Source organism: Doryrhamphus excisus, linkage group LG5, assembly GCF_037039965.1.
Source record: "Doryrhamphus excisus strain RoL-2023G ecotype Guam linkage group LG5, RoL_Dexc_Guam_v1.1, whole genome shotgun sequence".
Taxonomy (NCBI): Eukaryota; Metazoa; Chordata; class Actinopteri; order Syngnathiformes; family Syngnathidae; genus Doryrhamphus; species Doryrhamphus excisus.
In genome coordinates, this window is record NC_136361.1 from 22,782,402 (window position 1) to 22,925,276 (window position 142,875).

The 142,875-nt window shown below is 41.3% G+C and overlaps 10 protein-coding genes and 1 long non-coding RNA gene across 23 annotated transcripts; 4 read left to right on the forward strand and 7 right to left on the reverse strand.

The window, feature by feature from the left end:
- The first annotated feature begins 38,512 nt into the window (after positions 1–38,512).
- rspo3 (R-spondin 3) lies at positions 38,513–56,137 on the forward strand. Of its 2 annotated transcripts, none has more exons than XM_058054024.2 (6): positions 38,513–39,197; positions 43,672–43,845; positions 44,180–44,323; positions 45,522–45,668; positions 46,324–46,509; positions 55,072–56,137. In XM_058054024.2, exons 1-6 carry the CDS (start codon positions 39,098–39,100, stop codon positions 55,263–55,265), a joined length of 945 nt encoding a protein of 314 aa, XP_057910007.2. In that variant the 5' UTR covers positions 38,513–39,097; the 3' UTR covers positions 55,266–56,137. The 2 variants fall into 2 exon arrangements, with proteins under 2 accessions (XP_057910007.2, XP_057910005.2); XM_058054022.2 differs by having other exon boundaries at positions 43,651–43,845; positions 55,072–56,136.
- Positions 56,138–57,065: 928 nt separating this feature from the next.
- On the reverse strand, positions 57,066–58,285 carry mdh2 (malate dehydrogenase 2, NAD (mitochondrial)). The gene has a single exon (XM_058053320.2). It carries the CDS (start codon positions 58,158–58,160, stop codon positions 57,147–57,149), a length of 1,014 nt encoding a protein of 337 aa, XP_057909303.2. The 5' UTR covers positions 58,161–58,285; the 3' UTR covers positions 57,066–57,146.
- Positions 58,286–58,685: 400 nt separating this feature from the next.
- On the forward strand, positions 58,686–62,084 carry rnf146 (ring finger protein 146). The gene is made up of 3 exons (XM_058053432.2): positions 58,686–58,859; positions 59,522–59,581; positions 59,868–62,084. Exon 3 carries the CDS (start codon positions 59,880–59,882, stop codon positions 61,041–61,043), a length of 1,164 nt encoding a protein of 387 aa, XP_057909415.2. The 5' UTR covers positions 58,686–58,859; positions 59,522–59,581; positions 59,868–59,879; the 3' UTR covers positions 61,044–62,084.
- Positions 59,894–65,337, reverse strand: echdc1 (enoyl CoA hydratase domain containing 1). Of its 6 annotated transcripts, none has more exons than XM_078790933.1 (7): positions 65,210–65,333; positions 64,194–64,256; positions 63,896–64,072; positions 63,667–63,805; positions 63,302–63,354; positions 63,118–63,198; positions 59,894–63,040 (listed from the first exon to the last, which is right to left on the reverse strand). In XM_078790933.1, exons 1-7 carry the CDS (start codon positions 65,245–65,247, stop codon positions 62,623–62,625), a joined length of 969 nt encoding a protein of 322 aa, XP_078647059.1. In that variant the 5' UTR covers positions 65,248–65,333; the 3' UTR covers positions 59,894–62,622. The 6 variants fall into 6 exon arrangements, with proteins under 6 accessions (XP_078647059.1, XP_078647058.1, XP_057909418.2 ...); XM_078790932.1 differs by having other exon boundaries at positions 59,897–63,040; positions 63,667–63,809; positions 63,900–64,072; positions 65,210–65,337; XM_058053435.2 differs by lacking the exon at positions 65,210–65,333 and adding an exon at positions 64,700–64,753 and having other exon boundaries at positions 59,897–63,040; positions 63,667–63,809; positions 63,900–64,072.
- LOC131105388 (uncharacterized) lies at positions 64,796–82,509 on the forward strand. The gene is made up of 3 exons (XR_013627428.1): positions 64,796–64,938; positions 74,485–74,532; positions 81,662–82,509. It is a non-coding gene; the product is annotated as an uncharacterized LOC131105388 (long non-coding RNA).
- mtcl3a (MTCL family member 3a) lies at positions 66,770–77,823 on the reverse strand. Its single transcript, XM_058053431.2, has 7 exons — positions 77,109–77,823; positions 72,101–72,370; positions 70,844–71,347; positions 70,695–70,774; positions 68,773–70,492; positions 68,484–68,519; positions 66,770–68,401 (listed from the first exon to the last, which is right to left on the reverse strand). Exons 2-6 carry the CDS (start codon positions 72,233–72,235, stop codon positions 68,490–68,492), a joined length of 2,469 nt encoding a protein of 822 aa, XP_057909414.2. The 5' UTR covers positions 72,236–72,370; positions 77,109–77,823; the 3' UTR covers positions 66,770–68,401; positions 68,484–68,489.
- mtcl3 (MTCL family member 3) lies at positions 74,982–85,999 on the reverse strand. Of its 4 annotated transcripts, none has more exons than XM_078790930.1 (12): positions 85,846–85,999; positions 84,419–85,180; positions 84,041–84,265; positions 83,810–83,968; positions 82,367–82,435; positions 81,918–82,237; positions 81,632–81,791; positions 80,711–80,777; positions 80,025–80,565; positions 79,810–79,939; positions 77,881–78,194; positions 74,982–75,128 (listed from the first exon to the last, which is right to left on the reverse strand). In XM_078790930.1, exons 2-11 carry the CDS (start codon positions 85,127–85,129, stop codon positions 78,093–78,095), a joined length of 2,484 nt encoding a protein of 827 aa, XP_078647056.1. In that variant the 5' UTR covers positions 85,130–85,180; positions 85,846–85,999; the 3' UTR covers positions 74,982–75,128; positions 77,881–78,092. The 4 variants fall into 4 exon arrangements, with proteins under 4 accessions (XP_078647056.1, XP_078647057.1, XP_057909413.2 ...); XM_078790931.1 differs by having other exon boundaries at positions 77,881–78,092; positions 85,846–85,998; XM_058053430.2 differs by having other exon boundaries at positions 77,881–78,203; positions 85,846–85,993.
- A 4,186-nt stretch (positions 86,000–90,185) lies between these two features.
- elovl4a (ELOVL fatty acid elongase 4a) lies at positions 90,186–97,549 on the reverse strand. The gene is made up of 7 exons (XM_058053592.2): positions 97,284–97,549; positions 95,674–95,750; positions 94,123–94,310; positions 93,908–93,988; positions 93,204–93,375; positions 92,933–93,060; positions 90,186–92,020 (listed from the first exon to the last, which is right to left on the reverse strand). The coding sequence occupies exons 2-7, from the start codon at positions 95,738–95,740 to the stop codon at positions 91,697–91,699; spliced, it is 960 nt and encodes a 319-aa protein (XP_057909575.2). The 5' UTR covers positions 95,741–95,750; positions 97,284–97,549; the 3' UTR covers positions 90,186–91,696.
- A 570-nt stretch (positions 97,550–98,119) lies between these two features.
- Positions 98,120–101,244, forward strand: prelid3a (PRELI domain containing 3A). Of its 3 annotated transcripts, none has more exons than XM_058053594.2 (7): positions 98,120–98,441; positions 98,713–98,913; positions 98,987–99,076; positions 99,164–99,234; positions 99,411–99,513; positions 100,413–100,487; positions 100,589–101,244. In XM_058053594.2, exons 2-6 carry the CDS (start codon positions 98,719–98,721, stop codon positions 100,470–100,472), a joined length of 519 nt encoding a protein of 172 aa, XP_057909577.2. In that variant the 5' UTR covers positions 98,120–98,441; positions 98,713–98,718; the 3' UTR covers positions 100,473–100,487; positions 100,589–101,244. The 3 variants fall into 3 exon arrangements, with proteins under 3 accessions (XP_057909577.2, XP_057909576.2, XP_057909578.2); XM_058053593.2 differs by having other exon boundaries at positions 98,713–98,881; XM_058053595.2 differs by lacking the exon at positions 100,413–100,487 and having other exon boundaries at positions 98,713–98,881.
- A 711-nt stretch (positions 101,245–101,955) lies between these two features.
- fbxo32 (F-box protein 32) lies at positions 101,956–107,793 on the reverse strand. The gene is made up of 9 exons (XM_058053947.2): positions 107,585–107,793; positions 107,137–107,255; positions 106,777–106,826; positions 106,591–106,683; positions 105,196–105,289; positions 104,365–104,549; positions 104,093–104,275; positions 102,990–103,133; positions 101,956–102,899 (listed from the first exon to the last, which is right to left on the reverse strand). The coding sequence occupies exons 1-9, from the start codon at positions 107,695–107,697 to the stop codon at positions 102,810–102,812; spliced, it is 1,071 nt and encodes a 356-aa protein (XP_057909930.2). The 5' UTR covers positions 107,698–107,793; the 3' UTR covers positions 101,956–102,809.
- A 5,013-nt stretch (positions 107,794–112,806) lies between these two features.
- klhl38b (kelch-like family member 38b) lies at positions 112,807–119,981 on the reverse strand. Of its 2 annotated transcripts, XM_058053293.2 has the most exons (6): positions 119,965–119,981; positions 118,861–119,012; positions 115,100–116,314; positions 114,891–115,032; positions 114,706–114,811; positions 112,807–113,424 (listed from the first exon to the last, which is right to left on the reverse strand). In XM_058053293.2, exons 3-6 carry the CDS (start codon positions 116,311–116,313, stop codon positions 113,135–113,137), a joined length of 1,752 nt encoding a protein of 583 aa, XP_057909276.2. In that variant the 5' UTR covers position 116,314; positions 118,861–119,012; positions 119,965–119,981; the 3' UTR covers positions 112,807–113,134. The 2 variants fall into 2 exon arrangements, with proteins under 2 accessions (XP_057909276.2, XP_057909275.2); XM_058053292.2 differs by lacking the exon at positions 119,965–119,981 and having other exon boundaries at positions 118,861–119,213.
- Positions 119,982–142,875: the final 22,894 nt, after the last annotated feature.

The window sequence follows — 142,875 nt, forward strand, 5'->3', positions numbered from 1 at the left end:
CCGGTGTGGGCTGCAGGGAAGATTTATCAGACTCCACGGATGGCTAACCTGATGGAAATGAGATAACCTGCCAGTTCATCTTGGTTTGGCTGAGGAAGTGAAAGTCCTGTCATCTGCAGCTGCTCTAAATAAATCTCCGTCACTTATTGTACATTTGACTGCGAAACAGCACCACGCTGACAATGTAATTGTTTTAAGAAACTAAATGTTGTGTTGCATGACACAAAGGATTTGCATGAAGTGTGCCAAGGTCTTAGCAATGTTGCAAAACAAGCAGCGTGTCTCATTATCAAAGCATGACTATCCAAACTCCCATCCCAGTGTGTCTGTTTGAATCGGGAGTTCATTTGACAGTTGCTGATGATAATAAACGCTGCAGTACTTTGTGTATCCCTTAGAGTGGTAATGTTCATCTGTGCTATGACAGGACATCACTACATATAATATTTGTACACTTTTATGGTATTTTATGTATTTATGGAAGTAGGCAATGCCGCTTCATTTCTGTATTTGTCTTCTCTGGATAGGTTGCACGGCGGTCGAGTGGTTAGCACAAGGTCTCACAGCTAGTAGACCCGAGTTCAATTCCACCCCCATGGAGTTTGCACGTTTCCCCCCGCGCATGCGTGGGTTTTCTCCGGTTTCCTCCCCAGATTGTTCAGCTCGGCAGGGACTCGTGTCAGACTCTCCATATAGATAAAGATTGGATCTCCAACACAAAGCACTGCGGAGTCTTTGCAAAGCTCTTTTATGAAAATCTGCTCATTTTAGTCATTTTTATACTTTTTTAAAGAACAATACGCCAGCACAACAAAATAATTACTCTGTCAAAAAAAACAGATAGAATACAAGTGGTTCAATAAATGTAATTCATACTACGTACATTTCTAGGCTGCACGGTGGTCGAGTGGTTATCGCGCAGACCTAACAGCTAGGGGACCAGGGTTCAATTCCACCATCGGCCATCTCTTTGTGGAGTTTGCATGTTCTCCCTGTGGGTTTTCTCCAGGTACTCCAGTTTCCTTCCATATCCCAAAAAACATGCTAGTTGCTAATTGGTGACTCCAAATTGTCCATAGGTATGAATGTGTTCTTTGTTTTCCAAAGAAAAACAAATTTTCCTGCATTTCACAAACCATTTTTCCCATTTCACACACATTTGTATCCATTTCACAAACAATTAAAATTAATCAGATGATTTTCAAAGAAGGGGCTGCATGGCGGTCGAGTGGTTAGCACGCAGACCTCACAGCTAGGAGACCCGAGTTCAATCACACCCTCGGTCATCTCTGTGTGGAGTTTGCATGTTCTCCCCGTGCATGCGTGGGTTTTCTCCGGGTACTCCGGTTTCCTCCCACATTCCAAAAACATGCTAGGTTAATTGGCGACTCCATATTGTCCATAGGTATGAATGTGAGTGTGAATGGTTGTTTGTCTATATGTGCTCTGTGATTGGCTGCCCACCGGTCCAGGGTGCACCCCGCCTCTCGTCCGAAGATTCAGTCAGACCCAGAGACCCAAGTTGAAGTATCAACCTCACTGCAGTAGTCGACCGTACATTCAAAGAATGCATGGTTAAGTAGTCTTGCGTAATCAGTTTGACAGTTTGCGTTGGACCTTTTTTTGCAACTTATTATTTTTGACAGGAAATAGCCTTTGGCTCAGGTTTTTCGCACAATCCATTCCGTGGAAGGAATAACAGCTCAGCCTGGCATCAGCAACCGACACTCTGCATCGTCCAGGTCGTAAATGAGCGCAACTTGGACCAGAAAGAAATGGGGACATGAGGTTATGAAAACTTCATACAACATTTTGGCTCCAAATCTGTGGATTGTGGACAACGGCCGGAATTAAGCCATCAAACTCTTTTGGAACTCGTTGTAAATTTGATGTTATGAAAACTCCTGTAGTTTTATATACTGGCCATTCAAATTAAAGCACTTGGAATAAAATAGCATCAAAAGAAGATATGATTCCGTCTTAGGGAAATGTAGTACATACTGGAATGTTCTTTTTTTTTAGGGGGGGCACTTTTTTTTTCTTATTCTAAGGCAGGGCTTCTTAATCCAGGACCCATGGACTCCTATAGGTTAAGGCATGGGTGTCCAAAGTGCAGCCCGGGGGCCATTATCAGCCTACTGCTAGTTTCTTATTGGCTCTTGGCATATTCAAAAATAAACCTAATGAGTTATTAATGACTGCGATTGGCTGGAAACCAGTCCAGGGTGAACACTGCCTCTCCCCCGAAGACAGTTGGGATAGGCTCCAGCATACCTGCAACCCTAGTGATAGTAAGAGCTGCCAACGCCTGCTCTAATTGATTTTTTTTTTCCCGTAAGAAACAATACAAATCCAATGAATGCTTTCCGGAGACCCAAAAATATGAAAACAAAACAATAAAGTGCATGTATGAATGATGAATGAAAGGGATAAATGATCATTTAGCGCCACAATTGCCTTGATTGAAGACTTGATTGCTAACAAAGACAACTACGAGCCAGCCGACGAGCAGAGATCAACACAAACACCACCTTCATGTTTTGCCATGAGTTATTTCTGGAATTTCTGTTTCTCGAGGCATACTTAACCGAGGTTCCACTGTGATTTCCTCTTGTGAAATGTTGTCCCGTGTTGACTGCTGATGTTCCGCAGCTAACGTGCAGACAGCAGAGCATGTCAAAGGCACATTATATGACATAAACAAGATGGATGAGGAGGAAATAAATGCAGGAGGAATGCCACATATTCAATTATGACTCAGGGGAAAGCCCCTGGAAGGTTTCATACCACCATGGAAAATTATCTGGAAGACATTGAAGAACAGATTCCCGTTTAACATCAATTATGTCCGTTGCCGCAGTTTAGTCATTCATCTCATAGATCTGTTATTCATTCTGCCATTCATGCCAAGGTAGCAATGGCCGCCTTAGCATTCTTTGGGACATCAGCTGTGACGATCCAACTTTCACTCGCTAGCAACCATAGCCATGATACCCACTTAAAAGTCTTTGATGCACTCGAACACGCAAACATTTTGGTTTCACGTAGAATAATTTCAAGTGTTAGGAAAACCGCAGTCTCACAGAGATGACAACCAAAGCCGGAGGACAAAAATCTCTGGGGAAACTTTTCCATTTGTTGTTTCTGGGGGGAATTTTCTTCTAATAATTCTTAAGCCACTAGGATTATGGTGATGTCCTCAACACACAAAGCTCAGCCACAGACAGTACAAGTATGGATATTGGCCATACTTTACTTTATTAGCTTGTGGTCGCTTTGATTTCCACGTAAGAACCACAAAAACCTACAACAGTAAAATATTTCGATGTTACAATGTGTCCACATTCTCCATTTATTGGGCTTCAAAACAACCTGATGGTAATTGTGAGACAACAAAGAATGTTTAATGAATACGCTGCTGGTCTTCCCATGCGTGTTGAATGTCTGGCAATGACATCTCATTGTCTGGTTTGCCCTTTTCTGCTATCCATTGTTCTTCACATTCGGTTTGGCGGTGGGATAACGTTCTTATGACGAATTAACTCGGCAATGTTTGCATCGACTTTGCAACTGTGGAATTTCATTTTCAGGTTACTTCTAGTTCTGGTTCTAGTTCAGGGGTCGGCAACCTTTTGCATCAAAGGAGACATTCATATTCGGTTTGGTGGTGGGATAACGTTCTTATGACGAATGAACTCGGCAATGTCTGCATCGACTTTGCAACTATGGAATTTCATTTTCAGGTTACTTCTAGTTCGGGTTCTAGTTCAGGGGTCGGCAACCTTTTGCATCAAAGGAGACATTCATATTCGGTTCGGCGGTGGGATAACGTTCTTATGACGAATGAACTCGGCAATGTCTGCATCGACTTTGCAATTATGGAATTTCATTTTCAGGTTACTTCTAGTTCGGGTTCTAGTTCAGGGGTCGGCAACCTTTAGCATCAAAGGAGACATTCATATTCGGTTTGTCGGTGGGATAACGTTCTTATGATGAATGAACTCGGCAATGTCTGCATCGACTTTGCAATTATGGAATTTCATTTTCAGGTTACTTCTAGTTCGGGTTCTAGTTCAGGGGTCGGCAACCTTTAGCATCAAAGGAGACATTCATATTCGGTTTGTCGGTGGGATAACGTTCTTATGATGAATGAACTCGGCAATGTCTGCATCGACTTTGCAATTACGGAATTTCATTTTCAGGTTACTTCTAGTTCGGGTTCTAGTTCAGGGGTCGGCAACCTTTAGCATCAAAGGAGACATTCATATTCGGTTTGTCGGTGGGATAACGTTCTTATGACGAATGAACTCGGCAATGTCTGCATCGACTTTGCAATTACGGAATTTCATTTTCAGGTTACTTCTAGTTCGGGTTCTAGTTCAGGGGTCGGCAACCTTTAGCATCAAAGGAGACATTCATATTCGGTTTGTCGGTGGGATAACGTTCTTATGACGAATGAACTCGGCAATGTCTGCATTGACTTTGCAACTATGGAATTTCATTTTCTGGTTACTACTAGTTTGGGTTCTAGTTCAAGGGTCGGTAACCTTTTGCATCAAAGGAGACATTCATATTCGGTTCGGCGGTGGGATAACGTTCTTATGACGAATGAACTCGGCAATGTTTGCATCGACTTTGCAACTGTGGAATTTCATTTTCAGGTTACTTCTAGTTCTGGCTCTAGTTCAGGGGTCGGCAACCTTTAGCATCAAAGGAGACATTCATATTCGGTTCGGCGGTGGGATAACGTTCTTATGACGAATGAACTCGGCAATGTCTGCATCGACTTTGCAACTATGGAATTTCATTTTCTGGCTACTTCTAGTTTGGGTTCTAGTTCAGGGGTCGGCAACCTTTAGCATCAAAGGAGACATTCATATTCGGTTTGGTGGTAGGATAACGTTCTTATGACGAATGAACTTGGCAATGTCTGCATCGACTTTGCAATTACGGAATTTCATTTTCAGGTTACTTCTAGTTCGAGTTCTAGTTCAGGGGTCGGCAACCTTTAGCATCAAAGGAGACATTCATATTCGGTTTGTCGGTGGGATAACGTTCTCATGATGAATTAACTAAGCAATGTCTGCATCGACTTTGCAACTGTGGAATTTCATTTTCAGGTTACTTCTAGTTCGGGTTCTAGTTCAGGGGTCGGCAACCTTTAGCATCAAAGGAGACATTCATATTCGGTTTGTCGGTGGGATAACGTTCTTATGACGAATTAACTCGGCAATGTTTGCATCGACTTTGCAACTGTGGAATTTCATTTTCAGGTTACTTCTAGTTTGGGTTCTAGTTCAGGGGTCGGTAACCTTTTGCATCAAAGGAGACATTCATATTCGGTTCGGCGGTGGGATAACGTTCTTATGACGAATGAACTCGGCAATGTCTGCATCGACTTTGCAATTACGGAATTTCATTTTCAGGTTACTTCTAGTTCGGGTTCTAGTTCAGGGGTCGGCAACCTTTAGCATCAAAGGAGACATTCATATTCGGTTCGGCGGTGGGATAACGTTCTTATGACGAATGAACTCGGCAATGTCTGCATCGACTTTGCAATTATGGAATTTCATTTTCAGGTTACTTCTAGTTCGGGTTCTAGTTCAGGGGTCGGCAACCTTTAGCATCAAAGGAGACATTCATATTCGGTTTGTCGGTGGGATAACGTTCTCATGACGAATGAACTCGGCAATGTCTGCATCGACTTTGCAATTACGGAATTTCATTTTCAGGTTACTTCTAGTTCGGGTTCTAGTTCAGGGGTTGGCAACCTTTAGCATCAAAGGAGACATTCATATTCGGTTTGGCAGTGGGATAACGTTCTTATGACGAATTAACTCGGCAATGTCTGCATCGACTTTGCAACTGTGGAATTTCATTTTCAGGTTACTTCTAGTTTGGGTTCTAGTTCAGGGGTCGGCAACCTTTAGCATCAAAGGAGACATTTTGTGTCCATTTCAGATGCAACTCCAAACTCCTTTAGTTTTTTCTCTCCAGTGAGACTCACTGTCGACTTCTCGTGCTCGGCCAATCAGCAGTCACAACATAGCCCAGATGCATTCACAGACATGCAGCGAGTCGGATATTTCATATTCTTTTCCAAATCGCACATTTCCTATACTTCAGTCTTACAAAAAAAATAAATCACAGGACTCAGCAAAGGGAGCCCCAACAAGGAGACTGAAGAGCGGGTTGCTGACCCCTGTTCTAGTTGAACAAAAATTGCAGCGAGTCGGATATTTCATATTCTTTTCCAAATTGCACATTTCCTATACTTCAGTGTTAAAAGAAATCACAGGACTCAACAAAGGGAGCCGCAACAAGGAGACGGAAGAGCTGCATGCGGGTTGCTGACCCCTGTTCTAGTTTAACAAAAATGTACAATTAAAACACAAAAATATTCCAAACATTCAACATTTTCACAATATAATAAAATCATGATTTTAACTGATGTGACAAAATGAGAATCCCGATTATAAACCGGAATGCATACAAGGAAGTGATCTTGGAATTGTTAGTTTGTGGTACATTTTGATAAAATACTTCCAGGCTCTTGGAAAAAAAAAACAGAAATGTGGCATACAACGTTGCCATCAGACAGTGACAATCTACCATCTCATCAAAAGCGGCAGTACGATGCCAGAACGTACTCCTCCGAGAGGCCGATTACCTCACACTGTGTTACAACATGTTCATTCATGGAATTCTGTCCCAAGATTAAAACCTGCCTGGTCCTGATGGATGATAAATGTGCTTACATTGGGAGGAATCGACATTTTATTCATTGTCATTTTGAAAGTTTGCTTGGTTAAAGTATTCCAATTATATATATTTATTATACATACTGTTGTTCAACAACATATGTAGACTATCCTGTAATGGCAACATCTGTTTTCGGATATCTCCAATGTGAGTAGCACGCAATGGGTGTAGGTTCTACAATGACCTTACCAGGTAAAGTCAAGTCAAGTCATGTCAAGTCTAATGAACAGCCACGCAGTACAAAGAATCTTAATTCGAATCAACATGCTAGCAGGGCATCTGTCCATCAATCAACCGAGGTAAGTCGAGACCTTTGCCCTTTTACTCAGCTCTCTTTTCACTATAATAGACTTTTACAGCGACTGCATCCCTAACCTGAAGCAGAGCTTTGCTCTCAACCTGGTGAGTTCAAGGCCCCCCTTTCTGACCGAGAGCCCTGGTCACAGATTGAGGTGTTCCTGGTAACTTCATACATGACCATGATCCATTTCAACAAAAGATCAACAATAAATGAAAGCAACAGAACCACAGTAACGCTGAACTGACTGACGCATTCAATAGCACGAGGAAGTGCGACCAAGCCTTTGCCTGGTAGGGTACATGGTATACAGTCGGGCCCCCTGCTGTTTTGGAAGCCTTAATATGTGAGTAGTCCAGATATTTTTATGGTAATGGTAATGGTAATGGTAATGGTAATGGTAATGGTAATGGTAATGGTAATGGTAATGGTAATGGTAATGGTAATGGTAAAATTACATTTGAACATGCATCAGATTACAATTGAGTGCATCCCACAATCAGTTCCCAGTTCCACATGTCAAAAAGGAGTAGGAAGAAGCAAAGCTTATTAAATCCTACCCCTCCATCTGGTACTTTTACAATCAGTAACTGTTAAATTTGTTCACTTCCTGCTTTCCGTAATACAGTTTAAGGTTTTGTTTTTTTGTTTGTTTTTTGTTTTTTTAATTTTTACCATTGACCAATGACATTATGTTTACCATAGTAACTCTAGTATAGATTTTTTTAAATTTTAGAATAAATAATGCTTATCAATGAATTTGTGTCTTCTGGAGCTCTATGTTAGATTTTCCATCGTGGGATAATTTTGTTTCAGGTAAATGGGAGGGATAGCTTTAGAATTACACAGGAGAAGCTTGTGAATGACCTTAAGGGTTCTGGAACTACAAAGGCAATGGCGATGGATGCTCAAGATGCCCACCTCCACAGATGGAATAAAGATTCAAATAAATAATTAAGGGCCCAAAAATTAATAGGACATTCTGTAACACTTTACAATAAGGTACACAAAATTAGAGTAGTTAATGAGAAACTACTCATTAGATTACATATTACATACATATTACATACATTCATGTACCTTAGCTTCTCAGTAACTACTGCACTCATTAGTTCATCATTAGTTCCTAAGCTGCGGAACATCAGCAGTCAACACGGGACAACATTTCACAAGAGGAAATCACAGTGGAACCTCGGTTAAGTTAAGTATGCCTGGAGAAACACCATTGAATTCCAGAAATAACTCATGGCAAAACATGAAGGTGGTGTTCGTGTTGATCTCTGCTCGCCGGCTGGCTCGTAGTCGTCTTTGTTAACAATCAAGTCTTCAATCAAGGCAATTGCGGCGCTAAATGATCATTTATCCCTTTCATTCGTCACTCATACATGCACTTCATTGTTTTGTTTTCATATTTTTGGGTCTCCGGAAAGCATTCATTGGATTTGTATTGTTTCTTACGGAAAAAAAATTAGATTAGAGCAGGCGTTGGCAGCCCTTACTATCACTAGGGTTGCAGGTATGCTGGAGCCTATCCCAACTATCTTCGGGGGAAAGGCAGTGTTCACCCTGGACTGGTCGCCAGCCAATCGCAGTCATTAATAACTCATTAGGTTTATTTTTTAATATGCCAAAAGCCAATAAGAAACTAGCAGTAGGCTATAATGGCCCCCGGGCTGCACTTTGGACACCCATGCCTTAACCTATAGTCCTGGATTAAGAAGCCCTGCCTTAGAATAACAAAACTATTGTATTGCTGTGTACCTTATTGTACCATGTAGACCATGTATTGTCAAGTGCTAGAATGGTTAACATAGAGACAAAACCATCATCATTTCAAACGTATTACATCTGCGGCGGTGTATAATATCTGTTGATATTCGGGATGCTGAGTTATTGCAAAATACTTGCCTTGACTGCGTAGCTGCGTCAGCCAGCTCCCGAGTTCAGCATCCCATTAAAACAAAACTCAGCCGTCTCAAAGGCGCAGAGGAGTACTTAAACAGGACGATTTAACTCAAAGGAAATGAGCCGGACAGTGCAGTACATTTTTCTCTTGCAGGCTCAATCTGCACACCAATTCATCAAGAGTTTGAGCTGCTCCGTTCAGCACCATGACACTTTGGGCTTGATGTTGAAACACAAAAAACAATGAGATGTAGCGTTCGTTCGAACTTCTTAAATGCTATTTAATCACATGAAGAAGCAAGCGTAACCACGCAACCCAGCACTTAAGACTCCCTAATGTGCCTTAACTCAACTTAATTATTGGGAAGAAGGTTGATGGATGTCCTTAATAGCGGAGAGAACTAGACCACTTATGAGGACCATCAATTTTAACCTACGTGGGAAGAAGACGACAAATCACTTCTCCGTATCGCTGCACCTTTTAGGGGGCTTTTCCAAATCCTGAGATGAATTGACTCCCTTTGGAGAGACAATGAGACGGAGAACACAAAAATAGGAAAAAGGTGGAGTGCAGGCAGACGGGGTGAAAGGACCGCGATGTATAGTGGGACGACTCTACAGTGGGGTCTCTTAGTCTGTTCCAAAGCGCTTAAAAACAAATCGGAGGATAGTAAAACTGATACAGGAATATCTTAACTTCATTTTTGCTAAAGGAAACAATGGAAATCCTACAAATGTGTTCCAGAATTCATCACAAATTAACATTTAGGGCTCTAATTTCCTAGACCAGGCCTACAACCAGGTCTACCTCGCACCAACGGGGTGTGGCCAGCGCAGTCTGGTGCAGCGCCACACCCCCACGCCTCCATCCGTCCCACCGGCGCAAGTGGCAAGAGACCCGACTAGACCAGGTTCGGTACTGGCGAGCTTTCTCTGCACCTTTGGCGAGCTGTTTTGTCACAAAATTGTCAAGCTGAAATGTGGATTCCTCCAATGGTGCGCCATCATGTCCATCTTGGCGTAGTCCAGTCGACCAAATTACCAATAAAAAAAAAACCTTAATGTCACTAATGAAGAATCTTGAACCAGTCATGATGTTGCTATCTTGACGGTTGCTATGGTACCCATTATGTCATTGTATGGTCATATCACCTCGTATTATATTAGGAAAGCAGGAAGTGAACAAATGTAACAGTTACTGATTGTAAAAGTACCAGATGGAGGGGTAGGATTTAATAAGCTTTGCTTCTTCCTACTCCTTTCGGACATGTGGAACTGTGAACTGATTATGTGATGCATTCAATTGTAAACTGATGCATGTTCAAATTAAATAAAACCATTACCATTACCATTACCATTACCATTACCATTACCATTACCATTACCATTACCATTACCATTATCGTTACCGTTACCGTTACCATTACCATTACTTTTACCTTGACTTACGACTCTTCTTTGAAGGGCCCGAAAATCGAGAGCATTCGAAAACCGAGGGTCTACCGGATAATTATTCTGATGTCACATATCATATCCAATCAAAGCTGATTTTGAATATACACATACAGATATCTCACAAGATGATTAGCGGTCGTACGACTCGGGGAATTTACGGAGAAGTGACCGTTTGACCCACACAACCAAGTACAACGTGTTAGCTTCATAGGACGCTACCGTACATATGGATGGCTTTATAAATCTGATGAAAGGAATGTGTGCGCACACTTCTGTCGGCGTCCATTCATACAGCTTTAGTCACAGTGTGTGATGCATTTAAAACCTTGTCAAAAAGTTGTAGCGTGTCCTATGTTTCAGCCAAATTCCATTCCGCAGCCATTTGTTACGACCACACAACTTTAGAGACGTTCAAACGGAGATCGCTTGACTGGGAGGTGTGCTAACCACTTCACCACTGCGCTGCCAGAAGACAGAGAGAGAGAGAGAGAGAGAGAGAGAGAGGAGTGTGGTACCAGAATGACAAATCATTTTACATATACGTACTCCTTTGGAAAGTTTAGATGCTGAAAGTACAGCAGATCTAATCGTGGCTACTTTGAGTTCACAGTGCAATTTAGAAATGAAGAACAGATGGCAAAAACGTTTACCTCCATCGTGCTCTTTCTGTGATTTGAAATAAAAAGAGCAAAGCTGTGTCTTTTTAATTTGGCTCTCGGAAAAAGGAGCTCAATGAATTTTTTATTAGTTTGTTTGAAAAAATAAGCATGACCCGCTATCCCACTTCCTATTTCCTAACAAACACAATAAATCACTCATATTTTGCACCATATTATATCCAAGTCTGGCAGGTCAGCAAATCCCATGTTATTTGGTCACAGCTACTTTTCTCTACTCTGCTGATTAAAAAAAACTCATGTTACTGCAACCGTATACTTGTGGTAGTTGGATATTAAGTATTGACGGAAACGGATCCTAATGTGATTCCCAGCTTGTGAACAGCTTAATAAGACTTTGGGGTCGAAACCAGGGTCTTGATACATTGCAAACTAATTTTTCCCTGACACCCTAGAAAAGGTTGGGGAGTTGTCGAGGTAGCAAGTGGAGACCAAAGCTGAGACTAACACCTGCTTGCAATTTTACTGAAAAAAAAAAACCTTGATGCTGGACACGGCATTGGAACACGGCGTTGTTTTCAGATCATGCTGATATTAAGCTGACATAAATGCCGGCATCCTTGGAGGACAAGCCAAGTGTTGACATTTTTGACACTCGGCCCGTTTCGGTATGGCTAAATTCGAGAGTAAGGAAGCGTGATGAATGTCTTTCGCTTCCCCATTTCACACTACTGGAAGTGAAGCTTGCCCATATGTACTCTGCATTCCAGGACGAAATAAAATACCACAAGACAAGTGAGATGTTGGATAGAATAGAAGACATTTTTTCAAGTAATCTTTGTCTCACACTGCAATGGTTACCTGAGCCAGTTTGTGTTTTCGTAATTATGCAAATTAAGAGGCCCGAAACTTGAAAAGTGTTCATGCTATGAGACTTAAATAAAATACAGGACACCACAAAATCCTGTTATTATAATCGTATTATCAAATCTGAAAAACAGATTTGTTTACTTATCTGAGTGCATAAAACTACGACGGTCTTGTGTGAGGGTTTGGCTGGCTGCTGAGTTTTTTTAAAGCTCTTATTGGCACATTCACGCATCTGTTTATTTGCACTTTGAGACACTGGAAGATATGAACCAACCCAAACCACAGTGATGTGAATCCCTGGGACTGGACTTTAAAAAAAAATAATAATCATAAAAAATTTAAAAAGAAATAAAAATAAAAATAAAAATAAAAATAAAAATAAAAATAAAAATAAAAATAAAAATAAAAATAAAAATAAAAATAAAAATAAAAATAAAAATAAAAATAAAAATAACTTATTAAAAAAAAACGTGAAACTGTTTTATGGAAAGCAGGAAGTGAACAAATGTAACAGTTACTGATTGTAAAAGTACCAGATGAAGGGATAGGATTTAATAAGATTTGCTTCTTCCTACTCCTTTTGGACATGTGGAACTGTGAATTGATTATGGGATGCACTCAATTGTAATCTGATGCATGTTCAAATGAAATAAAACCATTACCATTACCATTAATGGCCGCACCAGCACAGGCAATATCAGGCATTTGGCTCCATCAGTCGTGCAAGTTGGGCAAGACTTCCCCATGGAATATTAGATATTCTCTAGAGGACTTCAGCGTTGGCCACAGTAGTGCAAATGTTGACAGTTTACCTCTTTTGATCCAACCCAAAAGAGCCGGCACGACCACATCTGAGACACGCACAGATCTCATCTTCCAGATGCTCCACCTTCCAAGTGTTGAACTTTGTACAAGGTGTTCATGGTGACTGCATTTGGTGTACATTTCTTCCCAGCTGGACCAGAACCAGCTGCAGGCCAGTTGTGCTACAATTTAGCTTAAGAGGACTCTGCTTCAACAATGCGTCCAATTGTAGACCTGAGGGATGGTGCACAGTTGCACACATGCAGACTTAATAAACTATGCAAACACTAAACTTATTCGATTTTCTGTATTCTCTTCTCACTAGCACAAAGGTACAGTTTCTTAGTTGTTTTGTTTTTTTTTTACTGTACTTTCAGCCAAAAGAGACACAATTCAGCACCCTGGACAGCGTTAATTATGTAATTATATTAGAAAAACCTAATAATTCCTACATACTGCTCAGCTGTCATCAGCTCATGTATCATCTTAGTTTACACTTGCACACATTTTGTCCCCACAGTGTAAGTAAGATGGCGTGCTAGTGAGTAAATTTGTCACAAACAAGTATGTGTAAACCGTTTCCCGCAGTGCTGGGTGCCAGTGTGCAAAGAAAATGTAGAAATGTACAAAAAAACTACTTTTGAATGCAATGTGAATGCACCACAAATGCAAAATAATCAAACTTGTTGTCAAGTCGTAGGACAAAGTCGGTTCTTACTAGACAGATAGATAGACTTCCTTTATTAAAATGTCGTTGCCTGGCTCCTGTATAATAATAAATAATAATAATGAATAATACTAAATAATAATACTAAAGCCCCTATTGTGATTTCTTTCAGTGAAAGCCTTTTCTCGAAACCATTACTTGAAACTAAAAGTTGTTGGCAAAGGGCAAAATGGTATTATACTCAAGTTAAGGTATTTTTTTTATATTAATTCTGATACTGTTCCCTTGTTGTAACCTAATACCGATGCTACATTTGAAATAACGTTGTTTTTAATATAATAATGTGGCTCAGTAAGTTAAGTACAAGATAATTCTAGGTCCCCATCAACACCATTTTATCTGACATCACACATCAGTCAGTCACATCGCATAAGCAATCAGGAGCAGGAATAGCTGGTCTTCTTATAATGATCTAATAATAGAATTAAATCTACTCAGGCTCTGCTCTTGCTAGCCTTCATGTGACGACAAGACACCCCCAGTACCGTGAGTCGAGATGAAAGGCTAGTCTTTCAACACAGAACGGAAGAAAACACACTGCAGAGACATCAACCCCCATCACCCCCCGTTCGAGCATTCTGTGTACCTTCCCATCATTCATAGGGGGAGTCCTCCAAACCATCAGTCAAAGCAAAGACATGGACTGTTACTTTCCCATTAGAGTGGCCCACAAGCAGCTCAATGATCTGCTCTCCTTGCTCTCCTGTCTAAACAAAAGTTATCACACGACACACCAAGAGCAGTTCAAACAAACAATATGTTTCTTTTAAAATCACGACTATTGCACGTTGCATCTGCTCGCTCCTTTGTTTACTGCACATAGTGTTCTTCATTTTGTAAAACATTACGGTCTTTGCACATTCAGAAGATAAGCTCACATGGACGTGGAGCGGCACGACACACAAAACGGCAAAGTACCAAAATAATGAAAAAGGGTAGGAGGTACAGCAAAGGCAAACATGCAAGTCACCATGGGAGGTGGCAACAGGAACGTGCAAGAAAAGGAGAATAATACCAGGAAACAGGAAAACAGCCAACAGAGATGCTGCGGAATGCATCAAACACAAAAGTAACCGTGGTCCAAAGAAAACTAACAAACCGGCGACAAGCAACGAAATAGAGGTCTGATTAGCAGATGTGGTAGAAAGTCCATGTTTGCATGTCTCCAGTAAGGACATGCGAGTCCAATTTACCCAGTTGACCAAATAAAATACCATGACTTTGTACTTAATTCTCCTGGCTAGCATGTTGACACATCCTGGTGTTAATCACTAACAGAAATATAAGCCACACCCTGGTTGGTTGTTCTTAAAACTTATATAAAACTTATACATACTAGGTGCATTCAATGACACAGATTATGCGGGAAAATTTGGTGTCTTGCTGGAAATGGTCAATGGTATTCCACTTACAGTCACATTAGTTGACTACTTGAATGGGAACATATTGTCACGATTGGCGTGACGGGGGTTTGGATCTCAAATGCGGAGTAGATAAAAACACCTTCAATGTCTTAACATCAAAAAACATCAAAAAAGGTTTCGTACAAAAAGTGTCCTCACAACGGGGTAAAAATAGTCCCCTCTAACCAGAGTAAAGGTAATGTCAGTACAAACAGGATATGAACATTAAAATACGCCATTTTTAGCCCATGTTGAAATCCTGAATATTCCCATAAGCACATCAAATTTTAATTTAATCCAAATAAAACTCTGTGAGCAAACAAATCACACAGCAGCAGCCACAGCAGATGAATCAATGGAGCCTTTATTCTGATAAGTTCTGATAAGCACAGAATGTCTCCGCCCAAATAAATACCACCGTGACAGCGTCAATCTAAAATGAGCGTTATTGACACAGAAAGGACATTTATGCGCAATATTAATAGACGGCATTAACATTTTTAGGTGTTATAATAGAAAACAAACAAACAACAACAAAATGAGCTGTAAATTAAAATATATAACATAAAATGGCAAGACAAACTTCAATCAAAAAAATCAAAAATCACTCCATACTCTCTATCTCTTTTAGCATATCTTACTTATTGTGTAGCGATATTGAGAAATAACAATAAAATTGCACTTCACAAAAACGCATATTGTGTTCTGTGACTTTCTGGTGTATTCAATCTATCAGTGATTGCTAGCTGCTAGCGATCATACATGCTGAACGAAGGCAGAAGTCACCTGGTTGTGCCCTACTTACTTTGTCAGCTGGGTATCTTCTAAATCTTCAGTTCATGGAGGACGATAAGAAGGAATATGGTTTAACAAGGATATAAAAACACTACAGCCTAACGGTGCCTGGACAAGCCACAATCAGAGTCACTTAATTTTTTGTGTGCAATCTCTATTCAAGTTCAAACAAAATTTGAAATAGCAATTGTTTCAACAAGATAGAATGCGATCAAACGTTAATGCCTGTCTGAGAAAAGTGGTGCGTTTTGGTGTGTGTAAGGGTGTGTTGTGTTTTAAGCAAATTACCTTGAGAACAAAGTATAATACACAGACTGCAATGAATAACAATGATTTATTAACTTAACGTAAATACATTCAAAGATGCCCTTTGTGTACAACTCGTTCCCCGTTCAACCTTCTATTGTTCTCCATGACCTCAAACATTCCCAGAACTTCCTCGCTGACTTCATTTAGTGACTCAGGCGGTCTTCAGCGACCTCGTCACAGGGTACGAGTACGTCTGATCCCGAGATGAAAGCGTCACAAATCACTCGGAAGACCTTCTTCATCAAGGAGAGGCTTGGACTTCAAACGGTGAAAGAACACCCACTCAAGGATGGAAAGCAACCACCTTCTGCTCGTCAGCGTCCTGCTTATGTTTGTTCAATAACATGTTTTATGTTACGTTTTTTTTTTTTATGAGTTAGACAGGATTCATTGCAATAATTTCCTTCTCTGCAAAACCAATTAGTCTACTTTTGAACGTCACACACGTATCAGGTTATCTGTGGGCTTGGTGCTCTTCTCATGGCTTAAGCAAAACACAGCAAAGAAATGTTGCCTGCACCCAAACATGCTTTAGAGAGCGTTCATCCCCCTTTAATCGCTTACGTTGTGAGTGTCGTTTCTCGACGAGGCGAGAAGCAGCGCCTGCATTGAGGGTCACTGGTGAGTGCGAACTGGTTCAGGAAGAGGAGACACATACGGGTGGGCTGGAGGTACCGTGACACAACACGTTGACTGGAGAGTCACATCAATGTGTTGCAAATGTAACCAAAATGTAGCCCAGTGGTCTTAGCCTGGATGCTAACTTCATCATCATCATGGTCATTATCCTGCGACTGGAGTTATTCTTTACTTACTATGTAATACCAGTGCCAAATCGGTTCCCTGAAGGCAACACTCAATGATGTTGTAGGGGTCCAATTAAAGCTACAGCGACGTTTTATGTCCACCTGAACCTTAGGAGTCTTAGCAACATAGAAAACATTGCTGGATGCACCCAAACAATGGGTGCTGGAGCCTATCCCAGCTGTCTTCGGGTGAGAGGCGAGGTACACCCTGGATACCTGGACACCCTCGCTAATGATGCATTCAAAGACTGATGAAATGATGAGTTCCATGAGAGACAGAGGGAAAATAAATTAAATTCCCCCTCCCATTGTGTGTGGAAGTGGTACATCTTTGACTTCTTACTTTGTCCTTCTTGCCCACTCAGTTTAAAATAAAGAAATCAATAGAAATTCAGATTCATTCATTCATTCATTTTCTACCGCTTTTCCTCACGAGGGTCGCGGGGGGTGTTGGAGCCTATCCCAGCTGTCTTTGGGCGAGAGGCGGGGTACACCCTGGATACCTGGACACCCTCGCTAATGATGCATTCAAAGACTGATGAAATGATGAGTTCCATGAGAGACAGAGGGAAAATAAATTAAATTCCCCCTCCCATTGTGTGTGGAAGTGGTACATCTTTGACTTCTTACTTCGTCCTGCTTGCCCACTCAGTTTAAAATAAAGAAATGGAGCTTGGTAGCATGCAATGTATAAAGTGTGTGACTGCATTTTTAAAAAGTGTGGAAGTGAAAACACGGCCGTAATATTTTAAAGGGCGAGGGCCCTTCAGTCGCCCACTGGATTGACCAGAAGTTCAATAGAAATCAATAGAAATTCAGATTCATTCATTCATTCATTCATTCATTCATTCATTCATTCGTTACCGCTTTTCCTCACGAGGGTCGCGGGGGGTGCTGGAGCCTATCCCAGCTGTCTTTGGGCGAGAGGCGGGGTACACCCTGGATACCTGGACACCCTCGCTAATGATGCATTCAAACACTGATGAAATGATGAGGTCCATGAGACACAGAGGGAAAATAAATTAAATTCCCCCTCCCATTGTGTGTGGAAGTGGTACATCTTTGACTTCTTACTTTGTCCTTCTTGCCCACTCAGTTTAAAATAAAGAAATGGAACTTGGTAGCACGGTCAAGAGGCGGGGTACACCCTGGACTGGTCGCCAGCCAATCACAGGGCACATATAGACAAACAACCATTCACACTCACATTCATACCTAAGGACAATTTGGAGTGGCTAATTAACCTAGCATGTTTTTGGAATGTGGGAGGAAACCGGAGTACCCGGAGAAAACCCACGCATGCACGGGGAGAACATGCAAACTCCACACAGAGATGGCCGAGGGTGGAATTGAACATGGGTCTCCTAGCTGTGAGGCCTGTGTGCTAACCACTCTTCCGCCGTGTCGCCTATATATAAAACAATGAAAAGGAAATCAAACTCACACCTGAACACTACTATCACCATGCTAAAGGCTACTTAGTCCATTCTCTGCCGCCTTTCACTGACGTTCACTTCAGCTCTGCGAGATCCTGATGAAGTCATCAGCGGGCCAGACATCTTCAATGTGCGCCTCTCACGCTCAGCATGGGGCCATGCTACTGATTCCATGCATGCCTTCTCTGTGGGACACCTCATTTTACATCAACTCTCTCCTTCTTGCTCTCTCGCTAATTCCATGTTGTCTTTTGTTTATTTCTTGCCCTCTCAGACTTTGTCCAAACGGCTGACGTTGATGAATGCATGTAAAGGATACGCTGCAGGTAGGATACGGTTACAGGCTTAGCTAAGAGGGGAGGGAGATAGAAGGGGAGGAAGGGATGGAGGAATCGTTTTTTTTTTTTTTTTTAAACTGGGGCGGGGGGGGGTCAGGATGTTTGTCTTCCAATGAGCCGTGACTCAGAGAGAAAGACCAGTGGAGAGTGGGATGAGAGAGGAGATGAAGGGAGGCTTATGAAGGCCAGATGAGTGTCAAAGCATCTTGATTGACAAGGCAAGAAAAGGTTTTTAATGATGTTTTTTTATGTGTTTTATGTATTTTTAGGTCATTGTGTGTGTCTGCTAATATTTTGATTGTATGCAATTTCGAATAGTGCAAAGGGAGTGTATCACCGATGGTTTGGCTATATTTTCGTAAACAGTTCTTGTGTTATTGATGTTCTACCATCACCTTCTGACACTAACGGTGTGTCTGCATTGACCGAATCCGAATTTGGCTTGAATATAATGGTTAGTAATTCACGTTTTAGCTCCCGTTCTGTAAAACAGAGTGAGATCCGAACTAGCCGCATCGCACCTCGCACGTCCATGATCCACGGATGCTGTCAGGGTGGACTGACTCCGCACTGACCACTTGCAGTCGACTCCCTTGGGGTAGGGTGGACCTCTCAGCAGCACCCGCTGCTGCTGACTGAGAACAGAAACTACAGAACAATACGTGCTTTCAATTTGAAGTCACTTTTGAGAAAGTATGTCACCGAGAGGGTTTGGAACCTCAGCAACAAAGTCGCCAAATTGGCAACACTTGGCAACACAAGTTTACTCTGTCACACAATGAACAAAAATGAAACTTAAACCAGAATTGGCGCATAATACCAGAGAAAGTATTTTAGTGACGGTCCAGTCGTGGATGGATGTCCCTCCTCCTCCAGACCCGGAAAAAGTGATGACACAAAAAGTGATGACATTAATGTGTTTTGATGTCATGAGCACTTTAAATCTCCGAGGAACAGGACATTAGATTATAACGAGTGAAGAAGCTGTTCCTTTTTATGGCAATAAAATGTACAATGTGTTCTTTAGTCGGCATTTTTGCTTGCAGTAGCACTTCTTTTGCAAACACGATGAGAACACACTCAAAACATTTTGCATACATAAGAATGTGTCCACTCTTTAAATTGGTCATGTTCATGTCAAGTAGTTTCTACGACAGTTGAGGGGGACCGATGGAGCACGCTTCTATCCCATGTGCCTTCTAACAGTTTTCCACTGAGAAAGTCTACACCGCAGGTGTCAAACTCAGGCCCGGGGGCCAAATCTGGCCATGCTGCTGTTTCATCTGGCCCATGGTACTATCAGGAAAATAGTATCGAGTTGACCTACTTTGCAGATCATAAGTGATCATTTCAACTCCAGCAAAGCATGATTAATAGGCTTGGGCTTTCTGCACAATTAAGCTATTCTTCCAAATATTCCTAAAGCGTTGAATTGTTAGTCGTCATGTTGACAGCTTCTTTCCCAAAGCCGTCACTGCAATGAACAATCATAAATGATCAATACTCCTTATTTTATTTTAATTTTTTTCGTTATTTTGTATTTTTACTTTGTACATATATTTACATTAATTCTGAACAGCACCTGTCACTTTTTATATTATTCCTTATTTTATTTTTTCCTTATATTTTTATTTTTACTTTGTACATATATTTACATTTATTCTGAACAGCACTTACCAGTTTTTTATTTATATTCGTATTCCTTATTTTATTTAAATTTTTTCTTTATTTTAAATTTTTTCTTTGTACATATATTTATATTTATTCTGAACAGCACCTGCCACTTTTTATATTTATATTTTTATTCCTTATTTTATTGATATTTTTTTCCTTATTTTGTATTTTTATTTTTTCCTTGTATTTTTATTTTTACTTTGTACATATATTTACATTTATTCTGAACAGCACTTACCAGTTTTTTATTTATATTCGTATTCCTTATTTTATTTAATTTTTTTTCCTTATTTTAAATTTTTTCTTTGTACATATATTTATATTTATTCTGAACAGCACCTGCCACTTTTTATATTTATATTTTTATTCCTTATTTTATTTATATTTTTTTCCTTATTTTGTATTTTTACTTTGTACATATATTTACATTTATTTTGAACAGCACCTACCACTTCTGTATTTATATTCTTATTCCTTATTTTATTTTAATTTTTTTCCTTATTTTTTATTTTGTCTTTGTACATATATTTACATTTATTCTGAACATCACCTGCCACTTTTTATATTTATATTCCGATTCCTTATTTTATTTTAATTTTTTTCCTTATTTTTTATTTTTTCTTTGTACATATATTTACATTTATTCTGAACAGCACCTGCCACTTTTTATATTTATATTCCGATTCCTTATTTTATTTTTATTTTTGTCCTTATTTTTTATTTTTACTTTCTACAAAATGCACCGTGGAGTTGCACTCGAATTTTGTTGTATGCAATACAATGACAATAAAGGCGATTCTGATTCTAATGTTGAAGTGTCCACAATTAAATAGCACTAATTATGCAGCCATTGTTGTGAAGGGTACCAGATTCATAACCTAAAGTAGATTTGAGTTTGACACCCCTGCTCTACACCATTAAAACTCTTATTTACTACACTGGTTCCTCTTCCAAAACTGCGTGCACATTTGTTTTGCACACAGCATTGCACAGCCATAAGGTGCTGAAGATTAGATTCATATGCCTGTTTAATAATATGCCTGTTTGGCGTCATAACTATACCGTCAAGAGGAAGCAGCTTGATTAATCAGACCCAAGCATGTCATCACATCCAGTTCAGCACAGGATATTTATCATTTTCCCTTCTCATATAAAACCTTAATACTTGTCCATAAATCTCCTCATTAAACTTACGCTGATACATTTTGATGAAACGTAAGAATATCGTGTCATTCCTCATAATGCATAGTGCATCCAGAAATGATACATAAAATACTTCCAACATGTGGCCTGCCATCATAAAGCTAAAATAGAGAGGTTGTATATAGGCACACGTCTCTCTTTACATTCCTACGCAGATTATCAGCTTCTTCTCAAGAACCGAGTCTTGGATGAAGCAACGCTAGATTGCTGAATCATTCTTTTTTATATAAATAAAGTAAACAACCCATGGAGCAATGCAATAAAGCACCTTTTTATGACGCACATTTCAAATGGTTTAAAAATTCCTGTGACGAGGTATTTCATAACTGAGATAATACATAGCATCCATACTTTGGAGGTCATTCCACCCTTCTTTCGCAGTTACAATCCATTCCTTGTGTCAACTAATGCTTATTCATGGTGTAAATAAGGGGAATTTCCGAGGCATGATGAATGGAAAAAAAAGAGTGTAGAGACCATAAATTCTTTCTTGGCACAGAGTGAGAAAATGTTTTATCTGTAGAAAGCAAAACGTACACTCCAGCACCAGCAGCAGGAAGTGGAGCCGCAAGGCGACTTATGAACGTTACAGCCTAATATCTTTGATTTAAAACTGCACATTGTGGATAGATCCAGCTGCATTTAAAAAATAAAAAAAGAACAAAAAAAAATTAAACTATATTAGGAAAGCAGGAAGTGAACAAATGTAACAGTTACTGATTGTAAAAGTACCAGATGGAGGGGTAGGATTTAATAAGCTTTGCTTCTTCCTTTATAGAAATTATAAATGGTATGGAAATTATAATTGTATGGTCATATCACCTTGTACTTTGGTACGTGACAAAAATTAAAAATTTTTAAAAAATTAAAAAATTAAAAAATTAAAAAATTAAAAAAATTAAAAAAATTAAAAAATTAAAAAATTAAAAAATTAAAAAATTAAAAAATTAAAAAATTAAAAAAATTAAAAAATTAAAAAATTAAAAAAATTAAATTAAAAAATTTAAAAATTTAAAAATTTTAAAAATTTTAAAAATTTAAAAATTTAAAAATTTAAAAATTTAAAAATTTAAAAATTTAAAAATTTAAAAATTAACATAAATTTTTTTTTTAAATTAAAAAATTTAACTACATTAGGAAAGCAGGAAGTGAACAAATGTAACAGTTACTGACTGTAAAAGTACCAGATGGAGTGGTAGGATTTAATAAGCTTTGCTTCTTCCTACTCCTTTTTATGGGATGCACTAAATTGTAATCTGATGCATGTTCAAATGAAATAAAACCATTACCATTACCATTACTTTTTTGTCCCTCACAACATCCATAAAAACGACATCATCGCCAGTTGCAATCACACCATGACATCCCTCCACAAAGAGATTGCAGTCCTACGGGAAACTAAAGTATCCAAGTATATAGCAGAAACCATTATAACCATAATCTAGTACTCCCAGATAAGGGTGATGTACGTTGCCAAATAAAGCATTCAAGTAAAACATCGTCCACATTACTGTCAAGCGTAGCCTTTCAGTTTTCATATTTCTGAGTCGTATGAGCCTTTTCCAACATCTAATCCTTTCCCTGTGGACGTTTGAGGACAGTCTCTATAACTTCACTGATTAAAAGAATTGCAGAAGGTTTCATTTATAAGCGAGCTTGCCATCTTTTATGTCATTTGAGGACTTCAGAAACTATTTGAGGCTCTTTGCCACAGATAAGCCAAGACTAGTCTTGGAACACTGAGACACTGAAATAGGATATTAAATGTGAATATTTATGTCATTAAAGATTTAGGAATAAACATTGTCACACTTGGAAAGTGACGCTTCAGGAGGAAGGCACTAATTGGCGAGGCAAAAATGTCAAGATGTAGTTACTTCTTGGCGGCAGGGGGAAGCGACGATCTGGCACCAAAGTTCCACTGAGTTCAGAGAGTGCATGGACTGATTAGCTGGCAGTAGTGCAACAACCTAAAAGTCAGACGCACACACACAAAAAACTTACTACAGAGACAGTTACTGTGTAAAAAAACACGTATACTTCCTTCCTCGTGTATCGCAGTTGGTTTGTTCCAGATCCACCAGTGATAAGTGAATTTCAGCAGAGTAGGAGTCCTTTTTTATAAACAAAAAAAAAGCCTTCTTAAGAAGGTTTTTAACATTACTATAGTTACCTTTACACTTGTATTACTCATTATCACATACTACAGTATTAATTGGCCCTATACCTCAGAAACCGCCCATGATACTGTGTCAAAGCCTGGGGCAGTGATACTGATAAAATATAGAGTTTAACCATGTCCAGTATCATCACCACTAGTGCGCTGCTCTGGTATCAGGTCCGGGAAACAACCAATCAGAGAAATCAGAGAAATATTACTGTTAATAAAAACATTCCTAATGCTTCTCCAGTCGCCAAAAAAACATTTTTTTAATAGAACTTTAATTGTAAGACATATTGATAAGATAAGACTGTTGATAAATTGTTGAAATATTGTTGAAATGATTGTGTTTACACTGTTTACATATACATGGAATACATGGAATAAACTGAAAAATGTATTGAAATAAAATGGTCTTTTGATTAAATAGTATGTGATAATAAGATCGACCTTCGGGGGTGATACTGGCACTTGGGGGGCATGATACTGGGTCTGATACCAGACAAACCATGTGATAACCTATAAATATAAATTGTCAACCATGAAACACTGATCATTTATTATCAGTAACTATTTTTTTTTAAAACACCATAAAGAGAGAGTGAATGGCAATTTGACAAAAACCTGCCACACAATCAGTGGGCATAGTATAAAATATATATATATATATATACATATGTATATACATAACAACATATATACAACAACAGAAAATCACCCCAACAATATGAAAGAGGGGGCGTGTTCTGGAAGTGACTTCACATCCTCCGCCTTCTCCACTCGCCAATTGTCTCTAAGCGGTGAAAAATGTAAAAAGTGGCTGAATATAACATTTAAGTGCACATCTAATGCAGGAAATATGGCTTTCGGTGATATTTTGCATGTCAAAAATAACAAGATTAGCTGGTATTTTGGTGTCACGAACACTTTAAATGTGGGAACAAACCACCAACCAGAAGTCGGAACAACAGGACAGCAGATAAACACTTTAATGAGCATGGAGACTATTGCAAAATAACAGGAAACGACCCCCCAACAATGTTCTTTCTTTTATTTATTGTACTTTATGGTGAGGTTCAGTTGAAATGAATGAAAAGAAATAAAGTGCAGGTTTTTATATATTTTTTTTTCATTATGTAAATAATATATTATCTTTTGGCACATTCCAAGTCTATTTGATGATGGGTATCTATTGCGTTGCAAAAGACTACATCTGGTGATTTTCCTCTGGGCTCCAATAAATCAGCGGGAATACGAGTAACAATATACCGCTAAGTCCAAACAATAAAAAATGTTTTATTTCTGAATTACGTCTACCTCAGAAAAAATATACAGCGCAATTGTCTCCTCGATATATCATTAATTATTCCCCCGCTCTACTAGAAAAGAGAAGACGTTTCAAAGAAGATTTACATATTTGGGATTGTGCTGTCAAGACTTTTATTACCGTCAATCCAGTCGGGAATGTATAGCGGTGCTTAAAGTGGCGACCATGTTGAAGGGATTTCCCTAACACTGCGGTGTGATATGGTAATGGTAATGGTAATGGTAATGGTAATGGTAATGGTAATGGTAATGGTAATGGTAATGGTAATGGTAATGGTAATGGTAATGGTAATGGTAATGGTAATGGTAATGGTAATGGTTTTATTTCATTTCAACAGTTCCACATGTCCAAAAGGAGTAGGAAGAAGCAAAGCTTATTAAATCCTACCCCTCCATCTGGTACTTTTACAATCAGTAACTGTTACATTTGTACACTTCCTGCTTTCCATAATACAGTTTAAGGTTTTTTTTTTTTTTTTTTTTTTAAATGTCCCTCACACCAAAGTACTCGCTGATATGAGCATCCAATGCCATAATGGGTACCATAGTAAGTGTCAATATAGTGATATATATAGCACATCATGACTGGTTCAAGACTCTTCATCCTTGTATTTAGCAAACATCAACTGCTTGTATTGTTTCTTGAATTGGCTCATCCTTGTGAATTGTTTGAGTTCCTTACTCAATCCATTCCATAGTTTGATTCCACATACTGAAATGCTATGGCTAGCATAACATAGTCCTAGCATAGAAGTGTTTCAAATGTAGTTCTTCTTCCCTGAGATCATATTTCTCCTCTCTTGTAGAGAAGTACTGGATGAAGTTTTTAGGTAATTGGTTATTTTTAGCCTTATGCATTAATGTAGCTGTTTGAAGATGAACTATATCAGCAAGTTGAAGTATTTGTGATTTTAGAAATAAGGAGTTAGTATGTTCTCTGTAGGTGGCATTATGAATTATCCTTACTGACCTTTTTTGCAGTACATTTAGCGAGTGAAGATTGCTTTTATAGTCATTAGCCCATATTTCCACACAATAATAGATAGATAGATGGATGGATGGATGGATGGATGGATAGCCTGGCTCCCATATAATAATAAATAATAATGTGGATAATAAATAGATGACATCAAATATGAACAATGTACAGCGTAAACAGTAATTTGTACAAATACTTTAAATAATTTAGAATAAATAATAATAATTTAAAGTTTTGTGATATAATAAGTAAGATATGGTAGAACCAGAGAGCAATAAAAAGTGTGGAGTGATTTCTGATTGAGAACAAATTTAGCTTTGTTCAATATTGAAATATTTCCATCCACCTTATGTTGTATATCTATAGATATATGTTGCATATCTACCTTGATATCTACTTCCTGTCGCCATCGCACTCGAGGTGAAGCCACCTTCACGCCAGCTCCGGCTTTAAAAATCAGAACAATGTTTTTTATTGTCTGATACATTGCAGTAAAACGTTGCTCCTGCATCACGTACCTTGTTTCCAACGGCGAAGTCACATGCGTAATTAGCCTACCATTGCTTTTATATGGAGGCCATTATCACTAGCTATAAACAGCCACTGTTGTCAGTCGCCTTTTCTTTTCGTCCAATACGGGATCGCTGTGGTTTTACTGGCCCCATGTGCGCCACATACGTGGAACATGTGTGCGCTCAAAGGCTGGCTGGCTGGCACACTGTGTGAATTTCACATTTAGTCGGGGATTACGTCCAGATCGAATAAAGATAACGTCGCTCTTACAAACACTTGCTCAGAAATCCAAACGCATTTCTCCTTCCAATTCACTTTGTCAAAGTAGATCATTTTTCTATTGGAAAAAGTGGGAATATGTCGTATGACAGCAGTCTAGTCGGCCCGCCATCGACAAAATCCTTTTCTCCACTAATGATTCCTAATTACAGATGTTATGATACGACTTTATTTATGTCTTCTACGGCTGCTTAGGACAACTTAAGATGTGGATTTGTCGTGCATGCAGCGCACCGCAATTGTTCTCGTTCAACTCCCCCACTCTGCTCATTAGCAGACATAAGCTTGCTTTGATTTTAAAAACAGCCGCCCTTGAATACCGCTCATTTATGGGTTCTTGGTATTTTTATATGACTGTTTTTTGAACATGAAATGGCTTGCTTGTGTGAGAATAATCAACACTCGCTCGGCTTTATCGTCTCAGGTCCCGGGAGACGTTCGCTGTCTTTAGTTGGTTGAAATCGCAACATGCGACCGTAATCAGCGTCCCATCTGTAATAAATCATTTTTTTTGGTGTCACCGCGGCCTAGTTAAATGTTGTTTTTTTTTGATGGGTTTAGATTTGTTACGTAATTTTTGTCGAGATGTGTACTTCTGTGTCAAAATGATAAACAGATTCTAGTAACTCAGTGTACTGCCAAGAAAAGTCATTTTTTTGTGTGTTTTATGAATTTTGATTCAAATTTATCTTGCACCACCCACCCTCACGCCATAAAGTTGGTATAGTCCACAATGGATGGCTTGGTCCAGACGCTGCTACAGACTTTTGTGGGCGTCAGAACATCAATAATAATCTTGATCCCTTAATCAAACCCTCTAGCGCCACCATGTGATTGACATTTGTGGTTGGGAGTAAAATGACAGAAAAAAATAAAAAGTTGCACAGATTATCACGCAAAGTGCTTGAGCTTTTCCATTGCTGTGCCACATCAAAGTCTAGACAAGATGTGTGTTGCCGGTTAAATCCTCACAAGGACACTTCCTAAAGCTGCGGCAGTGGACAACGTGGAGCTTTGCAGGAACATACAGTATCTGCATCGCTTTGCCTATTTTCATTTATTATATGAATTAGAGTTATAATTATGCCTTGAAGATGAATTGAATATACACTTGGGTACTTACAGTGTGTACTGTACTACCCGCCACACAAACCACACACACATGCACAGATGCAAGGAGAAATGGCGGCTGAACGGTGAATGCACCTTTGAGCTCAGTTTCATGCAGGTTCGGTGCCCTGCTCATGGGCACCACAACAAATATTGTCATTTTAATCTAAGACAGTAAAAGACTGACTGACTTCATCAATTTTCATTCATTCATTACCTTCACACTGCATGCAAGCAGCCATGGCACGTCCGACACGACACAAGGATTAGACTGCCAAAACAACAGGCTTTTATTGCAAGATTGAATTGACTTTTGACTACTAGGGTTTGACTTTGTTTCTGTTTTTTTTGGGGGGGGGTTGTTAACACATTTATTCATATCTTATTTTGAAGGCTGGAAGCACGTTTTATGTTTTAAGTTAGTCCCTTGGCTTGGAACTTTTGCGTTTTGCTCTTCTGTCCACGTCCTCCCATTGACATATTCCCGTAAACTGCTCATATTTTAACGTTCATCAGCTTCTTTGCAAATGCAATTTGTGAGAGCAATGGCACGTCCGACATGACACAAGGATTAGACTGACAAAACAACAGGCTTTTATTGCAAGTTTGAATTGACTTTTGACTACTAGGGTTAGACTTTGTTTCGGGTTCCTAACGATTCTCACTTTCTCACAAAAGAAAAATAGAAGTTTGTTTGCTGCCTCCATGTTGGTGTAAGCCATTTTTTATGACAGCCTTATTTTGTTAACACATTTATTTATATCTTATTTTGAAGGCTGGAAGCACGTTTTATGCTTTAAGGAAGTCCCTTGGCTCTTTTTCCCTGTCCTCCCATTGAAATATTCCCCTAAAATGCTTGTATTCTAACGTTCATCAGCTTCTGAACTTGACAATGGTGACTGTTCCCAAATGCAATTTGCGAGAGCAATGGCATGTCGGACATGACACAAGGATTAGACTGCCAAAACAACAGGCTTTTATTGCACGTTTGAATTGACTTTACGAGGGTTAGACTTTGTTTCGGGTTCCTAATGATTCTCACTTTCTCACAAAAGAAAAGTACAACTTTGTTTGTTGCCTTGTTGGTGTTAGCCATTTTTTATGTCAGCTTTATTTTGTTAACACATTTATTTATATCTTATTTTGAAGGCTGGAAGCACGTTTTATGCTTTACGAACTACTTGTTGGTGCTTTTTATGATATCCCAAATGCAATTTGGGAGAGCAATGGTATGGTCACGATTCGCGGTGACTTGTGCCTTTTACCTTTTATTTGTGTTCCGGGTTTTGCTGCTATTTGGACCCTTATTGCTTTTCGTTCACCCTCCTTGAGTCGGGCGGAGCTACCAGACGATCACAGCTGTCCTCAATCCACCTCATCTCCCATCTCCTTCTTAACGCCCTCAGCTGCTGCAGGAGGGTGCTGGATTATTCCTCTGTGGACGCGACACCCCGCCTCCCAGCTGTCCCCCTGACTATTGTGTCTCGCAGTGCTGTCCGAGCCCCCTTAAGGCTGATTTCTGGTTTTGTTGCTTTGTCAGTTTTACCTGAGCCTGCTTTGTCCTGCATCTTGGGATCCGATCTCCACGCTACGTAGTCCAGCCGAATAAAATGTCCGTTATTTTGGACCCCTATTTTTATAGTGTTATTAAAAGTGATACTTGGTTATCAAACCATATCTTAATTTTCTCTTAATTTTACCAAACCTTCTACATGACACGTACACAAATGACGTGTGTGGCTATGCAGGATGTTGCAGACACCATACAGTAATTTCAAGCGTGTATGTGCCTTTTATCGTACGACTGCCCCCTCCCCGGGAGGAATTCCCTCCCCAGGCCTGACTAATTTGGACAGGAGTGCGGCATTAACTCCACATTCCTTCTGAAGCACCGTCTCCACTTCTCCACCGCTCCTCATAGCCGGACTTGAAATAAACTATGTGCTACGCTGTTGCGAAAAGCTACCGCATTCTGGGTTTCACCCTCGGTGTGACCTTTTTTACGACGTATTTCCGTTCCCATTTGGCCTCGTTTTGGAAGAATCCTGTCCACTGCATTGCGTTAAAGAAAGTTCGAGACTTCTTTATGAATTGCAGAAAGTTAGTGAAAAGTGATTGAGAAAGTTTTGTTTCTTATGAAGAAGCCGTGGGCAACAAATGGAAGCACAATGGGAATCAATCACGGCTACCCAGGAAATTTTAATCATCCCAGTGACGCCACATTTTTCCCCCGTTCGCTGTCACCCAGCAACAAGCTAAGTAATCCCCAGGTATTCTCAGTGTGTGTGTGCATGTTTGTGTGGTACCGCCGGTGTGTATAAGGACCAAGCTCGGGGTTATTTTATTAATCTGCATGGGGAGTCTTTTTCTTTCCTCCTTGATGAAACCCTTTGTACCTTTTCTTTAGACTGGGCCCCCCCTCTGCCCTTTAGTATTGTCCCCAGATTGTTCAGCTCGGCAGGGACTCGTGTCAGACTCTCCATATAGATAAAGATTGGATCTCCAACACAAAGCACTGCGGAGTCTTTGCAAAGCTCTTTTATGAAAATCTGCTAATTTTAGTCATTGTTAGACTTTTTTAAAGAACAATACGCAAACAACAAAATAATCACTCACTCAAAAAAAACAGATAGGATACAAGTGGTTCAATAAATGTAATTCATAAATATAACTGCATTTCTCGGCTGCACGGCGGTGGAGTGGTTAGTGCGGAGACTTAACAGCTAGGAGACCAGGGTTCAATCCCACCCTCAGCCATCTCTGTTTGCATGTTCTCCCCGTGCCTGTGTGGGTTTTCTCCGGGTACTCCGGTTTCCTCCCACATTCCAAAAACATGCTAGGTTAATTAGCCACTCCAAATTGTCCATAGGTATGAATGTGAGTGTGAATGGTTGTTTGTCTATATGTGCCCTGTGATTGGCTGGCGACCAGTCTAGGGTGTACCCCGCCTCTCGCCCGATGACAGCTGGGATAGGCTCCAGCATGGATGGATGGTTTAAAACCTGTATTAGAAATTATATTTAATTAAGAATTATTATATTGACCAGTCCAGGGTGTACCCCGCCTCTTTCCCAAAGACAGCTGGGATAGGCTCCAGCATCCCCCGCGACCCTCATGAGGACAAGCGGAAAAAAATGAATGAATGAATGAATAAGAATTATTATATTGACCAGTCCAGGGTGTACCCCGCCTCTTTCCCAAAGACAGCTGGGATAGGCTCCAGCATCCCCCGCGACCCTCGTGAGGATAAGCGGAAGAAAATGAATGAATGAATGAATAAGAATTATTATATTGACCAGTCCAGGGTGTACCCCGCCTCTTTCCCAAAGACAGCTGGGATAGGCTCCAGCATCCCCCGCGACCCTCGTGAGGGCAAGCGGAAGAAAATGAATGAATGAATGGAAGAATTATTATATTGACCAGTCCAGGGTGTACCCCGCCTCTCGCCCGAAGACAGCTGGGATAGGCTCCAGCACCCCCGCGACCCTCGTGAGGAAAAGCGGTAGAAAATGAATGAATGAATGAATAAGAATTATTATATTGACCAGTCCAGGGTGTACGCCGCCACTCTCCCAAAGACAGCTGGGATAGGCTCCAGCACCCCCACGACCCTCGTGAGGATAAGCGGTAGAAAATTAATGAATGAATACATTTTTCATGTATTTTATCTTTTTATTACTGTATTATATGTTCTTGCCACCAAATCCCAATGTACACCACGGTAAAGGAACGGAACTCATAACCCTCAAAATATTATCGACAATCTTTGCTTCATCTAAAAGACCACAATAAGGTCGAAATATAAAAACAATCAACGTGGAGTTTAACCTCTGCGGCTACCAAAGGAGCGACACGTTCAGCAGGAAAGCAACAGGAAAGTCATTTTCAAGAAGGTCTTACCCAAACAGTCTGGATAAAAAGTCCCATTTCAACTTTAAAGCTTCTTAAAGGGCAAGTCTGGGTCATATATGGATTCAAGAGACGGCAATCTGAAGTCCACCTGAAACTAATTACACTTAACATCGCCAGGCTTAGGATAGATGTCCAATTTATTATATTCACATGACATTGCGCAAATCCATGTATGTCGACCTTCTCAAGAAAATGATGCTCTTAATCCTCAGCTACATGGGGGGAACACGTGTACCAGTGCATCGTAAAGCTCCCGCTTATGTCCTCCGAGCCGCTCGGTCTGCAGGCGCTGACTCACACGATTCATAGATGACATGGCCTGTCTTGATCCACTGTCCTGTCGCCAGCTTATGACTTAGCCGGGGCTCAGCGCGGACCGCCGGGCACCTCGCTTGCAACTTCTTTTTTTTTTTTTTCCTGATGCTGCGTGGTATGAAGCTGCAAATATCCCGCTGGCAATCCCGTGCATTCCCTCAGCATGAAGCAAGCGGTGAGGCCAATAAACAGGTCAGCAGGCGGTGCATGGAAATAGACGCGCTCATGCACATAAATAAAGGATCTGGAAGTTACAAAAATCTATGGTTCATTTTTGAAATATTATTGCTGGTGGAGATGATTTGACGAATACAGACAAAGATAAGACAGGTGGAGGTTAGAGGTAGGCCGGCCTTATTATTGAGTGTGTGTGTGAGTGTGTGTGTGTGCTGGTATGATGCAAGGGATCAGTTGGTAAGTAAGCGAGATTGAGCTAACGGTGAAGAACAGCTAATCGCTGCGAGCGAGAGATGTCAGCTGTACACACATAAGCAAGGCAGGTCAGAGTCGTGCGAGGAGAAGGTTAACAGACAAGGTTGATGTTTGGGCGGGCGGTCAAAAAGGAATACACTTGTCCCTCGCCAATGATGCATTCAAAGACTGATGAATTGATGAGTTGCATAAAACACAGGGGGGTGCTGGAGCCTATCCCAGCTGTCTTCGGGCGAGAGGCGAGGTACACCCTGGACTGGTGGCCAGCCAATCAGAGGGCACATATAGACAAACAACCATTCACACTCGCATTCTCATATTCCATGTCCCAAAAAACATTCCATGTTTTTGGAATGTGGGAGGAAACCAGAGTACCCGGAGAAAACCCACGCATGCATGGGGAGAACATGCAAACTCCACACAGAGATGGCCGAGGGTGGGGAAAGACAAAATAAAAAGCCAAAAAGTTACCACTTCCACACAAAATAGGAGGAGAACTCATTCATTCATTCATTTTCTACCGCTTATCCTCACAAGGGCGAGAGGCGGGGTACACCCTGGACTGGTGGCCAGCCAATCACAGGGCACATATAGACAAACAACCATTCACACTCACATTCATACCTATGGACAATTTGGAGTCACCAATTAGCAACTAGCATGTTTTTGGAATGTGGGAGGAAACCGGAGTACCCGGAGAAAACCCACGCATGCACGGGGAGAACATGCAAACTCCACACAGGGATGGCCGAGGGTGGAATCGAACCCTGGTCTCCTAGCTGTGAGGTCTGCGCGCTAACCACTCGCCCGCCGTGCAGCCCCATACATGAAACAGACATTTAAAAAAGAAGAACAACTCCTTAACTTCACTGTGTGGTTTAATGGGAGGAGGAAGCAGAAGAGGCAGGAGAGCAAATAAAACATTAACAAGACCGCTGTGCTTAGTTATTACTGTCGCTTTCATAGGAGCACATGTTTTAGCATGCGGAAGGATATGATACGTATGCTCCTTGATTCTCTTTGAGCTTCTTATGCTGTTCATTTTCACTTCCATGGAAACGATATATTAGATTTGCAGCATAATCATATTCATCCGCTACGCATGCTGAAAATAGTTCCAAAAAGGACCAAAATGAAGTTTTCTGGCATTAACCACGAAGTGCCAAAAGCCGTCGATTACTTGCATAGGCTCATCTTCACAGTCTAATGAAATCTCAAAGATCAGCTGTATAAAACCAATGACTGTATACTACTAATTGTTCAAAAGTTGAATTTGAAAGAGCCTCTGTCATATTTCCTTTGGTTTTACGCAGGGGCGTCACTAGGTTCTGAGGACAGGGGGGCTTAGCCCCCTGGAGATGCACAGGATGTGAATGAATGTAGTAGACATTAAAAAAAATTTAAAAAAAACAAATAAGGAACCACTTTTGTACAGATTTAGTAGAGATACTCTAATTGTTTTAGGCCACCATTAAATGTACACAAGTACACACAATCTATACTGCAAAACCGCTGGACAGTGATCAATGATATAATAATCATTATTATATTATTAATTAACCTATTATTATTACTATCATCATTATTCTTCTTCTGATTATTACTAATACTACTACTAGTAGTAGTAGGCTAGTATTAGCCTGCTTATTGGCTTGCTTATTAGCCTGCTTTTGCCCTAATATATAAAATTTGTCAGAGATTTTTTTTTGTAAAAATAAAAAAATCAAGACAAAATTGTAAAAAATCAAGAAAAAATATCAAATTATTTCAAATTAATATTAATTAATTAAAAAATATATAAAAATGAATTAATATTAAAATACACCACTGATATTCACCATGTCTGATTTCTCCTCAGCATTTAAATGGGACAAGTAATCCTCCAGATTGTCAAGGATCTCCGAGTTTCCAAGATGGCTGACAGGCCTAGACAGCTTATGGTCGTCAGCGTGTGCCGAGTCAGATTTTAATACAGCACATTCACCAACTCGGGACTCAACCATTCCTTCACTTACCTTACTTTTGTTATAGAATCTCAATGTGGCACTACCTTTGTTTTATTACGGTCTGGTGTAGACCCCCTAAAACCCCTAAAATAGGCCTAATGACGCCACTGGTTATACGTACGGTACTTCCACCAGTGACAACAAGGACCGTTCTGTGTGTCCTCACAACGCTGATATATAAAAAGGACTAAATGGGCCGTTGGAGAAGGAACCTCCACACTTGAGCAGGAGGGCCCGTGCACCTGCCCGACTTCATTTTCAGGTGTGGACTGATTCTCTCGTCAGGCTGGACGTGGACTGACCAAGTGACCTTAACCTTCGGCACCCCGGTGCAACATACACAACACAACGTACGCACACCCAAACACACATATGCACCCGCTCCGGGTGTGGAGAGTGGGACACAAAGGGGAGCATTATTCCTCAACATTGTTGGGATGGAGGTGAGTGGTGGGGGCGTTGGTGGGGTAGCTACCTTGCGGTTTTCAACACAATAATGCTTGCAAAACATTATTGTATTTTCCAATCGAGATATATTGTATAAAAATGTGGCGTAGTATTTTTCATATGACGTAACACTCATCGGCCATTGTCAAGCATCAACCGTGGATTCCGAGAGCAGCCTCACAGGAGGTGAAAGGGTTTAAAACAATGAATCAGTCTCAGTTACTCAGCTGTACTGTTTCTGGCCGGGTGGGGGGGCAAACATGGAAGCGGTGCCATAAAGAGACAGACCACTCTGTGTTTGCATTGATTTCCTCGGCCCGGAGATGATGGAAAACCAGAAGCCGCAGAGAGCAGGAATACCGGACTCGTGTATACTTTTCTGCATACACATCCACCCACTAAAGACAAACGAGGATCCAGGGCCTCTCTTGACTGCTCTGCTCGGATTTCATTCAACGAGGAAGAATGTCAAAGTCTCGGCATTGAAGCATATCTGAATGTGATTGTTGACTGAAGGACCGGTGGCAGTAATGACCGATGATGTATTTATAGGCGCTCGCCGTCGTAATTTAAGGGGAAAGAATGCTGAATGCTTTTTATTTCCCGGGCCGCTGCAGTTTGATAACACAAACAGTACTGAGATGTGACTCTGCGAGGAAAGGTCAAGTGCGAGTGTAAGCTGGCCGCCATACACGCTCGCTTCTGTGTGCAGGGGAACTCGGCCTCGGGCTTCCATGGAGCTGACTCCCTCTAGAGGAGGAATCGCGTCGCTCCTTAGTGTGCAGATACACAATGTTATATTACACAATACTCATTTCATAGCATGGCTACTTCTTATCTAAGATTACTTTGTGGTCCGGGAAGCAATACGTTTGGAGTTATTTGGCAAGTTGCAACAAATCAAATATTTTAATTAGTTGTACTCTGCGAGGCTAGGAGATCAGGGTTCAATTCCGCCCTCGGAATTTGTATGTTCTCCCTGTGGGTTTTCTCCGGGTACTCTGGTTTCCTTCCATATCCCAAAAAACATGCTAGTTGCTAATTGGTAGGTATGAATGTGTTGTTTGTTTTCCAAAGAAAAACTAATTTTCCTGCATTTCACAAACATTTTTTTCTATTTCACAAACAATTAAAATTAATCAGATGATTTTCAAAGAAGGGGCTGCACGGCGGTCGAGTGGTTAGCACGCAGACCTCACAGCTAGGAGACCCGAGTTCAATTCCGCCCTCGGCCATCTCTGTGTGGAGTTTGCATGTTCTCCCTGTGGGTTTTCTCCGGGTACTCTGGTTTCCTTCCATATCCCAAAAAACATGCTCGTTGCTAATTGGTGACTCCAAATTGTCCATAGGTATGAATGTGTTGTTTGTTTTCCAAAGAAAAACTAATTTTCCTGCATTTCACAAACATTTTTTTCCATTTCGCAAACATTTGTATCCATTTCACAAACAATTAAAATTAATCAGATGGGGCTGCACGGCGGTCAAGTGGTTAGCACGCAGACCTCACAGCTAGGAGACCCGAGTTCAATCACACCCTCGGCCATCTCTGTGTAGAGTTTGCATGTTCTCCCCGTGCATGCGTGGGGTTTTTTTTTTTCCGGGGACTCCGGTTTCCTCCCACATTCCAAAAACATGCTAGGTTAATTAGCCACTCCAAATTGTCCATAGGTATGAATGTGAGTGTGAATGGTTGTTTGTCTATATGTGCCCTGTGATTGGCTGGCCACCAGTCCAGGGTGTACCCCGCCTCTCGCCTGAAGACAGCTGGGATAGGCTCCAGCACCCCCGCGACCCTCGTGAGGATGGAATATACCTGCGAGACCCTAGTGAGGCTACGGATGGATAGATGGATGGATGGATGAGAGGGATGTAATAGAGCCCCATAGGAACAAATGCAAGAGAGGAAAACAACATAAATATTACTAAATATTACTAAATATTGAAAGACAAGATTTATGGAATATTCTGGTCACAAGGCTGTAATGCTACATTCATGGGACATTACCTTGGATTACATTACCTCGAGTCGAGTCAGTCATCGCTCGTGATACTCCCGTACCATGCGGAAGTGGTAAGTTTTTGTTTTCTTACTTGTTTTTTCTTCCCCACTTCCGTTTCTAACACTTTCTTAACCTTAGAATAAGTCAATTAGAGAGCTATGCTAGCAGCATCTCTTGTGTCCCTGCGCAATGTGGTGCAAACATGCAATAGAAGGTGTGTAAAGGTGACTATAGGGGTGTTATTTCGTGTTTGCAGGGCTCTAATAATGTTATAACGTTAGAGTATGTAAAATGTCATGAACAGGTTTTCTATGCTCTATGAAAATATTCAGTTTATTAATGTTGAATCCTACTTTGAAATTCATGTATCGTGGTCGGATCAAGTACTAAATAACGAGGTATGTGATAAACGAGGGATGACTGCACTGTAAATTGCTGTGAGCTATAATGACTTGTAAAATGTAAATGTAATAAAACAATAATTGTTGATATTTTTTTGTTTTTATTCATTAATTTAGTGTATTTGTTTGCACATCTTTTCTTATTAATTTTTTCTTTCATGTTTTGTGACACATGTTCTATTCTGTATCTCTGTATTAAAAAATAGCATTATTTTAACATTTTGCTGAGACTACGAGAACGAATGTGTTGCTGTTATGACGATTCTCATTCAGTCTTTTTCTACGCCACTTAATCCTCACAAGAGTCACAAGGTTTTGTTGGAGCCTATCCCAGCTAAGAGGTTGGAGATGCCTACTGACAACTTAGTCTCCAATCAACTTAACATGTACTGTATTGTTTTGGACATTGAGGAGGAAACCAGAGTAACCGGAGTGCACGCACACACGGATGCCCAACACAGATCCAAACACAGATCTTCCTGACTGTGTGGCCATCATGCTAACCACTTTCCGCCGTGTTCTCATTAAAAATGAGGACAGCCTGCTTTAGGAGACAATAAATTGCTGAGCAGTGGGGTGGTCCCTTCAGTTAGTCATTTGTATGCATGACACTTTTACATCTTGGGAACATACTGTACCTATATGTACATTTTTGGTGTGGGAGAGAGTGTAATAAAATAAAATAAAATAAAATAAAATAAAATAAAATAAAATAAAATAAAATAAAATAAAATAAAATAAAATAAAATAAAATAAAATAAAATAAAATAAAATAAAATAAAATAAAATTAATTAAATTAAATTAAATCTTTATGGATTTGGGGTAACAAAAAATACATTTAAAAAAATCTTTTGCATATTCAAACCTTAGATATTTCAATACACAATAAAGAAAGAATCTACAGAGCTGATCTATCAAGAGCAAAAAAGGCAGGGGAGTATTTTTTTTCTCTTTACTTTCACTTTCTAATGATGCCATCACTTTAATGGCAGGCGCAGTGGGAGGCAGGAGCCCCAGAGAAGCTGCAGGAACATCTCTAAACCTGGTTGAAATGCATTCGCAGAACTCTCCCTCCACAGCGTCTCTCTCTCTCTCTCTCTCTCTCTCTCTGACACAGGGGGCTTGCCCTCTAAATAAACTTTAGAGCTCATATGGTGAGAGAGAAAGAGAGAGAGAGAAAGAGAGAGAGAGAGAGAGCAGGGGGAGTGAATGACTCCCGCACGCAAAGCAGAAAAGCGCTGAAAGTGCGAAGATGTTCTTTTTAGATTCCATTTGTCTGCCCTCAAGAGGACGTGCGAGTTTGAACCCACGGTGATCGAACAACCGAACGAACAACTTTTGCTGATTGCCGATTCGTCCTATCGGGTGCTTGAACGTTTGATGCTCCGCGAAGAGGAGCCCATCGGCGCGCCACCAGCACCAGGACGCACGGCGCGTCTCCATCGGGATACAGGAGAGGGAGTAGAGACCACATGGAGTTCTCCTCATGGAAATAATATCTTAAGAGTCATTTTGACCAAATGATATTGGTGATTTTTCTTTGGGGGGGGATATTCACCTATGCCTGACGCTTCGTCTTCTTGGTGTTCTTTGCACGCATGAAGATTCCGTGCAGGATGTTGCAGTCCAAGGGGCCCAGGCATCATTGGGCCACTGTGCACTTTCACCATCACATATCACCACACTGTTGGGGGGCCCGTTCTGTCTGAGGAGACACCCACCATCCACTCTCTGCCCCTGAAAAAACGTCTTTTGACCCACCTGGTGTTTTTGGTGAACATTGACATTGGCGCCGTCTCACCTTTGGGCTACTATGCAATTACAACTGATCTCCTTTGTTTTGATCATCTTGCACGGCATGGATTACACTGGATGTCAGCAGCACAGCAGCTCCAGGCACCGGCAACACAAACGTGAGTGGGGTCCACACACACACACACACATACACAAAAAGGGGGCGCACATGGTTTAATCCACATCCTGTACAAAACACATCAAACATGGTTAAAATAATAATAAATATGTGCCCCGCAACCAGTCCAGGGTGTACTCCGCTTCTTGGCCAAAATTAGCTGGGGTAGGCTCCAGCGTACCCCCGCGACCCGAGTGAGGACAAGAGAAAAATGAATGAATTAAAATAATAACAGTAACATCATTCAATTAATTTTTATGAGTAGTAGTAATGTCTTTAAAATAATATAATTATATAATTTAAATTATTATTTATTTATTTATTTATTATTTATTATTTATTATTTATTATTTATTATTTATTATTTATTATTTATTATTTATTATTTATTATTTATTATTTATTATTTATTATTTATTATTTATTATTTATTATTACACGGTAGCCAGGCAACAACATTTCGTTGGCAATTTCACTGCTGTGTTATTGTGCAATGACAATAAAGAAAGTCTATGTCTATGTCTATAAAAAACTATTATAAACAACTAATCACTTGTTTGATTTTTATTAATTCAAAAAATATTTTATATATTTTTTTATTAATTAGTGACTAATTTCACAAGCTCCAAGACCCTCTGATTTGGCGGCATTTCAGTCCTTCAAGTTTCAGAAAAACGCAAAAAAAAAAAAAAAATGAATGAAGAGTGACTTACTTGTTGGAGGCTCATGGTGTTCGGTCTCCTGGTTCCAGTCGCTCCCTAGTGGCCACAACCAGGGGGGCCACCCTCGGGGCCGAGCCAGTGACCGTAGACATGCCCTGACTAGTGCTGTCAGTTCAAATAAAGACTGTATACTCAAAACCCTTTCTGGGAAACGATGTTATAAGGCCCGTGTGATCATTATGCAATGTTTTACATCTCTCCCTATACACATAAAAAAAAAAAAAAAAAAAAAAAAGTTTTCAAGAATGTGAACGCTTGATGTTGTTTATGAGTGAAATATTAGAGTCAATGAAAAGAATGCCAGTATGGGCTCCACTACAACACAAGAGCAAGTAGTGGAATGTAATCATCTCCCGGGGGTCCAACAATGTGTCTCATCTCTTTAGCCCCCTTCCAGCATGCTGTAAAACAACAATCAATAGTGTATTTTTCCAATTCTTCCTACACCCACTTTATCACTGAGGGGCTCCAGATGTGTTATGTGAATAAGTCTGTTCGAGACGAGCTGATAACTGGGATATTCCATGCATCCCCTGCCAGCGTGGCAGAAACTGCGTCTGATCTACAGTACAATAATAGACCTGGAGTGATGTTTTTATCCCTGCCACCTGTGGCGGAATTTTCTCCCCACACATGTCTCGTTTTCTTTATGTCTCATTATCTTGCCCTGATCTGCTCGGTCCATAATAAAAAAGGACTTTCTGCGACCACCAAAGAGGAAATTTGGGAGGAAAACGCCTCTGGGGTTAACTATGTCCTGTATTAAAAGAGTTTTCAGGGGGCCCTGTGGTTGCATTTGCTTTTGGCAGATCTCTTCATTGTAATTTAGCTCAGCTATTGAGAGCTGAGCCTAGCTTTTCTACAGAATGAACCCCAAGTCTGGAAATTGGTTCAAACATCACCTCAGTCAGAGAATTTCAACACAACCAAAATAAAAGCATTTCGGTAAAATGGTAAAAATATTTATTGTTAGTCACAGGAATTCACAAGGAATTATATTTGACCATTTAAACTTGAGTCTGAGGGAGCATGTGACGTCTCAAAGCCAATCAGCTACGAAAGACTGAAAAGGAAGAAGCTACAGCATCGTTACATACAATGAAACCTTTTAAATCTGTGTCCTTTAAAGGCTTAAAACCAGAGACGAAACTATGACTCAGTGAGAAAAAAAGTCATAATTTAATCAAAACTGAAAAATCCCGTGAATATTCTCATTGATCCATTGATCATGTGCTCAGGCAAAATACATAAAAAACTTTAAAATATTTTGTTTTCATTTTAAACTAAACGCAATGGTAGTTTGCATATTTGTAGGGTATTTTATATTTATAAGTGTTAAGTTGCTGTGTGATGAGTTGAATCAATCACAACCAGACTGTTCAGATGATCCTCAGTTTATGCTCAAAGATCAGCTAGAACTTTATCTGTCCTATCTAGTCTTTCAGAATGAACTGATGCAAGTTCCTGCTCAAAGACTAGCTAGGACCAAAGCGGTCCTAGTCCTATCAGGACAGAACTAACTTTGTCCTACAGAGTCCTTAAGCAGGAACTGTTGAAGCCTACTCGGTTAAGAAGCGAATCATCTTCAAAGACAGTGATTTCCAACCAGGGGTCCACATACCCCCAATTTCCAAGATGATAAGTAAATATTCTCAGTCATTTCATATTAAGCCAGACAATAAAATGAATAGAATGAAGGGAGACAATAATATGTGGTACAGTTATTGTCTAGCGGAAACATGGCTGCTAATTCATGCCTTCGACCTCTCTGACCACCAACAAACTTTCATTCACCTTCATACACCATCGTGGGCAGCGGGTACACCCAGGACTGGTGGCCGGCCAATGGCAGGGCACATATAGGCAGATACAACATCCATTCATACCTATGCACAATTTGGAGTTACCACCCCGGATTACCCGAGGAAAATCCACGGGAGAACATCCAAACTCCATACAGAGATCCCCAAACAGAGAACGGAACCCGGGTCTTCCCGATCTCCTGGCTGTGTCGCCAACATGCTCACCACTCATCCATCGTGCGGGGTGTCTGCACATATTGTATAGTTCCCAATTACAGATATTGGAATTTGGTGTGAATGAGTACAGACCTCAGAGACACAGAAGGGGTTAAGAGTGACAAATATGTCACTGACCATTCAGTCAACTGTCCACAGCTACCGTGTCCGGTCTGTGCATCCTAATGAGAAGTCATGGTCGTGCTGACATGAGACTGTATCATAAAGGCCTATACTCATGTGCTATATTTAGCTGTCCATTTATGATTAGTTATATGTGAACATCTCAGTATGTTAGACAACTAAGTTGGTGAGGGCAAAGCCAAATTCCTTCACCTTCAAACATCTGTGATTCCGGGCATGAACGACTGGGCACTTGGTCAAAGTATGTGGAAAACAGCTACTAAAGTTTTAAAGCGATGTCAATATGCTACAAAGCAACTACCTGATCTGTTTGCAGGCGCGGGTTATAGGAGGAAGGCATACCACACGGAACAGGAATGATTGTAAACATTACTGCCAAGATCCGATGCTCCATTGTTTGAAGGATTTGTGTTTGAGGCTCAAACTGGATGGCTGGGGCAGAATAATTAGTCATTAGTCGTTTGGATATTTTTACATTAAATTGTATAAAGGTGACGTACCTCCCACTTCATCCTGTCAGCCAAGTTCTGGTCGGTTTTCGGTGACGAGGACCGTACCACAGACGTCAAACATAGGTTGGTATTGGAGGTATTTGGATGTTTCACTAAGGCAGATCATACAGTATTTTTATACACAGCTCGAGTATGTATGTATGAGCCGTAAATAATACAGTCTGTGTTTGTGAATAGCACAACTGTAAAATATAAAAATAACAATCACAATAAGAGGCGTTGTGGAGACTGGGAGGAATGGTTTTGATCATTGTTTGTGTTTTTGTCGCTCCGTTGGTTAACAGGATTCTACACAATTGTCACACAATCTCCATGAAATGAGTTCAGGCCCGAGGCAAAGAAGAACCCGTTATATAATAATTCATATCCAGATAAAGATGCTTATTGAAAAATTTATATTTTTGGCATATAGATACTGAATCTTCTGGATACCACAATTAACAATTTGTAATATTGAGTTAGGCTTAGAGATCCATGTGTTTTGCTCCTGTGTGGCATATTATTGCCGTCTATGCCTCATTGTTGTCAGAGCATACACTACCGATTGCAGAAACTTCTGTTCATCACACAAAACATAAAGCTTTTTTCCAAGCTTCATGTTTACAATAAGTTCAATTCTCTGTATGGAGTTTGCATGTTCTCCCAAAGCAAGTGGGGGGGGGGGGTCTACAGGTACTCTGGTTTCCTCCCACATTCCAAAAACATGCTAGGTTAATTGGCGACTCCAAATTGTCCATAGGTATGAATGTGAGTGTGAATGGTTGTTTGTCTATATGTGCCCTGTGATTGGCTGGCCACCAGTCCAGGGTGTACCCCGCCTCTCGCCCAGGACAGCTGGGATAGGCTCCAGCACACCCGTGACTCTTGTGAGGATAAGCGGCATAGACGGATGGATTTTGACATCACAAACAAGTCCACCCCTCATCCTACCATCACACATTAAAAATTCAGTAATAAAGTTGGCATTCCTGGCCATTCCAGGACTAGATCCCGCTTTTCCTATTTTACCAACATTAATATGAAATTAATCTATACAATAATAATACTCTTGTCAACAGAGCTCTCTGGTGTGACTTCAGGGTGCCAGCAGGGTGGCTGTCTGACCTGCTCCGACTACAATGGCTGCCTTTCCTGCAAGCCACGCTTCTTCATGCATTTGGAGAGGATTGGGATGAAGCAGATCGGGGTGTGCATGACTTCCTGTCCTCCGGGCTTTTACGGCACACGGTCGCCAGAAAGAAACACCTGCATGAGTAAGCTATTGCTTGTTTTAAATGAAGGCATGACATAAAGTATGTATCTGACCAATTTGGTGTACCGTTAATCCATACCTGCATTTGCAAGTTATTTACGATACAATGTTTACATTTACAGCAGTATACGAAATTAGAACAACATTTGTTGCTGTAAAAATCATGTATCAGAAGCCATCCGCTATCCGCTGTGTCCAATATCTGCAGCCCCAGTAGGATTCGTCCACACGGACACACACATAGTGACGCAGTGTATATTTAACACAGCAGAAACACACAATGATTTGTCCCATTTAAATAAACATTGCTGGTGGCTCTGTGTTTCTGTGTCAAGAGTGCTGGTCTGAGTGCGATTCCTGCTTCAACAAGAACTTCTGCACGCGCTGCCGGACGGGGTTCTACCTTCACCTGGGCAAATGCCAGGAGATCTGCCCTGAGGGGCTAGTTCGCAGCGATACACAAAGGGAGTGTGTTCCAAGTGAGTACTCGTCTTATCGGTCAAGAGTACAAATTTTGAGTTTATAGTCGATCCCTGTACATTCAACAAATGCATGGACTTTATATGTTGCTTTTATCTACAGAATATATATTTCATTCACTCATGTCATTCACTCATGTGACATCTTGTGACATCTCCTTGACTGCTTGAGAGACAATGAGGAAACAGTAGCTCTTTTTTGGCAATAGCCAATAACAAGCTATCAGTGCACTCAGGACAAGCTTGTCAATCTACCAGATCACATCATTATATATAACAGAATGACCATTTAACAGTCTGACTCATCTTTTAAAGAACACTAAACTCATCACACAGCACTTAACACTCAAAAGGCTGAGAAATGTACAAATATGTAGCAATACAAGTATTCCCGCGATGCATTTAATCTGAACAGCGCATTCATTGGTGCCTGTGAGTGCACTGCAGTGACTTCAGCCTCCCTCTGGCCTTTGGGCTCCTCTGGCTCCCTCCAGTGGACAGAAGCTGCATCACAGTGGCATCAATTTTCTATGCCGCTTAATTGATTTGCTCAGGCAAATTACATAATGAGAAAACTTTCAAATATTTTGTTTTCATTTTAAACTAAACGCAATGGTAGTTTGCATATTTGTAGGGCATTTTATATTTATAAGTGTTAAGTTGCTGTGTGATGAGTTGAATCAATCACAACCAGACTGTTCAGATGGGCCTCAGTTTATGCTCAAAGATCAGCTAGAACTTTATCTGTCCTATCTAGTCTTACAGAATATAAGTGTTAAGTTGCTGTGTGATGAGTTTAGTATTCTTTGTAAGACGATACCGCGAGTCAGACTGTTATACTGAGTATTGACTTCCTGCAATTTCCAAATTTCCCTTGAGAACTCATGATTGAACCCTGCCAAATAAAGAGCTGCCTCGTCCTCATGGACCAATCTTAGTGCAAATGTTGATTAGAGATCAGAGGAGAATGTCAACATCAAGTCACCAGGAGGGTTTGGAGGGGGAAGGGGCCGTGGGTCATACATAAAACATTTTCTTTGGGTCTGAATTATGTGTGAATTTTTGCCATTTGCTGATAGTCCCGGAGCGTAACCTCAGAAAAAAGCCGTGATTGGACAAGAATGATTCTTCCCAGCATGCAAAACGTAGAATGGTGCAAAGACAATTCATTGAATTCATTAACCCTTCATATTTGCAGAGTGCCCAGCAGAGTGTGAGCTATGCGTAAACAGCGAGATATGTACACGGTGCCGGCCGGGCCTGTACCTGCTCAATGGGAGATGTCATCATGTTTGTCCAGAGGACTATGAACCCAATGACAAACTCATGCAGTGTGTCCCGCAAGGTCAGTCCGGTGTTTGCATGGATCGCATGAGAAATTGCAAATAAACCATACAAATGACATTACATTACATTTATATTAGTTATGACTATCAAACAAAACTATTTTCCACACTGGACGCTCCTGGATGAGCACATTATAATGTGCAAATCCGTGCTAGAACCTTAGTCCTCAATCATGACACGCATCCTTCAATGTGTTCCGTTGCATGCTACGTACTTGACGTGTTTCTGCTGATACCTGGTAGTAGTATCTGCTACCAGGTACAAAATCTAGTATCTACTGCTATGCCAATATGGTTGACGTATGTGAATATGTCACTAACTTTTGAGTATACATGTGTAGAAATGCTAACAATGCTAACACAGAGCAACATTTCAGCTTTTACTTCCAGGTACTTATATCTGGCTCGGATGCACAACTTAGAGTTTGAAACCACCCATTTTTCATGTGAGCAAAGTTTGGCAACATATCAATCAATCAGATTTTGGTTCAGGATTTTGCCTGTTTAGAGGTGAAAACAACATGAAAACTTCTGCTTCTTGTGCTTGTTGTGCATTCGGATAAGAATGCCAGATACTAAATAGAATAATTAGCATGTATCATCATCAGAAAATGGAATACGACTACAAATTAATTATTCTTATTTTCATTTTAGTGCACTGCGAGGTGGCTGAGTGGAGCGAGTGGAGTCCCTGCTCTCGGTCCGGTAGAACCTGTGGCTTCAAGCGGGGCCAGGAGACACGCACGCGCCAAGTCCAGCAGTACCCGTCGCCTTTTGGGAGACCGTGTCCTGAGATCTCTGAAATCAAAGAGTGCCTGGTTAAGAGGAGAAAATGCTTAGGTAAGCAAACATGACATGCACAATTTTTTCCATATTTTTGCAAAGATTTTGGCTCTCAAGGCTGTGGTCTTCAACAGCCTTTTCCAGTTTTATGATTGTTTTCACTAAATTGTTTACTCCAAAAAATTGTTATAGCATTTAGAAGATCTAACTAGAACCTTCCTACGATCCAACCATCCAAAATGTCAATTCTTGCCATTTTTCCACCGGGTTTGAAATTTCATCAAGGGGTTACATCCAGTATTAAAATGTCAAAAGTAAACTGCTCTCTTGTAGTTGTTGCTGCTGACCTGGCGTGCATTTTTTTGGCCTGGAATTGGGGCGCACGGCCAAGTTTGTCCTTTCTATGAAGTCCAGACCTCGCTGCTTGTACAATCAGAGCTAGTCCTTCTTCCGTTCAGGACTAGGACTGTTTACTCAAAGGATTTTCTTTGTGGTTGGAGGGAGGACAGTGAAGGGGGGGGGGGGGGGGTGGCACACATGAGAGATGTTGCAATGGGGAATTTGTGTGATTCCCACGAGATCTCGCTGCATTTTAAAACAGTAGGATTCCCTACCTTGTGAATACGGAATTCTGCGGGAGAAAATGACGTCCGTATATTAATCCCCAATCATCGATGGCTACTTTGTGTTAGGTGTCAACCGGGTTACAGGGGTGCTTGGTGACTACAGCTGGTTGTTTTTTGTCTGAGCTCCGTAGTGTTAAATGACAGATCGCAGACCGCCGAGATCCAGCCCCCCGGGGCCTCACATTTACAGAACAAACACGTGTGTGTGTGTGTGTGTGTGTGTGTGTGTGTGATGCGGCAAAAAAGGAGTTCATTCTGGAGCAGAAACAGCCAGCCCAACATCAACATCCTCCCCCAGGGAGGCACGCGGCGACCAGGGGATCAGTATTGGTTTATCCCCACAGCTGCCAATAGACACACACACACACCAACACACAATTTCAGATAACCCCTGCACATTTCAAGCATGTGAGACAACTTATTACTGGCACGCTCAAACCACCATTGTATCGCTAAAATAACAACACAGCCGTCACTCACAGTGATAACTCGTGAAGAGTCAACCGGGTGATTTGTAATACAGACTGCGACATGTGGACTCTGTCGCCCCCGTTCCTCGCTCGCCATCCTCAACCCCTGCACACACTCCCTGCCACACCAAAGAAAACAGAGACCCCCGCGTAAGCTCCCTGCTAATGCTCCCTGTCAGCTGAATCGGGCATGGAACTTTATTGTGGCTCATGGATGTTGTACTTTGGATGTTTCTTACAAAAATGTTTCTTAATTTTTTAGATTTCTTACGATGCTGTTAACTACTCCCAGCACAAACTGGGTCTAACAAGGACATAAAAATGACGCACAATTGTGCAAGAAGACAAATATCTAAGAGTGTGTAGTTTAAGACAAAGACATATACTACCGTTCAAAAGTTTTGGATCACTTGCAAATTTCTTTGTTTTCCAAAGAAAAACAAATTTTCCTTGGTTTTGACAAACATTTTTATCCATTTCACAAACAATTAAAATGAATCAGATGATTTTCAAAGAAGGATGTACATTTTTGCATAGAGGCCTACTATCAACAACTGTCAGTCCTCTGCATCAATCTCCTGGTATGGCTGCTAATCCAAGTTCATCATTTTATCAGGCTAATAGATTATAAGAAAACCCATCTAAAAAATCTAAAACTAAAATCTCTTACCATGTTGTTAACTACTCCCATCAGAAACTGGGTCTAACAAGGACAGAAAAACGATGCACAACTGTGCAAGAAGACAAATATCTGAGAGTGTGTAGTTTAAGACAAAGACATAGACTACCGCTCAAAAGTTTGGGATCACTTGCAAATTTTTTTGTTTTCCAAAGAAAAACAAACAAAAACAAAAACAAAACAAACTAAAATCTCTTACCATGCTGTTAACTACTCCCTTCAGAGAGCAGCACAAACTGGGTCTAACAAGGACATAAAAACGATGCACAAATATCTGAGAGTGTGTAGTTTAAGACAAAGACGCCTCACAGGTTGTCACCTGGCAGCTGCACTAAATAGTACTAATAGTACTAATAGTAGTAATAGTACCCGTCAAACACCAGTGTCAGTATCAACAGTGAAGCGGCGACTTCAGGATGTTGGACTTCATGGCAGGATTGCCAAGAAAAAGTAATATCTCAAATTTCCAAGTGATCCCAAACTTTTGAGCGGTAGTGTATGTTTTTAAAAAGTTTCAAAATGCTTTTGGCTCTCGATGTATATCTCCTCTAGTAAGCCAATTTAATTAGCTATTGTTGTTTTGTCAGCTTTTTATTCAAGTCTGATAGCAAGTGATCAGGAGTCAACTGTTCAAAATCAACAAAAGGCTCACTAAAGGCTTACTAAAAATATGACAAATGATTTTAAAAGATGCCTGTGAGTTGTGACATAAAGAAAGTACCGTGTTTATCTCTGCTTGCTGGCGTGATTACCCAGTAGCCTTTGCTCTTAGAGGATCTGCGGTGAATGGGTCCTAATTATCTGTTTTGCCGCATTGTTTACGTTCTGCACACGCTAGGGGGTCAGTGTTCTGACCTCGGAGAGACCTCAGTAATCCTCCAGCAGCCCTTAGACACTGATACATCCTCCTTCTCCTCTCCACTTTCTCCCTTTGTGTTCTCCTCCCCCTCAAATCGCATTACGCCTCCGCATCCTCCAGTAATGTCGTATCTTCATCTTATTTCACCGTACTGCTTCTACAGTTGGTTTGAATTTGTCTTGGATTAGGTGGGGGAAGGGGGGGTAGCAGAATCATGAGCACCTCAATGAAAAACAGTCAGAAGTGTAGGAAACCACACAACTATTTCATTTCAGTCAGCTGAACTTCTCAGTTGGGAGTACACAGCAATGGGGAGAGTAGTAGAAATAGAAGGCAGTACAAGAGCAATGCTGGTTTACAGTACAATACAGTAAAGAACAACTTTAAAACAAGTATTTATACTGTGCCAAAATCTAACACACTAACAAAAAACATGAAAATTGACCGTCAAGGAAGAAGCCTTCTTGGTTGGTACGACCTCATTTTATACTCAGCATAACTTCAGGGTGTCTATTATGATAATGATTTGACCTATTGGATCTGAGTTATTGACGTTCACATTTAGTTCACATCAGACCGACCATCAAACTTTGTCACCGTGTTCTGCTAAAACAAAATTCATTGGAATTTGAGCTGATTTTTATTTAGGATCATTTTGTCAGAGTCCCTATCGGAGTACAAGCCCTGGTTTTTGCTCAAAATGACCATTCCAAACAAAATTAGCCAACTTCCTGTTCATTTTTGAACATGGGTTCTTGAGACTTTTTTGTGCGTCCTGTTATGACAGACATTCCCACCAAAGTTTGTGACGATTCGTCAAACTGGTGGCAGGGGTTTTTGTTTTTTTTTTTCAAAATAAATACAGGTCGCCGCAGAGTGAGTTTTGGCATAATATTCATATTCTTACCAAAGAATGCAGGAAGTGAACAAATTTACAAACAGTTACTGATTGTAAAAGTACCAGATGGAGGGATAGGATTTAATAAGCTTTGCTTCTTCCTACTCCTTTTGGACATGTGGAACTGGGAACTGATTATGGGATGCACTCAATTGTAATCTGATGCATGTTCAAATGAAATAAAACCATTACCATTACCAAAGTCAGTGGGACCCCACGTCTTACTGGCCTAGTCTACAAAAGGACTGGTTTTAGGATTCTTTATGACAAATTGACCACTATCTATTGGTCTAAATAGAGCCCATTGTCAAGTAGTCCAAGTAGTCCAAGTAGTACTCCAAAAGCATGCCTTCCAGTTGGATGTGGTCGACTGTCCTCTTTAAAGGAACGAGAGAGAAAGTTGGCTCTGCCTGGGTGTTATCCACAGCTCAAGATTGGGAATGTTTACATAGACTTCCTCATCCGCTGCCATCTCTCTCAAGTTAATGCGGCCTAATTTGTCCTTCGATCGACCTGCTGTTCACCCCTCTGTATCTCTGTAGCCGCAGAGACTGTGTGCCTGCCCCCTTTAACCTTTTCACTCTAAACACACACACACATGACCACGGCGTTTCATGCAGCTAAACTGGACGCGATTTCGGAAACATCTAGAACGCATAGCACAGTTCTGTAGCAAATACATGTTTGGTGATAAACATGCTTCTTGGGCATTTATGTCTTTTAGTTATAAATCTTGTATTGGATATGGGGAGCTCATGTAAATGTACCTGTGTACACATGCTATACTGTACATTTAAACTAACCGACACACACACACACACACACACTGTACTTCATCATGACATTCTGGCAGTCTTGGAGCAGCCATTCCACTTTAATCCCACCATGGCTCCCGCCAAAATCTCTATGGACGTCAGAATGCCTGCCACAGAGGCCGTGCCACCAATAATACACAGTGTGTATGCGTGTGTGTATGTATGTGTGTGTGTGTGTGTGTGTGTAAGGCACATACAGTATATAAGAACACTTCTACTTGATCATTCATATCGTACTTCATGTAATTATTGGGATTATTTTACTTGTATTTAGTGGCGTCATTAGGTCTATTTTAGGGGGACTTTAACCCCACTTAAATGTTCTTAAGGCCCCCTAAATAATTTTATATATATTATTGATTTTTTTTTTTTTTTTTTTACAAAAAAATCTCTGACAAATTTCATATAATAGGGCAAAACCGGGCTAATAAGCAAGCCAGAAGAATAGTGATGATAGTAATAATAATAGACTAATTAATTAATTATTATATCATTGATCACTGTCCAGCGGTTTTGCAGTATAGATTGTGTGTACTTGTGTACATTTAATGGTTTAAAAAAATGGTTAAAAATTGAGTATCTCTACTAAATCTGTCCAAAAGTGGGAAAATTATATCCCGGTTCTACTTCGTTATTTGTTTTTTGGATTTTTTTGAATGTCTACTACATTCATTCATATCCTGTGCATCTCCAGGGGGCTAAGCCCCCCCCCCCCCCCCCCCGTCCTCATAACCTAGTGACGCCCCTATTTGCATTTATTAGTTGTTGAAGCCTGACAAGATTTCTCGCTCACTCCTGGGTCTGGGATTGTAATAAATAATAATTAATTACACAATAAATTAAAATGAACGGGTGAGCCCTTTAGTCTGTCATTGTCTCTGTGGGTGGAGGCGGGGACAGTAGCATACACACAGAGTGCAGAAGACCTTAATTCCTATCACAACGCAGAATATTTTGCCTCCGGCGAGAGGTGGGGATCTCCTACTTATGAGGTTTTATCGTACGATATATCTTCCATGATTTACAGCCGATGGAACCGTTTAACCACGGCCAGTTCAGAATAGCGGTAGAATGTTGTATTGCATCATCGGCTCGCTCCACAGTCTTGCCAGCGCGACTTATTAAAACCTGGCTACGAGGAACGTGCTGAGTGTCTGTCGACCCCCAAAAGGTGTGTCACCGGAGGCCCATTACACACTTGTCCGAACACAGTTTATAAAAAGCTCATCAGAAACAGTTTCCTACAAAGCAAATGCATGTTGGTTTTGATAAACACTCTCCTAATCATCTCAACCTGGCATGGATTAGGTTTCTCCTCCGGCTCCACAAAAAGCCTACAGTATGACTAATCCAGCCAACTTGTAAATAGTTATGGTGTCAGGAGAGGAAAAACAATGAGAGCGAAGGGGACTTCCTGTGTTTATAGAGGACCGGGGGCAGACCCTCAATGAGTCAGTGCACCCGATTACAGTGCTTCCATCCATGCGTCTATCCATCCATCCTAGCACTCGTGTATCTTACTTTATACTGTCATATAAATACATTAGAATGGAATCACATTTGGCATTGTTGCAAAACAGTGAAATATATAAAACAAAGAAGATACTAAGGAACGTCAAACTGCTCTGAGCGCATGATATTCCGCTAAAAGTGTTAACAGTGAGTAAAGAACAGGCAACTGTGTATCATTAGTACAAGGTATGGCATGGAAATACCACATGATTATGTATTTGTACCCCAGCATCACTGCACAACGTACTTTAAATTATAATTATTATTATTTATAAATAACGCACCTTAACAAATATACTAATTTTATTGACACTGTCAGAGCGGTATTTGTATAAAAATAAAAATAAAAATAAAAATAAAAATAAAAATAAAAATAAAAATAAAAATAAAAATAAAAATAAAAATAAAAATAAAAATAAAAATAAAAATAAAAATAAAAATAAAAATAAAAATAAAAATAAAAATAAAAATAAAAATAAAAATAAAAATAAAAATAAAAATAAAAATAAAAATAACCAAATAAGTTGAACTTGTCAGTATCCTCATGTTCTTTGGGTTTCTGCAGTTAAGAGTATTCAAACTGTATTCCGGTGTTCCCACTTCAGGGCATCTGGACTTGCCGGCAACATTTTTAAGCCATATTTTAGCTGTTTCAGATGTTATTATTTATTGTTTTTGGGGAGTTTCTATGCTTTGTAGTTATAATATCTTTTATTTATGATGCTCGCTTTGGTCCATGGGTTGTTTTAATGCACTTTAATGGACTACAAATACAACTAGATTAGACTGGATAGTCTAATTTACCGAGATAATAATGCTTCACACTGATTAACACAATTATGTATTATTTTGGTTCTTTTAGTTCTATTATTTTAGTTCTCGTACTTCGGTACGAGGTACATTATTTAAAAAAAAAAAAAAAAAAACTTAAAATGTATTATGGAAAGCAGGAAGTGAACAAATGTAACAGTTACTGATTGTAAAAGTACCAGATGGAGGGGTAGGATTTAATAAGCTTTGCTTCTTCCTACTCCTTTTGGACATGTGGAACTGTGAACTGATTATGAGATTCACTCAATTGTAATCTGATGCATGTTCAAATGAAATAAAACCATTACCATTACCATTACCATTACCATTACCATTACCATTACCATTACCATTACCATTACCATTACCATTACCATTACCATTACCATATGTAATCACCTTGTCGCAGCTCATTTTTTAATTGGCCCTTGGAATAATACGCAGGTAGCCCGTGTTGCTAGCGTGAGGGTGTGATGGCCGCCTCGAAGTAGGGGTCACGAGGTGAGCTCTCCCCGGTCCAGCAAGAGGACAAAGCTGATTAATGAGCAGGCGGAAAGGAGTGGATGTGCGTAGGGGGTCAAACATAGCGGACAAGGGGGAGACAGAGAGAAATCTCATTCTGTCTCTCCCTTTATCTCCCTTTCGCGCTCTTCCCCGCGTACGCCGTGCCTACTGCCGACTTCAGCAGTTTCACAATCCCCCAAAGCGGCCCAGCAGGCAGTGCTGCTCCATGCCGCTCACACATGAACAGCGGCAGCACAACAACAGGAAAAAGGGCCTCTGTGCTCGCTCGCAGGTCCTGTCTCCAAGCTCCCTGAGGGTGGATCTTGTTATTATCACCAAGAACTGTAGCTCAAGCAGAGATAAACTTTCAGCATACCAAAACTCTTGGTATTGTTTATGATATGTTGCAAGAACAGATACTTGGAGTGGTTTATTTAAAGGTTTTCTATTTTGGACAATGGTCTGCTCATCCCCACTGGGACGGGGGGCAGCAACAGCTGATGAGTGCCGGCAAGGGAATTGATGTTGTTAAACACTGACATCTAGTGGCTAAATGTATAATGACGTGAAAATGCCTTCTATATTATTGGTAAGCTTTTTATTTTTTTATAGTCGCACACATGCATATTTTGTATTGTATATGAAAAGCTACACCTACACAATGCAATGAGATCCGAAATCATTAGCTTGGATAGGTATTAACTATATTAGAATAATATTTACATTACAATAATATTTCACAGTTCCACATGTCCAAAAGGAGTAGGAAGAAGCAAAGCTTATTAAATCCTACCAGTCCATCTGGTACTTTTACAATCAGTAACTATTACATTTGTTCACTTCCTGCTTTCCATAATATATTTTAAGTTTGTTTTTTTTTGTTATTTTTTTAAATAATGTACCTCGTAACAAAGTACGAGAACTAAAATAATAAAACTAAAATAATACATAATTGTGTTAATCAGTGTGAAGCATTATTATTTCGGTAAATTAGACTATCCAGTTTCATCTAGTTGTATTTGTAGTCCATTAAAGTGCATTAAAACAACCCATGGACCAAAGCGAGCATCATAAATAAAAGATATTATAACTACAAAGCACAGAAACTCCCAAAAACAATAAATAATAACATCTGAAACAGCTAAAATATGGCTAAAAATGGAGTTCAGTTTGAATACTCTTTGAACATGAGGATACGGACAAGTTCAACTTATTTGGAACCCTGCTAACGTCCCTTAGTTTAAAAACATTCCAATATTAAATACATTCCAGTAATACTGGAAAGGTATTTAGTGGTAATTTGGGGTTTTTACTATGTTTAGTATGTTACTTTAAACATGACTGAAGCAGGTTTGAAAAAATGTGTTCTTCTTTATGTTACTCAAGCTGCCTCACGCGCCGATGTGTCAAAGGCATACCCATAACTTTGATTTGCTGTTTCACCAGGAGAACCCAGGAAGAAGAAAAATCGCAACAACAACCGCAAAGACAACCAAGAGGTGCGAAGTAAGAAGAGACAACAGCGAGAGCGAAGCCGAGACGCGGGGGAGCGTGAAGATAGCAGGAACAAAACAGAGCACAGACATCGCCGAGGTCACGACCCGGACTCCGTCTCCCCCGAGGAGGGCCTCGTACAGTAGCTCTGTGGACACGTTTGAAGTCTAACACCTCCCCGAACCCTTCCTATCTCCTGTTACACGCACCCACTGTCCATCCCTGTCAAGTCCTCCCCGTGGGGGTGTCGCTGCTACCGGTACGATTTGAATAAACTCTTTATGCACAAGTGGGATACGGGCACAAGGGGCCTAAAAAGGCTTAGGCCGCTTTGGACTTTAAAGTGTTTTATTTTCTGTGTAGCTACTATTTCTTCACTTCCACCACTGACTCTTGTGTCTCCTTTAAAAAAAAAAAAAAAAGGAAAGAGACGCTGCTGAGACTGCTGCTGGTACTAACGAACAAGAGAAATGTCAGTGTGGGGAAGCAGTCAGCAGCCGAGGCGACGCTTCCTGCTTGTTGATATGGTTATTTAATAGAGCCGTGGTACAACGTTGCGCTCTTGGATTTTGAATGTAGATTTTGCAACATTATGTAGAACTTGTTTATTCTTGTTCATGATTTTAGAAGCATCTACTTTATTTTATTTGGTGCCGAATTCATAAAGACAAAAAAATTTGTAAAAAAGAGGGTTTGATCTTGCCAACTTGTGACAACTTTACTGTTTCGCTGTAAAAGTGAGCCGTGTATCTATCATGCTCCACCAAAGAATCCACTCGGTCACATCAAGACCACATGCTCTGATCCGGAAGGATAAATCCAATACATCAAGCACAATATTTTTATTTTTGTGTGAATGGTGAAACTGCTCAACAAAGCATCCAAACACATGTATGTCAAATAAAACTATATTGGATTTGTAGCTTCTTTGTCTCGCATCTCATTACATATTCTGGGAGATAATCACGTGACACAATCCACTGTGGTGATTGGTTAAATGGATAGAGTGTCTTGTAAGATAAAAAATTTATATTTATGGAGAAATAAGGGACCTGGTAAACCATTTTTTTGTTAAGCATTGGGATTATTCTGTCTTTGTAGTATATATTTAGAGTTGGTATTAATAAGAAATGGCCATAGAACAATTCCTGATTAAAGTGAAGTGGTCAAAAACTATTTTCACATATCGTATTTATTGTATTAAAAGCAAAATGATTCATATCTTGGCTATTGTGGGGACATTTGAGTTGGATATGATCAAGGAACATTGAAATAGTTTCATTATTGTTAGATACAGTATTAATAGAACTAATTTGTCATTTAATTGTATTTTCATATTGTAATTATTGGCATTTTGTTCAGGAAATGCAGTATTTGCCATTAAAGGAGCCCATCAATATCTAATAAATTACAATTAATTAATTAATTTACAATTAATTGTATTGAGCAAGTATGTCTTTTAAAACATCAATGCTGACATTAAGTATTTTTAATTAATATATTAAAATTAATTTAATTTACACTTTTAATACTTTGGTAAGCCATACACTTACAGGAGGCCGACAACGCATATGATGTACATTACCCTGAAAGTATTCAGTGAGTGTGTATTCAAAGAAAAAATAAACAGCCAAGACTAAAAGTAGATTTTTTTTAAACATTAAACTGTTTATTGATGGCGACCAATGTTTTATGTTCACAAATGAGCATGACGACAATATTCCCTTGGTTGAATACGGAATATGAAAATATGTGAATTTGATATTTGCAAAATTAAGCCGTAAAAATTGTAGCCGGGTGAGATAACGCCACACGTGAAGAGATAGGATAGATGATACTTAAAGATGGGGCAAGCGCAAAGGTCAAACTCTGCACCTTTGCTTTGACATTATTTACCACGAGCTAAAAGAAAACCAGCAGAGGAAGAAGCACCGACAGAACCGGAGATTTGTCAAAGTGCTTTTTAATGTAAGACGAAACACATCAACGATGGCTGCAGGTTCCAGCTACATTCTAATGTCCCCCGTTCACTTCATCTTAGCCACAAAATCCTCGCCTTTCTTGATGGAGCCCTTCAGCTCGCCGATGGCGTCAGCCACCAGCTTCTCCTCAAAGGCAGACAGCTTGCCGAGCCCGAGGTTCTTCTCGATGCCGTTCTTGCCCAGGAGGAGAGGCGTGGAGAAGTACTTGCACTCGGTCTCCTCGGACCTGACAAAGGCGCATTCCACCACGCCCTCCTTTCCATTTATGGCGTCCAGGACGGCGAAGGTGAAGCGGGCACCGGCGTACGCCATGGAGAGGGTAGCAGACCCGGCTCCGGCTTTGGCCTTCACGACCTCTGTGCCCGCTTCCTGGATCCTGCCAGTGAGGGCCGACAACTGGTCGGGCGGGAACTCCACTTTGGGGGTGCACTGAGAAATGAGCGGGATGATGGTCTTTCCGGCATGACCCCCGATGACGGGCACACTGACACGGGCCGGGTCAAGGCCTTTCAGCTCCGCTACAAAAGCATTGGCTCTGACAATGTCCAAGGTGGTGACACCAAACACCTTGTTGGGGTTGTAGACGCCATGCTTCTTCATGACCTCTGATGTAATCGGGATGGTGGAGTTGACGGGGTTGGCGATGATACAGATCATGGCTTCCGGGCAGTGGCGGGCGCAGGCGTCGGCCAAGGTGGCTACGATGGTAGCGTTGGTGTTAAAGAGGTCGTCGCGGGTCATCCCGGGCTTTCTGGGTACACCGGCGGGAATAACGACGACATCACAGCCCTGGAGGGCGGCGCCGAGTTGATCGGGACCCATGTGGCCGGTGACCTGGGCCCTTGTCTCGATGTGGCTGAGATCTGCGGCCACCCCGGGGGTGTGTGCGATATCGTAGAGCGAGAGTTGGCTCACCAGAGGGCTGTTCTTGAGCAGCAGAGACAGCGGTTGGCCTATACCGCCCGACGCTCCTAGCACCGCCACCTTAGCGTTGTTCTGCGAGGAAGTGGACAAACTCCTGGCGAGGCTGACGGTAGGTCTTACTGCACGGGAAAACATTTTGTATTAGTTTTGTTGTCTATTATTCTGGGTAAATGGAAAATAAATACGAGTAGCCCCTCTGCGCCGTGACACCAACGTCCTCTAGCGACGACCGAACAGGAAGACACGTGAGCTGGTTACGTCGAAGATAAACTCGCGTTATCCTACGTGAACTTGCGTAATGACGTAGTTATGTTGTAGTTGCTGCGTTCAGGTTGTGTTCGGTGTCGGATCTTTACCCTTGCAATTGAAGAAACAGAAAATGGAACCGGAACGCTTTCCGGTCAAGTGTAAAATAAGATTTCCGTTTTAGGATTTCGAATTTAAATGTACACATTGGTTTCTTGGGAAGAAGCGATAAATGTTAACGTTAAAGAAAACAAATCATTGCATGGAGGTCACTACATGAATACATTGACACATTTTTGGTTGTAATATTAGTTACGTACTAAGTACAACCAATTTAAGTACAACCAAACATACAAGGGGATGTATTAGTTTATATGTGGTGACTGGAACGACAGCAACTCGGATGTGACGTCAGTTCTAATTTAAAAATTCCGAGCTTACCTAAACACCTCACCCCGAGCTGCTTTTTATACGAAGGAAAACAAAGGCCGATAACATTGGAATTTGGTTGAGTGACGCTTGATATTGGCGCCCGATTTATTAAATGTAGCTGTGTACCTGGGCTGGATAACAACATATAACAATACGGTATGTACGTAGAAGCTGTCTTGTCTCTGACGCAAGAAAACGGGTTCGCCTTGTTAATGTCGACCTGCTAAAATAAGCTAGCATCGTCACTCGAACCCGTCTATTTGCTGGAGTCAAATTACTGCCTTCGCCGAGCCAGTCGTAGCTAGTAGCACTAGCTTAAACATGTTCAATTATGAAAAACAATTTTGCTAAAGTGTTGGGTTTTTCCACGTTAAACATTTAGTCAACTCCTATTAACGCATTTCCAATTACAGCGTATTGGTTCTGTCCGGTTTGCTTTGGGGCTGTCATTCGCCAATGAGGTCCGTGTAAATATTACACGTTTAGCTCTTTGTTGTTTGCTAACGTTAGCAGTTGCTGCAATGGCTACGATAGGAAGCCACTAGCATGCATTTGTCAGCCGACACATTTGAGTGTATGCTGTTGGACAATCAACAGAGCAGCCCTTTGTTTCTAACACTCGTCCATGTCAGTCACAGCTGTGATCACGAAAGGCGAGTTGTGTCAAAATGCTTTGTAATGTCAATCTTAAAGTGCACCTCGGCTATTATTACGTGGCTTTGTGTTTTTTTTTATGTTTACACTTTTCTTAATGCGTGGGTTGTCTTGATAAGAAAAGCAGTTTGAATGATTGATATTTCCTTTTACCTTTTGTACAGGTGTAATTTGGATGGGCCATCAGCACTCCCCATGATACATCACCATTAAGTCTACTTTCAGTGAGTATTCAGTTCATGTATGAATGTGTGTGTGTGTGCAGAACATACAGGTCATAATTTCATTCGGAAATGTTAGTAAGATGTTAACATGGCCCAAAAATCTCCACTATGTGAGCACATTTGCACTAGTTGTTGTTAAATGCATCAGAATATGTGAGGACAATGCACAATGCAAATTAATTCTGAGTTCAGCAGCAAAATACCACTTTTTTTGGCTTTCTCGTAAATGTATTTATCTTTTTACGCATTCTCACTGTAACCATTTCTCCCACTTTCCCACCCCCAGTACTTGCTAAGGATGGCTAGTTGTGGAGAGGTAGACCACTCCGTTAGCTCACTTCCCCCCAGCAGGAAAGGTAGCAGCAACAACGGTGCTGCCGGAAGTGGAAACAGTGCGGAATCGTCTGGCTCCAGCAGCACATCGCCGGCCCTTTCTGTACCAGAATGCGCCATTTGTCTGCAGAGCTGCGTCCATCCCGTGCAACTGCCGTGCCACCACGTCTTCTGTTTCCTTTGCGTGAAAGGAGCATCCTGGCAAAGCAAGCGCTGTGCTCTCTGCAGACAAGAAGTGCCAGATGACTTCCTGGAAAGGCCCACACTCCTGTCTCCGGAGGAGCTGAAAGCATCAGCGGGGGGGCGGGGCGGGGCAGCGAGTGATCATGCCTGGTATTACGAGGGCCGCAACGGTTGGTGGCAGTATGACGTGCGGACCAGCCGAGAGCTGGAGGACGCTTTCTCGAAGGGCAAGAAGACGGCAGAGATGCTAATTGCTGGGTTTTTGTATGTAGCCGACCTGGAGAACATGGTGCAATACAGGCGCAACGAACACGGACGTAGACGCAAGATTAAGCGGGACATTTTGGATATTCCCAAGAAGGGAGTCGCTGGACTGCGTTTGGACACCGAGGGTGTCACGGGGGCAATCGGGGCAGCGGGTCGGGAAAACTCTGCAGATGGAGCCGATACCACGTTAACAGGTTTACAACAGCAGGCCACAGGCGTCCCATCCATCTCCACAGCCCCTCCGCCCGCAAGACCTCCTACTTCCTTGGGTGGTCAGCCTGACAGCAGCGGCCCCTCTCTGGAGGACGCTCTCTCACAACTGCAAATCAGCCACAGAGCCGCTCCATCTTCTGAACGGTCTAGAGCCGGTGAAGGAGAAGAGGACGAGGAGGAGGAGGAAGAGGAGGCCTCACCCTCCAGGTCTTCTGATCCTCACACCTCTGTGGATGAATCTGGCTCTGGAGACTGGAGTGATGATGAGGAAGAGGATAATGAGGGCGACGAGGGGGGAGGAGGAGATGAAGAGCACGTCGAGCCATCGGAGGATCGGCCTCGGAGACAAAGACTGAACCCAGAGGACAGAGCCCTCCCCGGCGCCGAGTCCACCTCCCCCCCCTCGTCATCTCGAAGCGGAAGGTCCAGACTGCCTGATGGTCAGTGTACAGTAACGGAAGTGTGAAGTTATCGGTGAAATTGTTCCTTAATCAGTAACGACCATGTTCCGTTTCATTAATTTATTATATCCTTCGTGCTCTCACGGCTCGCAAACCGCTTTTCCGAGAAGCTCTGACTGACAGTTGCCTTTAGAGAGTCATTTGGGTCAGTCGGATTCTAAGCTTAAACACCATCATACGTGTAATGAAGACCTGCGACGTGAAGGAGAGCACGAATGGGTCGTTCACTCCCGTAAATGGAACTGTGTCATTGTCATCAACATGAATGGTTGCATTCTAATAACCTTTGAACTCTCTCAGCTAACATGGCACACAAACGGAGCCAACCATATGGCTTATCCTCCCTAACTCCCAAACGACTGCATTCATTTGCGCACATTTAATCATGACGCCGTTTTGTCACGTTTCCTAGCGCTAACATAATTCCACAATCATGTAAAATGGTCTCGAGACAGGCTGCCCGCCCAGTGTCCCCAGTAGGAATAGGAACCTAATTCACGTTTAATGTTTCACATCTGGAGGCTGCTGCCCAATCAGGTTGAATCTGATCTTTCAGTTGCAGGAACTATTAAAGGTAATGACAATTATAATCAATAACTCTAGACATAACATGATATTAAATGTATTTTAACTCTTTGAAGTAATTGGAACATTAATGTGAAGTATCGCTGTTTGTCATTTAAAAGTTGTGGCTGCAGTGTTCCCGACTGCTGTTCCACTAAACTGGAAGACACGTGCATGTTTGACGAGAGAGTTATTTTAACACTGCAGGTTGGAAAGATGCAATTGGTATTTTAGGTTTAGTGCGGATAAATGTTCTGGTTTTTCTTTTTGTTTGACATTTGGTTTTAAATCTGGTATTACCTGTGACATGCAAGGCCGTATGAGACGTGTCATCCCAAATCGCAACGTTTTTTTCAAGTCCTTTTATTTTCTGGGCTTAGCTCATCTCAGACTTTCCATTCTGAAAAATAAAAGTTTTGTAACAGTTTTCGCTTGGCAATTTTTTACTTGGTTTGTAACTTAATAAATTGTCATTTCATCATTCTAAAATCTTGGGGTCTGATCTTTTTTATCGTAATAGTCTTTGGGAAACGTTGCTATTGATTAATCTCATTTACCATAGATTAATCATAGATTTGAATGAGTGTGGATGTGGAATAGTGACTATCTCCAGTAAGCATCTGTACTCCATCTTTGATACTTTCCAGTTCTTATCATTTGCATCAAAGTGATTACATAAGTGGATATGTAAGTGTAATGCAGCCTCCACATCGTAGAACACGGATACGTTGACAACTACGTGTATAAGACCTTGATTTCACCCCCAGTCCAATTCCCTTTGCTATGTTTAGCAACACGGCTGCCAAAACCTCGTCTGAGATCTTTTTGAATATACAAAAAGCAGGCGTTGTAAGTCATCCCATAATTGGAGACGTTATCTTCACTCTTGGATTTGGGGAATAGGCCATAGCAGCTCCACACACTTTTAATGAGAACGTAACTGGTGACCTGGAGTCCAAGGCTTTAACACAACGGTAAAGAAGAGCATGAAAGCTATGACCCGCTGAGCCCTAGGTGTACTCATTTGTGTTTGGACTTGCTCGCTAGTGCTTGAAGATTAGCTGGACCACCCCACACGGTCCCAAACACATCCTTCTCAGTTCTCAGAGCCTCAGCTAGAGGGAGCTCTCTCCCTGCCAGCACTACCTTCTTCACCGCCTGGATCACTGCTGGTGGCCCTTTGGTGCAATTACTGAGCCAGTTTTCAGCTTGCTGCAGGAGAGTCCCTGCGCTTTCATCTCCCAGAGGGTCCTCAAGAACCCCATCTGCCAGTCTCATTTGGAGCCCAATTTCAGGGTCTACTTTTGAAGCGCTGCCGAGCAGCTGCAAGGAATTCTGGCTGCCAATAAGTCGGATTAGTCGAGCAGCTCCACCCCAGCCTGGAACCAGACCCATGTGTTTGTGGACAAACTGGATCACGCTGCCGGGTGCCATTAACCTAAAAAGGTAAGCATCACACCTGAATGATCTTACACCGACATTATCTCATCTTGTGGCGATTGTAGCAAACATTACCTGAAATCACAAGCGGTAGTGAGTTCTGCTCCTCCTCCAAGGGCTCTACCCTCCACAAGCGCAACAGAGATGAGCGATAGCCTGCACTGAGAACAGCGTATGTTGTTGCAAATATGAGAGCAACAACCCCAATGAAAAGAACTGCATCACTAAGTTCAACTTACGATGGAACAAGTACTCCTACCTGAGTAGTCTTGTGAGAGTATTCTGCATGAACATGCACATCTTCATGCCGTCCTGTAAGATGAAATTAACATTGCAAACAGGTTATTTAATATATCATGTATAAAATATAATAATATAACAATAACAATCCAGCCAAAATTTCCTGAAGACATTTATGGCTTATTTATTCTGATTATGTCTACTATTGTATATTGAGTGACAAAAGTGAGTACTTGGGTTATTTCATGACTAGGGGGTTCTAATCTTAAAAACTGTATTTAGAAGACCGTAAACGAGTTTTCTATGCCATAACTATGAAAATATTACATTTACTACTAAATTCAATTAGGATGGAGGCTTGGAGCCTTTTTTAATGAGTCTTACTTGGGGGTTGGATATTGCTTTAACAGCATTAAGATCGGATCCAGAGCAAAAGGTACCAGCAGCACCCCGGACTATGAGGCCCTTTCCATCTGTCCACTGCTCCAGTTGGGTCACCTTCTCTTCCAGCTCCACCATCATAGTGCCTGGGACGTAACACAACAATACTGTTTTTAATTGTACGCATAATAATCCGGTTCCGAGACGTGATGGGAGTGGTTCTTGAATCAAGTTACCAGAAAAGGCGTTCATGCGGGAAGGGTTGTTGATGGTGAGAACCGCGATGCCGGAGTCCTGTTTGGAAAGCTCAATAGAGCCTCCAGGGAAGACACGCAGCTTCTCCATGATCTCCTGCTGGTTGAAGTCCGTCTCAGTGTAAACACAGTTGCCGGTCTGTCTCTGCCACATCCTTGGAGTATACGTACAGTGTTGTGTGAAAAATGTCAATTAAAACGCCATTTTTATCTTTAAGACATTTTCGTTGCACCTACTGTATTTCAAGTCATGTCAAGCATATTTTACATAAATACCTTATCCAGCTGCCACAGCTGCTCCTCAGGAAATGATGCCTCATTGCAGAGATAACCATGATACTACAACATGGAGGAGATAGAAGAAAAGCATACATGTTACATCGCTGTGGTTGTGATGGCATACGATATCAGAAATATTTTAGAGCATCACAACTTCATCAACATTAACAACAACAACTCTTAATTTTGTATGCAGTTTGTAAATTGTGTTAAGTGTCTTAAATAAATGAGCGTACTTTGCAAAATGGTGTTTTAGCGATTTGAAAAGACTGTAAACAGAAGAACTATAAGACATTTCATACAAACCACTTAGAATATAGATCTACTGTATGTGAAATTACGGCAAGCCGATGTATTTGTACACAGCGGACCACAACCGATTTATCAGTTAAAAAGTGCAAGTTAAAAAAACATCTGCTTACGAGTAAGAAGATATATGATATCTAACAACAAAACCAATCAGTTTCTCAACAAAAACAGAAACAGCAACCTTGGCAGTTTACCTGTGTCACACTAAAATAGTTCCCCCGGAAAATGAAAGTGGTGTCCAAAGAGAGTATAATACAAACAGAGACACGACTCGGCATCCGCTTCCGTATTATGACCTGGGAGGGTTTGGCCGCCATTACAGAGAGCAGAATCCAGAAAACTCTATGGAAAACTGCTCAGCCATTCATTGCGCAAATAGTCTGTCCAAGGGACCAGATTTGTCATCTTTGAAGTTCCCCAGAAACAAAGACAGGTATGTCTGATATAAATGTTGTTGGGGGGTCTAACACCGTTGTAAATAAACAGAATATTGGACTCCATATTGGACTCCAAGACTTGTGTGTGTGTGTATATATAAAGTGTATATTTACACTAAAGTCTATAGAATGTATTAAATATTCATTGTGTTCATTAAATAACAGGCATTCATTTTATCAAAATATATGCACAGCGTATAACTTTATTTTATACTCAGTTCAGTGCTAGTGAATACATTTTATTCTATTCCGTCAAGCTTCGCCCACCTGTTTTGTTTTCTGTCATGGCGGACGTTCAGCTCCATGACATGAAGTATATGTTCCTTTCGTTTGCAGTAGATCGCTCATCCTGTTCTTAACTCTACAATCTTTGGGTCTGTCATCTGTTGCTACGGAAAGTGAATGGAAGAGGCGGCAAAATGTCCCATGAAACTAATATGCGATTCTATTGGCTAATGCTGGTACTAAACCAATCAGAATTATTTTTACTCATTCGACTCAGTACGGAAAAAGCGGAAAGAAACAAACAAATAAAATGCATACGTAAACAAGGCAACGAAGGCCAGTTCTTCATTTACACCACAAGAGAGCGGCATTATCTTCACAATTCTAGTAAGTTACCTCATTCATTCACCATTATGAATTATCCCAGTTTAATAGTCTCCCAACGTTGGCTTCAACTATTGAATACCAGAATCCTAGCAATCTTACAAAACGCATATAAAGTGCCTCTACCAAGGGTGTCAAACTTGATTGAAAAGCATGAAATTAAAGCAAATGAATTGCAAAAAGAGGCAAAGAAAGCCATGCGTTCACATCAAACATTTAGATGTGTATATGTCTGTTTCTGCATTAAGTGCTGCATTAATTCACAGATTGATATACAGCTGCCCTGGGCGACACAGGATGTATGATTATAGAATGTGCTACAGTCAGCAGACAAGCGTCTATTTCAGAGCACGGAGAATGGCAGGTTGGCAGGTGTCTCTCAGGAGGGTGAAGGTTTCCTTTGAGGAGTGAAGGCAGGTCAATGGGGCAACCCTTCATATAGTCCAGCCCTACGAACAATGTGGGGCTTTCAGTTAGCCTTGTATAATACATATTTATGGACTGGAATAGACGTACTGTGGTTCATTTGTGATTGGAAAATATATTAGACTGATAGATTATCCAGCCTCCCTAAACATAACACCGGAGACCATCCAAACCCAGCATCAGAAAGGGATAACAATATTTATATCTATATCGCGTCACAGCAGGGGTAGGATTACTGGCACCAAACATTATTGCACCTGTTATTTCAGTCTTAGGGGGGATTTCATTTTCTGTGTTTGTACAAACAAATGTATTTCACTTCCCACTTGCATGAGACTCATTAATTAATGAAAATTAATGACGGCAGATATGAATCATGACCAAAACACAATTGTGCTTTGAAAACAAAGATTCATACAAGAGTCCACAGATGCATACAAATATGCACACTCACTTCCTGTGTCATAGCACCGCGATATCACTCGGGAAAAGACACCTCAGTGTCATCTGAGATGTCAGTCAGCAAGATTGAAGACATCATCAATCACTTGTCTTGCTTAAGTATTGATTTAGATTCCTCTTGACGGAACCACAGAATTTGGAATTGACTGAACTGCTCCTTCTAGAAGTCTGCATTTCCACAAACAAAATGTAGATGAAAAACATTTCTTATAGTGAACAAGTTCATTCACAAATGTGTAAGCTAAAAAAGGCACAACAATTGCAGAACTGTATTAGTGATATCGTGACAAATCTGCCGTGTGAAAAGAGAATGCATGGATAGAGACATAAACACTAATAGGGATTTAACTTCTCTCTTAGTCCATGTTTATTACACAAAATGAACAGCAAAAGCATCACTTTTTATGATTAAATGGCTAAATATTCTGACCCAATAAGCCGTCCTGCTCAGCTGAGATACAGTACGTCCTAATGTGTGACCAATGCTCCATGAAAGAAACATTCAACACAGAAAGACTGAGATGTCATTATAAATAATACTTTTCAAACTAAAGTCAAGAAATGCACAAAACACAACCAGCCTTTTGTACAAAGTTAGAAAAGACAACTCATATTTTTAATCTGTGATTACCAAAGATTGAAGATGAACTCAATGGAACAAGTCACTGATGTATTGAAATGAAAACGTCACAGCGAAGGTACAGTAAAATGTATTCAGTTCTATTCCTGGCAGAAACCTCACAGTGTAATATTAAAGATATGTTGAAATCTAGAACATGATGCTAAACTAGTGGCGGTTTTAGATCTGGGCCACATGGGCGACCGCCTAAGGCGGCATTCTCTATGGGGCGCTGCAAGGATGAGTGGGATTAAAAGATACATGAAATTGTAAAAATCCTGGAGGCAGTGTTCCGGCATATTCATTATGTTTGAGCGCAATGATGGAAGGGCAGCCTAAAAATCATAATTACGTGTTTTAGCGTTTTATTCGTGGTGGAATATATCTATGCGGGGAATTAGCGCCCTCCTGTGTTGTGTGGGCATCCATGCGCTGCGCCGACTACGGGCGGGGACGGAGCTTGCAATTCTCGGGACAGTGTTTTCCTGAGCTTCAGTAATCACGTTGTTGACTAGCTATTTAGCTTCCTGTGAAATTAGAAGTGGAAAAAAGGCAACATCCAGATTGTTGTTTGAGCTGGAAGTAATATTTTGCAGCATTTTTATCGTACACCGCTCAATTTGCTCCAAAAAGCTGACCAATCGCAGGTCTGTGGTCGTGGGGAATGATGGTCTTCAGGACTACTAAAGCTAGAACTGCCACTGGTGGTACAAACCATACAGTGTCTAATGATAATGAACTTGAATCACCTTCAGGTGCTAATACAGTATGTCAGAAGGAGGTACATGGTGAAGAATTGTTAGTAGATCTGCAAGGCTTCTGTAGTCAAGGCTAGAGCACCGACCTGAGTGTAGGAAGTCTCATGTTTTCACCGCCCTTTGAAGCATGAGCAATGCTTGGCGGGTCAGTGTGAGCACGTCGTTGCACAACTGAAGTTGTTTTGGAACCTTTTTTTAATTAGTCAGCTTGGCTCCAGTGAATGCCAAATACATTCTGAAGGAGAGTTGGAAAAATTCACAACTAAAGCACTTCAAAGTGTGGGAAAGAGGAGATCTGGCTTACTATGTACAACAGTGGTGAAGATAAAAGTGGGTACATCATGGAAGCACTCACGGAGATCAAGTAATCGCCGTCTCCGTGTGAAAGGCATGTGAGTAAGGGAAGGACGGAGTGAGTTTCTGAACGGGGACGAGTGGAGGTACAACAGGGGTGATGCAGGGCAACGTAAAGATGGAGGAAGTTTGGGACAGGTTGGCCCATCGGGACGGCAGGCGTCGATAGGCTGGACGTGCAGGCTTTGTGAAAGCAGTCTGGTTGGAGGAGATGGAAGTCTCTTCTTTGTCCTGTGGAAAAACATATACATTAACCTTAAGGATGATAACACCATTCTATCAAGGATGAAATCCAGCCTCACAGATACTTTACATGAAGTCATGTTTTCCATCTGTAGTCTTCTTGGCCCTGGGGAAAACAACATGTCACATTTCAAACGGCATTACACTTTCAGCTTTGTCCTGTGAAAACAATGGCAAACACAAAACTCCTTTGTTCCAGACAATACAACTGAAAAGCAACCAAAATATCTCCATACCTCAGTAAACCATTGAGCTTTGCTCGTTTGAACAATTATTTAAATATTTCTGTCAAAAACGCCAACCTCTTTATTCTCAACATTCTAACCAATCAATGGAAAATGTGCATGCATTAGACCCACCTGGACTGCAAGCTGTATCTGCACCACTCCACCGGTACTATGACTGTTGTGAGCGGTGATTGACTTCGTGAGTGACGACTGTCTCAGAGAAGGGTTCATGTTCAACCCGACGGTACTTGAAGCTGTCTCATCCTGTTGACTCGGATGCTGTTGAGCCCGAGATGCACTCTCATAGTGTTTGAGAATTCTTTCAACCGCACCATAGTTAGACCGTGAACCCTCAGGGCGCGGATACGCTGCAAGGGTTAGGGGCTTCCAGGGGTGATCACTCATTATTCGAGGTCCGATTTTGCATCCATCTGGAGGCACAGACTCGGGTTTTGACTGTGCTGTCAGTCTTTCTTTGCTCTGCGAAGAAGGCTGGTGGAGTGAGCTTTCAATCCCAGCAGAGTGAGGCTTGGATCCTGAGGAATAGTCCTTCTTGGAGATGATGTCCTCCACATTCTGACCAGAATGCATATTTGCAGACAACACAGGCTCGGAAAGAGGAATGTCTGTGGCTGCTTTGTGTTGTGTTTTCCTGGAAGGACTACTTGTTGTTGGAACCTTTTTCTTTACCTCAGAAAGATGTGCTGGACCGTGAGTGGTTATTGTGTTTGCCTCCCTGATTGCCATATTTGATTTTTCAGGTGCGGTTGTTATCACAGTTGTGATATCGTTCTTTTCTCCGATCTCTTGAACATCCGGGCTACATCTGAATTGATCTGGGGTGGAAATGCATAATTCAACTTCAGTATTGACATCCAGGACACCAGTGATTTCATCAGGGTGATACCTGGGAAATAAAACCTCGTTGGCCACAGAATCTGGTTGGCAACCCATAGAATGTCTGTCAGCTTCTGTAACACCGTCTCGGTCCTCTACCCCACGGCCCATTTCCGCCTGAAACAAAGTCCTGTTGAATTCTGCAGTTTTCTGTTCCAGTGTGATGTTTCTCCTGGAACCTTGTAGTTTGGGGTTGGCCATTTCCAGCGAGGACAACAGCAGATCGACGGGTAATTCTTTAACAATTGGAGGAATTTGCAGCTGACGGTTGTGTACATTGCCGACACCGGGGTTATAATACGAGCAGTCTTTTGTTGAAGTCAATATGTTGGCTTCAGATAAGCTTTTCTGGACCGCCCCACACGTGGACAACTTACTGCTAGTACACTTGCTCGCGTCGCAAGACCAGCGGTTGTGGCAGCAGCCAATGTTACAGTTGGAATTTGCAGGAGTGAAGCATGATGCTACCACACCATCGATGAAAACCTTTCCTTCGTTTTCTTGGAGCATCGCCTCAAACTTCCGAACAATGGATGGGCTGCTGCACTTTTTGTCTACGATTGCACATGGGCTGTGGGACTTTGTCATTGTTGTCACGGGCGATTCAGGGATGTGGAGTTCTGTGTCCGGCTGGGAGGAAGAGCTCAGATTCCGAGAGAAGCTGCGGGGAGGGACAGGAGGGGCGGCTGTATCCATATCAAAGAGTGCTCCCAGGCTTGTCTGTACATCTCTGCAGCTGTCGGTGGAATTCTTTTCCCAGGAATTGTGTGACCCCTTTTTGGCCCGCCAGGTGTAATCTGGTGACAAGGTGATCCAGTTTTCCCTCTCCAATTCCTTCAGTTGGTTGTAGATTTGGCTGAGGTCGCATGGTACCTGACTTGAGTTCAGCTCTGTTTTATCCATGCTCAAGGGAATGTTCTTCTCTTCCGAGAGGAACAGCAAGTCTGAATGATTTCTGAAACAAATTCAACCATGCAATTAATATTACTAGTACTGTAATACTTTGCGATATTTTTTACTGGATTTCTTTCTGAACAAAACGTGCAACCATACATGTATGTGTCGCTGTATGACCTACCAATCCGTCACTACACAGGTCAGTTAATAATTCAGAGTTAGCGACAATAGCTGTACCATAGCTAGAAAGATTTATTTACTTCTTATCCACGCTTTTCTTTTTGATCTCATCCTGGTAGCTACAGAGCTCTTCACTGACACGTGCAATCTCCTTCAGAGCCTGGAACAAACAGAAAACGGAGATGGAAAGATGTCTGGGAATTGTTCTGTTGAATTAAGAAAAACTCACGGCATTGAGAGCAGTGGTGCTTTTTTTCTTCTCGCTGGCATAAGACATCTCTGCCGATACAGGACTTTCTTGAAGGTTATGATGAACATTTTTTTCATTCCCGTTGGAGACGTTTTCCGGTGCCGTTCCACATCCCAACGCTTTAATGACAACAGCTTCAAGCTCGGAAGTGTCCACAGCTTCTTTTCTATTAAGTACTGAGTCTTGAGATCTCGATTCAGGAAGTGGACCTGGATCATTCCGTGCAAATGCATCACCTGCACTCAGTTCACAGAGACTGGTGGTGGAATGAATCTCACCCCGCCCGCCGTTGATAATGTTGCAGCGGCCAAAGCCAGGTAAAGGCTGTGACTGACTGCAGCTGCAGAGTGGCTGTGAAATGTCACTCAGCACACTGGAACCAGTGCTGAGGGAACATACACTGAGGTGATGCTCTTCTCCTTCGCCCCGCCGGCCACCAGCCAATCCAGTCCCCTGTCGCTTGGCCCTCACTTCACAGTACAACTAAAAATAGGAAGAAGAAAAACAATGTAAACACTTGCCATATATTTAATATTTGCTTGCCCCCATTTCCCTTCAACAAGACCATGTAACCAAGGCAACCAATCGTCCTCTACAATGTAGACCTTTTGTTATTTATTATTATTTATTCTTCTAATTTCTAATTTCTATATTTTGTACTGTCATACTGTCTTGCACTGAAAATGGAGCTGCTGCCATTTCATTCTACTATATGTAAAATGACAAAGGGCATTCTGATTCTGATTCTGAAAATAATCAACACATGAGCAAGTTAATATATCACATGAATCAAATACTGCTACTACATGGGTAATAAACAACAACCAAGTACTAGACTATTGTTTACAAGTACCCGCAGGGCATGCTGTGTAGTCTTGTGGCAATGGATAAAACATTGGGTCTCAGGAGTATGTGAAGGTCTTTCCTTGTTTACTTCCCTGACGACCTCCTCGATATGCAATCTACAGCCTATGTATGTACAATATGCAATTTACAGTCTACATCGACATGCAATCAAGCAAAAATGCGACATGTTGGGGGAGAGTGCTCCTTTCCTTCCACTACATCCTACCCTCACACTTTGCAGCTGCACGGTTCAGGACTATTGTTTTGACAGTGTTACCAGTCTACAGGATGACAAGTCATCAGGTAGAGGAAGCCATGCGTTATATACACAAATTAAACACAGCATTATCCTATTTATTTATATATTCTATTTCTTAGTCAATTGCTTACCTCTTCTATTTTCCTTTGCATATCTTTTAGTTGGCTCTCCCATTCCCTTCTTTCCACGTCAAACCTCTCCAGTAGCTCAGCTTTCTCCTTCAACCAGTCCTTCTGGTTGTGTTCCAGACGACAGCGCAGCTCCATGGTGGTGGAGTGAGTGTCCGCCAGGAGCCTCCGCTGCTCCTCTTTGTCCCGATGGAGCGTCGATGTCGAAGAATAAGGTTCTGTTGCAACCTGGGCACCTCCACTTGTCGACCTACAACCTTCTTTGGCTTCCAGCTGAAGATACACAGAGAAAGCAGACATCAGACGAAAGAGACAGTGGGAAAACAGTCAGTGGTTTGCGATGGATTGAAAGAAAAGAAGGATGAGAGCCAGATGGGAGAGAAGAATTGTTAAAAAAAGAAAAGGAATGAAGAGAATGAAGGAGTGGCAGGAAGAGAGGTGGAGGAAGTGGGGAAGCAATGTACCATGGGGATGAATGTTAGCGGGTTCAGAGAAGATTGAAAGATGAAAATATCCTGTGAGCACTCACACATGGGGTTAGTGGGTTCAGAGGTCAGACCTGTTGTCTGCGGTACTTCACCAACACAGGATACAGTTCAGACCCATAAGTCAAATAGCAATGAGCTGGATTTCACAATAACACCGCAGAGCCTTGCTGTATACGAATATCCACGTATTTCTAGCTATTGGATTTGGTTCAATTTGACTCATTTCAATAATGTCATGAGTCAATGGCGTGCTGCCTCATTGATTTCATAAAGGCCGCAACACGTTTATGACATTATTGAGTCCCAAATAGGGAAAGTATTGAGCATTGAAGTTCTTTTGTGTCTTCAACAAAACAGAGCTACTATAAGGCAATCCTTTAATTGGTGAATTCTGTGCCGAATACTTTAAGGGCAAAGGATGTTGTGATATGATTGAAATATGTGCACAACAATACTGTACATTTATTTGTTTATGCGGAACGAGAAGCAAGAGAGAATGCATGCAAGTGAGTCTTAAGTGTGTTATTTCAGTATTGAGTCACAAAGCCTTCTTACAAGCCTCAGTCATGGTGCTATTTCTGCCTGCGGCCTAGGGTCAGGAAATTATAGTCTTGAAAAACAAGTCACCCCTTTTCTGTCTGCATGAGCTTCTTCTTAAAGGTATCTTGCATTATGACGGTCCATGATGACTGCCTCCCACACCAGGGTTTATCTAAACATCCGAATGTAAACAAATAGTACAATTTGCAAAAACAAATTGGCTGAAAGTAAAATGTCCGAGGTGGATAAGCTGCCAAGTAACAGAAAAAGAAAACTTTCCCCAGAAAGGAAATCCTGAAAATCTGTACATGCAAACAGGAACACGGGTCTGCCAAATTTCAGCAAGTGAAAAGAAAACAATGTCAAGTTTAGTGTGAAAATGCACTCAGTGACCACGTCTGTGACTGTGCAGCACAGAATATATATAATGGTAACCGTGTCACCAGGGTGACCCACTATTTATAGTGGACACTAATGTCACATTCCTAGGGGTGGTGGGGAGACTAGGTAAAGGCAGGAGGGGGATTTTGGCTGCTGAGAAACAGTGAGATGTCTCCTCGCTGCCAGCAATGTTCATAAATCAGCAGCACACAGAGAAATCTGCCCGGAAATATCTGGATTAGGACCTCCAGCCTGGATGCTTGTCTTGCATTTGGTGGTGAAAGAGCCCAAAAAGAACGCAGAAGCTGAATACTCAGTCAATTGTTGGAATGCATACTTCTGACAATGGTGCAAGAATGCGATCCTTTTTAGTCATTAAAACAATGGCATACTACAATATGGCAGACTCAATTGCAAAACAATACAAGCCAGTGCTCTTAAATTTGGATCCACTCTGCTTAAGTGAAACATAGACGGATTAAATCATCCCCACTTAGATGCTGCTGCAGTTTGATCTGTGAATGAGGACTCTTAAATTGCACGCATTCTTTATGGTAAACAGGCAAGAGCGTGGCAGGATGTACCATTCCGACAATGGAGCAAAACCCCACCCAGCATAACTTTGCTGCAAGTCATATTTCCTTTGGTCTGTTTATTCAATCAATATGATAAAAAGCTGGAGCAGCCATTCCCATGTGTATTAGTCATTAAGAAAATAACATCCATGAGTTACGTAAGCCTCTAATATGTAGTAATATAAAGTTTCTTTATATAATTTGTGCATGCTGTTATTCCTGTATTGCTGTGGTAATTTAGTGTTTTTGGTTGAATTAATCAATTGTGGTACCTAAGCACTGTAACAGACAAAACCTGGTAGCTCTTTGAAATGAATGTGAGGATGCCCGTTTAGCACATATCCTTGTGTTGTGTTCTCGTGTCGTTGTTGTCGTCCAACCTCTTTTATTGTGTCTCTTGCAGTGTCATGTTGGCATGCCTTCAGAGGACTGACAAGATTTGGGCTTTTTGGTAAGTAAATGACCAATCAGACCTCTATCACTGACGTTTTTAACCCAGATTCACACAACAATGTATGGTCTGCCAAGTGATCAAGCAATATGTCAAACATTACGGCATGCAAACTTAACGTTCAGGTCATGTCAGTAATAAAGGTTAATCATTTATCCACTTGATGTTTTATGTTTGTCAGCTGTTGTTTCTAGGATAAGCTGGGAGAACCGCGTTTAGCTCCGTAAAGTGCATATCTTTTGTCTAAGTTGAGGCAAGAGTTGGACGGGTTCCACAGTAACTGATGACCCAGTCATGTGGGTGGCAAGATGGCCTTCTGACTTTCATCGAAACCAGACAAGAATAACGTCGGTGTTTTGGATAATTCCACACACTCAACTACATATAGCATGCAGACAGGAAGAGAAAAACCAAATACAGTCCTTTACCTGCGCAATCCTGCACTTGAGCTCAGCCCTTTCCACCTCCCAGCCACATCTGTCTCTGGTGTACTGCAACTGGAGCTCACTCCGCTTCTCCTCCTCTTTCTTCACCTCCACCTGCACTTCATCCAAAACTGTCTTCAGGTCCAGCAAAATTCTACGGTTCTCCCCTCCCTGCACACATCGAAAAGAGTTTTAAAAGGACCCAATTTGCCTTTCTCAAATGGTTTGAATTGAGCACACAATTCTGGTCTAATTATTTTACACCTCAGCTTAATTGCACCACGTGAGAAACCTGCACAGGTCACGTGATAAGAGGGCAATAATGCTGAATAAAATGAATAGCATGCTGTAGTTACTTGAATGTCAGCCACTTCTCTTAACAGCGACTCCTTCTCCCGCATCCATTCCTCTTTGTCCTGTACATGCCTCTTTTTCAGATCCTCAAATTTCTTTTTTAGCTTTGTATGTTGTTGCAGCGGGGCTTCGGGACCCGGAGACATTGGTCCCTTGAGGACTTCCAGCTTTACCCCCGTACCCCCCTCACCTCCTCCGGGTGAGGCGCCGCTTTGGGGCTCGTAGATGTGACTAAAGACGGTGGGCGGAGAGGAGATCCTCCTCATCGGGCTGCGGCTTTTGCCTCTGCCTCTTTCCTTCTTCTCCATGCGGTTACACGGCACAAACTCCCATCCCTGAGACGGGACGTAGCCCCCGCCTGCACCGCCCCCACCGTGCAGCCCCGTTCCGTTTAGAAGCGCGCTCCACATAGCACGTAAAACTTAACAATGTCGATATGTTTGCAATGGCGTTAAGTTATATTTACAACCAACGCGACGTTTTGGTCATTGAACGCAGCAGTACAGAAATGGTCCAATTGATCCGAATCCAGCCAAATCCCCCCCAGGACCAGGACAGCAGACGTCGTGCAGAATTTCATAGTCCCCTCCATGTGTGCACAGACGCATGATTAAGCCTTCATCCCGTTGTCTTTTTCCCCTCCACTTTGCTAGTATATGTCACTTTTAAGGCACATGCGACGACAGACGCCTAGTAACCACGACAGCACTCGAACAGGAGAAGGGGCCAAAAATATCACGCAGCCCACTCGTGTAAATATGGGACAGAGGGAGTATTTTTACACCGGGTAACCATGACTTTACTTTCCAAACGCCAAGAGATGAACCAAGTTAGACGGACACACCAATCAACAGCACGGTCGCCATGGCAACGAATGAATTTGCACAAGGGCTGAATAACTAAATTAACTAAAAATGCTAACCCACCTGAGACCATGTCAAAACAAAGTTTCTGCAACCACAAATTAGCTTAATGAAATAACCCAGCTACACCACGCACACATACGTAATACATAGCCACGGGTGTCAAACTCAAGGCCCGGGGGCCAAATCTGGTACGCCCATCAGTTTATGTGGCCCACAGAAGTGTGGAAAACTAAATTAACTAAAAATGCTAACCCACCTGAGGCCGTGTCAAAAATGTTTCTGCAACTACAAATTAGCTTAACAAAATAACCCGGCTATACCACGCACACATATGTAATACATAGCCACGGGTGTCAAACTCAAGGCCCGGGGGCCAAATCTGGTACGCCCATCAGTTTATGTGGCCCACAGAAGTGTGGAAAAGTAAATTAACTGAAAATGCAACCACAAATTAGCTTAACGAAATAACCCAGCTACAGCACACACAAATACATAACACATAGCTACGGGTGTCAAACTCAAGGCCCGGGGGCCAAATCTGGTACGTCCCATCCGTTTATGTGGCCCACAGAAGTGTGGAAACAGTCAGTAAGACATTGAGGGTCACTTGTCGTCTGGTAAAAGTGCGTCCGACCAAACGTCACGACATCGGGTCACGTGCGCTTGTAGTCTTTCCTTACTTCTATTTTTTCCCAGCTGAGATTTAATATAGATGATATATAGTAAACAATGTCAAAAAGGTTCCGGGACATGTGCTGCAAGGAGACAGCATTTCTGAAAACTTCACTGGACACGACTCATGAGCAACACGACTCCTTTGTTAAAACATACTGCACACAAAACACATGGAAAAACGTTAGAATCCCTTTTGCTGCCAAGCTGTGCCAAAAGTGACGCCCACCAACAGAAATGTGGCCAAATAGACCCTCACCTCTAAGTCCAGCGTAGCCTTGACGGGCGCGTGTATTTCCAGGCAGCTACTAAAGTCCTCATGTCAAGCAGAGAAGTACAGCGGCTTATTGGCTGAGTTTCTGTTCAAAACAACTGGAGCGGTACTTCCCACAGCTAGAATCATGTCATTAAATAACAAATCTCTCTCTCTCTCCCTCTCTCTCTCTCCCTCCCTTTCTGGGCAAATAACACAATATTGTCTTTCATTCACTCTCAGAAAAGGAAATACAGTATTCACAGTACACAACTGATTGTATGGGTTTGACTAAAATAAGGAATTGAACCAATAAGAGTGTAGGCTAAAGGTCAGAGGTCTTGCTTCAATTTTCACTTTTTTTTTCACAGGCTTCGTAATATGATGTTTCGAAATTGAGTTTTAGTATTGCGTCATGAATTATAATAATGTCCTCCATTTTGGCGATTGACAAAGCTTTTGTTGTATAATTTCTCAGCAAGCAGAAAATTGCTGAAGTCCAATTGACTTACAGTGAATGTGTATACGGCTCCACTCCTGCTGATTATCTCTTATGTTTAATTAAACAATTTACAGCAGATGTTGTGTCATAATCCCATAGATGCACTTTCAATGACCCGCGACCTTTTAGAATTTAGGGGCATTTAAGTAAAATGAATCCACCACACAGGAATGTGCGGCGGCACAGCGGTTAGAGATCACTGGCCTGGAGAATATATGTAATTATACACCTACCAGGTTACATTTCAAAGTTAATGAAAATCCAGGACATACTCACCTGGCTGTCCACTATCTCCCAAAGATGGTTGTACTCCAACAGAAGGTGAAAGCGTCGGAATTGATGAGTGGCTTGGGTCGTACTTGTAAAAATGATAATGCCTTGTACCTTGAGTGACCTTGTGTAATAATAATATGTTCAACATAACAGAATTCAAATGACTACATAAATGAAAAAGAAAATAAAAATGCACAATGTGTGAATTGTGAGCCCTACAGAACAAAGAAAAGGGTGAAAAGAAACACAAGTTTAAAAATGGTGGCATAGGAGAGTGAGGAAAACAGAACAAGAATGAGGATCAGCAAAATAATGGGCTGAAACATCTTGATGAGTGAAACGGACAGGGGAGGAGGAGCAGATTGACACGTAGTTAGAACCAAGTTCGAAATCGTGATGTACAATATGAATATTGTATTGATGTACAATATGGTGCTAAAGTCATACGCCACCTCAAGCTTTGCTGTTTCCTTTTTGTGTTACTAATTCATTAGGGCTCCATTACATTTACTGTCTGCTAATGGGGACCTATTATGCTCATTTTATGCCCTTTGTGTTGAGTTATGTGCTCCTATCGAGAAAGCTTTCTAGATCTTCCAGAATCTGTACCTATTATTATTATTATTATTATTATTATTATTATTATTATTATTATTCCTTGGATTTCCAAAACAGTGTTTTAACCTTCCTCTTGTGTTAGCTTTCTGGTATCATCTCTTATGTTACCGGGTTGGTTTTGACTCATGTATTAAATCAGCTATAAAATACACTAAAAATAATAAGTTACCATCAAATTTGCTTCGCTTGTCTTGGTTACCTTCTTAGGCTTCCTCATCCATGAAAATGTTGGTTTTATTACTTTTGGTGTGGGCATGTAGGCCTTTTTTTTGTCACTATACCCCTCCATTTCAATTTCCAAAATTGGTAAAATGAACCTCAAAAGAATCATATTAATAAATTGAAGTTTATTTTGTTACCTGGCTATTACTGAGGGCTATAGAACATATCTCTTAAATCAATTAATTTATTTTCTCATTTTAGTATTAATCACTAAAGACACATCTATGGTGTTCGGGTGAATTTTGACCCATATATATTAATGTCAAGAAAAGGTAGAAAAAGTTATTGTTTTCAGCAACAGAACTTTAGTATAAACTGAAATCAAAAAGCAGAACAGGTCCAGATCTTGGTTCACTGTACTTCTTGCCATTCTTTCCATGATCCTAGTTGTAAATGTGAAATCAGTCAGTCAAATGAGTGAATTCCCCTCACATGTCTGGACCTTGTTTTTCTGCTGGTATACTGGAAAAGCGGTCAAAATCAGAATCCCCTGAAGTTTACATGATGAGAAAAGGAGCTGGTTGTCATTGTGTTGGTTAATTGTACACTTGTGATTTCAGTTGTGACTCAAAATATTGCTTTATAGTCATATTATTATAACCCTCACAATACAGTGGTCATAATTTCAACCGGACCATTTTAAAATGTAGTAAAACAAATTTTTTTGGTTTTATTTTGTTGAAATAGTTTTTCCTGACAAAGTCAAAAAGCCTTGATGCAATAAACAAATGTTATGTGATTCTTTTTATGCATTAAAATGTAAAACGGGTCAGTGCTGACCCTAACACAAGAGGAGGGTTAATTTATTCCACCCACGGCCACGCCCAGTCTGCTGTGATTGTTCTTCCCTGTTCTTGTGCCCATATAAGGAAGTCCAACTGACGCAAACCACATTACCTGAAACTTTGACATCGTATTATCTTTTTAATCTAGTCAATCAAATAGTATTAGTCCAGGTTCCATACCCATAGAATTAACACAATAATTACTAAATAGCAGATATTCTAATGAAAACAGCAATACATTTGTACATATATGGTTTTTGGCAAATACATCAACGTGATAGTGCTTTATGTGGGGCAACAAGCTTACAGATAGAGGTTCCTCTGGTTGTTTGTCCTCTTGTTTAGGAACATCCAGCCGGTCAATGAAGCTTTGTAGCTCCTTTCTAAAGGCTTTCATCTGCGCGTTGATACGATATAGCAGCTCATGTTCTCGGATCCTGAGAAGTACAGTAAATGATAACTTGATAACACTGCAAGTCATCCTGTGGGGGGCACGTTTGATCAAGTTCACCTCTTACGTACCTGCCCCCTTCCTCGTCATCATCCAGCCTGGCAAAGAGCTCACCGTTGGTAACATAAACCCGAGCCTCAGCAATGATGGTGCTGGTATCAGCAATAAGCCTGTCGATGGTCCGGACCAGCCTTTCGGCCTCGATTCGGATGTCTATCATCTGCTGCCGGTCCTTCAGGCTTCTGGATAAAAAACGGCTATCCACCGGCGAGTACAGGGAGCGTGTCGGAGTAAGGCAGCGGATGTTCCTGACTTCGTCCGGATCGCTCTCACCTCCAATCGGGCCCTCCCTTTTACGGTGGGGCGGTAGTAAGCGAGGTGACGAAGCCGAGGGCGTGTCATCGTCCCGCCCTCCGTCACTCTCAGCATCGCTGTCTCGGGGGCTGGCTCGGATGCCCAGGTGGGAAGCCAGGTCGTAGCGCTGCATGTTAGATAGCAGCACTCGATTCTCATACTGGAGCTGCAACACTTTGCCACTCAGCTCGTTGACCTGCAGACGGGCTGCTTTGAGCTCCTCCTGGAGCACCTCCACTTTAGCGGAGTCAGCACCTCCTGGGGTTTCGGAACAAGCCAACAGTGAAAAGTGGGACACCTGAAAATGAAACTTTAATGTGCTCCTCTTGGGGGCCTTATGAAGCCCATTTTTCATCAAATACACATTGTTTTTTACAAATATCTTGACAAACGGAAAACACACCTCCATGTCTGGAGCCGGCTTCGTGGGATCCTGCCTTGTACTTCAGTTTGTTCAGCTCATTTGTCACCTAAACACAAACAGCAACGTCAAGTCCCCGGTTTCAACTGGGAGACATTCAATCCAATTAAAGGCTAAAAAGGCGAAAAGGCTAAAAATAACCAATTACCTAAAAATGTCATCCAATACTACTCATATTGATGATATCATAAATATGAACTCAGGGAAGAACTACATTTGAAACACTTATATGCTAGGACTACGTTAAAAAGTCATAGCATTTCAGTATGTGGAATCAAACTATGGAATGGATTGAGTAAGGAAATCAAACAATGCACAACGATGAGCCAATTCAAGAAACAATACAAGCAGTTGATGTTTGCTAAATACAAGGATGAAGAGTCTTGAACCAGTCATGATGTGCTATATATATCACTATATTGACATTTACTATGGTACACATTATGGCATTGGATGCTCATATCACCTCCTACTTCGGTACGTGACAAAATGATTTTAAATTTTAAATTTTAAATTTTAAATTTTAAATTTTAAATTTTAAATTTTAAATTTTAAATTTTAAATTTTAAATTTTAAAAATTTTAAATTTTAAAAATTTTAAATTTTAAATTTCAAAAATTTTAAATTTTAAAAATTTTAAATTTCAAATTAAAAAAAATTAAAAAGTTATATTAGGAAAGCAGGAAGTGAACAAATGTAACAGTTACTGATTGTAAAAGTACTAGATGAAGGGGTAGGATTTAATAAGCTTTGTGTGATGCACTCAATTGTAATCTGATGCATGTTCAAATTAAATTAAACCATTACCAATTAATGGAACCTAAAAAGGACATGAGATAAGAGATAAAATCCTGCAGTTCTGGAATTAAGCAGCGGTGCTGATAAAATAACATGATAATTTACCTTTTTGTTTTCCTCCTCCACATCCGCTAGATTTCTGCGCAAAAGCTCTGCTTCATCCTCCACCAGTTGCAGCTGCTGCCTGAGCTCTGAGAGCGCCTCACCCTGCTCCCTGCACTGCTGACCTCCACTGCCATCTCCATCCACTCCTGCAGCTGCCAGGCTGCAAGTAGAAGAAAACACAACTGTTGACTCGTAACCGTTGGGATTGTCAGCAGCCTCAACAAAATAGTTGAATAAATATGTCATATGATCTGATACTTTGCCATTTTATCATAACATTCATCACCTGTCCTCTCTCATGTCATCCAGCTCAGCCTTGAGTCCCCTGTTCTCCACCTCCAGCTCCACAATCTTTCTCCCCAAGATGTTGGCTTCCTCCTCAACCAGACGCAAACGGAGCTTCAGTTCAGACTCCCGCGTGGTGGGAGGCCCCCCGGCTTCACCTTTAGGTAGGGGGCTGTCCACGTCTCCGTAGAAGGAGCGGTATTTCTGCAACTCCTGCTCTAAGCGGTCCTTCTCCTTGTCTATCTTTGCCATCTTTTTCCTCATCAAGACCGCCTCCTCCTTGATGAAGGCTAGCTGGCACTTTAGATCTTCATTTTCTTCCTATGATGGCGAAAGATCATTTGATAAATGGTTTATAAGGGAGGGAAATGTTTGGTGTCATTGTAGTACTCCCTGTTACTTTTTACTCTTTATCATGCCTTTGCTGCAGATGTTCAACTACTGACTCACCTCAACTGGAGTCTGCACAGCCTTTTTCTCTTTCTGGCCATCTTTGCTTCCCTTTCTTTTCAGCGAGAGCTAATAAGAAACAGAAGTTACATTACTACACCCTCATCATCACCACCGTCATCATCGTCATTTGCTATTTCCGCAGCCTGCGGGGACTTGATGGCGAACAGAATCACAGGGCACATATAAACAAACTATCATTCACAATCACATTCATACCTTTTTTTTACACTTTACAGCCTCCAATTAACATAACGTGCATATTTTTTAAATGTGGGAGGAAAACGGAGTACCCAGAGAAAGCCCACATAGATGTTCGGGGATTCTAACAGATTACTTTGTGGCCAACATGCCAACACAAATAGTAGGTACTCAAAATATACTTGAAGGTACTTATTTTGTGAACAATCACTCCCTCAACCTTGACATTATATGAAGTCACCTGATACGTACAGTGGCCTCCTAAAGCTGTATTTGTGCTGTAGACTGAATACCTTAGGGTTTATTTCCAGGTACTAACATCGGAATCAGATGCACAACTTAGAAGATTGTGTTTGAACCCACTTACTTTTCCCGTGTGTAAAAGTAACAGCATTTACTTCCAGATAGTTACATCTGGATGGAAAACACAACTTAACTTAAGATAACACATTTTGTTTCAACCCACCCATTTTTCTTATGGGCAAAAGTATTGGAACGTGACTGACAGGTGTGTTTTGTTTCCTAGCGGTGTCAATGAATTATCAGTTATTCATTAATGAACCCATAAATCAAGCGGGAATTTGTCAAGAAGTACAGAGATAATCCTCCATTATTATCCTCCATATGACGTTTATTAGGCGCTGCACGGTGATCGAGTGGTTAGCGCGCAGACCTCACAGCTAGTAGACTAGGGTTCAATTCCACCCTCGGCATGTTCTCCTCATGCATGCGTGGGTTTTCTTCGGGTACTCCGGTTTCATGCTAGGTTAATTGGCCACTCCAAATTGTCCATAGGTATGAATGTGAGTGTGAATGGTTGTTTGTCTATATGTGCCCTGTGATTGGCTGGCCACCAGTCCAGGGTGTACCCCGCCTCTTGCCCGAAGACAGCTGGGATAGGCTCCAGCAACCCCCACAACCCTCGTGAGGAAAGGCGGTAATGAATGAATGAATGACGTTTATTAAAGGTTTTATTGTTGAGGCAAAGTCCTGCCTGACCTCCCTATTCTCGTACAAAGGTTCTGACTTATTTTCCATCTTCTCATAGACGGCGCTTTGGCTTTCATGTTGTTTTCACCTCTAAATGCAGTCTACACAGGCAAAAACTATCTTACCCAATCTGAAACTGAGCATAGACATTCAATGCTATTTATTGATTGAATAATCAATACACAACAAATCATCTTCCAATACTTTTGCTGATGTAGCTACCTGGAAATAAAAGTATTTTGGTCTCCTCACCTCTTTGGCTTTCTCCAGCTCATTTTGAAGCGCTTGTTTGGTGACCTCGACTTCTATCAGCTGCTGTCTCAGCTTCTCATTCTCCTCTTCTGTCTTTGTCCTCTTCTCCTCCACGTTCTCAAGTTCATGGTGCAGACGTACCGACACGTCTTTTGCCACCTTTGAACAAACGTGAGTGAAAATGAAATCCTGACAAACAGCAATCGGTGTTGTTCTCATGTGAGGGTTCACCTTCAGGTCTTGCTCAAGACTTCTCAGCAGTTCTCCATCGACTTGGCCGCTCTCTGTGAAGCGGAGCCGTTTTCTCTCTGCCTTCTTCAGACGATATTGGAGGATCCTGCAGTTCTTGTTTGCTCTCTCCAGCTCTTTACGCATATCCTGCAGCTGGCAGGCGTCTTCCTCGTAGAAGGTGTCTCGCATCTCATCCATCTCTGCTCGCATCTCCTCGATTTCGGTCTTGCAAACAATGCATATGATTGAATAACTTGTTTAAAATTGGTAATTATCATGCAACATATATACCTATATATATGTAAATACACACATGACAGGTTTTCCATTGTACACTAGAAGATGCAGTCTTAATATTCCAAAATGTAAGAAATTTACCTTGAGATCGTCATTTTCATCCTCAAGCCGGTCAATCTCCTCCAGCAGTGTCTGGTCTTGCTGGGGGGCTGGTTGTGGACCCTCGGGCTCAGGGGACAGCTCCAAGGCAGGGGGAGAGGCCGGCTTCGTCTGCATCTTTGTCCCTTTCTTCCCCAAGCTTTTATTCAAGTGAAACTGAATCAACTCTGATTGTAGGCACCCCTCCTTCCAGAAACCAGGACCGCAGCCGACTGTGCCCTTGGAGCTCTTCTTCGAGGTTTCCCCTCCTCTTGTGGTTTTGCTTTTCAATTTGGGGGATTTGGATGCGCAGGGCTGGTCCGACACGACTCGGTTCGGATCGGCTCTGGAGGGGGAGGAGGCATCGGGGCCGAGGCGCGGGGAGTCATCGGACGTCTGGATGCCGCTTCTGTCCGCCGCCGCCGCCCGGCTCAACGTGGGGCTTTCAGCACCGGCAACTTGGACAGCGGCCGCGCCTTTCGATGCGGGCGCGCCCCCCCCGGCCTGCCGATCCCGGCTGGTTGATACGGGAGAATGACCTCGGCTGCTTCTCCCTCCCCCAACTCCTGTTGCTTGCTTGGCGGCGAAAGGCTTTGACGGGCTGCTGCTCCCTTTCTGTGTCGCTTTAGATCCGCCGTCTTTGAGGCCGGCCGGGGAGGAGGAGCGTGGCTGCTTCCGGCTGCTATTGTCGGCGGAGGATGATGGCTGCATCATGGTGGCAGGGGATCAGCTCATCCTCGACAACATCCCGTCCCCTCCCTGCAGCTGCAACATAACATCACGCTGACTGTGGAGGTGAGCTTTACCGTCACTTTTACCTCCTGACGAACCGCAGATCAGACATAAAGAGCATCTTATGGGGCCCAAAAGAGACAAGTCGAGACACTTCGGCCCCGGTTTGATGACATGCATGTGGGATCAGCTGCAGCTCGGCCAATTACATCAATAATAATGTGGATTATGACCATAAAAAATGATATCCGGGGTGCAAAAATAGTTACAGTGAGATGTCACCTTATCTTCAACCCGGAAATTCCAGAATCTAATATAATATAATATAACATATACCGGTCGAATCCATTTCCTGTCTCCTTCCAACGTGCACGATGACTCATTATTACTCTTGGAGGATGAACTATAAAAGTATGACTGTTTTTACGATGACTTAATAACCATCAAAAATCATCTTCAACCATTTCCCAACCAGCTTTGAATCAATAACGACATCTCACTCCGTACAAGAAGAACATCTTCAAGTACTTTTATTCCACTGTGTCTTTAAACTGACCCATTGTGGAAACAATAACTCAACCTTGGAGGCCAGACAGTCTACAGCCCATAATAATATCGAACCGATACCGGTTTCGAAGTAGTCACATCGTCCTTAACACCAACTGGGACAATGAACAGCAAAAATGTTCTTTTCTTACCTTTTAGACGGATGCTGAAGAGTAGCCGCGATGAAGGCAGAAGGGATGCCGACTCCACAGCCTCCCATCCACCAGCCAGCTCATTTGCATATTCATGACATTACATCATCGCTGGAAGGGCTGCTGTCATTGGTGGACTGAAACGGTACAGGAAACACACGGTGTCTGTCCCTTTAATGGACCAAAACGGTAATGGTAATGGTTTTATTTCATTTGAACATGCATCAGATTACAATTGAGTGCATCCCATAATCAGTTCCCAGTTCCACATGTCCAAAAGGAGTAGGAAGAAGCAAAGCTTATTAAATCCTACCCCTCCATCTGGTACTTTTATAATCAGTAACTGTTACATTTGTTCACTTCCTGCTTTCCTAATATAGTTTATGGGTTTTTTTTGTTTAAATTTTATTTTTTATTTTTGTATGACGTGCGAGGTACCATACCATAGTAAGTGTCAATATAGTGATATATATAGCACATCATGACTGGTTCAAGACTCTTCATCCTTGTATTTAGCAAACATCAACTGCTTGTATTGTTTCTTGAATTGGCTCATCGTTGTGCATTGTTTGATTTCCTTACTCAATCCATTCCATAGTTTGATTCCACATACTGAAATGCTGGATGACATTTTTAGGTAATTGGTTATTTTTAGCCTTATGCATTATTTTAGCTGTTTGAAGATGAACTATATCAGCAAGTTTACGTATTTGTGATTTTAGAAATAAGGAGTTAGTATATTCTTTAAACCTGATATTGCTTCTTTAAACATGTTTCTGACTGTCCATCTTGACTCCCACAATGATCTATTTTTACCCTAATGACCGTAAATTAGCACATTTAGAGGCATTTTAATCAGACACTTCCTAAACAAATGATGCCTTAAGTTTATCAGATATATATCTGACTGTTTTTTACAAAACCAACCAAAAAAAGCATGACGACAACTGATTCAACTTTGAACTGAGCTTTGCTGTCCTTAAACTTGAATTGTGAAACAGTCATGAGATGTCCATGATGACATTCAAAGCCGAGCAGCAACATTGACTTTTTCCAGCCAAGAAATTCCTGCTGCGACTGCAACGATGTGTTTAAGTGTGTGGAATTCAAACCCCGGCCTTGTGTAATGCAGTCAGGGGACTCGTAATAAAGTGTCACTTGAGGTTCTGCCTGACAAATATTTTCTGCTAAAACTTTTGTGACTTCGTTGTGGGGAAAGTTCCAGAAGAGCAGCTATGACCTGTTTCTCGTTTGCTATTCCATTGATAGGAATCGACATTCTGCTGTGTGGAATTGTTAACATTATATAAGATCATGTACTTAGCTACAAGCCAAATACAAAAAACAGACTGTTTTGTCAGGAAGCACAAATGAAAGAAAATACAGCTGGAATAGGTGCAGATTCTGGAAAATGTAAAACATTTTCTGAGCGGGTTATTGTCTGTACCTGCTCTATAGGAGTCCACAACTCAATACAAAGCTGGAATAGCTGGAATAGGTGCAGATTCTGGAAAATGTAAAACATTTTCTGTGCAGGTTATTGTGTGTACCTGCTCTATAGGAGTCAACAACTCAATACAAAGCTGGAGTAGGTGCAATAGCTGGAATAGCTGGAATATGTGCACATTCTGGAAAATGTAAAATGTTTTCTGAGCGGGTCATTGTGTGTACCTGCTCTATAGGAGTCCACAACTCAATACAAAGCAATTTCATTAAAATGCCTGAAATTATATTTAGGAAGAAAATAAAAATGAATCTATGGATTATTGTGTTTAGAGTATTGGCAGTTTAAGTTGATGATTTATTTGAACTTGATATGGTTTTGTGCCCGTTCAATCATCTCCAGCCGTGTGGATGCTCCTCAAACATTATTTTATTGGAGATATTGGAGTGGAAGTTTTTGTTTTTGTTTTTGTATTCGTCAACAAATTTGTTAGATTTGTTGTCTTTTAGGGGGGAAGTGTTATGAGTTTTTTGTTTAGTTTTTCCCCCACAAGAATCACCTTGTTCATTAGGAGCAAGTGGAAACACCTTGGTGTCCACTCCAGCTGAAGGTCTGAGTAATCAGCAGGGCTGGGCGGGTATATAAAGAGCATTTGCTTCTCAGGTTTTTTTGGATTTTTTTTGTGATTATGTGAGAGTCAACACCCTCAGTTGACTCTCTTTAGATTTAATATTTAGTGAGAATAAACTGTGCTGTGTGGGATTTTGTGTTTTGGCCTTCCCCTGGTCCACTGATGTCCACTTTTTTCTGTATTTTTTTTTTTTCCATCATTTTGATAGACTTCGTGGGTGGCTGGAAGAATGAATATTCCTCTGCCACCTTTTAGAACCAAGACCCAGTTTTGATTTTCATGCAGTTTAGGTTAGTTTCCCCCTTAACTAGTTTGAGTTCTACTTGGGAGAGGAAACATAACAAGGAGCCATTCACAAAAGTGTTGTGTATTTTTGTAACATATCAAGTATTATTGTCCTGCATAATGAGTACCACAATTCAGCATTCATTCATTTCTAAAATAGCCAATTTCTGCCGTTATTGTCGATTGTTCGCCCACTAATCCCGACATCCCACATTGTCACAGTGATATAGGATTCCACACACATTCATTCATCAGGAAAAGTCATTTCCAGTCAATGTTTGAAAACTACCCTGAATACAATAGAACATAGGGTAGGGGTCTCCAACCAGTAAGTAGCTTTGGAGTTACCAGTAGCTCCAAGCTTATTTTGACTGGCTCACCATTTGCATTTTTACTGCTCATCCATCTTCTTACGCTTATTTGGGTCCGACTCACGGGGACATCAGCAGCAGTCTCAGTAGGGAAGTCCAGACTTCCCAGCCTCGTCTTCCAGTTCCACTGGGAGGACCCCAAGGCGTTCCCATGGCATAACACCTCCAGCGTGTCCTGGGTCTGGTAGATATACCCAAACATCTTCATGTCTCCGTGTGCTCCACATAGCAGCTGGGTTTCTGTCAGACAGGAAGTGGTGACGGCCACAAACCATTTTCCCTTTAAGAGGATGTTATTCATCTTTAAAATCATATTTCAGAAAGCTCCATAATTTTCAACCTGGTCTATGTTAACGTTACTGGCTGTACCCGACTTGTACCCGACTTGTACCCGGCTTGTACCCGGCTGTACCTTCACCATACAAACTGCATCAGTTCTTTAGGCTTATTTATTAATTGATTCATTTTCTACCGCTTTTCCTCACAAGGGTCGCGGGGGTGCTGGAGCCTATCCCAGCTGTCTTCAGCCGAGAGGCGGGGTACACCCTGGACTGGTGGCCAGCCAATCACAGGGCACATATAGACAAACAACCATTCACACTAACATTCATTGGAGTCGCTAATTAACCTAGCATGTTTTTGGAATGTGGGAGGAAACCGGAGTACCCGGAGAAAACCCACGCATGCACGGGGAGAACATGCAAACTCCACACAGAGATGGCCGAGGGTGGAATCGAACCCTAGCTGTGAGGTCTGCGCGCTAACCACTCGACCGCCGTGCCGCCCTAGCCTTTACTTAGCAAAAATAAAAAATACTTCATGACGGACAAGCGTTCGTCTTGCTGTGTTGTGTTCTTCCTGCGTCCACTGATGTGTTGATGCAAAGGTCACGTGTGTTTGTCACATGACAACCCAGAAAGGGCCTTTTCTGTTACAAAGCTCTATTTGAAGAATAGAAGAACCGCTGAATGATACTTCCCACTCGTACAATTTAACCTTAAAACACACATTCACCAATTCCACCATCATACATGTACACGTACATATCACATACATGTATACGTAGTACATGTGTATCACATCCATCTATTGATGGACATGGAGACCCCAGCTGGTTCAAGGAGACTTTGGGGGGGAAGGGACTGAGGGGGCGGTCATGGGAGGAGTTTGGAAGAACAAGAGGGTCGGTAGGGGGTGGGGTCCGGCAGCTGCTGTGTACGGTTACCATGGAAACCTTTGTTAAATACTATGAAAGTGGGTGGAGATTCCCTCAGGGATGGGCCAGCATCCTTTCAAAATGAATATTTTAGAGGTTGTACTTTAGATGGATTGCAGTTGTACCTTTTTTAATAGTTATTTGACAAACCTCCAATTGTAATGGTGCATACTCGGATGGTACATTTTATAACAAATAAAATATATTTTAAATATGATGTGTGACTGATTGAGGGGCTGTATTTACTGTATTTACAGTACATGAACAACGAATTGTGTTATGGCTCCACAACGCCCCCCAGTGTTCAAAACTATATTATCAGGTCTAATGTTTCTTAATGACTTGGAATTGCGTTTATGATATGACATAAGTGACGGCCAAAGAAGCCAAAGTGTGTACAGGCATTAGATTTAATTTGAAGAGAGTTCAATTATACAATATGTAAAAAAAAAAATCACACATAAGCAATGTGGACATTTATGTGGACGTTTCAATGTCCAAGCCAACAAGCCGGGAGCGTTCCCAATGCAGAGTACAAAAGATCACGATGTAATATGTACAACACAAATACACGACAAGCATTCTCAGAGAGATAATAAAAAAAAAGATACGTGTTTATACAGCCAAAATAGACGAAAACAACCAATAAAAAGGAGTCCAGTGGCTGTTGGTGGGAACTGGATCATTGACTGACATTTCATACTACAGGCACAGCAGTTGTTGGTTCAACCTGTATGCAGTCTTTTCCAATCGATATTAATTTGATGATGTGTTTACATTCAAGGCAGCACAAGACAAAAAAAAAACAAGTCTGGAAACATACCGTAAAGGCTTGAAAATAAATGAATGTGTTTGATAAAAGGAGATAAAAATTGATTTAAAAACAAGTTGTAAGCTAGCTTTGGATATGCTTCAAACAATAACAGGACACTTTTGATCTGCACGCATGCAGACAAGCGATGCCCGCAAAAATATAATGATCATTTCAAGAGAAAATTCTTTACAGTTGACATATTGGCGAGGGTGAGGCTTTGGGAATGACGTACCGTATCGGGTCCACGTTGCCACATTACACACAAGTAGGGACAAAACCTAGAATACCGACAGAAAGCAAATATATTACACTGTTATATCACTTAGTAACGTACGTATGTAATGGAACAATCCCGGTCCAAAAGGATTAGAAATGATTACAGTTTGTATGATCACTTATAATTCACCACTTCATATTGAGGTGCTTAGTGAATAATAAATAGCAAAGACGTACTGTATACGGTTATGAAATTATATTTGTATATTGCAGATGGAAAAATCCGCAGTGTGAATAGTGGCGTCATATAACAAGTCGCATAAACTGCATGATCCGTTTCATGTGGATGGCCTGGTTAGAAATTAAACAGACATGATTGTTCCTTTTTGGATTGTTGGATTGTTCCAATTTCATGTAGTTGGTATAAATAAAAATGTCTCTTTGCAAGGAGCATTGACAGGCAGAACAATAGAAGGTATCCTGTTGCCATTTATACACCGTTCTGTGAAATACATGCCTTGGCTCAATAACGGTTGGGAAATTGGAATCTTATGGAAAATGAGTTCCTGTTGTCGTAAATCTATTTATTTCCAGCACGCTGCGGAGAAATAATGTTCATTTCTCAACTGCTTTACACCACTTGGCACCTCAATAAGAGACGGGACACCCGGATCCCACGCTAATTTTGGCTTTTTGTGACCACGGCTGTGACGCCTCAACAACGCCCCTCCTGACAGCAGCCGGTCTCGTACGGTATATCTACATCAACTCAGATCATGGCTTGAAATAAATACATCACACTGTACCTCATCCATTCTTTCTCTTTGACGAAAATTCCAAGAAATCAAAGCAGGTCAGCCTCACCAGTCATCGTCTAATCTCGTTTTGCTCTTCCTTTCCTCTTTCGCCTGCCCGTGTTTTCCTGGGGTTTGTCGTCTTTGCCCCCCGCCGCCGCCGTTGCGCCATTGGCGGCCTTGCTGAGTCCATTGAGGGCCCCGTTGGAGACGGCTTTGCTAGCTTTGGACGAGGAGGCGTCACGTCTGGGCTGCTGGCGGCGGTAGGTCTGGTAGTAGAAGTTGCCGAAGAGGATGATGAAGGTGATGGCGTAGCAGATGAGGGAGTAGTGCATCCAGTGGGGAAAGTCGCAGTTGACGTAGAGGGACAAGGCCGTGTGGCCAATGGTCACATGGAACTGGATCTGAGAAACACACGCACATCAGATTACGCCACATCGTTGCAGCGCGTATACTGACCTTTTACTCCGCACGATACGTCATATTACGCACTAAAGGTCGGACGTTCATTTTGCTCTGCCTTAGATTTCACATCGTTTCCTGTTTCTATGGTCTTATTTTGGTTTTCTGTTTCCGGCTTTTTCTTATTAGCAAACATAGCAAAAGCTAACACTTTACGGTCATCGCTAACGTCATATTTACAATCTGAAGGTGAAACACGGAGCTAGCTGCCCTGTGGAGGACTTTGTAGTCTGATGAGGTCTCACTCATGCACCGATACCATTGTTGTCAGAAAATACCCATACAAAAAAATAAAGAAATAAATAATTTTTAAAAAGAAAATACTCATAGAAAAAATTAAGAAAATAAATAATTAAAAAAAAAAAAAATACCATTGAAAAAATTTAAAAAAATAAATAAATATTAAATAATTTGCAAAAAGAAAATACCATAGAAAAAAATTTAAGAAAATAAATAAATAATAAATAAATAATAAAAAAAAGAAAATACTATAGAAAATAAATAAATAAATAAATAAATAAATAAATAATAAATAATTTGCAAAATGAAAATACCATAGAAAAAAATTAAGAAAATAAATAATAAATGAATAAATAAATAATTTAAAAAAGAAAATACCCATAGAAAAAAATCAAGAAAATAAATAATAAATAACTAATTAAAAAAAAGAAAACACTCATAGAAAAAAAATTAAAACAATAAAGAAAATAAATAACTAATATTTAAAAAAAAAAAGAAAATGAAAAGTGAAACTAAGTTACTCAGTCCCTCACCCCCTGCAAACCTCACTTTTTCTTTAGCTTGTGATCACGCCAATGCACAACCAAAAAACACCATCCAGTCTTTGATTTTACCATCTGGATGATGGTCAGGTACTTCTTCCACCACAGGTACTTTTGGATCTTCGGTCCGCAGGAAGCCAGGCCGTAGTAGAGGTACATTAAGACGTGGATCGCTGCATTCATGTGTGCACCAAAGAATGCTGGGAAAAAAAGTTGATATTAGTTTGGTCCTGGTCTAGTTCCTAATGCTGAGCAATTTATAGATCACCATTGTTGTTTTTATTATAGCGAAGTTATTAAATATGGCGGTGAGGGACACAAGGCAGGAACATGAGGCACTCACACTGTCCTCCTGCCACCCATTTGATGCCGATCCACCAGAGCGTGAACATGGTGCAGTGGTGGTACACGTGCAGGAAGGTGACTTGGTTGAACTTCTTCCTCAGGATGAAGAAGACCGTGTCCAGATACTCGATGCCTTTGGAGATGAAATACCACCACAGGGCTCCTGCAACCTGAAGATGGAGTACATTGCAGATATTTGTCATGAACACTTTGTCCTGGGTGTAGTCCACCTTTTAGCCAAAGTTAGCTGGGATAGGCTCCAGTCTAAGCTGTAGAAAATTGATAGATGGAACTTGGACTGAGGTTCCTGAGGTTCCATAGACTGTATCGCATACTTTACGTCATGTACTCGATGCGGATCAACTGAGACCGGCTGACCTTTTGGTGTCTGGGGTTTCAGGTGTGGAAATGACGTCATGGAGACAGACGACATAAACAAGAAGGACATTGAAAACTGACACCCTTCGTGACCCCCTTTCCTCCTTGGTCCTTTCTTGGTAAGACACAGCGCTAGAGCCGACACTAATTAGGGCTGATCGTGTTGCTAAAACGTAGATCGTTTAAAACTACATCCGCCCAGCCACCCATTTTCTACCCCGGACAGGACATGGAAAGGCCCCACAAAGAGGTCCCAATATAAATCCTGGGTGTCCTGAGGCAGACTTCATTGAACTTTTTAGAATTTTGCATCACTGCACTCACCCTGACTTCATTGGGGTCGTCTGAGTAGTCCACCGGTTGGCAGATGTAGCTGTACCTCGCTGCCCGAGCGGCCATAAACAGCTAAAAAAACCAAGCATAGTCTTTGAATGAGTATCTGCTGGATGATTAAAGCAGGAAACATCAGACACAAAATGGCTCATCTAAACCCACGGGACACAACGCAGTGACGTTGATGCACGACGTGACGCCTTTACCTCTTTGAAAATGAAGAAATTGAGGAAGACCATGCTGAAGTTGTAGACGATGAGGGTTTTGCGGAGCTGGAAGGGCTCCCTGTTCTTCATGTATTTGGGCCCCAGCCAAAGGAACAGCAGGTAGGATGTACTGATGGCCAACGTGGGCAGGGGGTTGTTCATCAGGGGCCATTTCTCCACTCGTTTGTCTGTGGGACAGATGTTACCAATTACTGACCTGCATGAACACAGCTTTGGGGTTATTGAATGGATGGGCCTTAAAGATACACACGGACAACTACAACTAATACAACTTGGAATTCAAGGGTAATGGTAATGGTAATGGTAATGGTAATGGTAATGGTAATGGTAATGGTAATGGTAATGGTAATGGTAATGGTAATGGTAATGGTAATGTAATGGTAATGGTAATGGTAATGGTAATGGTTTTATTTCATTTGAACATGCATCAGATTACAATTGAGTGCATCCCATAATCAGTTCCCAGTTCCACATGTCCAAAAGGAGTAGGAAGAAGCAAAGCTTATTATATCCTAGCCCTCCATCCGGTACTTTTACAATCAGTAACTGTTACATTTGTTCACTTCCTGCTTTCATAATATAATGTAAGTTTTTTATTTATTTATTTTTTGGGGGTATAGATCCCATAATCAGTTCCCAGTTCCACATGTCCAAAAGGAGTAGGAAGAAGCAAAGCTTATTATATCCTAGCCCTCCATCCGGTACTTTTACAATCAGTAACTGTTACATTTGTTCACTTCCTGCTTTCATAATATAATTTAAGTTTTTTATTTTTTTATTTTTTTATTTTTTGGGGGTATAGATCAGATTACAATGAAGAATGGTAATGGTAATGGTAATGGTTTTATTTCATTTGAACATGCATCAGATTACAATTGAGTGCATCCCATAATCAGTTCCCAGTTGCACATGTCCAAAAGGAGTAGGAAGAAGCAAACTTATTATATCCTACCCCTCCATCTGGTACTTTTACAATCAGTAACTGTTACATTTGTTCACTTCCTGCTTTCCATAATACAGTTTTTTACAAGTTTTTTTTTTTTTAAATAATGTACCACGTACCAAAGTACGAGGTGATATGACCATCCGATGACATAATGGGTACCATAGTAACTGTCAATATAGTGATATATACGTACATATAGCAGTATATAGTAAGTATAGCAGTATAAGTGTGGGCTTCTTCTTTGGCTTTTGGTTCATACCCAAAGCAGTAACAATCAATGGTGTGGCACACTATTTATTCATTCATTTGGTACACCCTGGCCTGGTGGCCAGCCAATCACAGGGCACATATAGACAAACAACCATTCACACTCACATTCATTTGGAGTCACCAATTAACCTAGAATGTTTTTGGAATACCCGCTTTCACGGGGAGAACATGCAAACTCCACACAGACATGGCCGAGGGTGGAATTGAACCCCGGTCTCCTAGCTGTGACGTCTGCGTGCTAGCCACTCCCCCCCCCCGTGCAGCCATTATGGCACACTATTTTGCACCAAAAGTAGAAAAAGCGTTGTTCTTACCTGCAATGGTTAAGGTCCACTTGTAGAACTCGATGGTGTCATTGATCAAGTGCGTAACGATCTCCATGTCTGATGACCTGAATGGAAGGAAACAGCTGAGTGACGACTGACCTTTCAATCAATCCGGCTATTAGATGGAGTCTTCAGCATCATCATCATCATCATCATCATCATCATTAGCTACATCTACCATGACTAAAGTGACTAAGGTGAGTACAACCCCTCACGTTTCAGTGACCATTGTATTTACAGCTGTCAAATGTTTTAATCTTTAATCAGATTAATCACAGTTTTTAAATTCCATTAGCAACTATCTCTGAATGATGCCCATTCTAACTGTATTTATTGTATTTATTATTATTTATACAACTGTATTGTTGCACTTGGAGATCATTCATTTGATGTAAAGTGTGTTATAAATTAAATGTATTATTATTATTATTATTATTATTTACGTAACAGAAGTATTTGTACATATTAACACCTCTGAATGAAGTGAATATTTATTACTAATATTTATTACTTTACTATTATGAGAGGACTGAAATTTCATGTATTCTGTATGTCGAGCATATATTGCATATTTGACAATAAAGTTGATTTTGACTTTGAAAAATAAATTAATACATAAATAATAATATGTCAATCAAGCTAAAAGCTATCAGACAAGTCTAAAAACATTAGCCTGTTTAATAGTAACAGCAATGCAGGGTTGCATTCAAAGACATCACGTAGTTTAAGGTAATCTGGTTGTTTTCAGTGTATTTTCCAGCATAATTATATATTACAAGGCCGTTTCTGTGGAGTGTTCCTGAATGCATCTTGCGTACTTGCAATAGTACATCTCTACTGCTACACTGACTACTCTAAATCGTATCCAAGTGTATCGTTGTATCGTCCCTTGGGAAGATTGCGTAACGTGAGCGTTGTAGTCACTTTTGTGAGCTATGTGCTATATTGTTAACGTCTTAGGATAGTGGACTTAGGATCTTAGGATAGTGGACTGACGAAAAGCCACATAAGAGTCCGAGCCAGGCCACAGTCCGACCACTGTGTGCATCCACTAAGGCTGGGATGCGCACAAAGGCAGGGAGCATCTGCCGGTACAGCGCATGTGTCAGCACATATTTGGGGGGGGGGGGGGGGGGACACAAACCGCTATACCATTCTGCCATTGGTGATTATCTGGGGTGGGGTGGAGGGGTGCACCATCACCACTTAAGAACCCTCGCGTTGATTTAATGTCCCTAAAAAACTGACATGGAGCCTCCACCATCAGCCTCCACTCTCCTCCTCATCAGAGCCCTGCAGCATCCGCCATCCAATCCTCTTATATGGCCCCACTGCACCCCCCAATCAATTATACAGCACCTTTTTATGCTTTATAATCATAAAGGCGATGTGAGTCTTAGAGTTTGGACATTTCTGCGGCATGCACTTGGGCCTAGCTCGGACGGATAAACGATGCTATGAAGAGGTGATGTGGCTTCCTCCATTGTGGTCTCAAATGGCAATGGCCACCGTTACAACATGTACACGGTTGCCCTGTGGAACACACGGTGACATAATAGCGACTCTAATCTCGCCATCTCTATAAGGATGCTCATTACCTGGTGGTGTCGATGGGTTGTTTTTTTTTTGTCCGTCTATGATGACATTCACAGCAAGGTCATACAGCGTTCCGCCTCCTGATTAATCGATTTGACTTTTTTTTTAATAGTTACTCGACATCTACGGCGAGTTAAACGACGGTGGCATGAATGTGTCGTCCTGCAGCCTCCCTCCACTGTTGGTCTTCCGAACAATTCTCCTCTTCAGCCTTCGCAACAGCGCAATCAAGCTACCATACACAGACCCTGCTATGCTTTCTTATCCGCATTTCAAAATAAAACCTTGATTATTTTAGAAGTAAAACACATTTCATGATATACACTGTACTGTTTCATTGTTGGATTTTTGTTTTGGTTCATGGCGGGTCGTTCAACAGACTATTGTGGGCGTAGAAACAAAGACACTCACCAAATTTCCGGTTTGCTGCTTTCTGTTATATGTAGCTTGACACGGCTGCTCTCGGCGCGTGAGGCTGGTGGAAGGATGCTTTGCGCATGCGCACAATGGAAGGCGGATGCAGTGGTAGCGGTCCACTGGCATCGCCAAGTGACTGAGCTTAACGCCAGAAATGCAGCGAGTCTGCCTTCAAAATTAAAGTGACACTTGACATCGTTTGTGGTTAATGATAAAACTTTGTAAGAACAGAGTTGTTTAGACTTTGGTTCCAGTCGTGTCACACATTTGCTACGAGGCAGGCGTGGACGGATGGGGGGCTATTGTAAGTAAAACATGATTGTGTTTTTCATGTAAAGTCATGACATTCATTTCAGTACGCTAACGGTAAGCATGGTGTTTTATTTTGAAAATCCTGGCGTGAACCTGGCATTTTGTTGGACTGGCTTTACATTGATGGCGTTAAGACGACGCCGGCTTTAGTTCTTGTTTCCCTCCTCCACCACCACATCCTCCAGCATCGTTATTTTTTCTTGACGTCTGTTGTCATCGCCCGGGAAACAAGATGACATTCCCCGCAGTGTATTTTCACTTTTGACGCTCTCGTGATCACCGGACTGATGGTGGGGCTCCCAGGCCCAGCTCACTGATCACTGAGGCACCCACTCGGGGAAATGCTACACTAAAGGTCATCCTTTCGGAGAGACAAGGTCACGACTGCAGCTTGAAAATATGAAGATTTGGAGTACTGAGCATGCGTTCAGGTGAATCCATAGAGAGCTACATGTGACGCTATCAGGCCTGTTGGTGATTGGAGTGGGCGGATCGATCCACATATCGATAGTATTGATATCTGTATAAGTTATCGTCACAGATGTTTTTTTTAGTTTTGTTGTTCATTGTTTGTAATGTTGTAAAACACCTGCATAATAATTAATAATGCTACATTATGATCAGATATTGTTGAACTTTGAAGTGAAAATGTACAAAAAAAAAGTGTTTTCATACTTAATCAATTTGCTGCTTTGTGTGAAGTTACCCATGGGAGACGGTGATCAAGGCCGCCATGAGGAAGTATCCCAACCCCATGAATCCACACGTGGTGGGCGTGGACGTGCTGGACCGCCGCATGGACACCGAAGGACGCCTGCACAGCCACCGACTCCTCAGCACCGAGTGGGGCCTGCCGGCGATCGTACGAGCGGTCAGTTGGTCACACCGTCAGCGTTCTGCAGGGTCAGAGGCAGTGCTGGAAAACACGCCGCAATACGCACGTCGTGATCCTCACCGTGTGCTACGCTCTTTGCAGATCCTGGGAACCGCCCACACGCAGACGTACGTGAAGGAATACTCCGTAGTGGATCCTGAGGAGAAAAAGATGGAGTTGTGCTCAACAAATGTAAGGCATTAGCGATCCATCTGGACGTGGATATTCAAAAAACATGATTCCCTGAGGCGGAGTCTGAATGTTTGCTTTGCCTTGCAGATTACACTCACCAACCTGATATCGGTGGATGAGAGGCTCCTCTACCGGCCACACCCTGACAACCCTGAAGTGTAAGTTCTTTCAGTTCCGTCCAGGTGACCTTTCACCTTTTATACTGCTCATCAATTGTTCAAAGTGGCACCTCGCTGGAGCCTCTCGCAGCTGACTTTAGGCAAGAGTTCCTCCGTCACTGAGTCGGAACTAAACTAAACTAAAACTAAATTTGAATCTCTTTTGTGCACCTCAGCACCATCCTGACTCAGGAGGCCATCATTACAGTGAAGGGGGTCAGCTTGAGCAGCTACTTGGAGGGGATGATGGCGAGGAGAATGTCCGCTAATGCCAGAAAGGTAACATTTGTAGACGTCGTTATTACAGATGCTCAGTTTTAGCTTTCTTAGATTGTATAGCACTTCATTACCGATACCAATATAACTAATATCATGTGAATGAACACATTATGCTTCCTTTATTGTGATGCCACTAGATTCATTTCACAAATAAACATTTTGTGCAAAATGCAATATGCAATACAAGTAATAGAAAAGTGGCATATTTTACAAAAATGTAAAAAATCACAACTAATAGTCAAGTTAAATAACACACTCTCTTCCTATCAAAACACAGTAGTCTAAACTCAATCAATTTTTGTGTTATGCTTGATAGATCAGTCAGAAAAGGCCAATACTGAAAGGGTTGCCTTTTGAAAAATATCTGGGATTTCATTTATGGTGAATTCATTCACAAATAACAATGTTGGCAACGCTACCATTTGGAAAGCTGGCTGTTTCTATATAGCACAAACATCTGTATAAGAACCACGGAAAGTGCAAAATACTAATACAGTCAGTGAAATTATAAACTGGGCTTTTTAAGCATGTCATGCATGAAGTATTCAATAACCAGTACTTTTGCAAATTGCACATTTGCAATCCAAAGTTGAAACTTGGAAGCAATTCAACACTAAGGACAAACTGCACTATACCAAGCTTTGTTGGTGTTGTGTGTAAGAAACGATACCGATATGACTGGTATCTATTTGTATGCCAGTATCGGCCAATCCATATCAGCCAGGCAAGCCCTACTCATGCACATTGCTCTGTAATCTGTAATCTGTAATCTGCAATCAATCCAATTTACTTGCATGCCATTTCCTTGCCTCTTTGTAAATGTTCTGACTTTGGTTCAACCTTTACTATCCATGACTTTTCTCCTTGAACCCTTTCTCTCTCTCTTTGTGGATCTGTAGGGTTGGGATGCTATTGAGTGGATTATTGAGAACTCTGAAAGGGAAAACATGCCTCTCTGACATTTATTAACATCGGTAATCCTGAGCACCTTTTTCCTCCTTGATGAAAAGCATCATAAGTAACATTAGTATTTTTTAAATACTGTACCTCATTTGAACTCTTTTAACTCTTGCAGGGCTGAGAGTCGTAACGTGAGCAAAACCTCAGTCGGATACCTGTGGAAGACGCAGTGGGCTTTCACCCCACACTGGCTCCCTTTAGCCGTGGAGCACATCACGGAGACGAGTTGGAGAGAAACTCAATGCTCAACTACTTCAGCGATAAAAGGATTATGTGGAGAATAAAGTCAAAGATGAAGCTGTTCTTTGAATGGACTTGACAGGTTTGATGTTATCTATTTATACCTCCAGCTGAGAAATATACTTGATGGGGATGGCAAACACAGTGTGATATCGTTGGTGCTGTTCTGGTATCAAATACATTTCTACTTATTTAGCATGGTAACAGTAAGAAGAAATAGCATAGGTAGCATGGTAGCTAGCTAGCGTTTATACAGTTCTCTGAATGGGAGCAACAATACACCAGCTCGTTGTGGACGTATCATGTCAGACGATCATACCTCAAACCTCGTGCTTTGCGATGGAGTTCACGAGGAACTGTGTTGTCATCACTGCAGCCTTTAGACATGCTTCCAAGTGTAGACTTAAACCCCAAACTAAAGAATTGGGGGGTACGATGTTGAATAAACAATGAGACAATATCAGCAGTGGACTATTTTTGGCTGAGTAGTATTTGTTTTGTGCCTCTGCAACAAATAAATACATTATGTGGCGGAACTTACATTGTTGGAGTTTCTTGTGGATCACGTAAAGTATTCTAGACCCGTCATTTATTTGCGTTTCTCAGTTTCTATTGATCAGAAATATTATAGCTACAGTATGTTCTAACAAGGTATTCATTTTAGGATGCACACCAGTTTATAGTACATTTTGTGAATAATTTAGTCAAAACAATTATTTGGAAAAATACACAAATCCATTAGTTTTTTTGTGCTTTCACACAAATCTATTTCCATATAAATGTGAAATACTGTCTACCATCATCGTATGAAATCTGGCAACAAGCAAAAGTAAATAAGTTGCATTTAACTGAACCAAATACAGTATACTGACTCTTGCAATTCACTATGTATCCACAAGAGAGCGCTGTTCTGAGTGGGCACAAGAATTCGCAAAAGCAGCGTTGCCAGACTTACGATAATCGTCGCATCAATAATTCCCCCCAAAATCCCATGAAATCCATACATTTACTGCTTTAATACATGGCTAGGGTACATTGTTGTGCATTGGCTTACAATTCCTCTTTACAGCCAGGTGGGGGTGCTGTTGTGTCAGGTGCGTTCAGTTTATTGGTAAAACTACATGATACTACGGTTCTCAGCAATATCAGATCGGGTATGTACTGTATTATTCCTCAAAATATGTTCATCTGAAGATGATTCGAGCTAATATGCAACTGTCGAGTATGTTGACGCCATACAAGTTATTCTCAAAGTAAATATTTTATTCATATTACAGAACATTAACAAAAGGCATTGCATAGCATGTACATCGCTGTCTCAGCATCCAACAAGTTGAGCTACTTTACCAGAATGTGAACATAAATGCAAGCAGGGTGCTGCTTTGTCATGCATGAGGCTTTAGAAGACAAAAAAAAAAACAAAAACTAAACTTTGGTATGCGATAATACACACGATTGTGTTCATGTTCAAGATCCTGGGAAAAAAAAATACAGTTTCAAGTTTGCAATAAGGCACACAAAGTATCGTCAGTCAAAAACTACTGAAATAGCAGCCACAGCAGAAAATGAACACATTAAAAAAAAGGTACCAAATCTTTATAAAAGTGAAAAAAGTATATAGAAAACATTATGCATCAACACCAAGCTGCTTAAATCCCCTACACTGAAGCCTTCAGATGAGCATGGCCAAACAATCTTATCAACGTTTGCGCTTCAGACAATGCAAATCATAATTCCACATGAACTCAGACTTCCCATGTTGAAATAAACCATAATCAGGTTTTTGAGGCAAACACTGACTGGAGGAACAAAACTCCACAAGTATGTGCCTGGAATTCAAACTCCCCCCAAATAAACTGACTTTTCCCTTTGTGTACCCCCCCCCCCTCCGTCCATCTTGCATTAGAAGCGTATTCTTCCAACATTCCTTCTCTTTTCACTCGCCAACGACAGCCTAATAAAAGTCAACCAGCAACAAACAATAATCTCAATTGCATAATTGTCCCACTGCCTGGTCACCATGGAGTCCCATCTCAACTGGAAACACTTTATACATGTGTATGTACATTATGTACACCCACTTCAAGTGGGGGGGATCAGAATTTGAAAAGGTTGATAAAGTCCTGTGGGGAGAGGGCCATGGTGCAGCTCTCTGGGTTGTTGGCGGTGCAGGGATGATTTGTGTCCTGTGGGCATAAACATGTGAAATGATCAATATTTGACATTTTTTATTAAGATTAGTTTCATTCAAAAAAAAATAAAAAGTGTGTCTGTACCTTCCAGAAAAGGATGTGACAGTGTGAGCAGAAGTGCAAAGTGTCGCTGTATTGTTCTCTGTGAGGATAGCATCGACTCAGCTTGAAGTACATCTTCTTCCACTCAAGGTGACCTTTGTCTGACACGATCAGGCGCTTTCGGATCTAAAGAGGAAGAAGACATTAAGCCGCTTGTATTTTTCATTCTTGCACACCAATCCCATTAAATACTTAAATGCCATTGAGGGGTTTTTTTTGTGCCTACAATCAGCGTAACCCACTTTTAGCAAGGAGCTTACTTGCTTATCAAGTGCTTATTTGTGTGCACGGTGTGAGGTAAGAAGTGTGCCAGTACACACGCACTCTGCAGCCTCACACTTCCCAGTATCAAGTCTCGTAGTGCTCGGACATCAGTGACCTTGTTTTTGGTATAGTATATTATTATATGTTTCCATACATTCAAAGTAAGTTAACACTACAGCCAAATACTATTCTATGTGGGTATACTACCATTCATTCATTCATTTTCTGCCGCTTTTCCTCACGAGGGTCGCTGGAGCCTATCCCAGCTGTCATCGGGCGAAAGGCGAGGTACACCCTGGACTGGTGGCCAGCCAATCACAGGGCACATATAGACAAACAACCATTCACACTCACATTCATACCTATGGAAAATTTGGAGTCGCCAACCTAAGCTAACCTAGCATGTTTTGGGAATGTGGGAGGAAACCGGAGTACCCGGAGAAAACCCACGCGTGCACGGGGAGAACATGCAAACTCCACACAGAGATGGCCGAGGGTGGAATTGAACCCTGGTCTCCGAGCTGTGAGGTCTGTGCGCTAACCACTACCAAAGTGTTAAAAACCAACATAATTGTTTTTTTTAAGTGCCTGCAAGGCATGCTGGGTACACCAGCAACAACTGCCATTGTGTTCATTTCTTACGGCATTAATCATAAAGCTGAGTTTTACCAGTCTGTGTTTTTAAAAATCTCCGCTTTAGACCAGAGTTTTCAGCATTCATGAGCAATTATGCAATTGACATCATCTAACACCCCCCCCCCGCAACCCAACACCTCAAAAAGATATCTTCACGAATGACTGACTGGATATTCTTCACATGCCTGTCTGTCTGTGAAGTGGTACTGGCAGAGTCTCCTCCAGAGCAGCCGGTCCTCGGCCAGTCCCCCCAGTTCTGGACAGACCTGGCCCAGACAGACCAAATCCCTGCCGTCTGTCAGACGCTGCATGATGTTCAGCTGCAGGCTGGCAGGCAGCTCCGTCAGTGTCATGCCTGTTGATGTTGGCTGCAAGAAATCCATAAAAGGTCGTACTTGAGAACTTCCTATGAGCGGCACTACGGACCGAACAGACACTTTCTGTTATCTGGTCTCACTCTGTTGATCTGGATGTTGTCTAGCTGCTGCTGCCACTGCAGGATGTTCTCCATGCGATGCACCCAGATGTTGATGTTCCCCACCAGCACCGACTTGCCCATGCCCTGAACCAAACTGCAGAGGGACACGTAGAGCGTCTGCAGGAGCTCCTTGATGGGACGAACATTCTGCTGGTCATCAAGCACTGCGGGCAGACGCATGGACAGAACCATGAGAGACGCCATACAAGTTAATATCTCTTAATCATCAGAGAAGCTCCTGATTGAATTCAGTATATGGGGGGGGGGGGGGGGTCGCCTCCTGTGATGTTTGGCCAGAAGGTTTCCTAACAGCTCAACAAGATCCAGATCTGTTTAGCAGTGACAGCATTTGGTTTATGTGCCTTGCTAAGGGATCTGGTGACCGTCTGCTGTTCGCCGATTCTGTCCTCAGATCGAAAGAAAATACGCTATTTGTTCATGCCGTCGTGTCAAAGTGTTTGCCACCTTCCCCATTTTTTAGTTTTTTCATGTTTGTCACACTTAAATGGTGACACATTGTTATTTATGTGAAAACGTGATTGGCCCCCAGTGTAAAAGGTAATGAAGCCATTTCTAAAGCTTTGGGACTCCAGCAAAACACAGTGAGAGCCATTCTCCACAAATAGACAAAACACGGTACGGTGGTGAGCCTTCCCAGGAGTCGCTTGCCAATCCATATTATGGCAAAAGCGCAGAAACGACTCATCCAAGAGGTCACAAAAGACCCCACAACAATATCCAAAGACCTGCAGGCCTCTTGCGCTGTTGTTTTTGTATAGCAGGTAAGAAGCATCTTGGTAAATAACTCACCTTTCTGCACCACTCTCTCCAGAATATTCATGTAGTTTTTCTGAGCCACGCCGCTGAGGGAGGGGAGCTGCGACTTGGCGATAAGCTCCAGGAGCTTGAGCAAAGAGAGAAAGAAAAAAGAAGAAAAAAAAACATAAATTTCCTGTCAAGTGAGAGACTAGATGTTCCGTGTTCCTCCTTGAGGTTGGCTTGGAAGTAAAACACACACAAACACTCCTGACGAGAATGATCCCCAATCATTTGGCTCCAGTCCACCAGCCCGGTGATGGGGAAGAAGCTGCTGGGAAGCATTTGGCCGCCAGCCCATGAAGGCAAGAAACTTCGGAAAACAAGATTTTCATAGCCTGTCAGCTGATTCTGTCATGTGATGTTGCTGAATTTATTTTCATGTCACTTCGCTAGCAAACTGGGCAAGCAGTAGGTACCCGGTTGGCATGGTCATGGTTCCTCTTTTCAAATATCTTTGATGTTTACATCATAAAGTCACAACATAAACCTTCCTCACTGCCAAGCTGCTTCTCTTCTCGCTCCTGATTCCTTTTCACGTTTTTCCCAGCAGCATTCCAACCAGCTAAAGCCGTGCCCTTTTGTCTTTTAGCAGCTCATCAAGCCGCTCCGTGCTTTGTAGAGCAGCCGGGCAGAACAATGTGCCTTTCCGTATCTACTTTTAGACCTCGTGGCTCATGAAACCGCACTTCATCGCTTGGCGCTCAACTCACATTTTTCCACAAACACCGACGGTATTAAGACGCCTGCTCGCCATTACATAAGTTACACCTTCAAGTAACCTGCACGTGTCTCTCGTCGTACAAGACACACGAGCGTCTTCTTAACAAACTTGATCAGTGAAAGTGAGCCCGGGTGAAATGAAGCCACCGTGAGCACGGCGTGTTCCGACGACTTGATCATGTTACACGCTATTGTTGTGGTGGCTGAAATGTCTTTCCTTTGCAGAAATAAATGATTTAAAAGTGGCAGGCATCCATTGGAATTGTTGCGTAATACTACAAATGTTCATTGAGGTGACGGTAGAACCCTCCTGACTAGAACAAAGTAGGGGTAGGAACACAGTGTGTAGTATTATCACACGTAGCTTGTGTGTGGGTCACCTGACAAGCACCGGGTCTGGTTTCATTAACCCTGAGGAGTGGTCTCATCTCACTGCACATTTAACCCCCCCGCTACGCCCTTACCAGAAGAGTTTTCCTTGCGATATTCCAATTTTCATGTCGGATACAGATCCGTTAGCATGACCTGCTAGGACTCAGATACACAAACATGCACCGGCTGGGTCGGTATCGTCCCTGCAGTCTGCATAGCATTGATAAGAACCTACACACCCCTCCACGCTTTTAACCCAGAACAAAAACACTTCAACAAGGAAGTAGGACTCACTCTGACGACGTAATTGAACCTCCGGGTGTCCTTGATGGCGCTGCAGAAGTCCAAGCGGTTGAAGGCCTCTCCCAGAGTACAATATCCATGGCGCTGTAAGATTTTCATTAACAAGCCATTTAAAAAGGAGTCGTCTCAGTGTTTACATTAGACAGAAATGCTAAGGGAGCGAAGGTTACGTGTTACCTCCTTGGTGCTTCCTTTATGAACATAAATCCACTTTTCCCGGTGGAAATCTGTGAGAAAGTACAATGTTTATATTAGTGGCTGGAAATAGAGCTCAGGACATGAGGGCAAATGAATCAAAAACATAATTATTAGTTTGCTTGGAGCATCTCCTGCCAATATAAGACCGGACGTTAATTAGGTCCGGGGTGGTCTGCACACTAAAAAGCCAAAAGGCCATTTTGAGGTTCATATAGACCAGCCTAAGACGTTATAAACAGTATCGGTGACAAAATATTTAAGATCAGCACTTTCCACATTTGTTCAATTTTACAGTGCGAACAGGAAACGGCCCCCGAGCCGCACTTTGCGGTGACTCACATGGAATCTTGGTGTTGTTGTTCATGTGGTCTTTTTTCCTCTTCTTTGCAGCCATGTCATAGCTGAGGGACAGCAGCAAGTTCTCCTTGTTGAAACATTCCTGCTCCGCCTTGCAGAAGCTTTAAAAGCACAAAGACCACATTTCACTTCATTATGGTGAAATCAGCAAACACCAAGATACTCCAGTTACTACTTTAAAACATTTTTTTTTGCTAAGTTGGACGTCTGAAAGACGACTAAACGTCTGGATTGAAGAGAGACTCTTCGGGTTCAGTTTTAAAAGTGACTCAGCAGGCGTAATCCGCTAATTTGTGGTTTTATTAATAGTTATTTGCAACAAAAGGACATGAGATCATAGGGATAGATATTTAAATACATCAGGCTGCTTTTATCCAAAAGTCCCATCGTCTACTCGACGTCATTTATTTTGCTCAAACTGATGACTAACCTCTCCACCGTGACGTTGTTGTTCTTTTCGTCCACCGCTGTCTTCTTCCATCCTTCCTCGGTTTTAACCCAACTTTGCCCCGGCGACCTCCAATCTTGTCCCAGGAAGGGCATCCTGTGCTGGACTAATTCGAGCAATTGACGAAAAGCGAACGCGGAAGTGTTAATACGAGTGTTTCTCCACCGAGTGTCTCGTGTTGTTGTCAGTACGCAGCTTCTTATAGGCTCCCGGAAGCACGCTGGCCCCGCCCACCTCGGAAACTTCCCCCCAACAGCACGTGGCTTTGTTTATCTACTTGAGCGTTGCAAAATGTCGACGAGGAAACAAACACACACGGAAACGTCACGACACACACTTGGGCACGCACGCACATATTTCATACACGACGTTAGAGGATCAAAATGACAATCGGAAACAACCAAGAACGTTTTGTTTTCATTCCTGCTCGGCTTAGGAGACGATTACGTAACAGCCTCGGCTGTGACCAGAAACTGTTTCACCTTTAAAAAAACCTCGTGGTTTACTTCCATTCCATGAATAATTTCCATTTTTTTAAATAAATGCCTGCCTCGATCAAATGCGGTGCAAATATGAGTCACACAGTCAAAACAGTTGTTGTTTGGAGTGTGCAGATCGATCCCAATATCGATGGTAATGATACCGAAGGTGGTATCAGTATCAGGTAGATACTAACTTCTCTCCAATTTATATATATATATACCTCTTTTGAATGACAGCAACAGTAGTTTTTTCTACTGTTTGGTAATTTTCACTGTTTATGATGTAATAAAAGGGAATTATGTATTATTTTGTTGCTATTGTTACATTTTCTTATATTGTTAATAATTATTGTTAATAATTGTAAGCATGTTGATACAAATATTTTTGTTTGCACTACTGTTTTATTGTAAAAGTTGAAGTATAACGTATTGTCCTCTATCAGTATTGGCGATACTGGTTCATACTGATTACTGCAAGCTACTGCATTATCTTGGTGATTTAGATGTAGTATATGCTTTTAATATCTCTCATTATTGTTTGAACAGAGCATTATTGTTTGATTCATCACGTTGCTACGGTGTAGCACACGGACAGAAGAAGAACAAGATGTTCACCCTTGCTCAAAGGAAACATGGCTGTGTAGTCCCATGATCTTTAGTCACTCCTGGAAGTATAAATAGATCCAAGTTGTCCTTCTGATTCGGCAGGGTATTGAGTTACCTTTTATATATTGTGTGTGAGTGTTTGTGTGTAGTAGTGGTGGTGGAGTTCATCCCATTGTGTTTCTACGGATTCCAAAGCACCAACTCCTGCCTGACTTCCACAGGTTCCACTTTGAGGGGAGCCGCTACGGAACATGTAGCGTGTGCGAGTCCATGTGCTCGGGATTCGATGAGTGTTTTCTTCCATGTACTACACAGCACGTCTGCATGAAGGAGTGTGGTTTCATGGCGGCTATAATTCATAGCAGCGTACAATCTGTCAAAACATGTCAGCAGCAGCAACAGGGTCTCACTTTACTATAAGGTACACAAAAATACAGTAGTTACTGAGGAACTAATGAGTAGAGTTTAGGGGTAGGTAGGCGTGTTTGTTATGAACTTCTATCCTTTTGTGTACTTTATTGTAAAGTGTTACCTGCAGCACATGGTTTGCAATACGTCTTCCTGGATGCTCAGCTTATTTTGTTTTTTTTTGCGCCTTCTTCTCATACCACACACGACACAGTGCAGGAAAGTTTGCCAGAATATGTGTGAAAACCATTCAATTGTTCATTTTCCATCCCATGTGGCTGCTGCTTTAGTAACAGGTGCATCTGCAGCATCATGTTTGGGGTTTTCATACAGCACCCCCATGTCGGTGAAAGGTCACACACATGCAACATACTTTGTTCTTGTACTCAACGTCACACGCAGCCACACGAAGACGATGCATTCATTTATTCTATCATATTAATCTGCCCTGAAAGCAAATAGCTGTGTAACAAGACTGTGTCGTGTTTCTAAAGCGGAGCTTCATGACTGAATGTGTGCTATGGTGTGAACTGTGGGGGTGAACGATTCCCTGATGTGCAATTAGTTCTATTTGGAGAGAAGACTAAACGACAAGATGGCAGAGAAAGTCCCCAACATGTGTTCAGTCAGATGGTGACAGAGAGTAAATAAGCACAGACGAGACACTTTAAAAGGTTTATATGAAAAAATTATAGCGTTGCATTTGAGATTTATTTAACAACTCAATACACTCAATAGGATACACTCATATGTGACTTTTACTCATCTGTATACAACATTCATTATTTGCACTAAAACACATTCCTCATTTGCACTAAAAAAAATATATACAATATGCAATATTATGTGTATATCTTGGATATGGTAATGGTAATGGTTTTATTTCATTTGAACATGCATCAGATTACAATTGAGTGCATCCCATAATCAGTTCACAGTTCCACATGTCCAAAAGGAGTAGGAAGAAGCAAAGCTTATTAAATCCTACCCCTCCATCTGGTACTTTTACAATCAGTAACTGTTACATTTGTTCACTTCCTGCTTTCCATAATACAGTTTGATTTTTTTTTTTTTTTAATTTAATTTTTTTTAATTAAAGTACTCGGTGATATGACCATACAATGCCATAATGGGTACCATAGTAAGTGTCAATATAGTGATATATATAGCACATCATGACTGGTTCAAGACTCTTCATCCTTGTACATATCTTGTTAAACTGTCTTTTTTTAACTTTTTTGTATACTTTTTTACTTAAATATTGCACTGAAAGGAGAAGCTCTCCAATGTCGTTGTACATCTTGTGTAATGACAATAAAGGCCATTCCATTCCATACGCAAATTATCATAATTTTAAGACCGGTTACATTTTGCATTGTTGGATTTTAAAGGGATTTAAGCTTCAGCATACAAAAAAGGAAACAAAATAAACATTTTTCAATATGTCATTTATGGAATTGAAGGAAACAAGGCCTTCGTCTTCTGAAAACCTTCCTTTGGCCGATTCTGTTTGATGGTTATTGGACTGCACTTGGGATCCTTACCAGCCTTCATTTGGTCCCATGGGATCCTCCAGCCCTGGGTTGGTGACATCTTATGTACAGTCACATGTAGCAGCAGGAGAAGTGAGTTATAGTTGCCTCTTTCACACAGCAAATTGGTGCATTGGTGAAAAAGTACAATATTTTAGTACTCTTTCCACTTCTGTGTATAAAAAAAGTGCTGGACAGCAACAATTCCAACACCAGAGGGTGGTTTGAACGCCACACGCACGGGGAGAACATGCACAGAGATGTCCGAGGGTGGAATTGAACCTGGGTCTCCTGGCGTGCTAACCACACGACCACTGTGCAGCCCCCAAACAACAAGTGGTACAGAAAATGGATGCATGATGTTGCAAAATGTGGCCTCAATAACAAACCAGGCTACAACATGGCCGCTATACCAGGAAGTCGCTCACAAACGCAAATCTGATGATCCAGGGTGTTTTAGTTGGCTGTAGCTTGGGTGGATGTTGCTTGACAGCATTCTTACTTCACCCCCCCCCTCTAATTCTGTCCATCATCTTTGTTTTTGTTGTGGTGTTGTGGGCAGACCAGACAGCTGCTCCATCTGGCTCGACCCTCCTCGAGCCTGAATCACCGACACACACATCCGCACCTGTCGCTGCTGCTCCCGGATGGGTTTCATCACTCGCTCACATTTTCTCTTGTGACCCCCCTCCTCCCCGGGTCCGCTCTCTGGCCCCTCGCTCACATCTGCCTGCCCGCTTGACTCACGTGGGGTAGCAGTCGCCTTCTTGTTTGTGGCTGGAAATAACATCAGCTCACCTACGTATAGTTTTCCAACACCCACACCCCCACCACCCACCACCCACCTCCCACCGTCCCTTCGACCGTACCATCTGGCCCCATGACTTTCACAGAAATTCCCTCTCATGCCGGTCACATTGCGTTCACCTAACAGCTGACACGGCCTCCCAAATGTCATAGATGGACCGTGAGTCATCTGGTTAGATAATGCTGACTTTGCAAAATAACTTTAGTGTTTATAAAACATGAGACACTCCATTGCTGAGATTTCATTAAATGATCCTAAAATTCAATATAATGGATTGCTCTCTGAATAGATAATGAAATTATTACTACAGCTAAATTACACTTGGATACATTCCTCCTATTTTCCCATCCACGTGCTAAGAAATCAAATATCAAGCATTTGATGTCTCAATCAAACCCGAGCTCTGAAGGTTCCATGAAGGAGCAGATGAATTTCAGCGCTGGAGATGATTTAAGGCCGTTCTTTGTAAAATGATACATTTTTTTACCGCACAATCTTGTGTTGCTCCTGTGGACGATGCCAAGGACCTGTCTGGGCTAAATAAAGGTTCCGTGTGAGCAGCATCACACATGTTGACACATGTTGGATTCATGTTCTACTTGGACAACATCTTCCTACATAAACACACACATAAATACATCAGTGGAAATTATTAGTGAAGTTATTTTATTCATGAAGTAGAAATATTGTAGGCCTACAAGAAAAATACAAATAATTTTATTCAGCACCATACAGAGGATCCCCAGATACTCTCAATTCAGATCCCGAAGCAGCAAAACAGCATCAGACCACCACACTACCACCACCATATTTTACTGTTGGTATGATGTTCTGTGTCTGAAATGAAGCGTTACTTTTCAAGTTCTAATGGAAAACACATTTTCCACCAAGTTCAACTTTTGTCTCATCAAACCACTGAGTATTTTCACAAAGGTCTAGGAGATCATCAAGATGTTTTCTGGCATAATTGTGACAAGCCTTAATGTGGTTTTCGTCTCATAAGTCTGCCATGCACGCTGTTTCAGTCCAGTGTTTTTCTTATGGTGGAGTCATAAGTCTTGGATGGGACGTCAGTGCGCTCCTGGAAGGTTCACCACTGGTCCATTTGTGGTTCACTGAAGTCTAAAAGCTACAGAAATGGCTTCAAGACTGGTAGATCTCAATATCACTGAAATTATGTTTTAATCAATCTCTTTTTCACACAGGGACATTTAAAAATGTTTTTAAAATATAAAAATAAAATAAAATAAAATAAAATAAAATAAAATAAAATAAAATAAAATAAAATAAAATAAAATAAAATAAAATAAAATAAAATAAAAATCCATCATCTTACTATATATTATCATTCATTGGCTGGAGGTACCTGTACATTTTATAATTTACAATTCAATAAGGGTTGTAGAGCTGAAACTAAGAATTACAACAGACACTTTTATTGCAAATGTTAAAACATTGGAGAACATCAATGTTGACTCGGATAAAAAAAAATATACATTTACAAGTTGATTATCTCTTCCATATCAGAAATGTAACTTAAAAAAATACAGCTAATGTTGCTTGTATGTGTACACCACTTTAAGTGGTTAATTTGCATGTTCTCCCTGTGCGAGTGGGTTGAACCTTGCAGGTTCTCCTTCCCTTCCATCACCCTTCCACATCCCAATAAATGGCAGCCATTATGAATTACCCTCAGCTACGATTGATCCCACGTTTGTGAGACACAGGTCAGAGTCAGAGAGCCATGGTCAAAGAGTTTATATGGCAGCGTCCCCTCGGACGTCCAAGTGTCTGTCTTTGGGTCGTAACACTCCAAACTGTCTGAGTCCTCAATGACGTCATGGCCGTTGATGTAGCGTCCTCCGGTGATGTACACTTTGTTGTTGAGAACCGTAGCAGAATGGTGCATCCTCCGCTCCTTCAGACTGGTGCACTTGATGAAACGGTTGGCCTTGGCGTCGTATGCAATCATTCGCCTGGTGTATCCTGGATGCGGGAGACATGCTTGTCAGGGAGGTTGGGATCCAAAATGCCCCCCGCATATTTGAACCCTTAGTTATCCAGTACGTCACACACCAATTGGAGCTTCTCAATGCTGACCACATTCACGCTATAATCACTGTTTTGTGGTTGACTATGGCCTACTATTAGTCCAAAAATATTGATGTCTGGTTACTAGGCAACAGAAATGTTATGAGACACGACATTACATCACATTATGTTTTACGCTGCATGGAGAATGGATACTGAGCTAGCAGAGCCGAGCTGGAATGCTATGGCTCAGATTGAGTGAAAAAAAAAAACGTTCTCCTCTCATTCCGTGTGGAAGTGGTAAATTTTTGGCTTGTTTGTGCTTATTTCCCACTCTGTCGGAAACACTTTCTTAAGTTTAGAATAAGTAAATTGAAAAGGCTAACTAGACCAGTCCAGGGTGTACCCTGATTCTGGCCCCAAAGACAGCTGGGATAGGCTCCAGCACCCCCGCGACCCTCATGAGGGAAAAGCGGTAGAAAAGGAATGAATGAATGAATGAAAAGGCTAACTAGACTAGTCCAGGGTGTACCCTGATTCTGGCCCCAAAGACAGCTGGGATAGGCTCCAGCACCCCCGCGACCCTCATGAGGGAAAAGCGGTAGAAAATGAATGAATGAATGAATGAATGAATGAATGAATGAATGAAAAGGCTAACTAGACCAGTCCAGGGTGTACCCCGCCTTTCGCCCCAAGACAGCTGGGATAGGCTCCAGCACCCCCACGACCCTCATGAGGGAAAAGCGGTAGAAAATGAATGAATGAATGAATGAATGAATGAAAAGGCTAACTAGACCAGTCCAGGGTGTACCCCGCCTCTCGCCCCAAGACAGCTGGGATAGGCTCCAGCACCCCCACGACCCTCGTGAGGAAAAATCGGTAGAAAATGAATGAATGAATGAAAAGGCTAACTAGACCAGTCCAGGGTGTACCCTGACTCTAGCCGCAAAACAGCTGGGGTAGGCTCTAGCACCCCCACAACCCTTGTGAGGATAAACGGTAGAAAATGAATGAATGAAAAGGCTAACTAGTTAGCTCGGTAGCTTGCTATGTTAGCGGCGGCTGTCTGTTATGTCCCTCAGTGTTGCCAACTCCTCTGTAAGAAAAGTAGCTATTGGCTGACCTAATAGCTAATTTACATATTATTTGCATATGATGTTATAACAGATACCCTCAGGAAAATAGCAAAAGAGACAAAAATGGCTACCAAATGTGACGTTATGTAACTGCCAGTACCTCCAATAACGTAGATTTTGTCATCCATCACAACAGCTGGAGCAGACACGTTCTTCACTGTTCTGTTCTCCATCTTGCACCACATGTTCCTGGTGATGTGGTACACCTGCAGAGATCCAGTAGACCCAAATGAATAAGACCCTTACACAAGAAACATTTACAGCTCCATGCTAACGGTGATTAACCTGAATGATTCGGACCGGGTTCTGCATGGCGTCTTCCCCACCGAACACGTAGATCCTCTGGTTGGTGGCGGCCACCGCAGGGTGCAGCACGGCCTCGGGCATGGGGGCCACGGACTCCCACTGGTTGAACATGCTGTTGTATCTGAGAACATGGCAAAGAGAGATGCTGGACATACAGCTCCTTTGCATCTTTTCCCGTCTCGTGTCACCTTTCCACGCCGTCTGTCAGTCGTCTATGAGACCCGAGCCCCCCGAGAACGAAGATGAAATGGAGGTAGGAGACACTCTGGTGGGCGAAACGTGGCTCCAGCATGGGCTCGGCCGCACGCCACTCGTTGGTCTTGAGTGAGAGGGTGTAGACGCTTGTGCTGACTTGGCCGTATTTGGTGTTAGTCCTCAGGCCGCCAAGAACGTAGACCACGCCGTGGAGGGCCACGTAGGACGCTTTGTAGAGTCGGATGGGGACCTTGGACAGATGCTGCCACTTCTGGCTCTTCTCATGCAGAACCAAAGCTTCTCTTGAGGTCTGCTCGTTGTTCTTCCTCCCTCCGACTACAACGAGGGTGTCGTGATAGGTACAGCGTCTGGGTGCCACCCAAAGAGGATTGAAATCACACGTGGAGTCGTCCAAATATTTGGTGCTGACACAAAACATGAGGCGCCGCACCCATTCGATGAGCTCAACGCAGAGCGCGGAGGACTGGACCAGCGGGTCGTTAGCAATGAATTGGAATAAATAAGTGGGATGGATGTAGCGAAGGCGCACTTTCTTGAAAAGGTCGCCGATGGCGCCGCGTCTGGATAAAGGATCAAAGTGGATCCAAGCCACAAGAGTCTCAAAGACTTGCTCCTCCTCAGCACAAAGGCTGTCATCCTCCAGGTAGCCCATGATCTCCGACAAAGACAGCTCACGCAGATCCTCCGAAACGGACACATGGGAGAAGCTCTTCATGGCCATCTCCTTCGCTTTGAGTCTCAAAGTGTCGCAGTTCAGGATCTCAGAGAGCCTTAACATGCTCAAGCAGTTCTCAGGGCTCAGACGTTCCTGAAGGAAACTGGAGCAGGCCTCAAAAAGACGACCGTACTGCAGCATGGAAGCCGCTTGCATGAGAGGCAGCACGTTATCCACGCTGATATTAGCCAACCCGGTGTAGACGTAGTCGATGATGCCACTCAGGACGCCCGACGCGATTCCCTGCAGGTTGATCCTGTTCTGCTGTCTCTCAATGAAGTTGTTGCAGAACATCGCCCGGAAGTAAGGGCTGCTGGAGACCAGGACGTTGCGATGGCAGGGGATCTCGGTGTTTTCGGAGCAGAGTAGAACATCTGTCAGAAGCTTCTCCTGTCTCAGGTTGTTCAGCTGGAGGAGCAGGTTGGATGACTGCTCCTTGTCTTGGAAGAGGAACACGTCCGCTCGCTCCATCCTGGAGAGACAAACCAATTCAGCTGATGTTGATGTTTTTCTAAGGGTCAATAAGTCAAACAAGAACATTTGTTATTGCATCTACTGTCAATAAGTTTCCCAAAAAAAACCATATTTTGTGTTTTCTGCTCAACCAATAAAATAAAAAGCATTTTATTTACCTTTCAAAATAACTGAAGTTAGCTTAGCGTGTTTTGAAAAGGCGCAGTGCTTCCTCTGGAGTCTTCTGGCGCAGCCACTTTGAAAAAGTACCATTGATTTTATAATTGCACACATTCAGGAGTGGGAAGACCCCCCTGGGGGTCACAGAGCGGTGTTGGAGGTGTGTGAAAAGCAGGGGGGTCTTGATTCGTCACGGCTGGTCTGTTAGTGTTTTTATTCACACTTGAACAATGCTGGTGCCTGCAACCCATGCAGTGGTTTGTATAAATAAATCATTAACATGACAATAGTATTTTATGTTATTTTATTTTATTTTATTTTATTTTATTTTATTTTATTTTATTTTATTTTATTTTATTTTATTTTCATTTTCATTTTCATTTTCATTTTCATTTTCATTTTCATTTTCATTTTCATTTTCATTTTCATTTTCATTATTTTATTTTATTTTATTTTATTTTTATTTTTATTTTTATTTTTATTTTTATTTTTATTTTTATTTTTATTTTTATTTTTATTTTTATTTTTATTTTTATTTTTATTTTTATTTTTATTTTTATTTTTATTTTTATTTTTATTTTTATTTTTATTTTTATTTTTTCACTTGCATATGCTGATTTGTTTTTGTTTTTTTTTTTAAAGACAATAGTATTTTAAATTGGGGGCGGGGGTCTTTTGTGGTCTTTTGTGGGGGCATAACCAAAAGTAATAATGGGACTACAGTCGTCCTTTGTCCAAAACTAATTACTCCAACTTTTACCATACAGACTTCATTATTTTAGTCAACATTTGTTCCAATATCAATCATAATCCACCTGGAATTATTCCTGAAATATCAGCCTCACGGACATAAAGCTCTGCCGTTTGCACCAATGACTCCTTGTCTGAGCATTCAGTCACATGTTGTGCTATTTTTATAGCATTGTCATGTGGTCTCTGTTGTGTGTTTCATGTTGCTTTCTTTTTCAGTTCCATCCATTTAACTGCAATTTCTACCATTTTAATACACTCCCTTTATTAACAGGCATGATGGGGAATGGACAATCTATTTATAGACTCATTGTTGACATCAATTGTCCACGTGCATAATGTATATTCATTCATTTTCGACCGCTTACCCTCACGAGGGTTGCGGGAGGAGTGCTGGAGCCTATCCCAGCTGTCTTCAGTTGAGAGGCGGGGTACACCCTGGACTGGTGGCCAGCCAATCACAGGGCACATATAGACAAACAACCATTCACACTCACATTCATACCTATGGACAATTTGGAGTGGCCAATTAACCTAGCATGTTTTTGGAATGTGGGAACGCATGCAAACATGCAAACTCCACACAGAGCTGGCCGAGGGTGGAATTGAACCCGGGTCTCCTAGCTGTGAGGTCTGCGCGCCAACCACTCGCCCGCCGTGCAGCCCCGCATAATGTATATAATAAAAATATTTTATTCTATATTCTATTTTCAGAAAATACAAAATAGTATTTTCCAAATCGGTGTGCTGTATATGTTGGAATATTTTACATCATCTCCTTATCAGCAATTTAGTTGAATACATAGCAAACGAAACAGCACAGGCTGCACGGTGGTCAAGTGGTTAGCGCGCAGACATCCCCACGAGTTCAATCCCACCCTCGGTGGTTCTCCCCGTGCATGTGTGGATTTTCTCCGCTTACTCCGGTTTCCTCCCACATTCCAAAAACATGCTAGGTTAATTGGCCACTCCACATTGTCCATACGTATGAATGTTAGTGTGAATGGTTGTTTGTCTATATGTGCACTGTGATTGGCTGGCCACCACTCAGCCAGGGTGTGGACAGCTGGGATAGGCTCCAGCACTGCCGCGACCCTCTTGAGGATAAGTGGTAGAAAATGAATGAATGAATGAATGAAGGAAACAGCACCTCCGCTGGTTGTAAAGTAGTATTGCACTTCATTTTACTAGCTCTAAAACAGAATGGAAAATATTCCAAGAGTCACAACATGAAGTACATGTCCATAATCTATAATAAAAGACATGAGAAGACCTGCATCCATTATGATGCATGTACAAAAGTACTAATAATCCGTCTTGATTGGAGCTATGTGTTTATTATGGTGGTTGGAATTGTGGAAAAAGTGAGGTTCGCCATTCAGAAGTGTTTCTAATATTCCTAAATTGGTGCAGTATTGCACCAGTACTGCAGTATTAGGAATGTCAGTAAAAAGTTGTCATTAATGTTGTAACAGTGTATGTTGCATAAGCTTGTGGTGGATCGTATTCCATGTGTGCAGCAGAGATAAATGGCGAGTTGACATACAAGGTTTTTTCATCATGTATGACATGTCCATATGACAAGCCTGTTGGAAATTAGTCCAAGACCCCCCCATGCCGTTAGCAGCAGCTTACCTTCTTCTGTCTGATTAGGTTCTGAACTCTCAGCAGAAAAAATGATATCTTGACATTTTCTTGTACTTTCTCCTTCTTTTCTCCGATGTTGCTGCTGCTGTGTGACTCTTTCTCAAGCGTGCTGCTTGTTATGATCTCTTTCCACGAGGCCTCTGTGTACATTCCGACACTAAAAATAGTGCCTGTTTGGCAACACCACCACAAACCCACATGTGACATGCGGGTGAGCGTTCTCAGTATCCACCAGACTCCATCACTGCATCATCATCATCATCTGTTTCATGGCTGTGGCAGGAATTATCCATAACACTCATGTTGTTGACGTCTTTGTGCTGCTTGAACACAAACACAGAGGCCTGCATCCTTGGAAAAGGAACGCTCTGTACTGGCCTTGACTACTCATCTCACATAAGTCATTTAAAAACATTTAAAAGGTTTACATTGGCAACAAAAGTGGATTTGTTGGACAGGAGTAGGTGTAATCATCTGTAATTGAAGTGTTCATCTGTGTTTGTTGAGTTCACTCCAAACTAACTTAATTACATCCCTTAAAGATCAGACCTTATGTTGGATGTTACTGAAAACTAATAATAATATTCCTTTTTTCACTCATCACATCATCTTGGAGGAAAGATATTTCCCTCTTTGACCCTAATTGCAGGTTTTCTCATTCCAAATCCTCTCAAATGGTGACAGTTTGGACCTGCTGTGTTAAAAAGTGAAACATGGAAGTCTCTGAGCTTCAACAAAACATCAAAAGCCACTTTCTTCAAGGTGAAGTGAACATAACATGGATTTTTGCACAGTGAGGTCACGCAATAAAGCATGGGCTTAAGAAAGGACACAGCACCATCTAGTGGACAATAAAGGGATTACACAACAACAGGAAAACAATGAAAAAAAATAGTATGAACTGAGCGAAATAAATGTGATTTGTACTATTTTGTCACTCTGTCACGTCTCTTTAAATGTCTTCTCCTCATGTCCGACCACCAATCCTACGCTTGACTTAGTTTGTTGACTAAGTCTGACGAGTCTTACTTCCAACAGAGTCGGTCAGAGCCCCCCAGGCCTTTGGTGACTCTTTTTGTTGCCAACACTTACCGTCACACTGCATCAGCACAAAATGTATCCTTGCAGTTCACTAAATATCATACATGGTGTCAGAATGAGCTGCCATTATATTTTGTATATGATTGGTGCAAGTGGAGTAAACAAGTTTGAAGAAAAAATGGCATCCCTGTCAGAACAACTCCATTGTCATCCACTAGGTGTCAGTGTAAGGTCAAATATGGACACTTTAGATGACCTCCAGTCTGACCTGACGGAACTCTAAGGGTCAATAAGTCAAACAATAAAATTTGTTATTGCGTCACAACCGCTGTCATTACTCTTAATCTATCACACCAGAAGAAGAAAATAAGTTTCCCCAAAAAAAACAACATATTTTGTGTTTTCTGCTCAACCAATAAAATAAATAAAAAAGCATTTTATTAACCTTTCAAAATAACTGCCACTTTGAAAAAGTAGCATTGATTTTATAATTGCATACATTCAGGAGTGGGGAGACCCCCCTGGGGGGGGTCACACAGCACTGTTGGAGGTGTGTGAAAGGCAGGGGGGGTCTTTATTTGTCACGGCTGGTCTGTAAAGGTTTTTATTCACACTTGAACAATGCTGGTGCCTGCATTAATCATCATTAATATGACAATAGTATTTTAAATCGGGGGGGTCTTTTGTGGGGGCACAACCAAAAGTAATAACGGGACTACAGTGGTCCTTTGTCACTTTAATTTTGAGGCTTCACCCTATTGTTGTTCTTCAAAAATATTTGAATTACTATACTATTACTATTAAATATGTATATAGAAGCAAAGTTTACACATTTCTGTTGACTAAATTAAGCATTTTTAAGTGTAAATGAACTCAATACAAATATAAGGCATTCAAAAGATGCATTCACGGACACCGTGAATGATTTGTACCGCATTTTCTGGACTATAAGTTACTCCGGAGTATAAGTCGCACAAGGCCAAAAATGCATAATTATGTCGAAAAAAACATACATAAGTCACACTGGAGTATAAGTTGAATTTTTTGCTGGTAATTTATTTTAATTACTTGACGAAAACAGACATTACATCCTCTTGGAAGGCAAGTTCTAACAATAAAAGAATAGAGAACAGGCTGAATAGGTGTAAGATATGCTAACACAATGCTTATTCTTATTAAAGGTGTCCAGTGTTTATGTAACATAAACATTTTTCATTTATAAATAGCTAGAACAGCCAACCTATAAAAAACAGTGCGACTTATAGTCCGGAAAATACGGTTGTATTCCACACTGGTCACTAGGGGTCAGTGGCAGGTTTGAATTGTCTCACAATAGCCACAATAATGGTTTTATTTCATTTGAATATGCATCAGATTACAATTTAGTGCATCACATAATAAATTCACAATTCCCAAATTAAAATCCCTAATAAAAAGACTACGGTTGCGGCTTAGCGACTCAAACGGTCGCCTGTCATTCCACTACCCCACACGAGACTTATATTTCTGTCTTAAATGTCTTATATATATACAACTGTATATTGGGTAATAATATTGGTGTAAAGGTGATGCTTGGGATTGAGTTGAATAGAGTAAATTAGCCAATGAAGATATCAGACACATGCAGCACTCGTGCTTTATAGATGTGTGGAGGCCTTTTGGTGCACACACTAACAGCGGACACAGACAGTGGGAGTCATGTACGTACCCCTGTGGTGGAAAAGAGGTACTGGCCGCAGGCACAAAGCCACGGGCGCCAGGCCAACACTTAGCGTTTTAATGTGGCTCTGATGGAAAGACATCCATGTTGGATCAACAAGTGAGGAGGCGAGAGACGAGGAGGTTTGAAGGGTGGCCTACAGAGACAAAGCTGTGTAGTGGGAAAGTGTGTGTGTGAACATGCACCCCGAAGAGGTCTTAAAGGGCTTACAGTTAGCTGCTTAAAATTCTTTTGACGTAACCAGCACATGCACGTTGTGTTATTTTGGATGAAAATGGCGCACGCTTTGTTTTGTCCTCTTTTTTTTACAGTGGTCACGTAAACACCATGACAGCCTCGGTTTGTCTGCTCGGAGCGCCCACAGTGGCGAGTGTGGACATTTGGGTACCGGCGTGTGTGTACTGGCAGCCCGTATTGATATTCCTCTTGCAGCGCAGGCTGAAGCTGATGTGTTTAAAGTGTCAGGCCTGAGCAGGCAGCGAGGTGCGGCGAGGTACAGACGAGAGAGAGACGGGGCAAGTGAGGAAGAAAATAAAATCTGGAGTGAAAGACAGAGGGCATGAAAGGGAGCAAAGATGAAGAGACACGCCCAGAGAGATTGTGCAAAGTGTTCCAATGAGAGAAAGAACCTTTTGGATTCCTGGAGGTGACATTAATCACAAATCCCAAAGTAACTTTTGGCCTTCCGGTGCTCAGGTTGACGAGCAAGTTGGGGGCCAATGGAGGAAATGTCACTTCAGGGGGGGTGTTGGAGGAAATAATGCAGTGGAGAGTCAGACACAATCTATGCCGGGATGCTGGGTGACTTCTCCACTTTGGATTTTCACAATACATATGGGGTGAAATACTACTTATATTAATATGTGCATAGAAAAATAATAGTTTTGCATAGAATTGTTGCTTTCTTTTTCAGTTTCATCCATTCATTCATTCATTTTCTACCGCTTTCTACCGCTGTCTACAGGCGAGAGGCGGGGTACACCCTGGACTGGTGGCCAGCCAATCACAGGGCACATATAGACAAACAACCATTCACACTCACATTCATACCTATGGACAATTTGGAGTGGCTAATTAGCCTAGCATGTTTTTGGAATGTGGGTGGAAATCGGACTACCTGGAGAAAACCCACGCATGCACGGGGAGAACATCCCGGGAAACGGAATTCGCAGAGAGTCGTGGTTTGGTTTGGTTTGGTGCACCAAACCCACCATAAAGTCATCCCTGGTCCCAGCGGGATCTGCAGATGGCATCAAAGCCCACTTTTAGGACTTTTTTCCAGGGGTTGAAACGACCTATGCATTAGGGTTAGGGTTAGCGTTAGGGGTTAGGGTTAGGGTTAAGGTTAAGGTTAAGGTTAAGGTTAAGGTTAAGGTTAAGGTTAAGGTTAAGGTTAAGGTTAAGGTTAAGGTTAAGGTTAAGGTTAAGGTTAAGGTTAAGGTTAAGGTTAAGGTTAAGGTTAAGGTTAAGGTTAAGGTTAAGGATTAGGGTTAGGGTTAGGGTTAGGGTTAGGGTTAGGGCTAGGGGGGTTAGGGTTAGGATTAGGGTTAGGGCTAGGGTTAAGGGGGTTAGGGTTAGGTTTAGGGTTATGGTTAGGGGGTTAGGGTTAGGGCTAGGGCTAGGGCTAGGGTTAGGGTTAGGGTTAGGGTTAGGATTAGGGTTAGGGGTTAGGGGTTAGGGGTTAGGGTTAGGGTTAAGGTTAAGGTTAAGGTTAAGGTTAAGGTTAAGGTTAGGATTAGGATTAGGATTAGGATTAGGATTAGGATTAGGGTTAGAGTTAAGGTTAGGATTGGGGTTGGGGTTGGGGTTAGGGTTAAGGTTAAGGTTAGGGTTAGGGTTAGGGTTAGGGTTAGGGTTAGGGTTAGGATTAGGATTAGGATTAGGGTTAGAGTTAAGGTTAGGATTAGGATTATGATTATGATTAGGATTAGGGTTGGGGTTGGGGTTGGGGTTGGGGTTGGGGTTGGGGTTGGGGTTAGGGTTAGGGTTAGGGTTAGGGTTGGGGTTGGGGTTGGGGTTAGGGTTAGGGTTAGGGTTAAAGTTGGGGTTAGGGGTTAGGGTGGGGCTGAGCCACTCGGGGGGACAGCAGAGAATGCTCTGGCCGGGACTGGGAGATGGCCCTCCGCGGTCGTGCATCCCTCCTGTGAGCATGGGCACGACGCCTCCCGTACTGCACCAGTGTCCAACACCCCTCCCTTGGGTCCATGTTGGTACACCGGGTATTAATTGTTTATATATTTTTTTTATATTTTTCTAATGTTTTGTATTTTTTTCTTTTGTTTTTATATTCATTTTTTACTTTTTTTAGAATTTTTTTAATTGTAACGAATCTCAAAATAAACAAATAAACAAACACATAAACAAACAAGTAAACAAACAAACAAAAGAATAAACAAAGTTTTTTAAACAAAAAGAGACCTTAACAGGCTTGCTAGGTGTGTCCTTGTGACGTTTCGGCAGATGGAACACACAAGTACGTGTGTTTGTTTGTGCTGCTACTTTACATTTAGGAACATTCGCTTCTTCTTGTCTTATCACTCTTGAGGTTTCCTGAACATTGAGTGCTTGAACCTGTTGCACCTTTCCCCCACTCGTTCAGTCCTCTCCCCCTCCTCCATTTGTAAACACCGTCCACTATGATAGGTACTGATAATGCGACTCTTCGGCCTTGTCAGAGGGTGAGTTTGTTTTGTGAAACAGACGTGCAGTTCGGGAGTTTGTCTTCACTCAAATGAACATTGGAGTCTCCTTACGCAAACAATGATGAAGCCCATCTGCAGCACACATTCAAACACAAACAAATGAAGCGTGACTCCTACTTGAGAAACTATTTCCCAGGCCTTGACATTTTTGGATGTCTCTTATGCAACGTAGCCGCATGTAATAGGAGTTAATGTGATGTGTGACTTCCATTGAGCTCCTGCACTGATGCATTTCTTTGTTAAAATGCATCGTGCTCGCTTTTCTCAAGGTGGCTGGGAAGTGATGTAATCTCATCTCACCCACATTACCGCTTTGGTTTTATTTGCATTCCGATCTGCATCCCCCTGAGCCCTGTCTGACTCGCTGGCGACTTTGTAACCGCGACTTATTGGTCGACGACAACGTCAACGATGACTGGTCACAATGGCAGCGCTCGGCAACTTTGGAACAATTTAGCTTTTTATCTATCAGGGTGTTGTGTTGGCCTTTTTGAAAAGAGAAACATTTATTATGCACTTTTTTTATCATAGCATATGAATGTGTAGTGTGTTCTGCGTCCTGATTGGCTAAGGGACTGTAGACCATTGTCAATCAATCTCCTCCATGCTTTCCTGTGCAGTACAGAATGCGTTCGGCTTACCAAATTTACATAAATGTTCAATCGCTAGCGATGGGACTCTGAAGTTCACACAAAGTCGTATCCCCGACAACATCCATAATGTCGACGAAACATTCTGCACCGTCAAAGGCACCGAGAGGGGGGGGGGTGGGGGGGGGGCGAATTTGCATCTGTAGGGTGCCATTACTGAAGGCGGAGGAAAATACCTAGACATACGGGACAAGAGTGATGTTTTAACAAGAATATAAAAACTCTACAGTACCGTGAAACTGCACCAGGATGACCAAGAGGCAAGGTCCTAGTAGTGAAATACGTGTGGCATCTTTGGAAATTTCTTGTGTCCAACCTCGTGGGATAATCATTAAAATAAAAATAATGAAAAAATAAAAAGAAAACATTTTTCAACAACAAAAACTTTTTGGAGTTTTTAAACAAGAGACAAATGTGAGAAATGTGTATGGTGGGGGTTTTACAGCCTTAAACCTATTATGACCTATTATGCTCATTTTAAGCCCTTTGTATTACACTATGGACTCCTCTAGAGCAGCTACACACAATAACCCGCACAGAAAGCCTTATAGAGCTTCCAGAATCTGCACCTATTCCAGCCGTATTTCCTTGGATTTCCAAAACGGTCTGTTTAATTTAAATTAATCCACCCATGGCCCGCCTACGGGCACGCCCACTCTGTTGTGATGGATCCCACTCAGAGCCGGTAAGAATTAGAGCCGTCAAAAATAGCCCGTTAACAGCAGTGAGTAATTTATTTAATGAATTACCTTGGCAACAAGCATGTCTTCAGTGAAGGTAAATGTAAGGTAAAGGTAAATTCCTCCAGTGTGGAACCCACAAAGCGTTACAAAACCAGAACCTGCTTCAATGTTGTCACCGCAAATTACGACGCCGCTGTGTTTCATTCATCGCCCACACGGCTAAACGGCATTTTTATGTGATATTAACACGGAGAACCTGACCACATTTGTGAATTTGCAAGTGGACAGGGGGCATTGATGGGGGTTCGACCTCTACTTAGTAAAGCAAACTATCATCATTGGTCCTGGGAAGAAGCTGGTGGACCAGGATTCTGTGTGCAAACATCACAGAGCAGAGTGGGAGGTCTCCAGGGATGAAGTCTAAAATGCATCCATTATTCATTCATGGCCAGTCAATCACAGGACACATACGGACAAACATTGACACCTATGGATATACGTTGGTCTCCCGTTAAACCAACACGGCGCCAGGAAATACACAAAAGGATGAGTAGTTTTTTCTAAAAATGTCACTAATAACGATGAACATATTTTAGTGAAACCTTTCAAAGAGCTAAAGTACCTTCTGTGTAGTGTCCTAAAGACTTTATCTATGGAACACCAAGTCCTTCTGGGTAAAGACACGTCATACTCAGAGAAAAACAGCTTTTCTATACAGCCGGTATTGCATTTCTATTTGATAGCTGTGTGCATGAGGACACCAGGGTCTCCTCAACGCGTAGTGGGGGGGGGGGGGGTCATGCTGGGTGAAGCACATAAGTGCACACTGAAGGCCTGATGTTAGAACACTGCTCTCTTTTTTTATGTTTTCAGGTAAAACCTTTTCAAATATCAAACTTGTAGGGAATAATTATTAAGCATTTCACGGCTAAATTGGAGAATTTAAACATGATTTATTTGCTGGTTTGAAAATGACTGAATGAAAAGTGAATGATGTGCTGTTGAAAACAACTCTTATAGAGCTCATTAAAAATATGATTTATTTTTGGAAATATTATTTTAAAAATTATTTTTATTGTAAAATATTTATTGCACGATTAAAAAAAATGATAGGCCCAAGTAATAACCTATTGAGTGTTATTAACCTGTCACAATATTTTAGGAACTTTATACAGTTTATGATTGGAGCGTAGCTCTCTGCTCATCATGTATAATAATAATAATAAGAAGAAGAAGACGAAGAAGAAGAATTAAAAAATTAAAATTAAAATTAAAATTAAAATTAAAATTAAAATTAAAATTAAAATTAAAATTAAAATTAAAATTAAAATTAAAATTAATGAAATAACACCCGTATAGTCTCCTTTACGTATGCATGACCCAACTTAGTAGATATCATCAGAGAAAATCAGGCTGCAGTAAATTTACACTTGATCAAACATACTTAAGATTTGTCAGCTCAAAACAAACATCCAAATATGTGTTATTAGCTTCAATTTCCGAAATGCACTATTTTCAGTTTCTGCACTCACGATGGCATCATGGCAACTGTAGTTCTTTCAACGTAAACATAAAACCAATCTACTGCAATCTGATTGACATGTTCCTTTACGTACAGTATACTGTAACTTATAAGTCCACGTCAACAGTTGATAGCATCATGCTAGGTCACACATGCAATGTTATTATGACTCAGCTAAGTTGGCTTATTTTGTCATCGTAGTTTTCTATCCTTTTCTGTCGTCTCATCTCATTCTTGTGAACCTCATATCGTGTATTGCGTAAAATGGACCAAACGGCCAAATGATTCGATTGGCCTCCAGTCTGTCCCGGGTCTTTAACCTAAAATAAAAACCTGTAGGAGATGGAATGAAGAGCATTGATCCAAACTCTATCTGACTTTACCTTATTACACCGCCGGCTCACCCCGACTCCCTTTATATATCTCACTTCTTCTCTCCACTTTCAGCCTGTAATCCAGCCATCAGTTGTCCAGGCAACCACCCTGACTACCGTGGGGCCACGTGCACCCTGCTCTGGGGTCAGGATAAAAGTGCCTGCAGGGGATCCATGCAAAACAACCACCGCACCTGTCTGCGTGCACGTCGCCGCAGACACGGGTTTCATCCGTTTAATGGAGGAACAACAAAATACACGACTGAATGAACAAATGAGTTTTTTAGATGCCTTTTGCTTGGATTACTCTTAGCGGGGGCTGGGCGGCGGGAATAACAAAGCCTGCTGGCAGCAATGCCACGCTGGGCTTGGTAGCCACTTCCCTCTGGTGACGTCCACTTGGAGCCTTGCAGTGGGACGGATGGTTGATGCAACAGTCGGGTTGACGTTGTGGTGCGTTTTAGGCCCTGCCCACATGGGAACGTTCTTGGGATGTATTTTTTCAGCTTTTCAAGGCTCATCTAAATCGTGGAATTGCATCATTTTGGGAGTGTAAGTGCAATGATGTCATTGTTTTCAAATTTTAATGGATTCGTTATCCATACGAGAACAGCAATAAAAATAAAAATAAAAATAAAAATAAAAATAAAAATAAAAATAAAAATAAAAATAAAAATAAAAATAAAAATAAAAATAAAAATAAAAATAAAAATAAAAATAAAAATAAAAATAAAAATAAAAATAAAAATAAAAATAAAGAAAACCCTGCTTTAAAGCCTACTGAAGTGAATATGGCAACATCGCACATGACATTACTTTCATCCATCCATCCATTCTCCTCTGCTATCCGGGTCCAGGTCGTGGGGGCAGCACTGTACCTGTGCGGCGGGACAGCACTGCCCACACGGAACATTCTTGGGATATATTTTTTCAGCTTTTCAATGCTCATCTAAATCGTGGAATTGCATCATTTTGGGAGTGTAAGTGCAATGACGTCATTGTTTTTAAATTTTAATGGATTTGTTAGTCTATACGGGAACAGCAGGCCGGTTTCAGGTCACCCAGAACGCCCGAAAGGCTGAAACCCTAAAATACTTGAAGTGAACATAGAACATTTATAGGCTACACATTTATAGGGATTGCTGTGATTGAAGAGCATGGTTGACTGCATTGTGTGTGTGACGCTTTACATTTATATATCTTGTCAGTAAATAAATACATTTTTCTTAGATTTCATTATTTGCAGTGTAAAAGGTGGATGGGAAATTGGACAAATGTGTCTGTGGAAATGTGGACACGATGTACCTGTACGCCGATTACACTATCACGTGCCGCACACACACACACACGAATACGCACATAAACACAACGCTATCTTGGTTTCGCACCAACAGCTCAATGTTGTTGAGGAATTAGCTCGTAACCTTGTGCATGGCACCTCGCAAGCTGCTGCATAATCTCTTCTGCAAACTTTGGGTGAACCCCCTCCACACATAATACCTTCATGTGGGACTCAAGCGCACGTGGAACAAAACCCCCAGGCAGTTTGTAAACTGCTTTTTATGCCACAAGTCTGAATAATGCTCTGATTTTAATCCAATAATTCCATGATAATACATTTGCATATTATGGATTTTTAGTGTCACGGGCTACTGGTCTACGGGTAACTAAGGGGTCTGCTTCAACACCTCGTTGATTAGTTACTAATTACTTCCGTGTAATATATTCAAATATTGAAATCAAACATGTGCAGGTACAAATACTTGAAATTCCACACACCATTTGTTTTTCAGAGCGTAGACCAGAACAGAAGAAAGTATTTGTATGCGGTGTGTTTCCCTCCTAAATGAGCTCTGAGTGGAAGTGAAAAGAACTCTAACAGGATGTTTATTCTGCAGCGTTACCTTCCTCCCTGAGTCATTTAGCCTCATTTTCAGTCTTTTAGACACTTCTTGTGTCCTGTGTCTGATGAATTCTCCACAGCAAGAGCTGACACTTTTGGTTGTCATACAGAAGCAGAAGAAATGAGAAAGTCTTGACCAAGTACATCCCGTGATCCCCTTGGTGGTTTTTCCTGGTGGTAGCCAGTGGCGTAATTAGGCCTATTTTTAAAAAAATATTAAAAAAAAATCTATAAGCTATAAGCCCCCCTAATATTTTGATACTTTTTATAGATTTGTAATTTTTTTATAGATTTTTAAATTTTTCATAGATTTTTTTTTAATCTTTAAAAAAATCTATAAAAAACATAGATTTTTTTTATCTATTAAAAATATAAAATTATTAGGGGGTGCTTAAGAACTGAAGAATCTATAAAAAATAAAAAAATATATATATATTTTTTTAAATATATGAAAAAATCAAATTATTAGGGGGGCTTAAGAACTGAAGCCCCCTAATAATTTGATATTTTTATAGATTTTTTAATAGATTTTTTTAAAGATTAAAAAAATGTATAGATTTTTTTTTTTTTTTTAGAGATTTTATTTTTGTTTTTACAAAAAAAACTCTGACAAATTTCATATAATAGGGAATAAGCAGGCTAATACTAACCCACTACTACTACTAGTTGTAGTAATAATCTGAAAAAGAATATAATAGGGCATAAAAAATCTATAAAAAACAAAAAAGCTATAAAAAATGTTTTTTTTAAATCTATTAAAAATATCAAATTATTAGGGGGGCTTAAGAACTGAAGAACCTAGAAAAAAATAAAAAAATATATATACATCTTTTATAAATATATATGAAAAATATCAAATTATTAGGGGGGCTTAAGAACTGAAGCCCCCTAATAATTTGATATTTTTATAGATTTTTTTATTTTTTATAGATTTTTTATAGATTTTAAAAAATTATAGATTTTTTTACATTTTTATAGATTTTTTAAATTTTTTATAGATTTTATTTTTGTTTTTACAAAAAAAATCTCTGAGAAATTTCATATATTAGGGCATAAGCAGGATAATAAGCAAGCCAATAAGCAGGCTAATACTAGCCTACTACTACTACTACTAGTAGTAATAATCTGAAAAAGAATAATGATGATAGAAATAATAATGGGCTAATTAATAATATAATAATGATTATTAATATCATTGATCACTGTCCACTGGACAGAATGGTTGCAGAGCTTGAGCAGCGGTTTTGCAGTATAGATTGTGTGTACTTGTGTACATTTAATGTTAGCCTAAAACAATTGAGTATCTCTACTAAATCTGTCCAAAAGTGAGAAAGTTATATCCCGGTTGTTCCTCGTTATTTGATTTTGTGGATATTTTGATTTTGTGAACGTCTACTACATTGATTCATATCCTGTGCATCTCCAGGGCTGGATGTCTACTATCTTCGGGACTATTTTCTTGTACACACATCTTTATATTTAGTACATGAAAATATAAATGTGTGAAATATTACAGTATTAACCATGTGAAATACTGTCTTTTGGACTAAACCATTTCCATTTTCTGCCAAGCATCCTGTTCTAGGTTGCAGGGCGCTGGAGCCTATCCCGGCTGGCTTCACAGGAACAACACAACTAATACTACGTATTGTCTTGTGATGGCTGTAAGAACCCATGTTTACCTCAAATACCCCCCAGCGCCCCCCACCGAGTAAAGAAACTATGTGGTGAAATCCATTGGGAGAGAGCGACTGTTGTAAAATCATTCCAGACTTCTTATCTCCATGACAGCCAAGCGGGAGGATGGGATGACACATGAAGAGGGAGCAGCGTGGCGTGCTGGCCCTGCTCCCAGACAAAGAGCGTGATCGTGACTGGCAGGTCCGACGCAGCTGAGACGGCGAGGCCAGAGACTAGAGCTGCACGAGTAATGCGTGTCACATCGATGAGGCCACGCCAGCACACGTCGGGATCAAGGTCGGCCTCGTATCCTGTCTCCCAGTGTTCGAACACTCTTATTTTATTTAGTCTTTATCTGGGAGTCTTTTTCAGTCTCGATCTTTTCTCTGCCTCTACACCCTTGACAGGATTCATCTGTCACCCTTGTCTTCATCTCCTCTTCTGGCCTCCAAACCTTTCATAATTCATTAAGTTCTAAACTTTTCCAATAAAGAACTCAACTGTGCTCCTTTAAAATGCATGGAGTGGCGGTTTTGTTGGAAATGAGGCAGCGCTGTCACATGACTCGTCTTTGTCAACAGTCAATCAATGCGATCGATACGTAGCAACAGGAAAGATGTTTATCTCAGCTAGCACTATAAGTAGGGTTCACTATTAAAAAATAATATTTTCATAGTTAGAGACCTGTAGACCTGAAATAGCACCCCTATAGTCACCTTTACACTCCTATTATTCTTTGTTTGGCAGCTACAGCCGCATGCTAGCATGCTAACTAGTTAGCCTCCAATTTATTCATTCATTCATTCATTTTCTACCGCTTATCCTGGTGCTGGAGCCTATCCCAGCTGTCTTCGGACAAGCACCCTGGACTGGTGGCCAGCCAATCACAGGACACATATAGACAAACAACCATTCACACTCACATTCATACCTATGGACAATTTGGAGTCGCTAATTAACCTAGCATTGGAATGTGGGAGGAAACCGGAAAACCCACGCATGCAAACTCCACACAGAGATGGCCGAGGGTGGAATTGAACCCTGGTCTCCTAGCTGTGAGGTCTGCGTGCTAACCACTCAACCACCGTGCAGCACCTGATTTATTCATTCCCAACTTAAGAAAGGCTTTCAAACCGACTAGGGACCGCAGGAGTCAACAAACGGGACGTTGCCTCCGTTTCCATGACCCCCGATGACTGACTGGGAATGTACACAAACAAAACGTCGGTGAGAAAGGTTCCTCTGAGGTTGCATAAAAGTTCACTACAAAGAACCGATGGATGAGGTGAGACCTACTTCTGCCTGTTTGGCTTCTTGGAGCTTTTTTGGGATGCTAATTGTCAACAAGGGTTATTTTAGAGAAGGAGACTTCATCCTGGAAGCCAGGTATGTATATAAAGTTGTATAAACTATAATAACTTTATATATGAAGTACTTCCATGAATGTAAAACATTGTAGAGTGGATGAGGGTGGATGGATTGGATTCATTATTTCAGTTGCTTTTTGTGCTGCTTTGCATTATTTAATAAGTCACAGTGAGTCACATGCATATAAAAAAATGAATGAATGTGTACATATTCATAACCTGGTAGTGTTGTTTTGGAGCCATTTCCTTATTTCCTGTTATTGTAAAAAAAAAAAAAAACAAAACATTGGCCTCGTCTCATCTTCCAGTCATCGACTTCAACTGGTCCAAGATGGAGCAGCTCGCCTGCTAACTGGGAATAAACGTTCCCAACACTTCCCTCCACTTCATTCATTCATTTTCTACCGCTTATACTCACAAGGGTCACCGGGGGTGCTGGAGCCTATCCCAGCTGTCTTTGTGCGAGAGCCAATCACAGGGCACATATAGACAAACAACCATTCACACTCACATTCATACCTATGGACAATTTGGAGTCGCTAATTAACCTAGCATGTTTTTGGAATGTGGGAGGAAACCGGAGTACCCGGAGAAAAATGGAGAGACTCCACACAGAGATGGCCGAGGGTGGAATTGAACTCGGGTCTCCTAGCTGTGAGCTCTGCGCGCTAACCACTTGACCACCGTGCAGCCCCTATTTATTTATTTATTATTATTATTATTATTATTTATTTATTCTAAATAACCTTGACCCTACTTCCTGTTCCTGTCGTAGTTTGTCATTCAAGCCATTTTCATTGGCCCATGGGGCAGTTATGACGGAGCCCCATGAACCCTGCCCAGCAACAAGTGGTTTTATCAGTACTATATCTATTATGGATTCGATTATGTGCTACTGAAAAGAGAACATGTTTTTTTTTTCTTAAAAGCACATTAGATGAACGTCGTGTACTTAAGAGCGGTTGGCGCCCCTCTGAAGTCCACTGAAGACACCGCGTCCCTGTGGTTAAAACCCTTAGTGATAAGCAAAGTCAATCCTTATCTCCCTCTTGGAATGCAAACTGCGAGGCCGGTCTCCTGAAGGAGTACTTTGGTCCGTGCGAGGCTGTGTATTTGTGTATTTGCATTTTGGATCGTCTACATCGGGATACTTTTCCATCAAGGTTTGCGGTTTGATTCCGGTCTACTCCCATATGCAACCCTGGGTGGGCCACAGCGAGGCGGCCGATCCGACAAGCTGAGAGGAGCTTAGGATGTAAAGAAGGGAAAAGTATGCCAATCACTCCCCTTCGCTTCCCGCCTACATTCTCTGGTGAAATCAAGCGGCTTGCATGGTGATGTATTGTTAAGCACTCTTAATGGAACTTGAGGATTCTTGATGTGCCATCATTCAAATACTTGGTGTGTGTGCTCAATGCCGGTCAGGCCAAATTGCCCTCCGTGCTGCATTCATCTCCACCTCCTCCGCTGCACATCCATTCAGCTTTCGGGGGGGGGGGGGGGGGGGGAAGGGCTCTGTGGCAGGTCTGTGATGTGCACCCGCAGAGGGGAGGAAGGCTGACTCCTAACACAACACAGGGAACAAAAGCATTGGCTTGGTGTCAGTTGGGAATTTCACCCTCAGCCAGCGAGAAGGTGAGCGAGAAAGAGAGAGAGAAAGAGAGAGAGAGTGAGGCCAAATCAGGGAAGCCAGAGAAAAAAGTCATCAATAGCATCCCAAGCAGGGCCCCAAATTAGCCGCATGCAGGACGGGTCGCCAACTGAGGCCCCGTGTGCGACGCCGCCAGGGGATTAGCGCCGTTTCAGCAACTGACACAGACGGGATGAGCGTCACGGGCAGAATAAAGAGCGACGTTGGATTAGACAGCTTTCCCGACACTCCGCTAAAACTCATGGAAAGCTTCAGGGCCGTAGATGTAATTAGTGATCGGACGGGCAGACAGAGGGGGGGACGGCTTTTTTTTTTCTTCAGTCTGAACCCCCAAGGTGCTCCTTAGATTTTTAATGATCATACAGTCCACGTCCATACATTAAAGGCAAATGAGAGGCACTCAACTAAACACCAGACAGACACTAACTAACTCCTTATTTCTAAAATCACAAATATTTCAACTTGCTGATATAGTTCATCTTCATACTGTTAAAATCATGCATAAGGCTAAAAACAACCAATTTAAAAATTAAAATTAAAATTAAAATTAAAATTAAAATTAAAATTAAAATTAAAATTAAAATTAAAATTAAAATTAAAATTAAAATTAAAATTAAAATTAAAATTAAAATTAAAATTAAAATTAAAATTAAAATTAAAATTAAAATTAAAATTAAAATTAAAGTATATTAGGAAAGCAGGAAGTGAACAAATGTAACTGTTACTGATTGTAAAACTACCAGATGGAGGGGTAGGATTTAATACGTGACAATCGGTACGTGACAAAAATAAAATAAAATAAAATAAAAAAAATAAAAAAAATAAAAAATAAAAACTTAAACTATATTAGGAAAGCAGGAAGTGAGCAAATGTAACAGTTACTGATTGTAAAAGTACCAGATGGAGGGGTAGGATTTAATAAGTTTTGCTTCTTCCTACTTCTTTTGGACATGTGGAACTGGGAACTGATTATGGGATGCACTCAATTGTAATCTGATGCATGTTCAAATGAAATAAAACCATTATCATTACCATTACCATTACCATTACCATTTACACTGACTATCAACGTTAACTTGAATTATTTATCTGGGGGTCGTGTGTAAAATGCCAAACATATTTAGGAACGTTGACGTGTCAGGTAAGAAGCCCGACTAAAGGTTGTGAGGCAAATAGAACAAATGGCTGATCCCCCCCCCCCAAACTCCTACAGAGACCGACTCTTCAGAGAGGCGCCTCCTCGCCACCGTGTCTCCAACAAGCAGCCCCGCAGGGATTTGACACCAAGATAACCTTTGTGGCGCCCAAACCCGTGGAGCTAATATCATTTGGGATAGCGCCGAGCAGAACTAAAAGTTGGCTGAATCGGGACAATCTGTGACTTGAAACAACCCCCCCACGCTGCACGCTCCATTATATGAGCTGCCTCTGAGGCAATTGGGGGTGGGGGGGTGACATGGACAGGAAGGCACGTGGAGATAAGTGTGCCTGTTGTTTAGGAACATGCGCTTATCGTCCTCCTCTTCCTCCGTACTAATGGAGTCGTTATCGCCAGTGACTTATCACCGGTTCGCCGCCGCAGATCAAGAGCGCAAGTGGGTTCCGCTGAGGGGGCTCGCTGCTCTTTGATGAACTTTAGTCAAAGTTGAATTGAAGTCAACAGAATGTCAGCTCGGCCGCGGCCTCCTTCATGAAAATATCTTCATTATCTTCCTATCGGTTGTTTTGGTCTTAACGCCCCCCCCCCCTCCTTTTCCTGCAAATAACTCCTCCTCCTCAACGTCCCGCAGTTGTCCTCTATCAACCCCTGCGCCCCCTCCCTGGGGATCCTGAGTGTGTGCGTACACGCCCTTCTGTCAACAAATATATATATACATTTGATGCCGCTAGCGTTCCTTCTGTGAGAAGATACAGGAAGTAAATAGCAGCCATGTTGGAATCAACGTCCTCTTCAGGCTAAGTAGTACAGCTATGAAATTGTAATACTACTGTATGTGACTTGAAATACTTCAAAATATGAATTCAACAATATTATCAAAGCTTTATAGAGCACTCAAACAATTGCATATAGACACAGTTATATATAATAATAAATATATGATTAGAGCCTTTTAAGACATTAAAACAACTTGTGTTTTTGTGTGTTGCAATAAATGTGTTCCAGATGTGTGGACAGGAAGTGATGTTGGGGGTTTTATCTTTGTATGCCTTGTATTTGTTTTTTACTTCGCTTTTGTGCTTGAAAATGTTTTAATTTAAGCCAAGAATCTTTATTTTTATTTTTATTTTTATTTTTATTTTTATTTTTATTTTTATTTTTATTTTTATTTTTATTTTTATTTTTATTTTTATTTTTATTTTTATTTTTATTTTTATTTTTATTTTTATTTTTATTTTTATTTTTATTTTTATACATATTATTGTCTAATGACCATTTTGTATGATATTATAAAATATAAAATTAGTCAAAATATTAAATTAGTTAATTCATTCATTCATTTTAAATGACATCATATGTTTAACAGTGACCATAGGAGTGTTATTTCACTGTAAAAAAAAAACAATATAGAAGGTTGTAAACAGGTTTTCTATGCTCCACAAAATTAAAAAATTAAAAAATTAAAAAATTCCATGTACAGTGTTCCCCCGCTCTATCACGGCTCAACTTTTATGTTTTTTTGTTTGTTGAAATGAAGCAGAATGCATTATGGGAAGTTCAGTGTCTCTTTCTCTTCAATCTATGTCTGTAACATCCATTGAGTGCTGTATCCTGATTGGCCGTTGACCGTTGTCAATCAATCTTTTTTTTTAATCTCTCACCAGCTTGCTAGCTTGCGGTGTTTTTGTTTTTGCAATTTTCTTTTTGTGGAACTTCTGTCATCGTGTTGGCGTCTGGAACCAATCAGCAGCCATAAAGGAGGAATTACTGTTCATGTGAAAGATGATGAGATGATGTGCACCAACAAGGAAGAAAATATTTAAAAAGTCACATTTGAAGGCAATTCAGGGCTACTGTTTCATGAAGACGCATCTTAAGTCTTTTCTTCATCCTCTTCATCCTCCACGTACTGCTCTCCAAAGGGTTCAGACGTAGAAGATGCTAACGTGGTCATGCTTGCCGAGATTGTAATCATCTGGAATATGAAATGCATGACGCGTCAATGCGTGGATGTGCACACTTGTTGAGGGGGATGGGGTGTACTACATCTTTGTAATTAGTCTCCTAATCATAAGGCAATAAAGCGCAGTGCTCGTGGGAGACAGATTCATCTGCTGGATACACAATTAGCATATGGAGATGCGTTACCGTGACAAATATGAGCCAGCTAATGGAGCTCCATCACGTCAGCCACGTGCCGCCTTTTGCTCTCCACATGCATGGGAGGGATGTGCGAATATGGACAAATAAAATGCTTTTGGGCTTTGGTGGCCTTGTGTCGCGGGGCGGACAATGGCGATGAATAAATCATTCAGGAAATAGTCGCTTTGCCTTTTTAGCCCGACTTGAAATTCCACACCTGTTGCTCCCTTCTCCTGCCGGTGCCGCGTTCGCCGCCCGTCTTCAAATACTAATGTTCAGAGCTGGCTTTCAACTTCGATCTGATTTAGTCACATGACTGCCGAGAGAGAGTCCAAATTGGCTTTACCTATTACGGCTCCAACAGCGCCGGCAGCCTGCCTGCAGCGTGTGGCCTGCAGGGCCGGGCCGCGGCTAGCGCCACCTACGAATTCAATCACGCTGTCTCACATACACAATGCCCCGGATCCGCAGCTATTCACACATATTCCATATCCATATCTATGCCAGCTGAATGATTCACACTAGACGGCCGCAAGGATGATGCCATCCATCCATTCATCTATTTTAGTAGGCTGGAGCCTATCCCAGGGTACACCCTGGACTGGTGGCCAGCCGATGCCAGGGCTCATATAGACAAACAGCCATTCACACAATGGACAATTCATACCAATAATTAACCTATTAACATATTAATTAACACACATGTTGTTTTTAGAAGGTGGGAGAAACACCGAGAAAACCCATGTACGCACAAGGAGATCATGCTAACTCCACACAGAGATGGCCAAGCAGAGAATCGAACCCAGAACTCAAGACCACAACATTTAAAAGCCAAAAATATGTCATTTTCTGTCAGGTATTCACACTCATAATCGCTCTACCACGCCAATGTGGAATAAAAAATGGACTAAGACAAAAAAAAATAGAGTAAGCAATTTATTGCAAATGTCTCTTGAGGTCTTCATTCATTCATTCATTTTCTACCACTTATCATCACGAGGGTCGCGGGGGGTGCTGGAGCCTATCCCAGCTGTCTTCAGGCGAGAGGCGGGGTACACCCTGGACTGGTGGCCAGCCAATCACAGGGCACATATAGACAAACAACCATTCACACTCACATTCATACCTATGGACAATTTGGAGTCGCTAATTAACCTAGCATGTTTTTGGAATGTGGGAGGAAACCGGAGTACCCGGAGAAAACCCACACAAAATATGGATTCCATGTTATTTTCTGTCAGGTATTCACACTGTCATGATCTCATGATGGCAAAGGCAAAAAAAAAAGCTTTCTCTCTTTGAACACGTTTGAATGAAGCCAGGTCTTTCCCAGCACGCCATCGCCGCTGTTGTCGGATTTGAAACTTTTTGAAAGATCCTGAGGGTTATGGAACAAAGGAGTCATGTGGTAGACCCCATAAATGTCACCAAACCTGAGTCGGAGCAGCCGACTGGTTTTCCGTCTGACACGGACTGATCCTCGGCCCAAATGAAGGTTCCTACGGTGCCCAGTGTGGTCCAATAACCATCAAAAGGCAACTACAGGAGAAGGGTTTAAAAACAAAAACATCTTAAAAGGAATAGTCTCCTTTAAGTCAAAGTGCGTGTCGAGTACAAAAAATGAGTACATGTTGGCAGGTCTGATGATGGTAAAGATTTGTGATGACAAAGATGAAACATTGATGTGTTTACCGAGCAGACATATACAATACTGGGCGAAAAGTGAAGCATTTAAAAATAGTTCATGCACACACAACTACACACACACACAACTACACACACACACACACACAATGCCATTTGCTGTTTTAACCTTTTCTTCACGACATGAAGACCTTTTTCAGTCTCCCAGGTCACAGTCTGAATATCAGGCCAGCAAGACTCCCTGCAAAAACTAGATGGGTAGTTCATGTTTAAATCAATATTCCTGCACCTTCTGGTTCAACCTTTGAAATCAAGAGGAAAGCATCACAATACGAGCAGAGGCGGGAATAAAAGGGAAAGGGGGAGGCTGCAGGGTTGAGGCGGGAAATGATATCAGGTTATTTGAATATGGGAACAGGTGGGAGACACCTCTTTATTCAATCAATTATTATTAATCAACACCGAGTCCACCCTTTGGTATGGTCCAACATTTGGTTCACAGCATGAAAACACTGACGTGGAATTTAAAGCTTGGCCTGGGGGCTAATCTCAGTAGGAGCAATAGGATTCAGGTCTCATAGCAAGTCTTCCGGGTCCTGAAACAGCAAAACAGCCCCAAACCAGCACACTACCACCACCATATTTTACTGTTGGTAGGAAGTTCTTTTTTCTGAAATGCAGAGTTACTTTTAGGCGAGATCGAATGGGATCCACACCTTCCAAAAAGTTACACTTTCAACTTGAGTATTTTCTCAAAGGTCTTTTGGTAATGTAATTTAACAATATATTAATAATACTTGCATCTTTCATGAAAAGCATTACTCTCTGCTTCATCCCTAAAACTACTGCATTACTCGATTATGCATTTTGATATAGTTTAAAGCAGGGGTCTCAAACTCAATTTACTTGGGGGCCACTGGAGCTAGGGTCTGGGTGAGGCTGGGCCGCATCAGGTTTTCCAAAAAAAAAACAAAAAACGCGTTTATTAAAAACAGAAAAATTAATAAACTTTGCTTTGGTTCCGATTTTCTACAATAAAATCTCTGATAAAACATTCCACTGTTTTCAAATATCTTACTTTTTATTTTTCTGCACAAAATAAGATGAAAAATAAATAAACAAATCAATAATAAAGAAAATCAATCAGTAATAAATAAATATAATAATAATAATAATAAAACAAATAATAAAAACTTAAGAAACCACATATAGTTGGTGGGTAGACAAATTATTTTTTTCCGATTAAAATGAACAAAGCATTATTAGAGCCCTGTAGACATGACAAAACACGACTATAGTCACATTTATACTCTTTTTATTTACAACATATTGCGCAACAGCAGGGTCTTGAGACACATGCTAACTAGCAACCTAGAGAGCTAGCGACCTAAACGGTAGCCTTCAAGTTATTTCCTTTAAACTTGAAAAGCCAACAACTTACCACTTCCACACGGATAGGGAGGATAACTATTAACAGTTATTTAACCTTTAACATGAACATTAATCAAACATAATCATTTTTTCTGGGTACATGATACCATACAGCATCCATATCAAACTTGCGCGGGCCACACTAACGTTAAACTTTCATATCAAGGCGGGGGCCTCAAACTAGTGTCCTGCGCGCCACATTTGGCCCGCGGGCCGCATGTTTGAGACCCCTAGTTTAAAGCCTGTGAATTGAGACTAAAACAGTCAAATGGCGAGTATGGCAGCATCAAATAAAACCCTGGTCAGTGGAAAAGTTGAAATGTGAAACACAACAAGTGTAAAAGAAGACAAAACAAATAAAACGGCAGAAAGGACGGCAGCCTTGGAACTATCGGACATGGAACTTTGGAACAAACAAACGGTCATCCCACGTTGGGACAAGAAAGAATCCCACTGCGGCGCCGCTCTGAAATGAATGGCAAACATGCACCGGTCCAAGTCAAACTCAGGCAGGGAAGGAGAAAAGAGAAAGAATATACGCTGGAAAGTAAGTGGACTAACTTCCTTCTACATTCGATGTAATAAAATGACAGCTACATCTGCAAGGAAACTCATTATTCCTGCAACCACTCCTCCATTGAACTTAACACGCTAAAATACAGTAGCTTTCACAGCAAAATGACTTCAAGTGACACAGAAATCCAAAAGTATCCAAAAGTCTCATCGCATTTTCTCTTTATTTTGTCATTTCAAATGGCATTGGACACAGAACTATTTCATATAAGGTCACGCACAAGGTCACGTATTTTGCATTTCAAAATGACAATAAGTGAGCTAATTGGTGAGGACTGTACGTGTACCAATCATTGCTTCATTGTTAGCACTTCAATCCGGAAAGTGTATGCCCGCGGCGCTTTCTATGCGGGGGTGTCGTTCAATACCAATAGTCTGGGCGCCATTCGAGGATGGATAAGGCACTCCACGCCCCTCCATGTTTGGAAAAAAATTGATGCCTGTGATGTGGACGAAACCCAGCTATGCTGCCTAATTATTGTTCTTGCATTTGTCCTATATAGATATACACTATCGCTCAAACATTTGGGATCACTAGCAAATTTTTGTTTTCCAAAGAAAAACACATTTTCATGCATTTCACAAAATTTTTTTTTCCATTTCACAAACAGTAAAAATCAGATGATTTTCAAAAAAGGATGTACATTTTTGCATAGAGGCCTACTATCAACAACTGTCAGTCCTCTGCATCAATCTCCTGGTATGGCTGCTAATCCAAGTTCATCATTTCATAAGGCTAATAGATTATTGGAAAAGCCATCTAAAACATCTCTTACCATGCTGTTAACTACTCCCTTCAGAGAGCAGCACAAACTGGGTCTAACAAGGACATAAAAACGATGCACAACTGTGCAAGAAGACAAATATCTGAAAAAAAAACAACCATTCACACTCACATTCATACCTCGCTAATTAACCTAGCATGTTTTTGGAATGTGGGAGGAAACCGGAGTACCCGGAGAAAACCCACGCATGCACGGGGAGAACATGCAAACTCCACACAGAGATGGCCGAGGGTGGAATTGAACTCCGGTTTACGGACTGTGAGGTCTTTTATTTCTATTTTGTTGAGTGACGTTCTTAAACTTGTGATTTCAGTTTCATGTTTGCTTGTAATACATTTTTCAACTGGTCTTAAAATTTTGATCAGGAGTGTATCTGCTGTGCGTATGTTGCTCTGACTTGTTTGGTGAGAAATTGAGTGTGCTTGTGAAACATCTGAAGAATTGGCTACAATCAGAACTAGTTTAGTATTATGGCACGGCATATTTTTCATATCGTATTGTGTATATATAGTGTATTGTTAGACAAAAATCTGATAATATCAATGAAGTGTGAAGTGAAACACTTCTATGCTAGGACTACGTTATGCTAGCCATAGCATTTCAGTATGTGGAATCAAACTATGGAATGGATTGAGTAAGGAAATCAAACAATGCACAACGATGAGCCAATTCAAGAAACAATACAAGCAGTTGATGTTTGCTAAATACAAGGATGAAGAGTCTTGAACCAGTCATGATGTGCTATATATATCACTATATTGACACTTACTATGGTACACATTATGGCATTGGATGCTCATATCACAAAATGTAAAATGTAAAATTTAAATTTAAAATTTAAAATTTAAAATTTAAAATTTAAAATTTAAAATTTAAAATTTAAAATTTAAAATTTAAAATTTAAAATTTAAAATTTAAAATTTAAAATTTAAAATTTAAAATTTAAAATTTAAAATTTAAAATTTAAAATTTAAAA

Excerpts from the sequence above, each read along its gene's own strand:
- mtcl3 (XM_058053430.2), bottom strand. The coding sequence starts at position 85,129 with ATGATGCAGCCATCATCCTCCGCCGACAATAGCAGCCGGAAGCAGCCA. Across the intron at positions 81,792-81,917 it reads GATGACATGAGAGAGGACAG|CCTGGCAGCTGCAGGAGTGG; the intron begins GTGATGAATGTT and ends TTCTACTTGCAG. Across the intron at positions 80,778-81,631 it reads TGGAGGAGGAAAACAAAAAG|GTGACAAATGAGCTGAACAA; the intron begins GTAAATTATCAT and ends GTTTGTGTTTAG.
- rspo3 (XM_058054022.2), top strand. The coding sequence starts at position 39,098 with ATGCAATTACAACTGATCTCCTTTGTTTTGATCATCTTGCACGGCATG. Across the intron at positions 43,846-44,179 it reads AGAAAGAAACACCTGCATGA|AGTGCTGGTCTGAGTGCGAT; the intron begins GTAAGCTATTGC and ends TTCTGTGTCAAG. Across the intron at positions 45,669-46,323 it reads CATGCAGTGTGTCCCGCAAG|TGCACTGCGAGGTGGCTGAG; the intron begins GTCAGTCCGGTG and ends TTTTCATTTTAG.
- klhl38b (XM_058053293.2), bottom strand. The coding sequence starts at position 116,313 with ATGGAGCGAGCGGACGTGTTCCTCTTCCAAGACAAGGAGCAGTCATCC. Across the intron at positions 114,812-114,890 it reads ACCCGGTCCGAATCATTCAG|GTGTACCACATCACCAGGAA; the intron begins GTTAATCACCGT and ends GGATCTCTGCAG. Across the intron at positions 113,425-114,705 it reads CAAAATCTACGTTATTGGAG|GATACACCAGGCGAATGATT; the intron begins GTACTGGCAGTT and ends TCCCGCATCCAG.
- elovl4a (XM_058053592.2), bottom strand. The coding sequence starts at position 95,740 with ATGGAGATCGTTACGCACTTGATCAATGACACCATCGAGTTCTACAAG. Across the intron at positions 94,311-95,673 it reads GTGGACCTTAACCATTGCAG|ACAAACGAGTGGAGAAATGG; the intron begins GTAAGAACAACG and ends TCTGTCCCACAG. Across the intron at positions 92,021-92,932 it reads ACCTGACCATCATCCAGATG|ATCCAGTTCCATGTGACCAT; the intron begins GTAAAATCAAAG and ends TGTGTTTCTCAG.
- mtcl3a (XM_058053431.2), bottom strand. The coding sequence starts at position 72,235 with ATGGAGCTGCGCTGTCGTCTGGAACACAACCAGAAGGACTGGTTGAAG. Across the intron at positions 70,775-70,843 it reads GCACCACTGCTCTCAATGCC|GCTCTGAAGGAGATTGCACG; the intron begins GTGAGTTTTTCT and ends TGTTTGTTCCAG. Across the intron at positions 70,493-70,694 it reads AAGAAAAGCGTGGATAAGAA|AAATCATTCAGACTTGCTGT; the intron begins GTAAATAAATCT and ends AATTTGTTTCAG.
- echdc1 (XM_078790933.1), bottom strand. The coding sequence starts at position 65,247 with ATGGAGCTGAACGTCCGCCATGACAGAAAACAAAACAG. Across the intron at positions 64,073-64,193 it reads AGCTGTGGCAGCTGGATAAG|GATGTGGCAGAGACAGACCG; the intron begins GTATTTATGTAA and ends GTATACTCCAAG. Across the intron at positions 63,041-63,117 it reads ACTACCGCTTGTGATTTCAG|GTTAATGGCACCCGGCAGCG; the intron begins GTAATGTTTGCT and ends TTACCTTTTTAG.
- fbxo32 (XM_058053947.2), bottom strand. The coding sequence starts at position 107,697 with ATGCCCTTCCTGGGACAAGATTGGAGGTCGCCGGGGCAAAGTTGGGTT. Across the intron at positions 103,134-104,092 it reads ACCACTTCACAGACAGACAG|ATCCGAAAGCGCCTGATCGT; the intron begins GCATGTGAAGAA and ends CTTCCTCTTTAG. Across the intron at positions 102,900-102,989 it reads GTCACATCCTTTTCTGGAAG|GACACAAATCATCCCTGCAC; the intron begins GTACAGACACAC and ends TTATGCCCACAG.
- mdh2 (XM_058053320.2), bottom strand. The coding sequence starts at position 58,160 with ATGTTTTCCCGTGCAGTAAGACCTACCGTCAGCCTCGCCAGGAGTTTG.
- prelid3a (XM_058053593.2), top strand. The coding sequence starts at position 98,410 with ATGAAGATTTGGAGTACTGAGCATGCGTTCAG. Across the intron at positions 98,882-98,986 it reads TGCCGGCGATCGTACGAGCG|ATCCTGGGAACCGCCCACAC; the intron begins GTCAGTTGGTCA and ends CGCTCTTTGCAG. Across the intron at positions 99,514-100,412 it reads TGTCCGCTAATGCCAGAAAG|GGTTGGGATGCTATTGAGTG; the intron begins GTAACATTTGTA and ends GTGGATCTGTAG.
- rnf146 (XM_058053432.2), top strand. The coding sequence starts at position 59,880 with ATGGCTAGTTGTGGAGAGGTAGACCACTCCGTTAGCTCACTTCCCCCC.